The sequence below is a fragment of the Pezoporus flaviventris genome, unplaced genomic scaffold (assembly GCF_033815535.1).
Source record: "Pezoporus flaviventris isolate CSIRO_AGI_PZ_B2104156 unplaced genomic scaffold, CSIRO_AGI_Pfla_v1 ptg000041l, whole genome shotgun sequence".
Classification (NCBI taxonomy): Eukaryota; Metazoa; Chordata; class Aves; order Psittaciformes; family Psittacidae; genus Pezoporus; species Pezoporus flaviventris.
In genome coordinates this window covers 9,078,569-9,221,653 of record NW_026892589.1, presented here as the reverse complement: position 1 = coordinate 9,221,653, position 143,085 = coordinate 9,078,569, and the positions used below count along the sequence as shown (strand labels likewise).

The 143,085-nt window shown below is 44.7% G+C and overlaps 2 protein-coding genes and 1 long non-coding RNA gene across 7 annotated transcripts in view; 2 read left to right on the top strand and 1 right to left on the bottom strand.

Annotated features, from left to right (window-relative positions):
- The window catches only part of SFSWAP (splicing factor SWAP), a 49,382-nt gene extending 11,128 nt beyond the window's left edge, over positions 1-38,254 (top strand). For 3 of the 5 annotated variants that reach the window (XM_061466140.1, XM_061466143.1, XM_061466144.1), the window contains exons 7-19: positions 676-811; positions 3,458-3,695; positions 4,029-4,160; positions 4,498-4,591; positions 6,848-7,022; positions 9,469-9,702; positions 11,173-11,363; positions 23,216-23,481; positions 29,589-29,744; positions 31,076-31,201; positions 34,868-35,038; positions 35,590-35,662; positions 37,841-38,254. In XM_061466140.1, coding sequence (XP_061322124.1) covers positions 676-811; positions 3,458-3,695; positions 4,029-4,160; positions 4,498-4,591; positions 6,848-7,022; positions 9,469-9,702; positions 11,173-11,363; positions 23,216-23,481; positions 29,589-29,744; positions 31,076-31,201; positions 34,868-35,038; positions 35,590-35,662; positions 37,841-37,906 — 2,058 coding nt within the window. In that variant the 3' untranslated portion in view covers positions 37,907-38,254. The remainder of the gene's footprint in view (positions 1-675; positions 812-3,457; positions 3,696-4,028; positions 4,161-4,497; positions 4,592-6,847; positions 7,023-9,468; positions 9,703-11,172; positions 11,364-23,215; positions 23,482-29,588; positions 29,745-31,075; positions 31,202-34,867; positions 35,039-35,589; positions 35,663-37,840) is intronic. The other 2 variants (XM_061466141.1, XM_061466142.1) reach the window with 2 other exon arrangements.
- Positions 38,255-78,768: 40,514 nt separating this feature from the next.
- MMP17 (matrix metallopeptidase 17) lies at positions 78,769-140,212 on the top strand. Its single transcript, XM_061466130.1, has 10 exons — positions 78,769-78,927; positions 117,446-117,573; positions 119,375-119,506; positions 125,987-126,270; positions 129,098-129,274; positions 129,408-129,507; positions 131,624-131,706; positions 135,804-135,956; positions 138,141-138,398; positions 139,225-140,212. Exons 1-10 carry the CDS (start codon positions 78,799-78,801, stop codon positions 139,551-139,553), a joined length of 1,773 nt encoding a protein of 590 aa, XP_061322114.1. The 5' UTR covers positions 78,769-78,798; the 3' UTR covers positions 139,554-140,212.
- LOC133275630 (uncharacterized) lies at positions 113,582-115,876 on the bottom strand. The gene is made up of 2 exons (XR_009745639.1): positions 115,742-115,876; positions 113,582-114,801 (listed from the first exon to the last, which is right to left on the bottom strand). It is a non-coding gene; the product is annotated as an uncharacterized LOC133275630 (long non-coding RNA).
- Positions 140,213-143,085: the final 2,873 nt, after the last annotated feature.

Here is a 143,085-nt window from a genome sequence, read left to right as displayed (position 1 = left end):
TAAATCATAATTTTTCCATTTGAAAGGAATTATATTTCTATTTTTGATGCCCTCTGGTATTGAGGGCATCACTTAAGGATTTATCCCCCAGAACCTGTACTGAAGCTGAAAAGATTAAGATATTTAATGCTTTCTGTATACAAGTGGAGAGAGAGTTTTTTCTTTTTAGGTTTTAGAAGATAAAATGTTGACATGAAGTCATAGTTTCAGGGAATTAATGTTTCAGCAGAATGTGCTACTCATTAAATGTAAATTTTGCTGGATGTTATTTTCTGAGTTTGATCAATGATGGAATAATGGGAATGACAGATGGTTGTACACATTTGAGGCTTTCAGAGGAATCACAGTGGTGTTGTCTGATGTTTAGACAGGTCAGGTTCTGTGTCTTATCCCAGCCTTGGCAATAAATGAGTAAGAGTAATACCCGATTTTATGTCCTGGATTTGTGTTCATGTTAAAGTATTTTTTTTGTGTTGTCATGTTTTCCACTAATTTTCAAAGAAGATGGTTCTGATGTGAGAGCTACAAAACCAGTAACTTCAGTATTTGGACAATATCATTGATGCCTGTTAATTTCAATGAGTTCACTTTCCAAATTGGGTTGATCCTCTCTTGTTTTAAGTACATACTTCAAATTTTAGTCTTTTTAACTGTTCTCAAATATTTATTTTTTAGCCTTTGAAGGTGGTAGACCCTGATCATCCACTTGCTGCACTGGTGCGCAAAGCGCAATCAGATAATAACTCCTCTACACCACAGTCAACAGATGGGGCAGCTGTACAGACATCACAAGCAGAATATTCTTCTGATTGTAAGTGCATTGTGATTAGGCAGATGGTGATGTGTCTTGGTGAATTTTATGTGGATACTGGTGGGAAGAAAGTACGTTAGCTTCATACTTGGTCGTTTGTAACTGGTATTCATTCTTTTTCAGTCTCCTCAGTCTTTGAAGGTTTGTTCTTCCACTGGGTGTCTCTCAATTGTTAGCTGCTTAAGAAACCAAATGGGGTGGAGAGGGGTGGGCGGGCAGAGGGCCAAGTCTCCAGTCTGTGAGTATGGTTAGCATAATGTATTTTGATAACTTCAAGCAATTTCTCTTAATGAAGCCTGACGAATGCCTTACTGTTGAATATGAAACTGTTCTATAAAGTAATTCATGAGATTCCCATAGAAAGAAGCTTACTATGTTAAGCAAGCTGCAGATGGTAAATGTACTTGGAACAGTTTTGCTGGAGTGCCTAACGCTGAGAAAAATCTGCAAAGATAAATTGAAGGATCTGACTGAAGTGTTAAACCCAGGTTTTAGTGTGCTATTTTGCTCTAAAGATGGAAATAGTTTTATGGTAAATAAATAAGTTTTATTATATAGTCACTTCCTAGGTTTTTTTTTCATTGTTTACCTTTTATTCTGTGCACTGGTGCACAGAAATATATATCTTGAAAATAAAACACTGGAACATGCAGATTTCAAAGTAAAAAATTGCTCTTTTAAATTTTATTTCTCATTACAATATCAAGAAGGGAGTACTAACTCTGAAGTTCTATAGCTACAGAGGGCAGTCTGTAGTAAAGGAGTAGGTATTCTATTCTTTCTTTTTTTTTTTTTTTTTTAGAAGAAGAGTAACAAAAGCGATGATATAAGTGAGCAGTGTGGAAAGTTGTGTGCTCAATTGCTTTTTTCCATGCCTGGTAATAAAATACCAAGCTTTTCTCCTATTTCCAAATTGTTATGAAATCTCTAATCTTAGATTTGAACCAATTGAGATGAGTGTAAATACTATCCTGTCTATAATCTCTTTTAAGAATCAGCTTTGCTATGAAATTTTTAGCAACATTATTCTAACTTCTCTGGATGTGTCTGATTTCCATGGTCTTTGAAGCTGCTTAATGCAGACCTTGTATAATGCTCCTTCAAATTCTGTAAGTTCTGAAACTCAGCAAGGTGAAGTGAAACTGAATTGGGTTTAGGTGCCTCTAATTCTTTTCAGGTGTCAGAATTCTGGAAGTTCTTGATTCTTTAAATACAGAGATGAAACTTAAGCTTTCATGTATAGGACTTAACTGTTTGATACTATTGAAATACAAGAAAATTCATATTGTAGCCTTCACTACAGTGAGGTTTCATGGTACTATATATTTGTAGTTGATGAGTAGTGTTACTTCAAGTTAGTGGTGATGATGTAATTTGTGGTTTTTTTTAGTAAAGTTGTTGCAAGTAAGTATTACCATAATGATCTGAGTTGATTTTGATACACTATAGGTTCAGAAACCCAAATGATTACAAGTGTTGTCAGTCTGTAATACAGACAGAGGAATATCCATAGAAGTAATTTTTATTTAAAACTGAACCTTAAGAGAAACTTATTAAAACTGAAATGAGATTTCTGTGGACAAATTAAAAATTACTGGTTCTTTCAAGAAAAACTAAAATCAGAATAACTCTCTGCAGAATAATGCTCATCGGTTTTCTGGCTACTTTCATGTGAGCTTTGAATCTGAATGTATGTGATGCAGACCAGGACTTAATAATTTAGTAGCAGTTCAAGCCAAGTTTGCAGCTCCTTTCCCTGTCTTTAAAACCTAACAGATCTTTATTCTGTTCTACTTATGGATAACTTATTCTTTGAAGAAAGTAAATACTGCCACACAGGAATGTTTATGAAACTTTTAAGCGGATAATTCATTTTAATTTAATGCATTGATTAAACTTTGCCTCCAGAAATGTAAATTCTTACTGTAAATCCTTTGAAATATTTTACAAGAATGCTGTTTATATGACTTTCTGCAGAAAATCTTTAGATTTACAAGAACTGCCATTTAAAAGTGTTAAGTAAATTAAAGCATTATAAAATATTGTCCTGAAAGAAAGCAAGCCATAAGCCTTTACACTCAAGAAATAAATATTTAGACTTAGAGAAGCCTCTCATGTGGAAAACTTGCTCCAATTTGTTGTTCATTGTAGTACTGTTGAATTGCAAAACCTGTCTTTTTGAGATTTCAGTAAGTAGGTGCTTATCTGTCTACAATGATATAGTGGTTTAATATATATATATATATATACAGTGATACTAGTGGTTTAATTTCTCAATGTTTTGAATATATTCACATTTCTTAATGCATACATAGTTCTAACAGTTAAACTGCCAGAGGTGAATTAGGTTGGGAAGAATGATTGCATATAAGGTCAGGTTTTAATAGGCCTTCTCTGGTTCACTTCTTTATTCCTATCTTTCTGGCTTCCAGTTGACCTTTAGTATGTTCTGATTCTGTTCCTTAATCTACATATTTCTTATTCATCCTAATTGCTTTAATTATGTGGGTTTTATTTGTTTGGTTTGTTTTTTTTTACACAAGAAATTAGATACCATTTCTTAGGGTGTTGTGTGAAACTGGATTTATTTATTTTAATTGAGTTTTTTCTGATTAGAACATGATTCTTCAATGTGTCTTTTCACAGCAACTGTGGCAGCCATGTATTACAGTTACTATATGTTGCCTGATGGAACCTATTGCCTCGCACCTCCACCTCCAGGAATAGATGTTGCTACATACTACAGTGCACTGCCTGCAGGGGTGACTGTATCAAGCACCACAGGGGTAGCAACAGTACCTCCACCCCCTGGTACTACACCTCCACCTCCCCCAGACACAACTGATAGCAGCAGTGCGTTGACTTCTACCACAACATCTACAAGGTACCAGATACTGATTTGCTGCTTAGTTGGAGGGGTCTGTTTCCTGCACTTCAATATGAAGTATTTAGTAAGGGTTCTATTGCTGGTGACTCCTCAGTATCATTTGCCAATGTTCATCCAACTCTGATTATCTTCATTTTGGTCTTTGATGTTGTCCATGGTTATTGTCACTCACCTACTATGATGTTTTTGCATGATGGAAAATGAAATTATTTTAACTGGATAATGAAATGGAGAGCAAACCTCTATGTAATTTTTTTGTTGTTATTGTTAAAGCAAGAGTCTGAAAGGTACGTTCCGTTTATAAAAGTGATGTACTCTTGATATTTTCAGCACAATCGCTCCAGTGGTTGCCATTATACCTCCACCTCCAGATATCCAACCTGTTATTGATAAGTTAGCTGAGTATGTTGCTAGGAATGGGATAAAATTCGAAACCAGTGTTCGTGCCAAGAATGATCTCAGGTAAGAGAAAACGTTATTTTAACTTCTGCCTTAAAAGTTGAGGGTTCAATTTTTAAATATACTACCAGGATATGAAGTAGTATTTTTCTTTTTTAGTTGAAATTCAGGGACCTCCTTAAAGGTAATGCCAAAGCATTATTGCTCAAATCCTCAAACAACCAACCTAACAAAAACGTCTCTAAAGAGCATGTTCTGAATGTGTATCCTCTGGAAGTGCAGGCTTAGTTACAGTGCTTCTAAACATTGTTTCACTTGCTAGAGAAGATCAGATGGCAAAGGGTGGTTGATATTTACAGTGTTCATGTGTGCTTTCATATACTTGGTTTTCTTTTAACAGATTTGAGTTCCTGCAACCATGGCACCAGTATAATGCTTATTATGAATTTAAAAAACAGTTCTTCCTTCAAAAAGAGAACAGTGACAACTGTCAGGTATGTGTGTTTGTATAAACATTATTAAAAATGCAATGTGAGACAAGGACTTGCTTCTCTGCTGTGTTACAGTGAGATGTTTTAAAAATGGAACACTGAATTATGGAGAAATAGTTCAGCAAAGTATGTGAATACTTTTTTTTTTACCTTTTTTTTCCGTTTTGGTTTTGTGTAGCATTTAAATAAGGATATGTAAGGTGGTGTGATATTTAGTTTTTGCTTTTTAGTATAAACCACTCAGTGTGGTTGTAATATAAAATGACAACCTGAAAATCTTCTGGCCTTCTAGATAAGGGAATATATGCTTTGTGGAGGTTTAGAGCTTTGTTAGATTGGGATTAGTGTTCTGTTGTCCGAAGAGTTATGTATAGCTTTTTAACAGCCATGCCTTCTCGCATGTCTCATGGTTCTTTGTAGAACGGGAACACAGTAGCTAGACTACTTTTCTTACATACTTTTTTTTCTGTGGGAGGTTTTGTTAAAGAGTCCTCACATGATTGACTGAAACAATACTGGAGCTTTAGAATCTCACATCAGTTTCCTACTCGTTTTGCTTCTTCTAGTCCGTGTTAGTAGAAGATGGTATCCAGACTTGGCATCCTTGTTTTCAACCGTTCTCATGTTAGCTAATCTCATTAGATTGTTCTCTTGCTGAAAATAAAATTGCAAATAGTATCAAAAATACATTATCTGATGTTAACTTTTCATGGGAAAGAGCTATTTTTTTTTTAGGCCCTATGTCATTTGTCACCTCAAGGCTTAGATTGGGGAGCCTTAAACTGAAGAAGGTAGGCCTGTGGGTAAACTCCTCAAAATTGCTTTGTGGAAAATGAAGAAATTCAATACTAGTTGCTGTTTGAAACGCTTGTGTCTAATATTTTGTTTTAATAGTGAAAAATGTTTGAAAACACTGTTTGTACAACCTACCGTAGTTGCAAAATTGTCCTGTACCACAGTGCTGTTATTCTAGAATTTTTTATTTGCAAACCAGTGAGTTGAATTTTCATAATACTTACATAATTAATAAGGACTTGTTAACATTTATTTTGGGGGAAAACTGTACTCTAACCGAAGTGTAATAATAAAGGATTCATTTTTAGTGTTTGAATGAATACAGCTAAGAAGCAAGCAGAAGCTGGCTTAAATCCCTTGAGGTTATATGTAGCAACGCATATTTTCCTACTGCATGGTTTGGTAGATAATGGCATTCTCCTTAATTTTTTAGAATAATGATTTCAATATTATCTTTATGCTTTAGTATTGTACATACACACAACTAATGCAATTGATTGTTCTCCTTTTGGCCATTAAAGTTAATAAGAAATTGTAATATGGGCTTCAGTAAATACAGGATGAAGTCCTTGATTTCCTTGTGTTTTTCCCCTTCAAGGATTTTCAGAAATTAGTTCTGCTGGTCAGGGAATGGCTGCAGGGATTGTCTTCAGTACCTGGTATTTCAACATCAAGTATGCTTAACAGCAGCCAGTGGAAAGCAACCAGCTATTTAATGAGAGGCTCATTGAAATGTTGAATTACTTAATGTCACTCCTGACTCACCATGTAGATACGTTCTACGATATCTTTCTTAAAATTTTTATGCTGAGTTTAGAAGTAGGCTTGAATGATTCAGTCATGTAATAGTAGAACCAGCAATTCTTTATTTGCTTTAAAATCTCAGCACGTCTGTACTGTATCAATTTAGTGCCACAAAGACCATTGATAGGCACAATGTACTTGAGCAAAATGGTGAAAAAAATCTAACACGTTAACCTGGGTTGATCCCTGTAAAACCTGATTCTGTAAAAAAGTTATCATGCAATTGTACACTAGGGAAAAATTTCATAAGCTTTCATTCTGTCACTGTGAATTAACTTTAATGGATTTTTGTCCTGGACCCTGGAGATCAAGACCTAAAAGAATATACTTTGGAAAAGAAGTATATGCTTTTAGTGTCCAATTTTAAAACCACAGTTTCTAAAACAGCTGTTGGCAAAAGTGTACCAGCTGAGGAACATTTTCTTTGTTGTGAAATAACAGCACATTCTTACTGTAGGTCTGTAGTTCTTGCAGCCTGTGGATTTACATGAAGCAGCGCAGACTTTTGGTCATGAGTGCTTATTGATGTAAAATTAGATGTTATGTGATTAGCTGATAATGTGACTTCTGAAATGGCTGGCAAAATTGCAGGTCCACAGACACTGCATTAATTCTTCATGCACTCCCCAGTTAGTAAGCTTGCACATTTCTTTTGAAAAGGGAGTATCTTCATCTGAAGATGTTCCAGCAGATACCGCCAGTGATGCACCAAGTGAGGCTCAGTTTGCAGATGAGCATGCACCTGAAGATGCACCTGAGACAAGTGCTAAGGGAGTTCCAGGAACTAAAAAGGATGTTCTTCCTAAAACTGTCAGTGATGGTAAATTGGTGAAAGGTATGTTAATGTGATTTGTTATGCATGGGAATATTTGTTAGTATATACTTAAAAGAGAAAAGAAAGTGGGGGAGAGATGAGGGAAAGCAGGGAAAAGAATTTGTGCAGAAAATATTTTTACTGGAAGCCTCAAAAAAGGACTGAAGTAAGTAATTTGATTGCTTTCATATTTTTTTCTTATCATACTATCGGGTATTTATGGTCTAACAGAAGAAATTCTTTTATTTCAGTTTTGGGCAAAGTTGAAGGCTTTCATTAGTGACCCCAGTAGAATCTTATTTTTGTCATTTTAAACTTGACAGTTACAAGCTGTGCAAGAAGTTATTCTTTCTGAATAAAAGCAGTGTCTTATTTGAAACCGTACATATGGAGGAAGTACACTCGGGTTATTGCTCAAGTTGTTCAGTCTTCCTGTGTTGGACATTAGTCATGCTGGAAAAAAAAGACCCTTTTTTATGTCTAAATGGAATGTTTTTCTTTTACAGTCATAGCAGCAGAGGAACAAAATTGGAGAATCCCTTAAGAGCCAGTCAGGCAAAATCAGTTAACACGCTGTTGGTGTCCTGAGTTGGACAAGCAATTATTTATACCTGGGAACTGAGTCCTGGGCTACTGGGAAAAGATATCTTAAAATTTCTTCTTTTCAGTAAAAATTAGAAACTTAAATCTTTTAACTACAACTGAAAGCTGCTGGAAAAAAAAACATGAAACATAAAAAACAGTCTTGACCTGTGTTCCCATGGATGGGTACTGCCTTCCTGCCGCTTCAGTTGCTTTCTTAGTTGCAGATAAGTTTATCTGCTCCCTGTGGTCCTTTGGAATCTTTCTCTCTTCCTGCTTCTCTCTGCAATTTCTTTCTCTGCATGGGTTGCAAGCTCCAGGATCTTTGCTGTGGTTGTCTGGCTGTCTCTACTCTTCAGTTTCTTCTCTGGGCAGCTTGATTAGTGTCCACAGGGAAAGAACAATCTTCCCTATCTTCAAAGATGCCCTATTAAGAGACTGTAATGTACAACACAGAATGATACTCTTTCTTGTTGGGTTAACAAGTGGCAAATTGGAGCCCGTGCTTTAATGATAGTAATCTGCTCAAGTTTAGATGATGGAATGTAACCATTGAATCTTTTCCTGACAGTCCTATTCCTATAAACTTATTTTCCTCTAATATGGTACAAATCCCACATACTTGTAACCTAAATACTGTACTTGGCTGCAAGATAGGCATAACATTTGCACCAGATTTATTTTTTTTTCCTTCTGCTTCTGAGCCGTAAAATCTCATTTTAGGATTTGTTTTGTCATAATGGAAAAGTTGGAAAATCCCCATTATAATACCTCTTCTCTTGGAATTCTCGAGTTCTTGATTTCTGAGCCTATTTCCTTACCCCAGAATTACAGGATGCAAAGCTTAATATTTTATAAACCTTGGTGTGAAATTTACTGTATTTAAATTTCCTGATTGAAATCTTGTAGGATATACATGCAAAAGGCATCCTGAGGCAGATGAATATTGCAGCAGACCACATGATAGTAGGTTGCTTCTTTTTGAGATGTGTGAGAAATCCCATTCTTTATTCTGAGAAGTTGCATTTTGGATAAATGGTTTAGAGATTAATTCTGTGTTTTATATAATAGCTATATATTAGATATACTTAATGTATATTTTTTTAAGATCCATTAATACAGCATAGCTTGAAATGATCCACAATTTCCTTTTTATTGTGGTATTCCACGTTTTTTTACATGCATTAATTTTCTTTTGTGCTGGTGTGAATGTGTTGTGCTATCTTTTTGTGTTGGAGTAATAGGGGCTGCTTGAAAGGAATAGTTGGCTACCAGTCGTGCTACAGCAAGACTAGCTAAGACATTTTGGGAAAACTACCTAGCTTTTGCATTTATATCTCTTGTAATGAAATGTTGTTAACTCCCCAAAGTAATTAATTTTCATATAGATGGAAATAAGTCTTTAAATACTGTTCAGTGAGCCTGCCAAATGCTATTGTTGTACAAACTATTGGTTTAGTGTGAAGGACACATAAGGGACCATATCATACTGTAGTGTGTCAGGTAGCGTTTTCATCTTAAGCCTGGAAGAGTAGATTGTTCATTTGGGAAAAGTAGTAGTATTGAAACTAAAATTTATTTGGGACAGAATATGAAAATATCATGTTTCAGGAAATTTAATTCCTGAGATGGTTTAGAGCACTTTGCTTTTTTTTTCCTGCTGCTAGTGAAGTATTAGAAAAAGGCCGAGATAGATCTTTACAGGACAAAGGAAGTTCCCAGCGTTTCTTATAAGGAAAAAAAGAAATTAACAGATTGTGTTGTTCTTTTCCCCAAAATAATTAGCATCATGTAAGGATGATACAAGTCTCTTTTAAAGTCAAGAAATCCAACCTGCTTTCTGTTGTAGTCAGTGATGCATGAAATCTCACTTGTTCATTCACAGCATCATTTGCTCCAATAAGCTTTGCAATCAAGGCCAAAGAAAATGACCTTCTTCCTTTGGAGAAAAACCGTGTAAAATTAGATGATGACAGTGATGAGGAGGAAGAAGAGGGCAAGGAAGGCCAAGAGAATGCTAATAATGCTTCAAACCATACTCCAGCTGTTGCCACTCCTTGTACTGCTACTGAAGAAAGAAAACCTCAACTGACACAGGAGGAGTTGGAAGCTAAGCAAGGTATCCCATGTTACACTGACAACAAAAGGAAAGATCGAGTCTTTCAGGCAAACTACAAAACTGTCATGTGAATAAGTATGATATATTAAATATTCACTGTGTCATGTTAATAGAATCGGAAATCTTTTTCCATGGTTTTCTGCTTATTGTTAAGAACGAAAACTTCGCTGGTTGATCAGCTAAAATCAAACTTACAACACATTGAAACTGAGCACTTTGCCCTAATGCATGAACTTCCTGAATTTTTGTTTTTCCATTACAATGTCCAAGTAAAACACTAAAGTTTTAGTTTTCAGATTGCATTAACATAACCTAGAAAAAGGCATGTCTATTTCTCATTTTCTTCAGAGAGGAATGAAACGCTTCAAGCTGTTTTTCAGTTACACAGCACTCTGTTATGAGACTAATATCACCCTGTTGATGTTTTGTTATACTTACAATGCAAGGCCATTAAGTCTTTGTATGGGTTTTTCCTGTTACTGTGTTTACATGTGTAAAAGCAGAAGGGTATGCTGTGTGAATTTGAATGAAACCATCTTTCAGAGAGATCAAATTTCCCTCATACCTTCCCAAGGCTGTTTCACAGCAAAGAGTGTTTAATAAAGTGGAGGTGCTGTCAGTGTTCACCTGCTTAAAAACTTAATACTTCTTATACAGTTATGTGTATACCACAGGAATTCAATTTTTCATTTCAAATTGGGGTTTGTGTTCCTAAGTAGTAGTTCCTTTGTAAACTTCAGTAACACAAAGTATACTATGGTGATACGTATATCTAAAGCAAATATGAAACACTTTGTGTGATAATAAGAATGAAGTGTAAAACGTACTTGGAAAAAGTGTGTTAGAAAAACTGCAGTTGAACAGCAAAACCAGTCGTCTTGTGCATGCACAGAAAACAGAAGTGGAAGATTCAAAGGATTAGACACGTTATCTGTTAGGTACACATTTAAATCAAATGGCTAATTTGCTCTAATCACACAATAGCTTTTGGTTGTAACAATGGTGAAACAGGTTCTGAAAAGTTTGGGAGCAGGCCTTTATGTAACCATTTTAAGATGTATATAAATAGGGCTGGAAAATGTAAGGTAAAGATCAGATCTGTGGAAAGAGCAAATAGAGAGTTTGCATCGCTTTAACAAGTACAAGGAAAAGGTTCTGAATTTAGAGTGCTCCTTTTTTACGTAGCTTTTGTAAATGCAAAAGGATGAGTATCCTGAATTTTTAGGGTTGGGCTTTCATGTCATTTTCCTTAAGCTTAAATAGTTTTACTTTACTTGTACTGCTTTTCAACAGGCATGTTGAATTAAGGTGCTTGGAATTTTGCAGTTTCAGGCTGGTAGATCCTTATGTCTTTGGCTGTATTACATTTGAAAATGGTTGGAGGGGGTGTTTTGCTGTGTTTAGTTCGAGGAAACTTAAGTTCCCCAAGCATTACTCACTCTAAGCTTTGTGCTTAATTATGTTTCTTAGCAAAGCAGAAACTAGAGGATAGATTAGCAGCTGCAGCAAGAGAGAAGCTTGCACAGGCCTCCAAAGAATCAAAAGAAAAGCAGCTACAGGCAGAGCGCAAAAGGAAAGCTGCGCTGTTCCTGCAGACCTTGAAAAACCCTCTGGCAGAGGCAGAAACTGAGAAAATTGAGGAGAATTCCTTCAGTAATGAGGTAAGTACGAAATAAATTTCTGTTTATGGTAGAGCTAGCAAAAATCTTACCTACAAATTGTGACTCTCATAGTATGTTACAAAATTGAAGAGCTACAGAAGCTTTTCTAAATGGAGAGAAACTTTAATTCTAACCACTGATAATCTTTTTTTAGTTATCTTACAAATGTCTCTCATTTGTCATTAAAAACCTGGTAGAGGAATTATGCACAATTCAGAGGTCAGCCAGTTACAGAAAGGAAAATGAGCTTGTAAGCTTAACTCTAATAGGGGTCAATGAATGAGAATGCTTTCCTTTCAAGAGTATTTGCGTATCTGTTGTGATATTTACTTATTTAATGTGTATTTTGATGTGAGTAGACATCTTCAAGTTTGGAAACAGTTCACAGGCAACTCAGCTTACCTTAACACTTACTTTGCACTGTTCTGCTGGGGTATGTTGTTTGACTTTATTAACTGGTATAAACAGATGAATAGTTAGTAAACCAGTCAGTGTGATTTCTAGTTGAGACATCCATAAGAAAAACCATATATATGAGGCAGAAAGCTAGGCTATATAATGATTGTTCTTTGTCATCTTTGTGTTAGTCGAGTATTTAATGTAAGCTTCTTAAAAGTTTGGAGTGTTAGGATGTTTTCCTCTATTTTTTTAGGTCTAAGTTTAGTATGGGAGTTCCGAAAGATTTTGGCATATTATAAGGGTAGGATTTTTAAGATAAAGCTGAACCTACAGATAGCAGTATAAAATTCAAACAAATACATGTATGCATGTTATTCAATGCAAAGTCAGTGAAGAGTCAAAACAAACTCAGTGAAATAATTGAGGAGGCTAATTATTCTGCTAGCTGTCTCCCAGAGAACTGGAAGTGTGTGCACACTGAGTATGCCTACTTGCTCATGAAATGACCTAATCCATTGGGTTTGTTCAGCAGGATCTTTGAAGAGTATAAACAAGTGTCTTTGTGTAGCACATCAAATTGGAGTGTTAGTATTCCTGCACTACTTTTGAAGAACAGTTTCTGATAGCTGTGATAGAAATCCTAACCCTCTGCTTCTTTCTAGAAAACTACAAGGAAATAGTCATGTGGCAGAGGCAGACTTTCTGTCTTTCTTCTGCCTTGTAGTTCTCCTGTCCATTTGCACCCATTTTCATTACAATCAACAACAATAGATAATGCTAGGGTAATGTAAGTTTTCAGAAGCTCTGTTTTGAGGAGGTTGTAATGATACTGTACTCTTAGGCCAAATGTAAGAGTAACCTGGATATTGATGATGAATTATTAATTTTCAGGAATGCAATAACATTGTTAATAACTTCTCTTGCCATTTGGCTGTTTACACTGTTGCTTCAAAAGGAAATTAAAACGTAATTTCTCATAGCCATACATTACATTACTAGGATTTATCACAACAAGGAAAAAGATGATTTATCATGCAGATGTAACTGATAATCAGTTGACATCTTCTGCAGAGAACAGAACTATTACGAGTCAGTTTATTGATGAGTAGTTATAATAAAAATATCTTTTTGGGGTAGAGCTTCCAGATTTATAAGACTTAGAATTTTCGAGTACGCAAGTTTAAAGAGGAATCTTGGGCCAGAAGACTTCAGTAATGAAATAGAAAAACAAACTCTAAAAACCTCAATTGATCAAAGACATCCATTTGCCTTTTCCCTACTAAGAAACTAAGAATGCTCTTTAAAATAGCTAAGAAATAATGTGTTTCACATAAACCCTTTCTGATTTCAATGAAATAACTATAATTTTAAAATCCTACATGGGAGATTTGAATTGATTATATATGAAAAATCCTTCAAGTATTGGTTTGTCCCTGCATCGTAGCACTGTCCTGAAGCTTTTCTCTCTCCCTCTGCAGGTTTTGCCAGCAAAGCTATGTTTTCTATCAGAGAATCACTTTCCCATATACATTGTATATTTTCTGTTTAAGTTCCTAATGGCTTAACTTCATCCACAGGGGCGAATAGGCTCTGTTCCTGCCTGGTTTCTGTTCTTTTCTTATTTTTTGCCTTGTTCCAGCTTTTTCACTGAGCCAGTCTTCCTGCTAATACAGTGCTTGTCCTAGCTTAAGAAGCAATGCTTTTACTCCCAGGAGTGTCACAAGCACATCCCAATCCAGTGTGATCTGATCCATGCTTGCTAGAAGACAGGGGAGTCTGTTTTTCCAGCACCTGTACAAACACCTCCAACTAGTCCAGATAATTTCTTTTCTTAGTGGAAGAAAGACTGTCAAATTCCATTTTCAGCAATCGCCTTGGAGTTATGTCTTCACTGCAATATCTGTAAACAGCTGTAGATAAAAAGTAGGAATGAGATTTGATGCAGACTATGTAGTTTCCTGAAACTTAACCCAAATAGGGCCAGAAATTTGGGGTATTGTTGTAGTATCTCTCACAAACCAGACTGAAATCCTTTGTCTTTATATATGCTGCAGTTAGACCTTCCATGCACATTGCAAATACAAAAATTGTTGGAAAGTAGAACCTTACTTTCCTGGTACTGGAATTACGTTGCTTCCAGAAAAGCTAGTAAATCACTTCTGGTTGTGCTGATCAAGCAAGATACTTGAGATGAAAGTTTCAGACAGTAATTGTGATTGTGTGGTTACAAGAATTGACAACATGGCTTTCCGTGGTTTTCTTTCCCACTGAAAGAATTCCAGTACCTAACAAGTACTTCTTTGTCCAGTTCTTAATTTTTTCCAAATAATGGAAAAATTATCTCTCAAAATGCTTTCAGGGGAACAGACAATTGACCTACCTCTGATTTAGGTGATCTGTTTCAGCACACATTAGCAAATAAGTGAATTGAATGCGGTCATATCCCAGAGGAGATCCTGTTTAGGATTCCCACTGCTACTGCTAGCAGTTTTTCCCTGACTGGCACATCAGTACTTTTTTTCCAGTCATTGAAGAATGAATGGAAAGAGACAATGATGATGCAGAATTCCCCAGCCTTACAGTTCTGTTCCCCTTCTCAGGGGGATTTGTCAAGGGTATAGATATTTCTGAGCAACATTTCTTTTGATATTTTTCAAGAGCATACCTGAAATAACCAGTAAGTCTTCAGTAACAACTGAGTCTCTTTCAGAAGAGCAGATGAGTGTCCTCACTCACATATGGACTTGCCAAAGCTCTAAGATGAACTTACTAAAAGCAAGTGAACTTCTCAACAAAAAAGCACTCTAATCCCACTTCTCAGTAAACTGATTTGTATATAAGAATTCTAAAGTAACCAGTTCCATTACTTCTTACCAATACAGATGGTTTGGAGGGTCCTTCCTTTATAAAAGGGTTTAGTTAGAATTTCAAATGTATGTTTAAATGTCGCAGAAGTGATCATCTGTTTCAAAATGAAATTGACTTTTGTATAGGAAATGGTAGAACTATCTTAATGAACAGTCAGAGATACCATAATGTCTTTGGAAGTAATATTCCTTCTAAGTGTAGTTAGTTTATTGACACACTTACATACGTTTATATAGATACATGTGGATAGATTTTGCATATAAAAGTTTATTTTGAAACGTGAATGTTTTTCATGTGGTTATTTCTTCATTTGCCATATATATAAAGCTTCCATCCGTGTTTGTTCCAATGAGTGATCTGCCTTTTGCTCTACTTGCCTCGTTTGCCTATTTGTAACAGCCCATTTGAGTCAAGAATTTTATTGGAAAAAGACAAGTGAAATCATATTGTGTATTTGTTAACCTCTGTTTTATATACAGTGAGGATCTAGTAAGCTGCATCATGCTGTCTAAATCAGTTTATATATGAACAGGTAGCACAGGGGTTTTCTAAGCTATTTTCAGTCATGTTTTAGAAAGAGAAATCTATTTAGAAACACTGATTGCAAAAGTAACAAGAGGTAACTACAACGGCTGTAATTAGAAAAAATAAATATGTATATTAAGTCGAGAGAGAGATGTAAAATGAGTTTTGTAGTTTGGTCAATGGAACTAAATGGGGAAATTGCAGAAGACAAATAAAATTAAATATTTAAGTTCACCAAAAATGTCACTTAATCTGTTTCATCTCCTGTTTTGGGGGAAGGAGAAACCAATGAGGAATCCAGGAAACAAAGATTGATATACAGTGGTCATAAACTTAATGTAGTGGAACAAGGGAAGTCCAGGTTAGATATATGGAAGAAGTTTTTCACTGTGAGGGTGGTGGGCACTGGAATGGGTTGCCCAAGGAAGCTGTGAATGCTCCATCCCTGGCAGTGTTCAGGGCCAGGTTGGACGGAGTCTTGGGTGACATGGTCTAGGGTGAGGCGTCCCTGCCCATGGCAGGGGAGTTTTAACTTGATGATTCTAAGGGCCTTTCCAACCCTAACAAATGTGGAATAATGAAGGAGGTGTGTAATAAAGCTTGAATTGGAGCTGAAAATTTCCATGGGAGATGCGTAATTCCCATGACATTGCCCCTGCCTAATAGCTGTGTAAAGACTAGTAATGCTGTTTATGTGTACAGACAGTGTATGTTCGTGCTGAAAACCTGCTTACCACACTATGTAGGAATGCATTAAATGAGCAAAGCTTTTCTGACCTCTGTCAGATTTTCCTGATACCAGGCATTTCTTGAAAGAAATGCTGGTGCTGGGTACACATTATACCTTTGAGCAAAATTGATTCCACTAACTGTATGTAAAGACAGTACCACAGAATATAGTGCTTTTAAGCTTTTTTGGCTTCAGCTGAATCTTAAAAATAGTCAGGTCTACTTTTTCCATAGCTGAATTGCTTCTTCTGTATGGTTTCCTGCTTTTCCTTGAAGTGAAATCAAGCAAGAGGAACAAAAGGTTGAAAAATGAGCTTGAGCAATGGAGCAGCATAGCTTTTCACAAATAGTTTCTCACTGTTCTTACATCCATTGCAATTGTACAGTTTTCTGCGTAGTATTTCCTCAAAACTTGGAAAATGTGGAAAGACTTGGGAAACACATAGCTTAGCTCAGTTTCCAAAAGAGATGCTGTTCCGGTAACGTTTTAGCTTGTGAAGTCTGCCCTTTTTCAGGATACGGGTAAGCGGTACTTGGGTGGCATCTCACTTCTTGCATTTACATGTATAATTCACATAGACAGTCTTGTAACAAGAGAATCACACCAACTGGGATATCTATCAGGTAGTGTCAGTAAAGGGAAGTTTCAGTCCCTCTGCAGTGAGCATAGGTTCTTTGTCCTACAGCAGCAATCAACCTGTAGTTTTAACAACTGCAGTTGTAGATCTGCATAGCTGGAGTACACCAGGTTATCTGGAGTGCTGCATCAAAGTGCCTTCTTATTTTTAAACAGATAAGGTGTTTTCTTAATATGAAATTAAACTCTTATTCCAAAATTATTAAATTTAAAATAAAAAAAAATATATGTTTTTACCTATTATATAAGTAGAATAAGGGCTAGTTTTGCACATTCTTATATATATATATACATACCAAACCTTGATTTAAGTAGACCAGATACTGGGAGATCTCATGTTAAGATGGTATGTTTGGGATTTGAGTTTGTTTTGGGGAGTGGGGTTGTTTGTTAGGTTTTTTCAGCATATCATTGGCTATTGGCATGAGTTGAGTTCTAAATACAAGCATCACGCTTGGTTGTCATCCTAGGTACGGTACACTTGGTATTGTAGGCATGTCACATTTTTGCCACCTTTTTCAGGACTTAAAATGTTGTTTGTCTGCAGATGTGCCAGTTCAGATCTTTTAGTTATCCCCAACCATGTCCATCTGAGCAGTGTTGTTCTTAGGTGCATCTGAGAGAAAAAGGTTGAAAAGAGAAAGGAAAAGAATCTGTTACAGAGCAGTGTTTCTCCATCTGTGCGCAGCCAAGCCTCACAGAAGGAAATTGGCGTGGTTCAATGTCTTGCTGGTGAACACTTAATGTTTTTGTTAACACATCAAGTGCTTGATAATGGTAGCAGGTTATAGGAGTCTCGCAAAGGGAAAATCTAAGCTGCAAAATCATTGCTTCCAGCAAAAAGTTTTGGCAAGTGTCATTTGTGTAGGTGAAGTCTCCTCCCTGCTGCCCCTGTCACAGGAAGGCCTGCAGACATGCATTTTTTGTCAAAGAAGTTGGTCCTCAGTGACCATTAAATGGATTTAATTGATAAAGTGTCTCCCAGAATCTACTGGTGCTGGTAATACCTGCCAGAAATGGGAGAAGGTGCCATCAGTGGTGGCTGGCCAGACAAGGCACAGTCTGTTCAACTTCTTTAGAGAAGCTGTTGTAGTGGCAAGTGTTCTGTAACCATAGTACAGTTCAATTTTTCTCTATAGGGCATGATTTAACTAATAGTGTGTCTGATGGGTTTCTAATACAGGTTATTGTGCTCATCTCTCATATTTTAGCCTGTGTCAGAAATGCTTTAGGAGCGAGGGTACTTTGGTATGCATGTAGAGGACAATTGGTTATACCCAAACTGTTACCTGTATAAACCTTAGTATCCAATTTAAACAAGGAGAGAAATCCTCAATCACAATGCTGCAAGAACAGACAAGCACATGATTTGAAAGTAACTCTTATTTTAATGGCTTGTTCCAAATGTCATCTGCTATTGTGCTTCTGAATATAGCGCAAACCAAAACTTCCCTTATTTTGTCTCTTTCATCTTCCCTCTTCTGAAGTCCTATTTCATTGTTTCTTTAGATGACTTGCCCTTACTTTTGTCCTGTATATAACAAGTTATTTTTCTCTGTGGAAAGCAGTCTGTTTACAAGTGAAATAGAAGTGTGCCATGTTTAAAAATGAGATGCTATTCAAGTTTTGGCAAGCATAACGGGGTTATCAACAGCTATAGGTAGTGTACGGCTTTCATTCTCACAGCTGTAATTGATCCTACTTTTTTAGCAGTGGACTGTAAATATTGCTGCATGCCTCTGGGATAATCATAGAATCATAGAATAGTTAGGGTTGGAAAGGACCTCAAGATCATCTAGTTCCAATCCCCCTGCCATGGGCAGGGACACCTCACGGTAAACTATATCACCCAAGGCTCTGTCCAACCTGGCCTTGAACACTGCCAGGGATGGAGCATTCACAACTTCCCTAGTGCCTCATTCCAGTGCCTCACCACCCTAACAGGAAAGAACTTCCTCCTTATATCCAATCTGAACTTCCCCTGTTTAAGTTTTAACCCATTACCCCTTGTCCTATCACTACAGTCCCTAATGAAGAGTCCCTCCCCAGCATCCCTATAGGCCCCCTTCAGATACTGGAAGGCTGCTATGAGGTCTCCACGCAGCCTTCTCTTCTCCAGGCTGAACAGCCCCAACTTCCTCAGCCTGTCTTCATACAGGAGGTGCTCCAGTCCCCTGATCATCCTCGTGGCCCTTCTCTGGACTTGTTCCAACAGTTCCATGTCCTTTTTATGTTGAGGACACCAGAACTGCACACAATACTCCAGGTGAGGTCTCAGAGAGCAGAGTAGAGGGGCAGGATCACCTCCTTCGACCTGCTGGTCACGCTCCTTTTGATGCAGCCCAGGATATGGTTGGCTTTCTGGGCTGCAAGCGCACACTGCTGGCTCGTGTTCAGTTTCTCATTGACCAACACCCCCAAGTCCTTCTCTGCAGGGCTGCTCTGAATCTCTTCTATAGTGTATAACAGAATTTCACAATTGCATATTCTGTTAATGTTAATTTGTGAGCAAAATGTAATTGTCTAATGAAAACCATCCACTAAGGATTTAAAGAAAAAAGGTCCTTTAGAATATTTCAGGGCCATTTAGTTTCTATTTTACTTTTTTTAAGGTACAGGTGTCTGTACCATCTGTTTAGCATGGAAGGGTGTGTGTGTGTTCTTAAATTTCCTTTATCTTGCTTTTCAAAAGCAGATAAAAACATGAAACGTCACATACTAATGGGGTGTTTGAGGGGGATAGCTCACTGGCATTCCTCATACTGTAAATACTTTAATATTTAATAGGGAGGAAAAAAGGTAAATGTCAGGAACTGCCATCTTAATTTATATAGATGAGGGTGCTAAGAGTATCCTATACCTTGGTGTTTAGTCTTCAGAGTACTCAAGATACAAAGGTATATGGATCCATACAGCAAACAGATTCACAGGCACTAATTTCTTTACAGTTGGCCCTTCAAAAGCAAGAATGCAGAATTCTCTCTGGTTTTGAAGAATTTACTGTAGTCCCTGTACTGCTAATAGCTGTGTTCCAGTGCATCAGCTAAACCCTGATGTAACTGTTGAGCCTTTGAGTATTGCATTTGTTCTGTAAGAACTTTGTGTATAGGAAACATTTTCATCGCTTCTGTTTAATCACTTTGTGCTGATTTTTGAGGTTAGGACTGACAAACTCTTCTAAAAACAGTAACTGTTTGTTTTCATGCACAGAGCAATCATACATTTCCATTGCTGGTAGAGAATTGCTTATTAATGCTGAGCCAGGGAACACTTCACCATAAGCTTTGGGGAACCTGTGGTAAAAAACTTGCAGTGGTAGAAAAGAATCTGGAGTATTTTCCGGTTTTAGGAAAGTAAAAGAATTGTTGATTAACTCAGTTCTGACATCCTTCACTCTATCCAATTTTGATCTGACATAGGATTCAAATTTCTGCAAAGTTCAGCTGTTTAGAACAAAAGCAATACTGGCCAGTTGTAGAAGTGTTAGTAATGTTATTGATAATGTTCTTTACCAGTAGATTTTATTTGGACCAGGAACAAAGGTTGTGTTTTGTTCTATTGCAGTAAGTGTCTTTTGGTTCACTTCTAGTGTTGGCTTTGTGTATTGATTAAGTAGTGTAACCCCAGAATAACTAATGTGTTTTCTGGTCTTATGAATACCGTGAATATGCAAATACCTTTTAATGAACTGAAGTGCTCATTTCTGTTCTCATATAGCTATAAATTCATCCTGATAGAGCTCTTTCATAACCCATTCCTGCTAAACAGGCACTGTGGAATCATCTTTGTTTTCCAAAAGGGTATCTCTGAAACATTTTTTATACCAAGTGTTTACTGTAGGAAGCATTATTTTAACGGGGTTTGCTTCAGTCATGCGAACAAAATGCTGGAGAACAACTCTGCCAGTGAAATTGTCTGACAGTGTAGCATTTAATAAGGGCCAAAAAAAATGTGCTGTTACCTAAAATGGACAAAGAAGTGTGATTCAGTAAATGCTAACTGAATGTTTGCAGTGCAACTTCCTAGAAGAGCTCTCAAAATATTTAAATCTCTCATCCCTTGCAATGCATAATAAAATCCAGCAGGTAACCAGAATATTGCCATGCTTTCCAAAAATGTGTCCCTGCTGGCCTGCAGACTTGCAGACCCTGGTCAGGAACACAGTCTTTCTGCCTTTTGGAAATGCTCAGTAATCTCCCAGTATCTCTGCTTGCTTTCATTTTCTTTATTTCTTATTCCCCGCCCCTTCCACCCTGCATTCATGCCTCCAATTGAATTCCCATTCCCTTAGCTTGCCTAGATCAGCTTTCACTAGTAAAACACAAACCACTTGCAGCTCCTTCTGTTTGCCAGAGAGTAAGACAAATTTATTTTTTCCCAAGTATTTGTATTCAGCACTATTATTTATACACCTGGAAATTTCTCTGTGGCTTGGCAACTCCCTGAGGTTAAGTTCTCTCATTGAGCTCTGTGCTGTGCTCTGGTGGTGGATCGTTTTGGTGGCGATTTGGTTTTTGCTTAAAGGCAACCAGAGTTGTCATTGCAGGAATCGGCGCATTTGTTCACAGTTGCAACCTGACAACTCTCACCTGAGCTCCTGGTCTCAGTAGTGTGTTGAGTAGGTTTAGACAGGTAGGTGACTTCCCTGTGTTGTAGTTGTTGTATCTCGCTCCAGAACCAGCATGCTCACCTGGAGATGAAGTTACTTCTGTATGGCTTTCCAAACCTGATTCATTGGTAACCTGAAATAGTGAAGTCTGAATCTACAGCCAGCCAATCTGCAGCTATACTTTTCTCAGGGGTATCTGGACAGTGCTGTCACTCTTCAGTGTAAGCATCATGAAAGTCAAAGAGGGCCCACGAGTTCAGCATCCAGTGCTTTTGGTGGATACACAGGGGAGCTTAGCACGGTGGGGTCCTTTGTTCTGATTGCTGAGAGAATCTCCGTATGTGAGCTGAAAGTAAACGTGTCACTCATTTATTATTTTCCTTTCTGGCAGTGGTATGATAACTTCTGTTTTATGCAGCCAAATGAACTTGGGCACTGAAAACCGTTGCGTTTTTTTCTTCTCTCTCTTGTTTTCCTCTTAACTTCACTTTGCCTACAGCTATTTTGTTTCAAGCTATTATGGGTGTCTACTTCAGGGCAAACTGGTCTAGTACATATTCAGTAGTGTTCGGAGTGAAGACCAGGATATTGTATAAAGAGGTGAATAACATTGTGAAGGAAGAAAAGTCAGCTGCAGTGGTCCTTAGGAAACTGAAGTTTGAAAATGAGAGGTCTGGATTACACATGGGTTGTGAGGTTAGTGAAACAGGAAACGGGCCTCTATGATCATGCTATGAAGTGTGTATAATCCTTCAAGTAAACTACTTTAGTATAGTGCTTTATTTCTATTTTTGTAAATTTTGTGATAGCAGTTACTGGTTACAGCTCAGAAAAGTGTCCTGGCTCTCTTAACTTGCAGCAAAGGTGGATTTCCAACTAGTCAGATGTGGTCAATTATTGCCTTGACGTATTCACAGTAAGAGAATGGTAAAAGGAAAGGAAAAGATCACCTGTTTCGAATTTGGTTATTTCAGGTTTTAGTGTATCACTTTTTATTCTGATCACACTACGCATCCTCATATCAAACGGTGAAAGTGTCAGACAGGTGGAGCAGAAACAATGACAGAGAGAAACTGATTTCTCCAGTTGCCTTGAAATGGCAGCTGTGGGAATGACAGGCTTGGAAATGAGGAGCGTATCTGTAGTACCTGACTTGAATTGTTCTAAACAAGGCATTGAGCAGAATCCTCTCCAGTAAAAGCTGATAATTTGAAAGTGCTTTGGAGTATGGTATGTTTTGCTTAACTGACTGCAGTCAGAATTACTGAGCATGAATTGTGCATGGACCTGGTTTTGAAATCTTCCCAACCCTTTACATTCAAAATACTTATTTCAGCAGTTCGTATCAACGTGAATTAATTTTGCTGTTTTCCTTGAGCTTGTCATCTAAACAGCACAGTTCAGGCATGTGAGTGACATGAAAACTTAACTTTGAATGTCAGGAGGTTCTGATTGTATCTTCAGGTTTAGCATTTTTAAATAAACAGGATAAATAGATGCAAATGTATCTGATAGTACCCATTTTTTAGAATACATTTCTTCCAAAAACTAAAGATGAAAACTTCAGAACTATGTCCTAGTTAAGCTGACAGTCTCAGCATGCATATCCCACTTTGTATATGTATCTTTAGGGAACTGTGTAGGCCTCCATTAAATACTACTAGACGCACATTTTTGAATGCATCAGCCTTATTTACGCATATTTTACGTGATACTGATGCAGCATTGTGAGGTTTTATAGCATCTGTAGGAGGTTAGATTGTTATTGATTTAGCAAGTATGTTCTTAAGATGGATGCGTTTCTCACTTTCATGAGTCAAAAAATATAATGTGATAGTTTAGTTATTTTCCTTGCTGTTGTACTCGTTACCCGACATTTCTACCTACCAACTACTACCAAGCAGGATATCTTTCTTTCTTTGCCAGAACATGCATGTATTTGGCATGCACAGGAGTAGATGTAGCCCCTGTATAAAGGACTAGAGATGGTTACGTGTTGTCAACACTTACAGGACTTTCTCAGGTTAAAAATATGTGTGCAGCTTTGAAAACTGAACACTGTTCTTTGTTTTCCTTTGATTTCAGAGTGTCAACAGTATACCATGTCCTGTGACTGCAGTCAGAACATTACCCACCTTCGAAGTTAAACAAACAGAAAGGCCTTCAAGCAAAAGCAGAGATCTTCCTAGGGATGAAGAAAAAGAAAAGAAAAGGAAAAAACACAAGAAAAGATCTCGGACAAGATCTCGATCACCATTCAAGTATCATTCATCGTCTAAGTCCAGATCTAGATCACATTCAAAAGCAAAGCACTCACTTCCCACTGCCTATAGAACTGTCAGGCATTCAAGGTGGGTTTGGAAACCAAACATATTCTTTCAAGTTCTCTGTGGGCTAACACAATTTTATTTTCACTTCTTCCATTATTTGTGTGTCTTCTTGCCCATTACAAAGGGTCTAGTCACCTTGAAGACAGTATGTAAATATCATCAGATGTGGAAGGTCTTTGAAAATAGTTTTAATGAGATAATGAGTCATTGATTTCTAATTACGTAGTGTGAAATTTGTACCAGTAAATGCTTTTTCACTCTGGTCTGTGAAATACCTGGCAATAATGTGTAGGAATGCAATTACAGCATTAAGAGAACTTGCTAATAAGTCTGTGGCTTTTGCTGGAGTAAAGTGACCAGACATTATTAAAGTAAGAAATAGAGGTAGAGAACAGCGTGGTTGAACAGCAAAGCTTGGAAGGAAAGCAAGCATTTGGGCAGCATGTGAAAAATGATGGATGAATGGCTGGAGAGAGATGACAAGAATTCAAGAAGAGTGAAAACAGAGTTTATGAGTAAGGGAGACCGTAGAATGAATGTAGCCCAGTGCAGTTAACTGTATTTAATCTTTATTGAGATTAAATGCACTATAGTAGTTAACCAGCTATAAAACGATATATATTGTGTCACATTAATACTGTTAATTACATCTAAGACATTTGAGTCTAGGCAACTTAGAGTTTATTGTGGGTAAAATTGTCATATCTGAATCCCTGCTATACAGCAATTACTGTGGTCAGTAGGAAGGGCTTATTGTTGAGGTTGTATTCTCCGGATCATGCTACAGAGCAGTGTTGAAGTAACTTGTTCAAATGAGTTGTGTATATAAATATGGCTGCAGTTATATATGTATGTGATGTAGGCAAAATCATACGTTTCTTTATCTTTGTAGCCATGCCTGACATATGCTGCTTCCTGAAAAACAGCTTCTAGCCCTTTATGGTGATGTGACAGAACTTCTCATCTTGTGCATTTTTTGTTTGTTGATGAAGTTTCTAACTACACTAATATGAGTAGGTGTTAATGCATTACAACTCTTTATTTTAAGGTTAAATACAGTACTGTTGCAGAAAACATCTCGGCTGTTTAGAGATTCAGGGAATTAAATGAACATAACTTGGGCTGAAAAGATCAGTTGGGCGTGCCGCTTATTTGACTGCCTTTGACAATAGATTATCATGATGCTCTGTTATAAGGCACATTCCAAAGTACTGTGTCATTCTCTTCTGTGCTTACCACTGTATAAAGGGAATGACACTGAACGAAGCTTTCCTTGTTTAAGTAGTGAATGTAAGTCTTCTCAGAGTTAAGGATTCCTTGGAAAAAGTCTCCTCAGGTGAATCACTCATCTTTTCAATTTCCAGTCAAGCCGTATTTTCACTTAATTCTCCCCCATGTCACTTCATCTAAACTATATTGCATATATTTATCCATGATTTTACTAATACATGGTAAAAGTAAAGAGAAGCATCATTCATTGTAATGCAAGAAAACCCCAAATCGAACAGTAATCTTCTGTGGTACCTTGAAAAAGGGAAAGAATCACCTGAGAAGATGCTTATTAATAACTGGGTATCCAGCTCAACAGGATAAAGATAATCCTGCATGTTGCATGAGTCTGCATTGGGCAGTGACCAGATTAATGGGAACTTTTAAGTTCAGATTGATATGTTTTCAGTGACTTCAGGGAGGTAAGATGTATGGTCCTTTAGAAGCCTGAGTATTTCCACCAGCTTGTGTACATTTGGTTCTGCTGGTGAAAAGACAACAGTCTTCTGAAGTCTATCGTGTACACAGTGGATAGTCTCATTATAGATGGGTTTGAGTTTTGGGTTCTTTTGCTGCCCAGCTGGTGAAAAAAGTACACAAAAATCTCCAAGAACAGTTAATCAACTGGAGCTAATTTTCATGTGCCACCTTGAGCGTGCCTTCTAGCACAGGCCAAACAACAGACGTATAAAAGCCTTAACATTGTGAGCACCTGATTAAGCCTGATTGGGTATTTCCTTGAGCAGCTCTTGAATTCTACAACCTGAGAATCCAATAAAGCTTCATGCTGGGTAGCTGTGTTTTGAAATTGCTTCAGAAAAACTCGCCACGTCTTGCACATATTTTGCACATTTTAAAACTTGACAGAAGTTAGACCTGAATGGGAAAGGGCTTTCCATTCAGCCTTTCTGTTCTGTAAGTACTGGTTGAAATGGAGGTGTCTGGAGGGTGTCTCTCCCATTCAGAAACCTGTTGTTTCTGGGAACTTAAGACAGTATCATCAGTGCTGAATGAGTGCCTGTTCCCTTTGAGCTTTTTGCAGGCCATAAGAAATGCAATTAGTGGTAATTATATTAGGTGGGAGACCTGTTAGAAATCTAAATGTACCTTCCTCTCTATAGCATTTCACAAGAACATGGCTAAATCTAAACTTTGACCAAGGAGCTCTTATAGTTCAACTGTAAAGAATATCTTTCTCCTGCAACTGATACTTAATACAGTGACTGTATTGGTTTAATGTAGTCAGTAAAGACAATCAAGTCTAAGGCGGGATGCGTCAAGTGTCTCCTCATCTGGAAGATGTTCTATTTGGCTTCAGCTAGAGTACTGTGTCCAGTTTTGTGCATCCTTTAGAAGGAATTAGACCAGCTGGAGGATGTTTAGAGGGAATCATCAAGAATTGAGAGAATTGAGAGAATTGGAATGACTGTTTGGAAAGACTGAAGGAAGATGAAATAAATCTTCATGTATACCAAAAAAGAGGGAAATGAACGTTCTTCTTCAGTCCTTGGAGTTTGGACAATAAGTAATGGATTTAAATTGCTAACAGACTAGAAAGCTTTTCATAGTGTCTCAGTGGTAAAGGCAGTTAATACAGCTCGGAACACTCCATTGTGGGAAATTTCTGTCTGAAGAATTATAGTTTGGAGAACATTGAATAGTCTTTATTTCTTGAGGTCTTTTCTAGCCCTGACTTTCTAATTAGGGCCCACATGGTCTCACATTGTACAAGAAATGGTGATGATTGAAGGCTTGCTTTATTGAAGGTGTTTGCTACGCCTTAACTTACTCACTGTATTTCTGAAATTAAAGCTCTTGCTCCTGAAACCAGAGAATTTGGAGAGTAATCACGAGTGGGAGGCTGATTCATAACCTAGTTAGATACGGACATGTTTTGTCTCACATGTGTTTAGACAAAAATAATGCCTTGTCTTAGTAATTGCCAGAAAAGGTCAAAGTTGTTGTCTAGCTAGAAGATATGACTGGTTTCCTTTCTTTTTTCTATGTATTTATATATTTAGTGTGGATTCAGAGAAAATTATTTCCATGGATTGTCTTGTCTCGCTCAAAACATGACGCCTTTCATATTTCTTTCCTCTTCAGTTTCCCCAGTGCTTCACCTAAACCAGTATCTTTTTCCCTAGATTCCCAAAAACGTTGGATGTTACAGCTTACTATTGAATGGTTATGTAAAAGGACATACCTTCCTGGGATAAAGTGTAAACTATTTGTAGAGGTCTATATGTTCATCCGGTATTAAATGAATGGTGATAAGAGATAGTCTTCATTGTGTGGATATTGATGCTAAATAATACTGGAACACCCTCTTTTGAGTAACTGCTTATTTGAGTATCTTAGTCTCATGTTGTATGTTTGAGATTTTATTGCCTTATTTTATTCTGTTCAAAATGTATATTCTAACCTATGAATCTCAGTATAAAGTGATTAATGCTGCTTTATTTTACCTCAGGAGTGGACTGAAATAAAAAAAAAGGGATTTTCCATTTCTGTGGTAATTACTCCTCCAGTTCCTGGAAATAAATAAACACAGGATCTTTTTTTTTTTAATAAACTTTCATAACTTTATTAGAGAGTAGCTTATTAGGTTTGAAGTACCTGCACAGTGAAGATAAGTATTTCGCATTGGAAGTTATTTAAACGATTAGATTTGAATGAACTGTGACAGCCAAAAGAGGAGTTATGTTTATTTAATAATTTTTCATTAGACTATCTTATATTTAGATTATAATGAATTATCTCTAAATTGTAATAATGACTACTCAACGCATACCCTGTATTTGGGGAACTGTCTTGAAGCCTTAGATTTTGTGAGGTTTCCATATAAACATGAGTAGAGCTTCTCTTTTAAAAGACTTTTGAGTAATTACTATTTAATGGTATAAATTCTTTCAAAAAGTAAGATTAAAAAGCACCTTTACCATATAACTTATCATGACAAGTTAACAGAGAATGAGAAGTGGGAAGTGAAGATAAATGTAGAAATTTGCAATAACTTTCTTTGCTCTCTATTTAGGGGCTGTTCAGTATACTTTTCAAGCTCTTCATTTTTGGACTGTGTATCCTAATACTGTCTTTTCTCCAAAATGCTTATTTTGCATAGAAATCCTACAGATGAACGTTGCAATATACTTGTCTATATACCATTTTATACCGTTTATCACTTGTTTTTGCATTGTTAGAGGTCTAGAGGCTCCGCTTCATTTAAAAATAGTCTTTTGTGGTAAGATGCAATATTTGTACTGTTGCATTTTCTTTTTAAATTCTTTCTAATGCCTTTTCAGCTCTATTGTAGAAAAATTCTGTTCCAATAACATGAAGTTGATTCAAAGCATGTTTCTGGGTAGCACAACCAAACCTGTTTTGCAGCAACAAGTTTAAAACACTGCAGCTACATAAGGAACCTAGATAAATTGTCTTAATTGCGGCATGTGGTGTGCTAACAGCATTTCTCTTTATATCTGCATGTTATTTGCCTGGAACAAAGTTTCTGTACCAAAGTTAGTCCCATCCAGCGCCTAGTATTGTGCAGTTTGAATTCTAGACCAACTTGACAGATTAAAGCTTAACAAAAGTCATGGAAACAGTAAACCATGCCCAGAAGTGCTGTAAGGTGTTGCAGCGTGGATTGCTGTGGAGCTGTTAGTCTCAAAGAGATAACTAGTTATTACAAATAAGTACTCAGCGTCAAAGATGGGGCACATTTGTTAAATCTGATTGGAAAGCAAGCAGTCTTTGGAACCTTTCGGTCACCTCTAGTAAATGTTTTACCAGTATCTTTGTTCCTAATTGATTTCAAAGCACCACTAAAAAGTTTGTGAAATGCACCTGAGAGTGATGCTCTTGGTGTAGGTTGTCAGTCACTGGAGTCTTCAGTAATGATATTCTGGCTGAGAAGTGAGGTTTCACAGTTGGCTGGCAGTAAATGCAAAGAATTATGATATTCATCTGAACTACAAGTAGATCTTTGTGCTACATGATCTAAGCTAATTATGTATTTGTGTGAGTATGATTTGTGTATGTAAGAGGAGTGGAGGGGAAGCAGAGGTACTCGTTACGTAGTGATTTAATTAAATGAAACTTGATAGAGACAGAACATTTAAACTTCTCTTTGATACTGTTTTTTAGTTTACACTGTCTAGTACTACAGGAGTACTAAGCCACAGAATTTATCCAGTCAGTGAGTTATAAGCAGTACTTAGTAGTTGCATACTTTATTAACTGGTTACTGTTCAGTAGGTTTGGATAGAGTACAAGTGTGTGTGTGTGTGTGTCTTTGTGTGCTACTTTTTGCCTCAATGTTAGGTGTTTAAGAGACTTGGAAGTACTTGCGGTTTGTAAAAGAAAAAAAAAAGGTTGTTTGGGTTTTTTTCTCCTTCCAAGCTGATTTTGTTATTGCTGAGGCAGTGTCCATTAACGTAGTTTAATTCCTGTTTTGTAATGAGACATGCCAAGCTTTGTAGCCCCTTGAACTGTTGGGACCCTACTAAACAGAAGTGATACTGGCTTTAAAAGGAATAGAGTGCCTTTTGAAATAACAGTCTAATGAAAGCAATAACTGATGTATTGCGGTAAAATTGTTAAGCTGCTTTTAATTGTTTGAACCTAATGGCCACAGTTCTTAACATTTGGTGATGTTGTAGAACCACAAACTTCAGTTCATGAAAATGAAGCTAATGACTTTTTCTTTCTGATTGGACTTTTTTTTAGGCTGGTCCATATAGGCATGTTTCACTAACGTTCAGCTTTTGGTTAAGGGACCGAGCCTTTTCAGGAGTCTAGTTAATACCAAAACTAGGATATTTTATTCTCAATGTGAAGTGTGTGCCTCCGTATCACAGACTCACAGCATCCACAGGGACACTGAGCATGGAGCCGACTCTGAGCAGCTCATCAGTGGCAGCAGCAACAGAGCGGGAAAATTATCAGGCAACTTCGACAGCGAAAAGATTTGACTGCTGGAGCTCTTTTGAGGGAAATCCTGGTAAAATGTCAAGGTGTCTGACTGACCCCAAACTTTATCATCTGTTGGTTTTTTCCTTTTTAATCCTTCTGAATGGCCTGGTAAAGATCAGATTTCTAAGTGACAAAGCAGTTAATTTGCAACACTTTAACTGTCATTGTGATTAATTTTTTTCATTTTCAGTTGATCTCTTTTGTTGTAGGTGTAAGAGAAATGGTTCAGGAGTGTGTGTATGTATATATGTTATATATATGGTGTGGGTCTGCAAAAGAGCAGTGATTTCACAAATGACTTATCTTTTAGTCATCACAGCAAATTAGGTATTTTCGAGAACATCAGTGCTTGTATACATGGAATGACATGCCTATAGTAAATAAAAAAGAAAGACTTTAAGCAAATAGAAGTAAAATTATTAGAACTATATATTTTAGTGAGAACAAGACTAACTGTTACTGTCAGGAATTTGGGGGTAGATTTGGGGTTGGTTTGGGATTTTTTTTCTTTTATTCTAAGCTGGGTCCCTGAGTCACCCTCTTTATGATCTCCCCTTCCCCTGCATCTGTCCGGACTTTTCTCACTCCATTTATTTTGTTAAGAAATACTTGGATTTTACTTGCACATCCACTTAATACCAAATCATAGAGAAAAGGAGTTAAGCGCTTAAGTTGATCTCTGATCTTAACTGGGCATGCTTTATTCTTTCCTCTCTTGATCTCTTTTTCTCACTTTTCTAGGAAAAGTATTTCAAGTCAAATTGCTAGTGCCAAACAACACTGATCATGGGTTGTTGGTCACTTGCACAAGTGAAAATACTGGCTGTGCTAGGATCATTCTGCAGCATCTGGGATAAAATTTCCTGGACTTGTCAGTGATGGAGATGTGCCAAAAACAAAAACTTGTATTTATCTTAGTGATGCAGCAGTTCTAAAAACATACCACTAATTTGAGAAGACAGGGTCAGGCCTGACAGTCTCAGGCTTTGAGCCAAATTGGTCTTCTGCATACCAATGTTAACAAATTCTGTTGCCACAAAAGGTGACAGGGCTAAAGTAAAACCTTTCCACCTACTACTGCAGAAGTTGACATAAAATAGCAAAATATAAATTTTTTTGCTATAGCAAAAAATGAACGGTTCCCCGCCTGTTGGGAGTGAAAAGCAATGGATAACTACATCCTAAATGCCTTGAACGGGTAAGAAATTTTTATGCAGCTGACAAGTCTTGGACACTAAATACCCCATGTTGATGTAAAATAGGTATTTGAAAGGTGTTCTATTTGCAATTGCTGACAGCACAATTCCACTGAAATAAAAGTAGTGAAAGAAGTAGCAAAAAGCAAACTTATGTATTTTTTTTTCCTGCTCAGGTCGCGATCAAGGTCACCTAGGAGAAGGGCTCACACACCAGAAAGGCGGAGAGATGAAAGAAGCGTTCCAACAGCTTATCGCATTAGTAACAGTCCTGGAAATAGTAGGAAACGCCCACGTTCCAAGTAAGTATACCTGCTCCTGGAAAAGGTTACGTCCTGGCATCATAAGGACCATACACATTGCCTGATGTGTTGTAACCTCTCTGGGTAGAACTTCACATTTCCTTATGTTCTGGGCTTTATTCTAATAAACAGATATTTCTGGGGAGAAAAAAAAATAATAGAAACTCTCATTGTCCTTCTCGAATTCTTGCATATATTTAAACACTAAATGTACAACCCAACCAGTGAACTTTAATATGCTACTGTCTCCTAGCTGTGAGAGTTCATCTTTTATTTGGATTCTTGTATTCCCCTCTTTTTGAGTTATTTTCATATGCTCTGCCTGTGTGAACCAAATGGCCTCTGCACAGAGGTCATATAGTGGTTTTATGTTATTCCTACTGGCATTGCTTGACATCTCGTCATACCTGCACAAATAAGGGGAAACTCCAGTTTAGCAAACAGTATGCTTTACATTTAGCAGTTATTTTACTAACAAAGTGGAATGTGAAACATGAATCAAGAGGTGTCTTCTTGAGAGCACCTTGGGCATATGGTATCTCTGAACCTATTGTAATCAAAATGGCATACCAAATATTATTTAAGCTAACCAGTTGCAGAAGGAAAGTGTGTGCCCAGAAGGCTTTGAAATGTTTTGTGTCTCTACTATTTTGTGGCATGTTACACCTTCAACATGCAAGGAAGTGAAAATTTTTCATGCTTGTATATGTACACCTAAAGTGTACACAAACCCCAGCGCACTGAATTACTAAACTGAGCATACCAAATTTTTCTTCTAATTGGCGAAGATTAAGTCTTAACCTGTTTCTCCCTATTTCCTGTGGAATAAGAAGCAAACACTTCCAACCTTACAATTATTTTAAAATGTCTATTGTTTCCTGAGGTAACTTTCCATGTCTTGACAGTTTCTAATTAATTGATGCATGGTATGCATAATTGAGAGCTTCATCAGTATACTTCAACTGATTCTGTTTTTCACATTCATCAACTAGAGATAATAAAGGCTTCTGTGGAATTCAGCATGCAGATTTGGTTAAGCAGAAAATATATGGAGGTTTAAAATGTTTTCCTATAAACACACACAGGAATTTTTTCCCAGCCCTGTGCTATTTTCAGTGCAGTGTTGGTGTTTCTGCTGCTTGACCATTGAGCATCTTAAGCTATAAATTATCTTTACAGTTATGCCACTAATGATAAATTATGATGGTAATTGTGAAACAAACTGGATTCCTCCTTAAACAATATTTGTATAAAGTGGAAATTGTTTGTATAGGTGGAAAGCTTGTATAAGTTTATGGAAGTGGAAATGGTAAACTTCTGTTAGGCCTACACAACAAAATATGACAGTAAGTGCAAAAAATAATGGACTGAAGAAAGAATATTGTAGTTGCACATGGATGAGAATATTTTGCAGCTCTGACTTCAGAAAACCTACTGCTTTAGCCCTCTTATGACTGACATGTTAATTTTTTTGTGCAAAAACATGGTGGACTTGTTCAGTTATGGAACAGATTCTTCACAATGGTGTGATGGAAGCAGAGGTTGGGTTCGAGGTCTGTTAGAAGCTAATTGGTTTATTTGAGCTTTCTATGAGTGAATAGTGTATATTTTGCCTAGTAGGTGAGGGCAGATTTCAGTCTTACATGGCAGCAGTCAGCTGAGTGGGTTTTATTAACCATCATTACACTAAGTAGTAGGCAAGCTTTAGAATGCGGTACTGTCAAGAGGACTGAAAGTTAGAATTCCTGAATACTGCAATGTTATAAGTTTGCTTGGGACATTAATCTGATGTCAGTCATGGTGCTGAATAGCTAGCATTGCTTGTAAACCCTTAGGTATGTTTCCAGAAGGAAATATGTAAGAACGAGGAAGCTATGCTTTGTCTTGTTTGGGAATTACTGGCTCACTGCTTGTAGAGTGAGGTGTGCTTCAGAATAAATACAATTGTCTTTTGTTCTGCTTATCCTGTACCTCAGTTGCTATCACAGTCACTTTAAAAAGAAGTCCAGTGTAAATGAGTGTTTTAATCTGACTGCAGTGAATTACTTTCCACAGGGAATATGCGCAGTTCTTTCATGCTAGCTTTTGTACCTAGAAAGATATTTAAAAGATAAGCCTGATTTTAGCAAATGGGATGTTCTAAAAATAGAAAAATGGGTGGACACATTCATTCAGCTGTTACCACATTTGTTCTTCATAATCTGAGATGAAAAATACTGAAAAAGGCAACTGTAAAATATTCTTGCATGATGCATGTTTGAGATTTTCAAGAGTTAATTATGAAATATGTTCACAGCTTGATTACATTGTAATGTTTTAAGAACTGGACAATTACAGTATGTAATCTGCTTGCCAAGGAAAAACTGACTTTGTAACTGATGTTTTTTGTATAGTTGTAAAAATGTTGAGGCCAGTGGAGCTGTGGGGTTTTTCTTTTGCCACTTAATGATTATTTTTGCAAGAAAAGTTTAAGGAGGTTTTTCAATTATAGGTCTTGAACATTTAATACTATATAAAGACCAGATTTTTGTATGATAAATTCTAAGCATCAGAGGTGTTGAATATTGATACGGGAATTCAATGTTACAGTGTAGCTGCTTTTAAAGTAGCAAATTCCAAATAAAATCAAAATAAAGGAAGCAATAATGTGATGCTTAAAAGATGGCTCAAAGTTTTACCGTCTTTTAAGAGGTTCTAGAAGCTTCAGCATTTTTCTGAAGAGACTTCTAGCAGTACATGCTAGAGAGATATATCTACAATGAGGTGTTGCCTAACTCTAATTAAGTCATTACTCCAGTAGTTCTAATTACAGTAATATCAATATTGGTGTGTAAATCAGATGGCTGTAAATTCATAACCATGTATAAAGATTTTGATAGTTCTGTCTCTAGTATATTGCTAATTGAGTTCTCTTTGAGCTTAATACTGCATGTGAAGAGGCTACCTCTGTTTTCCTCTTCTATCAATAATGAAAACATCAGATACCCATAAGCCCTTTGTTCCAGCTCTCATCATGACAAACATCTATCTACTTTCGAGTTCATAAACTGTTTGCACTTAAGACGTGTTGCTAGGTCCAGGTTTGTTTGAGTGGCATACAATACCTTGTTTATAATTTTGAGCCTGCCATTGGCTACATTAGATTGGATCACAAGGAGGCCATTTCTTTTAACAAACAAACCATGGATTTGCCTTGTATATCTTTTGCATAGTTATGATTCCATGGTTTAGCTCACTTATGAGCTAGGAAAATCATAAGGGATATAAATTCTTACATTACTCATTATATTTTAAGTGTCTGATGTTGTTTCGAAAAGAACTTCCCTCTAGCAAAGTTATTCTGCAAATCTCCAGTGAAACATTTTTCATTGTCATCCTTCAAATTGTCAAATACTGTCCAGTAATTCCTGTGTATCCATGAAGCACCATTCCAAGTGAGAGCCTGAGGTGTTAGTAGTTGCCTAATGTAATATGTCAAAAAGAGCTTCTGAGAGAGTATTTTGCACAACCATAGAAGTATTGGGGTAAAACTAATGCTTGCTGAATGCATGAGAAGTATTGTGTGGAAAAGGGCTAGGTAAGCTTTTAGAAGGGCGACAAGTGACTTCAATTGGGCAAGTGTACTATTGCTAAAATATCCTTCAATAGAATATTTTCTTCTTGCAGAAGTCCCCATGAAAAGAAGAAGAAGAGGCGGTCTAGATCACGTACCAAGTCCAAAGCTAGGTCTCCTTCACCATCCATGTCACCAGGCAAACCATCCACACACAAAAATTCTGTACATTCAACTAGTGTCTCTCCTGTGGAGAGCAGGGAATCCAGCCAGGAACGCTCCAGGTAATATACTCCTCAACTGTATTACAGCAATGCTGATATTTCTTTTCTGTGTCTTTTGATCTAACATGGTGAGGAGCTTTGTGTGTGTGTAATGTATGCCTATTAAAAGTGGAAGACTCTGGGAGGACAGCACTATGTGCATCAGTCTAATGAAGACATTGGATTTCTGTTGCTTACTAGAGTAAATGCTCTACATACTCTTACAGTAAAACTGGTGCATAAAATTGTGCAACTGAATTCCAAGTTAGAAATTGGAATTGGAGAAGTAGAGTTTTAATGGAATTGTGATGTCTGTGCGAGATTCATAATTAGATTATTCTTACACAATATGGAACAGTCGTGTTAAATTCCTAGGCTGTTACCCAGACTTCTCTGCATCAGTTGTGTGAGTGGCTTTTCTGACCGTGGCTTGTCATGGCTTCTATTTGAATGGGAGAACTGTTGACTTATGAGATACTTGTATGAAGTGTCTCTCTATAAAAATCATGAGTAAAATGTATTTTTTAAATGTTTACTATGAATTCTTAATTCTAATTTTACTTTATTTTTAGGGGAGTTTCTCAGGAAAAAGATGGCCAAATCTCTTCAGCAATTGTGTCTTCAGTGCAGAGTAAAATCACTCAGGTACAAATAAAAAATTCAGAGTATGTTACCTAATTAAGTGTGTCCATCATGTTGTTTTCTTACTACCTTCTACCATTCCGAGCTTTGCATGTGATGTAGAGACATGTTCATTGTCATTCTTAATCTGTTTGCTTATGGGAAGAACAATTTTGTTGCTTCTGTAGCTGCTGTCCTTTCAAATTTAATCAAGCCTCTGAAGACCAAGCTTAATTCATTATGCCACAGTATATCCACTGTTATGAAAGTCGCATTATGCTACAATACCCCATCTTACCATGTAGGGCTCTTAACAAGTTTCATGGAAGAAGGAAGGAAGGAGGAATAACTTGGCAAAGGCTAAGTTTAAGCAGCATCTTCAACTCACTTATCTCACCCTTGTTGCTGTTTATGTCTCTGAACAATTGTTATGATTTTGTTGATATATTCAAGTTTGCTGTGAATCATGGCATAATAAGTAAGTGCCTGTATATGCTGTATAGCAATCTAAGTGCATTCAGCTCATTCAGCTTCCCTAATGCAGTTTTAAGATACCCAGCCTCCGTCAAAAGAATTCCATTCCTATTTTAAAAGCTACCACATGGTACCACTCTTTAAAATTTTTAATTTCACTCATCCTCTTAGAGCCTTCATGCATATATTTAACTTTTTTTCAATAGAGTATGCCAAGTTTAGAGGCGGAAAGCTCTTAATTAAGCTTTGGAAACTTTACAATATCAAATCAAGAAATGTTTTTTATATTCTTATTTTTTCCAATGGATAGATTATTCTTTAAATAAAATAATATTGTTCAAGCTTTTAGTTCCACTAGTGAACTAAACTGGTAGACTAGTATCTTATATACCGTATTTGATCCATTTTTTTTAATGAGAAACCCAAACCAAGCATATTCAGGAAGATAGAAAAATACCAAGTATAGGCAATAGAGAAAGAAAATGAAGTACTAATTCCAGAGCACTTCTTAGGCTACCAAACGAATTCATGGGAATTCTTGCTGTGAGAAGTGGGATATGAACTACTTTATGGTCTTCAAAGTAGAGTAAACACTTCACCCTTTAAAAATATATACCTTTCAGACAAAGGTAACTGATTCATGCATTTCTTGGATTAAATAGTGCTTATGGCATAGCATTTCCTAGTTCGATATTAGTTGGCTTGCTTGAAGTACAGCTGTAAGAGGAGGAAAGATTACGATATTAAAATGCAGTTCTTAGTTACTACTTGCAAAAAGTAAGAAGAATGACATTCTTGTGAATCTGCAAGATATTTTCCAACATAGAGTAGTTAAGCATCTTTTTATCTTTAAGGGCCCAAACAAATGCAATTTACCTAATCATTACTAAGATCATTTTGCTGTCAGTGTGCTGGCTGACCATAATCAATTTAGTATCTATTTTTCATTCAGATCCTTCTATCTGTAAAGTGGAATAATGATGCTGAATTCCCCTATGAAGACTTTTGAGAGCTTTAAATGCTTTAAAGGACCTAAGGATTCTAATTCTTTCATACTGCATTTGTGAAGAAATGTTTTAAGTAACTTTAATTCATTACCAATACACTTCATTTTGTGATCGTTTTCTGCAGCCCAATTATTTGGTGCCATTTACATGAAATTTCATTTCCTTTTGTAATGCTGTTTCCACTGGATACGCAGACAAGACTGAGACTTGCTATTTGGTTTCACAGCAGACTTGATATTTCAGTCAGTCTGTCAAATGCAAAAATACTGCTGCTATGTAAATTTTTTATGCAGGTTTGCAAAACAAACAGTAAAAAGCTTTCTGTTACAGAGTAATTGTTAGCACTCTCTTCTTACTGGCTCTTTCTCCTTTTCTTTAAACCTTAGTAGCTGTGTGTTCACTACAGGTTTTGCAAAGATACAGTCATAGTTTCCTTCCATTTCTGTGTTTCATTGTAGGGGAACTGCTCTAAATATTTATGTAGAGCACTTTGTAGCATCGTAGTAAACCCAGACTTCAGTTGCTGGCATAGGAACTTTTCTCTGATTATTTCACTGATTCAGCCTAGGAGCCGTTAATATCTGATGATCATGACTTTAACTGTTCTATGTTAGAATATGGAGTGTAAGCTAACCTTTTCATTCATGTTTTTTGCTATCACATGCTTTAGCTCTGTTTGAAGCTCAGACATGTCTGATCATTTTCCTTTTATTTTCTACAGGATCTTATGGCCAAAGTGAGAGCAATGCTTGCAGCTTCCAAAAACATACAAACTAGTGCCTCCTGAGACCTGTTGAACTGACCATTAAAGAATTGTTTGAAAAACAATATTGAAAAAACTGCCTCATCTCAAATGTACACCTGAGCTTAGCTCACTCGGTTCACAACTCGTCTACTATTACCAGAACTTGGGGAGCTAAAACCTATCTTTCTGTACAGACGCGTCTCCTTGAAATTTCATTAAACTTTTTCAGCCAGAATATCTTTGGGAAGTTTTTGGTTTTTGTAAATTGATTTTTTGACTAATTCTTCAGTAACATTTTATGATCAGCAGTCTATATGTGTATATTTGTAAATACCATGTTTCTGTGAAAGAAGTATTACACAATAATAAAGAAGGAAACCTCTTTCATTAGCTAGAGTTTTTGTGGAGTCCTTAACTGTTTGCAGTTGACTTCTGTTACAAATGAATTTCCTTCAGTAATTTCTGCTTTTTAAAGTAACAGCTGGTCTAGCCTGCTTGACCAAATACTTTTCATCTTCCTTCATGCTTTGAATGATCTTAAGAAAAATGCTTTGTTTGCTTGGATATTAGTAGTGGATAGTTTGGGGACAAGGGACATGATTTTCTGTGCATCATTTAGAAAGATCTCTGAGCCCCTGTTTCAGGAGTTGATCCTTTGAAGCCAGTCACTAATGGTCAGTGGCCTGTTTGTCTTAATGTGCCTTATTCTCCCTAGTTAGCTACAGAAAAGACAATATATTTTGTGGTCATTTAATGACATACTTTACAGAAATCCGGCATTCTTCTTGTTTAACATCTTTCATACAGTTGAGAAAGATGTTTACTAGCTTATGCTTTACTGACATATACCAGTTAACACTTTTCAGAAGGCTTGTGGCCTCACTGTAATTGAATGTTTGTTTATTGTACGTTCTTTGTTGTACACCAAGACAATTATTTCTTTTTAATTTAAATGATCTTAAAATGAGTGCAGAAAGGCATGTGTGAACTTTTCCCCAAGCCTGCTTTAACTGTGAGAATTTATAATAGTTGGTATATTCAGTGGTGCTCTCATTGGCAGTTACCAATTCCACAGTGAGTTGAATCAGAGCTTTTAATGACCTCTGAAAAACTCTGATCTGTCATCAGAAATATTATGGTTATAGTGACTCATGTCCTAATTTTCTCAAATTTTATAGAGAGTAGGTGGAGGTTGGAGATGGATTAGAGAAATTAATGTGGTGAAGTTTATTCTTACAGACTAGTTGGTAATTTAACTACACAGATTAATAACTCCAATGCATAATCTCGTTCAAAGCAAGGGGATGAAAACCAGTGTTTTCATGTAACTCAAGCTTTGTGTAACACGATGGTCAAAATGGCTGTCGGTATGCCACTCACTCACTTGGAATGCAAGAGATTTAAACCATTGAAACAATAATCGGGTTTCTTTTCAATTTTTGGCCAGTCATAATTAGCAGTTTACACTCTTACAAAGAATATAATACTGCGTCTGATGCAGAGAAATTTCATTGTCCACGTAAATGACGATGAAAAAAAGCCATCTAAATGGTAATGTGGAATCATGTTATCTGCCATTTACCTAATTATTTCAAGGTTATTTGTAATGTTTTGACTGACAAAAATAACTTTCAACCAGTGCAAGAAAGGTAGCATTTTCTCTGTATGTGTTGACGAAACGGTACTAGTAGAGACAGAGGTAAAAAAAGGACATAAAGTAAATTACGCAGGCAGCTGCTGTGGATTGTTTTGCAGTGTTAAATTTACAGCAGCTATATTTTCCCCTTCTAAATGGAGTTAAAAGTCTCACCATAGTTAAATAATTGGCAGATTGGATGCCAGTTGTTTGTCATGTAATAGGAAAAAAGCCCAACTCTTTGATAAAATAGACTGGGCAGCTTGTTTTGCTGCTGCTTTGCAGATTTATTCTCTTTGAGAAGGTTGTTACTTTAATGACTTCTTAAAATATTATCCCTCCCTCTGAGCAAGCCTTTTTTGTCTTTTTTCTTTCCTCTTACTCCCTTTTGTGTATGAAGTGAGATGAAGGGTTTATCACCAAGAAGATTTAGATTAAACTGCATTTTTCTACACTTTCTGTTGTTTATTGAGGGTTGTTTGCATTTAGCACTTTCTCATGGGTAGGTGCATTCTCCAGAATTTAAGAAGTAGTAGTGATTTTATGGTGTTATTTTTTTATTCTTTCTAACCACAATGGACACTTTCCCTGTATTAAAGGAGCTTGAACTGCTGTACGAGGATAATTCCTTTGTATGTATTCACATTTAGAAACTAGTGCTGGTTTTTTGGTCTGTCTTCACAGGCACTGGCTGTGTTGTAACTGATTGTGAATACAGCGTGGAGCTTGTGATACAGTCGGTACTGTTACTGGCATCTGGTATATCAGGAGAATGTGTAACCAATAACAAGATAATGTCCTAAGAACTTCAGACTTGAAGATTTTCACATTTCTTTTCCAGGGACAGACTTTCAGTGCAAGCCCTGGAAGAGACCTCTTTGTGGACCCAGTTACAGGATCCTGCTGAAGCATCTGAGACCACAGGCAGCAGGTTTGGGCTTTGCAGAAAAAGGGGCGCTCACAGCAGCCTCCCATCCACAGCAACTGTACGTACTTAATTCTTTGCAATGTGGCTGTGCACCAGGAGGCCTAAAGAAGCCCTGTATCACCTGACTGTATTGCTGGAATCTTGTTTCTGATGGTTGCTACAGTGGGGAGTTAAGAAATTGGGAGATCTTCAGCTGGAAGAAAGGAGAGCTTTGAAGTAGTCATGACAAAGGCACTGTGGTGGCTCTGAGTTGTCAGCAACTAGTTTTAGGTTTTCAAATTTCTCAGTTTTGTGGGAACAATATGAGACTGCTTTACTTAAAATTTGGTCAAATACAGTAATTTAAACAACTCTTTAGTATAGCTAATTTGAATTATTTCCTCAGCATATGTGTAACAAACCAGAAGGACTTGAAATGTTAACTCTAGCTTTCCAAGGCACTTTGGAAGGCCCTTCTTGTCTGTAATGTGCTGGGCAGTGTGTCCTCATTGTCTCAGGGGTTTTAATCATAGTTCTGAGGATAAGTTTTTTTAATTGTCAGTTTATACAATAAAACTTCCCCTATTCACACAGAGCAGCCTTCTCTCAAACGAATTCCACTGGCAGTAGGAGCTGCTCGAGAGGTGTCAGTTTTTATTCAACGGAGATTAAGGTTCAACTGAGTAGTCAAGTACTTAAAACTTTGTAAACGGTTTAGTGGTTCAAAGTGTAAGACTTGGGTATTTGTAGGTGTTACAGACATTTTCTCAGTGATGGATTGCTTTATGAAACAAAGCTAATGGGACAAAGGCATTGCTGCAGCAATTGTAGTGTGTAGCCTTGAGTTCTCCACCTTTCTTTCTCAAATGGAAGTGAAACAGATGTTAGGTGCTTGTATGCACCTGTCCTCCAGTCCCTGGTATTGGTTTACTTTAGAGTGTATTTCTCAGTACAGCTGTTTTACTTCATCAGTTTTGTCTAACCTGTCCATCTAGGTCTAATCTTCAAAGTTCAGTAGGTGTATTAAAGATGCTCTAATTTGAATTAGATATGTTCTGCAGCTTACTACTTGGCTCTTCAGTCTGGTGAGTAACCTGTTAATAATAAAGTTAAAATAACTTCGATATCTCGGTACATACTTGTTTTTTTACAGGTGGAGGGACTTTAGGGCAGCTTCTATTGAATTGAGCTAATAGTTTGCCATTGAACAATTTGACTCTGTCAAGAAGCTGACAGCCGTTGAGATATATCTGCCATCTCCTTGCATTGATCACGATTTCACATCTGTTGTCAGTTGTAACTCTTTGTATTTTAACATTTCGTTTGACAGCAATTACTTTGAAATGTACACTTTCTCACTTGTAAACTTCACCTATTGGAGACAATCAAACCCATATTCTCCATTTTTTCAGCAGGGCAACAAATGATAACATTTACAATTCATGTTTTTTGGATTTAATGCTATGTCTGTTACCTTGTGTGAAGACATTTTACTGGGAAATCCTATTACATTTCTACTTAACTGAGTTGTGTTTATCATCTATTCCTCTTCTCCCATCCCTACCCAGCAACTAATTACATGAAGCAAAGAAGTTAAAGACCTGTGGACTGAGGTTAGTAAGATAATAAAGCATTTTCTTTATTAATTTTCCTTTTGCCCCATGATCTGAAATGATGAAATACAGCGTTGCACTTATCTAACATCCTTATTTTCATCTTGTAAATTAACTTGGCTACAACTTTATGAAAATTTGATTGAAATTCTTCTGGATGCAGCTCTTGAAAGCTCAGTGTTTGAATTTTTTTTCCTCCTGTGATTTAAATATGCATATGTTCTGAATATTTTGCTTTCAGGCAGATCCTCTCAGCACCAAAAGAGTAGTTCGGTTAAGAATTAGATGTAAAAGGAAAGGTTTTATTGGAGCAGTTGGTTGGAAACTAATGCCTGCCTGCATTACTAATTAGGTTTCAGTCTTTCTGGTGGCCAGTATTACTTTTGTTATTCTGTTTGAACCAGTGAAAGACCCTTGATAATTCTTAATGCAAAGCATGTATTTGATTTTTTGCCATAATTTTCCCTGCTCTGAATTACACAGGAGGCGAATATAGGTACGGGAATACTTTACTAGTTCTTCTGTTACTCTTAAAGGAAATCCTGACTGTTTATAACAAATTCACTTTTACCTTCCAGTGAACTTCAGACTTCCATGGTATGAATTTAATATCTTTAATTTGAATGGAGATTATAATCTCTTGGCAACAATTAATTCTGAACATCTAGCATGACAAACGTTACAAAAAGCTCTGCCAGACCATTTTAAAAGCGATGGTGATGATCTGCTGTGTCTTCTTGATCTATGCCATACTCTACTCAGGAGAAGTGCTGTAACTTGGTTTTGATAAGGATAAAGTGGCTGCACATCTAAATGCATGATGACAAAGACTCTTTAGACTGAGTATTAAACTGTTGATGACTAAATAGAAAGTGCAATGACTTCCTGATGATGTTTGACAGTTATAAATACAGCTGCCTGGTTGAGTAAGAGAAATCCCAGTCTACAAAACTGGAGAAGGGCAGATGTGACTTGTATTTCCTCTATTAAAAAGTAAGAGGATTTGGCGTTTCTTCTTAAAATGCAATCTAAGTGTGTTTGCCTGCAATTTATTTATTACGATATGGTAGCCTTGCTGACTGTAGAACTGTCTGTTAAATTGTTGCTCTGCTTTGTTATAAAAGCTTTTTTCCTTCATAAATGTTAAGACTTGGAAAAAACTAACCTTAACTCTCATCAAGAAATAAGTCAGAGGATTTGGAATCAAAAGGAAGAAAATAAAGCTAATCTCTCTTTTCCATTTTTATTATTATTATTATTACTATATTTTATTTAAATTATAAAACTCTTCTTAACCCATGGTTCTACCTTTTCTGTGATTCTCTTCCCCATGGCACCAGGGCAGGGGGAGTGAGCGAGCAGCAGCATAGTACTTGCCAGCTGGGTTTAAACTGTGACAACTGTCTGCAGGTCTTTGAGTGCCCTAGCTTATGCACAGTGAAGATTATAAATCACCATATACAATGATTAAAAGATTTTATTAAAATGATGTTACCTTAAAAAAAAGGTGGTATGGGTGAAGCCTCTTTTACAATGGCATCATTACAGTCAATTTTCAGTAAGCTGTCTATGCTGCAAGAGAAGTTAGGAAGCTATATGATCTTGACCTCAACTAGAAACCTTCTCCCAGTGGATACTCAACACAGAGTGAAAAGGCAGCTACTCAGAGGTGTATTTCTGGCAGTAAAGCCCTTATTCCCTTGGATTCTTATAGTGAAATATGTGGGATTTAAGTGTAATGGTATCATAATGACGGGCAGAGGAATGAAGGTTCTCTAAGTGCTCCAATCTATTGTTTTATATTCCCAGTACTAAACATTTCATGTATTTGCATAATAATAAGCCACCAGTGTTGTCAGTTGAATCATGAACTATGAAAGCCTTTGAGTTTGTAAGTTAATAGTTTTCTCAGAATTGCCTTTGCAAACAGAGAATAGACAATCATTATTCTTTTGTGCTGGTCACTTACCTGTTTGGGTTCACGCTGGCCCTGTGAGTTGTGCTGCAACTTAGAGATTTGCAGTGGGAAGGTATTTCCAGCTCACTTGTGTTCTCTCTGTCAGGGCTCTGAATACAGTGATAGACCCTAATGGTACTGATCAACATGGCATGCACTTTCACCCACAGCCTTTGACCCAAGACCCTGTTTCAGCTCAGCATCTTCTCTCTCTGCTAAACTGGCTGTAGGTATGTCTCCCTAGGTCCATGGACCTCCTTTTAAGCAGCTGTTGTCATTGCCTAGAGGGGTTGTGAAGTCTGTCTCTGGAGGCAGTCAAACCTGATTGCGCACAGACACTCTGCCCTAACTCTTCTTGCTTTGAGTCAAGGGCTTGGATGCAAAGGCCTCCAGAGGTCTCTGCCAACCTCAGCTATTCTGTGGGTCATGTTTGCTAACACTCCAAGACTGTCCATTTTAATCAGGGTGGAAATGACTGTGGTTTTGCCTCCACTCTGCATATTGTAGGTGAAATGGTCCCCTATGTCTCAGAAATAGCTTTTCAGAGCTATATTAAGTTCAAAGGTGAATTTCTATCTTACCACAATAGGCAATAGAAATGATAACAAAGACAGGAAAAAAGCCCCAGTGTGCTAAAGTAGCTTTTGTTAAACTTCCCTTCCATAAAATATACATTTAAAAATATGGTAATACACTATGTAATGTGGGTAACCTCACAGATGAACATTGGCAGCCTCATGATCCAATTAAAACAGTCCCTGAACCCACACATCCCATTGCCAAAAACTTATGCTTTAAACCTTTGTATGTCACATAAGTTTGTCTCCAGTTGCATCTTCTGTTTGTGCTTCTTGGATGGGTGTAAGCTTACCTGTTTTTTTTTTTTAATCAGGAAATGGGAGAAAGTGACAGTCTCAAGCTGTCATTGTGCACAGAAAACATCGAGACGTACCTATTAATCCTGCAGAAGCAGCATGTTAAATTCCCGCTGTTCGTAATCTTCCGTTGGAACCAATATTGGCTAATGACTTTAATGGTATTGCACTTGGCAAGAATTAAACGCATCTTTCATCCTTTCCTAAAGCTATTTCTGTTTCAAAGCACTGTAGATAAGGAGGCAAAGTGGACAAAGAATTATTATATGTTGAATTTAAGAGAATAGTGTTAAAATGAGTGAGTTATCAGTTATCTGGCAAATCTGATGGCATTTGTCCAGTGTTTCTCAACTGGAAAAGAAATGTTCACTCGGTTCTGACAACCAAATGATTTTGATAACACTGTGATAGTTTCTTGAGTATGGGTACAATATGTGGTGTTGAAAAGCTGTTGTTCTCATACTGTGACAGTGAAAATTTGCTGGGTTTAAGGCCAGTGCAACCCTGCCAATGAATGAGGACTTATATCTTTAGAGGCAGAAGCAATTCTGTTTCCTTCCCTGGGTAATGACTACTTTACATGGAGCTGAGGATAACAGGCAGTATACCGTCAGACTGCTTGCTTACAGAAATGATTGAGCTACTGGCCTTCAGAATCATTGAAGTTGCTTCTTCTTTTTGACAATCCTCCAAGCCCAAAGCAAAGGTATGATTTAGGAAAGCTAGGAATGTGTTTTCTGTAACATCTAAGCTAGGTAGGTCTTTTTTTCTCAAGGGCAAATAGGTTGAATGCCGTTTTGTAAGTAGGGGGTTGGTTTAATTGTCTGTATCTCTATTTGAAGCAATAAACAGTTCATTCTTCCTATGGGTAAGTGGGTGACATCTCACAGAGAGCCAGAAATAGAAACAGCTATTGAGGATGTGCATGGGTGAGAGACCTCTGCTCTGTGAATTGGCTGCTCATGATGAGGCAGGGGAGTACTTAGATTCCCCGGCTGCCCAGTTTAGACTCACTGTCTTGCTGCATACACTGTGCTGAAATTTGTACTGTCACAGTCACTCTGAAATGTCACTGGAAATTAGGTTTTGTATCTTGCTAACTTCTCAGTGTTTTCTTGTGACAATACAAAGGAACGTGAATGTGATGGTCTTACTCAAGCCACAAGCAAACACAAGACACCAACTGTTCTATAAGGAAAGAATATTGTTTGCTCTTATGCTTTAAGAATATGCAGATACAGTAAATACTACTATTTATCCTTTAAAAAGTTACCTTGTGGGAAATCTCCTTTCCATCAGAGGCCTGTCTGCATGCAAAGAGAGAACAGAATATATTCTAAGTATCAGTTAAAACAGTGTACAGAGTTTAGAATGGCAAGAATAGATTCAAATGAGTGTTACGAATTACATGTAAAAACTTGTTCAGGCAAGTTTTCAGCTGGCATCATTCAGGAAATCAGACCATAGGTTGAACAGAACTAAGTAGGGTGATTTCCAGTTTCAGCTACAGTTCAAGATTATTCCACTGTTGGGTTTTTTTGCCTTTTTCCTTTATTTTTAAAATACTGCAGGTACGAACCTTGCTTTTAACACTAGAAGACATGGTTCTGTATTTTGATGTGTTTGGCTCAGACTTACTGATGTTCTTTCTCATTTGGGAGTGAAGAAGGGGAACAGTGCTGTGATTTAATGTGTTCACAGATTCAAGAACTGAGTTGTGAAAAACTGAGTTGTAAGAAACTAACAACTTGGCTGAGGCATCATCTAAACAATGGCAGGTGATTCGCAGTGAGTTGAAATGTCAAAACACATGTATGTACAGTGTATGTCCAAAACCAGTGGTAGGTACATGGCTGGGGAGCTGTACTTCCGTTGCCAGTGGTGGTAGCTGTGGGTGAATGTAACGCAGTTGGCTGCTGTTCTTCGTGCTTCAAAGTTGTCCCTTTCCATTTCACCTTGCTGAAGATCTGGAGAGTATCTTGTTAAGTCTGAAAATAGTGACAAGTTTGGGCAGCCATCAGCTGATTTGATACTCTCAGGGAAATACTTTCTTGGTCTCTTAAAAGGCTGCTGCGAAATGTCTCCATACAGTCTCAGCAATCTGCTGTCTGTGAGTGTATCTTCCTGGATAAAACCAGCTAGTCCCCAGATGCTTATAAGAACTTTTTTCCTTGTGGTACATGCTTTCTGCTTGGCTAGTGACTCACCTGTGACCAGTCCAGCTTCATCCTGGGCCTCCTGAAAGCCCCAGTCTCATGTCAGAAGTCACAGCATTCCCTGAGGAAAGAAGTAAGCAGTTGTGACCCTAACATAGTACCTCAAAGCTCAGTTCTAACTCTGAACTTGACAGACCATACAAAACCCATTTTTTCAAGGTCTTTCATTATCTGAATGCTGGAACTTTCAAGACCAAAGTTTTACAGCTTTTAGCCCTTAGCTAGTAATGAGTTTTACACCTTAATAAAAGCTCCAGCAAAGTAAGATCTATCTGCAGTTTCTTTAAAGTCACTGAAGAGTCACTGATTTCATTCAGGCATTATCAGCAGTACAAAAGCAGCTTCTTAACAGTCTTCTATAAATTAACTGTTACCTTAAGAAACAGCTTCCCATTACTGTTCTCATATAGTTACTTTTTCTATCCAAATCACATAGTTTGAGTTGAAATATTGTTCACTCCGTTATAAAAAGCTTTCAACACCATTTCTGTTGCCTAGACAGAAATTAGCAGGAGGGAGGTTTCACAGAACCTCCCTGAAAACATATGATCTTTGCAGAATGGACTGCTTATAAAAAGCCTTCCAAATCCTCCTGTTGCTCATACCACAGAGGCCAGGTCTGTGAATGATCTGCTAATAAATAAAAATGACGTGCCAATCACACTTGTTTTTCTCCACCTTCTTAGAGAGGTATTTCAGTGTTCAGTGCATAGCTGAACTCTCTGAAAAACATTCCAGATGATCACTCATTGTGTCAAATTATGCTGTATTAGGTGGCTGATAGGTGGCTATTTGCTGGTGTGCAGCTGTAATTCAAGTTACATATGTGGGTTTAGTAGTCATGGCTTCAGACAATGGCAGGAAATGAGGGAAGTATTCCATTTTAACAGCCAAAGCAGTATGAAAGTAATGGGTAAGAAGTGCCATTTGGGGACTGCTGCAGGGCTGGGGAGGAGAGGACATGCTTCGATGCTGTCCCGCTGGCAAGATGCATTATATGATATCTTGCCTTCTGCTGGCTACGCTTCTCAAGCACATCTGCTGGCTCATGCTGGCACCAAGCTTTTATATGACTGATTGGGCAAATAACTTCAGGACTGTTTTGAGAAAGCAGTGGTGACAACCAGAACATTCAGGAGATTTTAATTCTTTCAAGAAGGGAAGAAAAGGTAAGGGTTGAATCTTAAAATACTTAAGCCTAGTTCAAATGTGTGGCTTTAGCCACAGTATCTGGAAACCTGGTTTTATGAAGAAAATGAAACACTCATTGCAATGTAAAAATGCTTCTTTAAAAAAAGTCAGTGGTCTGTAAACGGAAAGGAAGTCAGCCCCACAAGCAACAAATCAAATAGAATGGTTTTTATTCTGCCAGCTATTGATGTCCTGAAATAACAAAGAAAAATGCTGTAAATATTGCTGTATTGGAACACTGAATCACTGAATCTAACTTTCCTTTTAATTGGACTGTCTGGAGGATGAGCCTCTGCAGTGTCTGGAAGTACACATGAAAACTCAAAAGGGAGAAAAGGGAATATATTAAAGCAGCTAATTTGTAGCATGGTGCCACTCTGCCCTTTCCATTCTCCCTATCAACAGAAATCATAACAGGCTAATTCCTCACTGTGAAATGTTCTTTGTTATTTGTACCTCTGAAGCTAATGGTGTGCTGCACAGAGTGAGAAACAGGGAGAGGGGCTGGTACTATCAGAGAAAATAATCATCTCATTCCTTTGGAGCAGCACTGTAAGTTACTCTGTAAAAATGGTCACCCTTACAGAAGGGAGGAAAAAACCTCTCTGCTGCCACATAAAAAGCAGAGGAATTTGTGTTTTCTATTGAATATTACAAATCATATTGCTTACAGTCTTAGTAACAAAACTTGATGAGAAAGAGGAAATCTAAATCTCAGAATCTCCTGTTATCTTTATTGATCCCTGTTTGTAGTATAAATGCAGGAGCTTTATTGAGGGAAGCACCCCTGAGCACTGGAGTTAATGCTCACACCTGCAGGCTTAAGGTATTTGCTGCCACTCAAGGACTGCAGTGCTACGAGTGCTTCCCCTAGTTCCCGGTCAGGCTATTGGCTGTGTTGTTGACTTTTGCAGTAAGAGGTGTTCAGCGATCTGTCCTTCAGCCTACCTCCTGCAACCCTGCTGATGAAGAAGTACTGTTAAAGGTGTGTGAAGTCAGCACGTTTGTGTTGTGAGGCCACAGGCAGCAACAGGGATGCAGAATTTACAAATAAAGGCATAAAAGAAGGGATGTTTGGAGGTGTTTTGTTGCTCCTGTGTTGGCTGCTACCAAATTTAGAAGTATTTCAAGCTTTTAGTTAAATGGAAAAAAAAAAAATAGGCAACAAAGCAGTCCTTCCACAGCCAAACTATAACCTGAATCCCAGCAGCACACAGCTCTGCTCTCCTCAAATACTGCTGGTCAGAGAGATCTGCAGGAAGTGCCTTAAAGATTCTGTTATTGCTTCAGCTTTAGTTTATATTCATTACAACTTTTGTCTTTGCACAGTATAGCTTAGCATTGGGAATGTTACTGTCTGCTGGCTTTGATTGTCAGGATTTGTACAAAAATGTTGCTGTTTGACTAATTGAAGTCTGGCCAAGTGCACAACAGCAGGAGTTGGGCTCTTCTAATTGCACTGAGCTTCCTACATGTTAATTTATTTGGATAAATAGTATCAAAAGGCTTTGATAATTAACAGCTATTCATGGAATGTGCCTATCACCTGTCACCATCCCCTTAGACTGTGGTTGTAAAGTACTGTTGAAGACTGCCCCTCCAACTCTGAGCCCTGTCTGTTTGTTGTCCTGTGCAATGAGGCTAAAATCTTCTGGAGACCACACTGCAATGCAGGTAGTAATCCTGCATTGAGATGTCTGCTGAGATGTCTGCAGCTCGTTCTTGTGAGCGTGATGTTCTTGATAAGAAATGCACTTCCAGTAGTGTAGAGCTAGACTGGTATTTCCTAGTGCTAGAGGTGCTATATGAGACTTCTCTAATGTTTTAAACTGCATTTTTCCCCTTTTCTAGAACTTAGAGCTTGATGTTCAGCAGCATCATAGCATTACAACTGCCTTTTGGGTTAATTTAAAACAGATTAAATTCTTGAATAGTGGAATCTTAACAGTGCTATGCTAGATAATGTGCATTTCATTTTCTTTGGGTTTGCATCCTAAATGCCATTACAGATGAGGCAATGGTTTCCACTTTCGTGCAAGAAAATGAGTTCAGTGATGATGTATGAAGGAACTTTCCTTGCCTGGTTCCTTCTTTTGTGTGGCTGTGCTTATTCTTATTTCCAGCAGCAAGAGCACTGAAGACTTCCTTAACTGATGGCTTCATTCAGGTCATCTCAGAGATAGGTAGGGAAGAAAACTATTGACTTAACAGGTGATGCAACCAATAAGATGAATGCATAGCTAAAAATGACATCTCAGGTTTTGAAACATGAAGTTTTCTGGGCTGTAAATAGTCTCTAATAAAAAAGTGAAGCTGAACCTTAGCAATAATTCTTTCTTCAGCAGCAATGGGTCTGTGCTGGGATATTTTTATATCTTAGTTATTGATCTTCTGGAGAGGTGTTGTGTTGAAATAATTATTCCAGAGATTGAAGGAAAAGCAAGATCATCTTTGCACAATAGGGTGGGTTTTTTTCATCACTTTAAATACATTCATTGTAGAAGTATCTTCCTCAGATAAAAGAGGTGAAGATCATTCCCAGCATCCAGGGCTGCTTTTTTTTCTGCTCCATCTGCCACAAGTTTTGCAGCTGGCACAATTCATTAATTCTGATCAAACTGTGTTCTTTTAAACCAGCAATGAATTTGATAATCAGCATGCTAGGTTTTGAACATACAGTTTTCTTTTTACTCTGAGCTACTCACCAAGTATTACTGTGCAACACAATAGCTTTTTCCAGGGCTTTCTCTGGAGTGGCAGAGTGGAGACAGCAGCATATAGAGGGTGTGATGGCATTTCCATCTCCTTGGTAGGAAACTGGTTAGTAGCCGTTATGACTAACATCAGTGCTAGGAAGGGACCAGTCCTGTCACCTTCCTAAAGGGAAGATCCTACAATTGCCAGGACAGTCCAGGGCATCAGAGCAGACTGGGACAGAGATTGAGAGGAAGGAAGAATTTGTAACAGAGCAGCTAGGTAGCTCAGGGAACATGGACAGGGATGCAAGTATGAGGAAAAGTTACAGGGGCAGTGGGAATGAGCAGGAATAGTAAAAAAAAAAACTGGAAAGTCCAAGGAGAGAAAAGCAGGTGTGAGCGACAAGCCTATATAAACTTGCACAGATGTAGGCATGGATAGGTATAAACAGGGAAAAGCCAGGCATTTATGACCATCTCCATAAAGCACACTCATCTTCAAAAGCATACTGTCTACCTCTTCTTATTCTTCTGAAAATGTACTGTTTCATGACAAAACCCCAGTCCTATAAAGGCTCCTGATGCATAATTCATGTAAGTAAAGGATTCTCTTTTTTTTTTCCCCTTGCAGATCTTCCTGGAGTACTCCAGGGAGATCTGTTTATCAGGTCCAAAGCAAAGCTTTGTTTTTCCCTCTCCTCCTTGACAAAAAGCCATCACTAAGTTCCAGTGTTCAGAGCAGCATTAGTCTGAACATGTACAGGACCCCATTGTACTGCCACATTCCTGTCAGCTTTCCTGTGAGTGACGAACTGCTGCTGCCTTCATCTCTGTATGTGTGTAATATTAACAGCAGATTTGTTGACCCTCACGTTTGCTTTAAATGTGTCTCAGTAGAACTGAAGCAACGCACACAGTTTTTACAGGGGAAATAATAGGTGACTTAATGGAGAAATCCACCCTCTCCTTTGACTGCCCTGTACAAATATTTCTATAGCTGCTGGTAAATTCATACACGCTAATGAGCTGAGAGCAGCTTCCCAGGGTGGGAGAGACCAGTCCTGAAATCTTCAGCAAACCAGGGCTGCCCATGAGGCAGCAAGTCTGGATGAGTGGTGGGGAATGCAAAGACAGAGCTGTCAGTGCACAGCTGTGCTTGCCAGCTCCATGTCACCCTTCCACCCTCCTCTGCCCCATCCTCACTTGCCCACAATACTGTGCACTCCCCAGAGAAGCAGTTTGATTGTGGTCAAACTGTAGTGAAGTCCCTGCCTCAAATCACTGCACACATCTCTGTGATCCTTGCCCTATGTGAAAAGTCGACAATTCACCTTATCCACCCTGCCCCATACGCCTCTGATCCATCCTCCACATTGTGTCCTCCACTGCTGCAGAAGCCTTCTGTGCACAGGAATTTTTTTTCCCCATGTCTTTTTCACGTGCCCATGTTGTTTTAAATGTAGCATGGATAAATAGAGAGGTTCCTTTAAATATGTATATTATTTCCTCTGCTAAACCTAGATTAGCTTTTTGTGATGGTTATTATTAAAAATCATACTAATTTGTTAATGACACGTTTACTGGCATTCATGCAACTGTTATTGTCAATACACTTAAACTACTGTATGTGTGTTAATTCAGAAGCCAGCCCTACTGAGTTGTGTTTGCAGCCAGTGGGTGCCATTCTGTTGCCTTCATTGGCATTTCAGGTACTCTTCAGCAGCTGGTTAAACCTGCATGCTGTTGGTGGTGGTCTTGTTCTATGGATCTGGGGGACAAATCAGGAAATCTGGACTAAGTTCAGAGTTGCTGTCTCAATAGATTTCCCATTGAGCAGATTGTTTCCTATTGTTTCCTTAGGCAAAGCAATATCTTTTTCCAGCCCCTGTTTGCAAATAGGCATGTAGGCAGGTGGGGAATCCTGTCCCATGGCCTCAGCTGAAAGGACTGTGATGGGTTGGCCCTGGCCAGCAGCTAAGCCCTCACCAGCCCTCCTTTTCTGTTCTTTATTTCTGTTTGGTTTTGTCTGTTTGTAGCTGGGGATTTGTGGGTTTGGGTTTGTGGGGTTTTTGTTTGGGTTTTTTTGCATTCACAAAGGTACATTGATAAATTCTTCACTATTTATGTATTTCTGTTTAAGATGCATTACCCGTGGGGCAGGATGCAGAGTGCATCCTTTTTGTTGCTGGCTGTTAAACAATGTGTCATGTTTCTACTTTAAAATCCCAGATAATTAGCTAAATGTACCCAAGAAACCCTACTTTATACAAGGTTGCTGAATATTGTTACATTCGTTTAAAATTAGCTAGATTGGAGCCTTTTCTGTTCTGCCTTTGCCCATAACCTCTGGAAACGGTGGGGATCTGGCTGTTTGCTGAAGACAAGGACCTCTGAGGCAGGTAAAACATGACCTTTATGCTACTGGGGCATGTCCTCTCACCTCAACACACTGGCGGTATCTGCACAGGAGGGAAGGGAGTTTGGGATGGAATATGGGAAGTTTTTGATCATGTAATTGACTTCTCTCCTTGTGTGCTGAAATACCTGTAAAAGTGTCTTACTTTCTGCTAAAAATAAGTAAGAGAAGTAGTCTCTAACACCCAATTATCTCAGACTGGGAGAAACAGTTGTGTAAGGTTTTAAGGCAGCCTTCAAACAGGCATCTGAAGCTATGTCCAAATAGCAAGCGTAGGCAGATGTAGGATAGAAGGGAATGTGATTAGCAGGCATTGAGTCAAGGGTTGCATAGGGTAATAAAAGAGGTGTTAGAAGATAAAACCAAGGGATGTGGGAAGAGCAAAGCCTGTGAAGTAGCTGTTGATGGAAAAATGGGAAACTGCTTGAATGGAGATGTTTGGAGGAGTGGTCTAAGGCCATCAGCTTTTGAACAGAATTGGCACTCTGGCTATAAGAGTGGGTTTGCTGCCTTCTGGGGTAGGAGCACAGGAAACAGGGTGGCTGAAAAGCAGGTTTATGGAGAAAATTCAGAGTTTTCCAAGTATGTGTTTTCCTCTAGAGCAAAACCAAAACCTTTCTTGCAGTCTCTGTGTGGTGCTGTTGTAGAGGCAGCCCCTCACCATGCTGCCCTGGCTGCACCAGGGCTGGACTCTGTGCTGGGACAGTCGCTGTGCTCTGCCTGCTGTTCCCCTGCAGGGATTTGCATTAAACTTGGCCAAAGCCATGGGTGCAGGCTTGATGAGAAACACACAGTGCAGACCTTGTCTCAAGAGGTAACAACATACCCTTCTGCATGCCTGCTCTTTAACAGTCCTCTCTACAAAATGCCCCAAAACCCTGAGTTCTGTCTGAATCCTAGAGCAGAGAACTAATTTATTTAGGGTTTTTTTTCCACTCCCAGAAATCCCACTGCTGCCTCAGTGCTAGTTTTCATTCTTTCAAGCCTTCTCCAAACAGTCCCCAGCTTCTCAGAGGCTGAGCAGGAGGAAAGACACAAATCAGTGCCCCTCTTGAAGCTTGTTGTGACCTGACACACCTGATACGTTTCTGGCTGCTGGAGACAACCAGAGCAGCTCAAGTGCCTTTTCATGACACTTGCTTTCCTTGCAAAGGAAATGACATCTGACTCTTTCTCAGTAACAAAACCCCACCAGAACTCAAGGGATTTGTTGAATTTGCCAACATGCTTCCATCACGTGCTAAAACACTTGGAGGGTGGAAGCCAGGAAGTGGTGTGGCTGCGGTCCCCGCTGGGCTCGTTGTTGTTGCTCCCTACTAGCATCCATCACGACACGTGTCAAGGCCCAGACAGACACTGAGTGAGGCAGATATCCCAGCTCTATTTCTGCAGATATCTGCAGCCAAAACGGCCAGGGTTTCATTCTTTGTGCGTGGGAGACTTTGGCACAGAACTTGCAGCGGACTCTGCTGTTTGTGCCAGCAATCAGAGCTGAGTTAGGGACCTGATGAAGAGAGGGGACAAGGACACTGAGTCAGTGTGCAATCTAACCCAATATGTCAAAGGCAGAGAGGGGGGGCTTTGGTGGTGCTTAATGGACTGTCCTTTAGAAATGCAATGTTTGCCTCTGGGGATGATGCACTCGCCCGGCTGCGCTGGGAGTGCTTGCAGTGAATTAGGCTGTATAATTTCAGGTTGCCTTTGCGTCAAAGAAAGTTTGTGGAGATTCATTCTTTATTTATTGATATATTTTCTTTTGCTTCAGAGAAAGAAAAGGAAGTTCCCTGCAAGATAAAAAAATAAAACCACTTTCCATCCTGCCTGTAAAAAGTGCCTCAGGATTTTTATGAATTCCTTGTTAAAGCCGAAGTTAATCGGAAGACTGGACAAAAACCCAGATTGGTTTTTTTTGCTTTACATGGATTATTGCCTTTGCTTTGTCTAAGTGCACTCAGTGCCTGAAATATCAAATGTGTCCATGTGCTGAATACTGGAAAGTTTAAAAAAAGAAAGGGGGGGGGAAGCAACTAAACCAAGCTCTGAATTGCTCAAAATAATTCTTGCATCGTCTCTCGTTGGCTTAGTGCTGACAGTACCTCAGAGGTACAAAAAAGACAAAGCAGCTGTGCTTTCTCTAGTAAAGCAAATCAGAGCAATATGCCAAGACAAGCTTTTGTTGTTCTGCAGCCCCAGTGTTGGCTGAAAGCACCCAATGTTTTGAGCTTCCCTTTTGCTAATCAGGGTGGCCATTTCTAGGCACCAGGGATCTGTTCCACACCAGCACTGGGAAGCCCTGGTGCATTCCTGGTGCCTGTTTGTAGCTGCATCTTCTCACAGTCATGGTAAACTTAATAAACACCTCTGCTGAGAGACCACTGGCTTTTCTTTAGTCCGGCTCTCACAGCGGTGGAAGAAGCAATGATCCGTGCTGAGAACAAGCAGGAGGTAACAGGTTTCAACGTGCTTTACTGCACGGGAATTACAATGGCATGGCAGCTATTATCATTCATTTAGGGGCATGGAGGCTGACTCAGTGGAAGTAAGGCTCTAAGGTGAAATCTGCTCCATTATTTTCAATCAGAGATGTGCAGAGCATAAATAGGTTGGTATCTTCAACATGATCAGCAAAACAGCGTGGATTAACTACCATGTAATTCCCTGCTTTATTTATGACACGTCTGGATGTGCCTCGTATGACAAATGTCCCCACGTTTAACCAGTTCCCACCTGCAGCAAGGCTGGTGGCCCCTAGCTGCTCACATCATGGCTCGAGGGCTGCAGACGGGGCAGTAAATCCGTGTTATTCCTTGAGCTCCTTTCTTGGCTCAGCCCAAGGTTTGTGCAATTTATGTCATCCTTTGGCAAACAGCTTCCACACCAATGAACCAGAATAAGAGTAACTTATGTCTCCTTCCTGCTGCCTGATTAAGGTTTTTAGGGTCAGGATTCTCTCATACTAGCTGTGTCCTGTACCTGCTATGGTATGGTCCAGTCTCAGTCAAGCCCTTTCAGGGCTGTTTTCGTACCAATAAATGCAACCAGATGCAGTTTGACTTGGGGCTGGATGGTACCATTATATTGCAGTCACATTCCTGAATGGCAGCCAAGGTTCCCTGCCTGCTAAAGAAAAATATATAGTGGCAAGTTTTATGATTTGCTGGGACTATGGCAAGGGGTGCAAGGTGGAAAGTCTTTCTTAAGGCACTCATTTTCGTGTGAGTTTTAAGGTTAAAAGGTTACTCATTTTCCTTATGTGCTGGAAAATGTATAGAGTGTATTTTCTAGCACAAGGGACTCTTATGTGCTGCTGTGAGCTTCACTGACTGGGCTGACAGGTCACTGGTTTGGGCTGCAGTTCGGCAGTAAGACCCTGCTAATGTGCCCAGCTCACCCCAAGGCACTCCTTGCTGATGGCAGGTCCTGCATGGGATTCTGGCACCTCGTGGAAAAATGCATTTGGAGAGGGGAAAGAGCAGGAGGACTCATGGAGGCAGTAGGGGGAGGCAGACGGATGGGTATCACAGTCCAGTGGCTGCAGGATTAATGCTCAGCTGCTTTTCGTCTTGCACAAAATACCCAGGGGATGAGGAGTTAAAGGAACTGAGCAGTGGCTTATACAGGTGTGTGTGTGTGTGTGTGTAACACTGGCATAGTGAAGTCCATTGTGTCAGTGGTTTTTGACTGAGCATGACCAGAGCTGCCAGCCAGGCACCAGTGAAGGGGGAGAAATATGGGTCTGGTTCTACCCCTCAAGATGCTGCCCTGAGTCCTGTGCTGGTGTCTGTGTGGAGAGGGAGCCAGGTGCTGGTACTGCTGTGGGACCCAGTGGGACTGGCACAGCGCACCAGCACAGGCACTTTCAGAGAGTGTGAGGACACAACTGCCCCATGGCTGGAAGCCTGGTAGGGAGTGAACCAGCCTGGCTCCTGCATAGTCTTTGGGAGAGCAGATACCACCTGCCTTTGCCCACCTCAGGGCTGCGGATCTGAGCAGCCACTCCATGCGCTAATTATTCTATATGTTGATATACACATATTAGTATTATATAATATATATAATATAAACAAGACCTTGTCATAAAACTTTCCATTTTTAAAAACCTGCTGGCTCCCTCTGCTCTTTGGTCTGGTGGGGAAGGAGAAACAGCAATACCCAACTTACCTCCCCTCTGCCACCCATACACTGGGCAAGTCTCTTGCAGCTCATGCTGCATGTGCTCTCTGGAATCACACAGCACTGATGTGTCCTCTGCTGCAGATCTGTTCTTTTACTGCTGGGCTCATGTTTCTGAGACAGCTTGGCCTGAACCGGACACACCACATCAGCTGAAGTGCCTTGTTTGACATTAGCATGGTTGGTTTTTGGTATAACTTCTTCCAGGCCTTTATCATCTGCATGCTGATTACTGATTTTCGCCTTTTCCACCCCTAGCGAGGTGTGAGAGCCCTCTAATACTTCTCTCTCAGCACATTAGTGTAAAGCCTCATGAATCTCTATTGAATTTGAGAGAGAACATGAAGATAGTTTGCAGCTGCCTTGTTGATTTTATATTTCCCTTCATTGTAGTGCCTTGCCGTGAAGCTGAGAATTAAATGGCTAATAAGGCATCTGCTCCAAGCAGGAGTTTCAAGATTGTGACACAAACAGCTTACATCAGGGTTGGGGTTATTGGTTTCTCTTGCCATCATATAATCATGTTATTAAAATCTTTAGAGATACCTGATTAGAGATAGTGAATGTCAAAGCCAGCTTAGCTGGCTGAGTACATGAGTAGGCAGCAGCTGGGACAGTGGAGCCATCTGCATAGGTTGGATGGATGCTGCAGCTCTGCCTGCGAAGTGTCTGCAACCATGGGGCTGGGCAGCATCTGCAGGCAGAGGACTGCAGATGTATGGGTGCATCATGTGTGATTGATAAGCTGGAATCCTTAAAGAAATAGACTCTGAAAGAAACATGAGAGTGCTGTATTTGGGGGTGACAGCTGGAAAAGGCATTGAACGCCTCCCAGCAGCCATCTGGAAGAGCAGCATCCAATGGGAAAAGAACCATCTCTGGAAGTAGGAGATAGGCAATGGCTGGGCCAAGGCCAGGCTTGCACACCATCAAGTGATGAGTTAGCTGTGGGCCTGGGAAGTGACAGTGGTCTTCTGGCTGCACACTTGAGTCGCAGATCCAGCATGGACCGCAGAACTCTGCACATGTATGATGAGCCTGTCTGCTCCTGAGGAGCAAGATGGGGATCAGCAAACTGAAGGCAGGGAGACTCAATGGCAAAAGGGAGATGATGGGGTTGTTCTGAGCCCCAGGTGCCTCAGCTGCACATGGGGGCATCAGTGAGAGCAGGACGTGTCTGTCCCAGTGGGAAAGCTCAGGGGGCATCTTGGACATCGGAAGATGCACTGTCTAATTTTGGCTTGGGTGCAGATAATTGATTTTTTAATCAAAAGTTAAAAATGACAGGTCTGACAGTGTAGTTTTTATGTTAATTTGAACTCCAAGTTCATACTAATTCAATTAATTAAAGCTATAGCTTGATGGAATGGGTCTGATCCATTCTGACTGTGGCCTTAGTTGCTGTGATGAGCAATGCCTTGAAGATAGATTATTTTTTCAGATGTACTGGGCACTGCTTCTTTTGTCTCCAGTTAAAGTGTTGCTTATTGCAGAGATCACAAAGTTACTGTGGCTGCTACAGCGATGCACCTAGGAAAAAGGAAATACTTCTCTTATTAATGAAGTTGCACCCATTTGCATTGAAATAGGTCTGTGCCACTTTGTTAGAATATTTTCATAATCTTTTTTTCTTAATGAGAATTTGCTGTGGGCTGGTAACACACATTTTTAAAGAGGAGGCTGCAGGTACTGAGCACTAAAACTACCACTATAGGCAGTATGAAGCTTGGCTCATCAGCTCCAGAAATGAGGCCACTTTGGCCTTCCAAGGTAAAAAACACTGGCAGCAGATTAATGATCATCCCGTGTGTGAAACAGAGTCTGATTACATTCTGCTTTGTTGATGGCTTTGTACAAATACCTTGTATGGTACAAATACCATGCTGGGGACTTCTGAACTTGGATTCCTTGTGGTGGTCAGCTTTTTCTTCCTGACATCTCAGATGTGGTACCCAGAGCAGAGGGGCCCCTGCAGTTCCGTATTGCTGTGGAGGGCATACAAGCCGAAGTACTTCGTGGTCATTCTGCTGATTAAACCTTCATTAAAGTTCACCTTTACCATCTTCAGCTCCAAAGTTTTTCACTGCAGTTTAATTAACGTTTGAATGAAGACTGGTCTCTAATAAGCAACTGTGTCTTCTAGGTCTTTGGCTGCATTGAAATCAAATTGGGTATTTTTATCCTTTTCTTTCCCACCTCCTCAGACTCACCCCAAGCATAATGTCACCAATTTCAGGGATTCATTAGGCCCGCAGTTTGTAGTATAGTTAAAATACCATACAAAGAACTCTGCAAGAGACTTTCTGCTCTGCCCTAAGCCTCAAGTGCTGTGTGAATGAGAAAGACACACGTTTGTACCAGCAAAGACAATTCTGACAGTTCCTGATGGATTGGTGTGATTTGACACTTCCCTCATGTATTTTTTTTCCTCTGCAGATGAAATACACTGTTAAAATTGGAATTTGCTGCAGTAGAAATCATTCCAATGCATAACCTTAGCTCCTGCTTTTGAATTTCTCATGTAAATATTGAGAAGAGGAGGCTGGTATTGACTGATTTTGGGAAGGAGACTTGTCTGCTTTATGGGTCCTGCTGAATCCCTTCTGCTCTCTATTTTCCTACTACTCCCCTCAGGTAGCTACCTTCAGACTGATTGAAGTGTTGCCAGGCCTTGGGTGGATTCTACAGGCATATTTTACTCCTATAAGACTCTCAAGATGGAAAGTACAGCATGCTTGTCCTCTGTCAGCTAGTCAAATATTCTCATCTCTGCTTGATGCATTCTAAAACCCTTCCTCTAGGCTTTTCCTTCTCCTTAGAAAGGAGAGCTTACGGAAGCATATAGGATCATTTCCATCCCATTTCAGGTGAGTTTGTTTTGCCAAGCACTGTGGACATTGGCACCAGGCTGAGATTTGAATGTAGGGCTGGTCCTTCCTTCATCTCCACATGGGACAGTCCTGCTATGGCCAGACCCTCAAACATTCTTTATGCAGATTAACTTTTGCATAGCTAATCACTGTCTAATGATACTAACCTGACCAAAGTAAGCCATTAGAAGTGCATTGCCTTTATCTGACCTTGAACTGCTGCAAAGATCTAACTTAAAAAGATGTTACATTAAAAAGAGTCTCTGAGTATCTTTTGTCTTAGCTAAAGGTTTCCAAAGCGGCTGCAGAATGTTTTCCCAATGACCTGATAGTGATGTGCTCAGCAAGCTGCTTTTGCTGGTTTCTTATCTGGATCTCCCAGTTTTATACATGTGAACATGTACCCGTGTTTCTCATGCTCTTAACTCCACAAGACCCTTGGTTTCCCGTCTCTTCTCAGTCAAAAGTCTTCATGCTGTGGTTGTAGGAGTAGGTACCACGAGTCCAGGATGATAGTCACTTCACTTCCATTTTAAGTGTCTAATTCTGGTTTCAGCAAGATTGGTCTTCACCCCTTCCCCTTTGCTCCCATCATGTTAAGCATTAAACACCTTCCACGTCTTGTCCCTTTTGGTTTTAACATGCTCAGATTAACAATGACCATGTTCAGTGAGTAGGAAGGAATATATATATTCCACTTGACTTTGCTGGTGCTGTTCAGGTCAATGGGAAGAAATTTTTCTGGTGATAAAGGGAAAGGCTATTTAAAAATAAAGCTGTGAAAGCCCATGCTGCCAGCACCTGATCTGAAAAGATGAGTTCATTTTGGGAGTAGTAAGTCCTCTCCTAAAATACTTCACTATCTATTTCTAGTTACAGCAGGTCCATGTTTGGCTCCAGCAATTCTCAAAGAGCAGGGTGATGGTGGTGACCAAGATGAAGAGTGATGGGAAGGCTGATGGCTGGTTGGGCTAAAGCTCAGGAGAACCCAGTTTCCAGCTCTGCTGCTGAACCCTGGGCTGATAATCTCAGTTTGGGGGAGACTTTCCCCATAATTCAGCCAAACTAAGTTCTGATTGTAGCGATGCCCTATTTGAGCACCAAGATGAAAATACCTGATAATTAAGTAATTTAAACGGATTGTAATTATTGCAGCAGTTCCAGGATGGAGCTCCCACAAAGGGCTGAAACATGTGCAACACTGCCCACCAGCCTGATGAGGACATTCTGATAGGGGAAAATGGACTGGGGCATGAAATCCATATCAGGCATGGCCAATAGCCAGCAATGGAGCTAGTAAAGGTCAAGGAAAAACCTCTTAGCTCAGTATGTGGGTTGCTTGTCACGGCCTGGGCTGGTGGGGCTGTCCTGTACCCCTGGGGCCCCTTTGTCTCTCCTAGGGTGATGTCCTGGCTGTGCGTTGAGTGGTGTTGCCTTTCGGTAATGCAGAGGCTTAGATGCTTCTTTTAAGAGCTTCAAAATACAACTCTCACAGATAAAACACCTCCTTACACACCCCAAATCCCTACAAAGCCCATGTGCCTCCAGCACAACTTAACCTGTACAGCTGAACTCCACTGTGGCCTCACTACCAGTGCTCAGATTTGTCCCAGTCATATCCTCCAGCACCATACCCCGTTGCTCACAATGGGAGCACAGGTGCCATGGTACCCAAAGGATGCTTAGGATAACTGAGGATCCAAGAACATTCTTCAGTCTGTAGCCAGCTGAGAGTCCTTGAGTGGTCACACAATTAAATGAGACTTGTACCTTAAGTACCTGAAAATCTCATCAAAGAGAGCCCTATTCACACAAGATCTGCAATTTCTGTTAAAGTCTCTGAATTTAGCCCTTAAACTTCTGGATATCAAACTGATGCGCCTATTCTGATGATGGCTCAATGACACATTACATACCAGCTTGTCTCTTACTGCTTTACAATAGCATTCAACAGGATTTAAATTAGCTTCAGCACTGTAATCGTGTTGCTTTTATAACAGCAGCAAGATAACTCCCAGGCTTTGGTTATGTAGCCTGTGAGGGAGAAAGATTTTGGATGTGTTCAGCAGAAATGCACTGTGTGAGCCATGGTTATAATTTCATTAACAGGATGCTACTCGGCTCCTGCTGGGAGTCGGAGGAGATTAGCATTATAATGGGATCAAGCGCCTTTCCTTGTGTTCACACTACTCTCCAGCCTGCAGGAGGATGAGCTGTCGGATGATGTGATTTTCTAACCTCTAGCCCAGTATTTGACCCACTCATGAGGCTGCTCTGGAAAGGGGGATGCGGTGCTGCTGCCAGCTGCGGGTTGGGACCCATTTCTCTGCAGTGAGACCTGCTGGGCTCTGGCACCCTGTGCTCAGTGAAGGGTTGATCCCATCCTGACAAGCCTCCAGGAGTGATGCTGGACCCACAGCAAAGCATGACAGAGCACTCTGCGGGTGTTTTCAGTGGGGCATCAATGGGATGCAGTGTGGGAGCTGAGGAGCCGAGTACCAATGGGATGTGCCTGCCACACCTCACAGACCAGGTTCCATGTGCTTTCCTGAAACAGGCTGTCCCATGGCAGGAGTTGGCTCTGCAATGCCCGAAGCACAGCCCTTGCACGACAAACCTTCACTGGGCACTCAGACAGGCTCCAGGTGGATCAGGGCTGCTTACAGGCCCATCTCTTACCCAAATATGGCGGCTAGCTGTGGTGTCTGGCTCTGGGGGCAGGCAGGTGGGTATCCATGCAGTGAAAGCTCTGGATCCTTGCCAAAGGATGCTCACAAGTACTGACATTTAAATCCCTGCCTGCTCTGCAGACAGGGCAGCACAGCCCCAGCAAGCCCGGGCTGTGTGAGACTGACATTTCTGAGAGCCCTGGACACCTCCTGCTCAGATTATTGTGTTATCTGTGTGTGTGAACACCGAGCTGAGCTCTCACAGTGCATCCTGTGGGAAACCCCAACCTTTGCATTAGCACCCGTGACTGTGCACAGGGGGAAGATGTGCAAAGCCTGTGCTCAGTGGCCAGGAAAGCTGGGACAGCCCAGCTGGAATAACCCCATCCCATAGCCACCAGACCGGCAGCTTCCCACAGTCCTACCAGCGCCAGCAGCCAGATCCCAGCCCTGACAACAACCTGGGGATGCTGAGGACAGGGCTGGGAAGAACAGGCACTGGTGTCTTCTCTCACAGAACTCCACCAGAACAGGCACATGCCATCAACAGCTATCTATGGGTCATGTCACACAAGTGATGGGCACTGACCACGTTACCACAGCACAGGCAGGAGGCAGGAGCTGTCCTCTGACTTCAAGCAGTACCTGAACATTTTACAGGAGATCACAGCAGCCTGTGATTGGCACACATGTAACCCTCAGGGGAGCAGAAGGACCCTGGGCAGGGACAGGGACACACCAAAATGACAGCAGGCCCAGGGCATGAAGCTTTCATACCGGTTTTCCTATTGCTTTTTCAGGTACTCCAAGTTTAAACAGTTTCTCTGGGATTTCTCCTGGAACTCCACTGTTTCTCTATCCATACAGCACCAGTTTAAGTGCTTTCATGTGCAGGAGGGCCCAGGGCAGTTGGTTTTACTGAGCAGATGTACTCCCATGGGTTGTTCACTTCAGCTTGGTTTATGCATTTCAGCTCAAAACACAAGATTTAACTAAACCTGTCAGTGCCAGGATCTGACCCAGCAGGTTCACCCCAGCCTGGGGCTCTCACTGGGGGCCATTTCCCCAGGAAGGAGCTGACCCCAGCCCTGCATGAGCTGTAAAACCAGTGCCGAGCTGTGCCTGAAGGCACCTCCTATCTTCCCACTGTGCTGGCCATGATGTGGTGATTGAAATGGTGTTTGCCTTTGGGATAGCTGACTTCTTCTCACAACCGCCTCTGGCTGCCTTGCACCTGATGGACTGGATCCCATCACGGCCAATGCCCCAGCTGCTGACCTTTCCAGCCTTCCCCTGCTGCTTTTCTCTCCCAAAGGAAATAATCTAGAAAGCCAAACTTTTAAAGGAGAGCTCTAAGGCTTCTTGCTCATCCCTTTAACCAATGAAGCCATGCATTTCTGGTGGAAAACTCCAGTAAGTTTAGTAGTTTTTTGTTCTTTTTTTTTTTTTAATGAGCTGCTGAAAGCATGTTATAAAACAGAAGGAAAGAATTGGTGCCATTTTACATCTACATGAAGTTTTCACCAATTTTGTTTGAGTGCAGCATCAGTCTCCTGACACTGCAGGAGGGGGCCTGTGCCCTGCAGTAGCATTTTTCCTTAAGCCATATCTGCTGGTTGGAATAGGATGCAGATTTGTAAGGTTTGGCATGTCTGCTACTTAATATGAAGTAGCTGGGGTTGGGAGGCAGCTGGGGAAGAGTGATGGAGCTCAGCTGTTTGGGAGCAGAGGGAAAGCTCCAGAGAGCTCACAGTAAGGCTCCCAGCAGGCTGGGTGGCTGATGCTCTTACTTTATGTCTACCTTGACCGGCTGTATCCTGTGCATTAGAAGGGAAGCGTGGAGCAAGCATGGCTTGGAGATGTGGGAAAGCGTGTCTGAGTGAAATGGTGCAGGTAGAGCTAAGTGTGTGTATTGTATTTCTATAGGTGTGTTAAGTGTGAGGGTAGGGGTGAGATAAGGGGAAAAGTGACCCTGCAGTGCGGTTAGTAAGGGAGCAGGAGGTGATGTGCCCTGCTTTTTCAACAGGGGGTTTTTGTTTGCTGCAAGTGCGAAGCCTTCCCTTAAATAATTTCTTACAGAAAATGACTAATGTTTTAAAACAGTCTTTTTGTTTGCAAACCATTTCCTCAAATACATCATTCTCCCAGGTAAAAGAGAATCTTTAATAACTGGTGCCTTGGCATTTCCGAGCACTTATTCCCTGTATGCTCCATGCTAGGTTTCAGTGATGTGTTTCCTGTTGTCACCCAATTCTTCCTGGGGTTTGGTCACTGGCTGCTGTAGCAGTGACAGACCTGGCTGCTGCTCCTTCCTTGAGCACTCCTGAGCAGTGGAGCCTCTTCCCCCTTCCTGGGGGGTTCATTGTGCTTGAAATGAAATGTACTGGGAATAGGGCAGAAACATGCCCTGGGCTGACAGGGCCATGGCTCTGCCCAAGCAAAGGGGCACCTGGGTGCTGAGAAGTTGCAGGGAGCCCCACGTTTCACCACCACCTCCTTGTTCAGTTCTGATGAACCAGAGAAACTCCGCTGGGGCAGCTTTCCTTCTGCTGCTGTGGGGTCACCCCGGGCTGTGTAATACATTTCCTCCCTTAAACTACTCGGGAACAGCGAGTGCTGTGCCCCATTTGCCACTCTGGAGTAATTGCCAGTTCTTTGACTGCCTTAGGGTGGGAAAGCTCTTGCAGGCTGCTGGGAGATGCTGTGAAGGGGAAATGTGGAGCTGGGCTGAGTGCTCCAGGAGAGCCAGGCTGGAAGCTGTGGAGCAGGAAGGCTTTTGGGCTATTCCCTGTGTGGAGCTGAACAAGCACTGAGTTTGTGTGCAGTTTATGAACATAAATCTTCTATAAAGCAGCGGGCCTGTTTCCCTCACCTTGGTTACTGGTGTCAATAAAAGATTTCTCTCTGATGCTTTTGGAAGAATTTCCAGCTCTTATATGATGGCAGAAATTTTGTCCCCTTGATTGTGGCTGTAAAGGTGATGGGGGCTCTGCTGGAAAGGAAAAGCTTTGGCTGGGAGGGTGGTGTGTGGAAATAGAAATAATCCCAACAGCAGCAGCAAAGAAGCACTGCAGTTATCAGGGTAAAGCAGGAGCTCACCCCAGGATGGGGGATGCTCCTCTGCCCCTTGCCGAGTGGCTCTGGCCATGCTGGAGGTGAGATTGATATGGAACACTGCCCTTACAGATCCCAGGGTGGCTTTCTGGGTGAGGTGATGGGAAGTGTTGTAAATCTGTGAGCAAGGAGCTACTCTTTGGTTCCTGACGCTCATAAAGTGCATGCAGCTGACTTGAAGCATCACTTACCAGGTTTAAACACTGACAGACTCACAATAGGCACTGCAACAAGCTGGTCTGGAGAGTCTCTCCTTATTGTGGCTTGCAGAAGTGTTGGAGGTGCATCTCCTTATGGTTGCTGCCTGGGAAGAGGCTTTGGTTTTCTTCTGCCTCGGTCCCCCATGAGAGCAGCCCCTGCCTTGGGCATGGCCACAGCCATGAGGAAAAAGCCTCTCCTTTCTCCAGCAGCATCTGCCTGTGCTGCCACTTGTTCCTCTGGGACACAGCCACCTCCAGGTCCTGCCTCTGTCCTTCCTTCACACTCATAGGGTTCTTTGGTATCCAATGATGAGGATAACCTGGATTTGAGAGAGTTCTGGGGAGAGACCTGACTTCCAGAAAGTGCTGAACACCCAACTGAGCTGGGTCCCTGGGAGCTCACAGGCTCCAGCGGGCACCAGGAGTGCTGCAGAGCAGCTGGTCTGGTGTATCCATGTTTGCTAGGAAGTGATTTGAGAGGGCCAAGGGGAAAATGACTGTCAGTGGCTAATAATTGGGCAAACGGTGGAGTTTTCAGTGTTGGAGATCTCAATTTACCAACACAGCACTGCCTAAGGAGGCCAATGCTTGCACTGGTGTTCAGCTCCTGGTATGAGGCTAATCACTTTGACTGCAGTGTGTGATAACTGCATTGCTCCCAGTCTAAAACAGCACATCACATTGGATGCTCCTCTAAAGCATCCTCACGGCTGCAGCAAGCCTCCTGCCCTTATTTTGATACACAATGGAAATATTCTTGCTTTTTTAGCTGGCTGCAGTCAGTCACTTCGGTTTATGGCCCATTTGGGAAGGTGAATGTCTTCTCCCAGCTCTCCTCTTTCACCTCTTTTCAATCTCTCTGCTAATGACACATTCAGCAGCTCTCTTTCAACTGCCCACAGGCAATTGCTGCTAAAATTATATATCTTTTACTACAACCTTTTGAAATAAATGGTTCTATTTTAACTGTTAAATCTCTGTGGCTGTCCTTTAAGCATCCCAATAAAGGAAAAGTGTTTTGTTTTGGCAAGATTATTTAAAAAGGGAGGGATGAAACCCAAGAAATTTAAGATGAATTTCTCTGGTTACTGTGGATGGTGGGTTGGTTTGGGGTTTTCTTGCTAGTTTCTACAAATAAAACCCTTTATCTGTCAAATTCCCTGTTGATCCAATGCTGCGCTTCTCTCCCTCTAAGGGACTGCTTGCCTCTCTTGGCACCAAAGGGGTCTTTTCTACTCTAAAGTCTTTGCAGCAGCCCCTGTGATGCTCTGCTCTTGAAGCAAATATCAGAGCAAGTCAGACAGGCAGGACATGGCTAATTTGAGAATAGTTCTGTACATTCTGAAGTGTCTGTCCTTAGGCGTGTTTCTGGAGCAGGTGTGATGAAATTCAAATCAGACCTTGCAGGTCTCTCATTTTACAGATGGGTTTGGTTTTTTTTTTTTTGAAGGCTAAGGAACTGTGCTTTTATTTCCCCGTTTTCATAGGAGAAGCTTGTCAGAGGGATACAATAGCTTTCTGCATCTAGTGTCTGTGTGCAGAGCAGAGGATGTGAAAGACAGGTGTCAGAAGATCTGCTTATTTAGTCAAGAACTCTTGTCCTCCCACGGTACTGAAGATGTTCCTGATCCCATCTATATATATAAAGATTAGTGAAACATCATGGGCCTCAGTAAATTGGCATTAATCATATTCTGGTTTCTTCTTCTTGGGTGTTTTCCCTCCTCCTTTCCCTAAGTTAAGCAAAGCATTGTCCAAAGTTGGCTAGTGGTCCCTGTGAAGCTTGTGCCTTTTTGGAGTCACCTGAGCCCTGTGGGCCAGCAAACCTCATGGGAAGAGTACCCTGGGCAGGTTGCCATCATGTTGTACGTGTCAGGCTTCTTTCAGCAGCCTTTTTTCTTCATCCTTCTCCTCTTTCTGTTACCACCCACCCCTACCTGTCCCTTAACCCTAGCTGCTTTTGGTGCAGAGGACACGCAAGAGGGATCCTGGCAGGGTTGGCTCATCCCAAATGTTCTGCCCTTCCCCATTACCCTGAGCAGGACTTGGCCAGGGGCACGGCTGGGTACATCCCTGCCCCAGACCTGCAGCCCTGCTGCCCTCTGACCATGTTCCACGAGGTACAAGACAAAACGCCATTGTAGCCATTGAGTGACTACTAAACGCCATTAACTGAAGGAACCACAGATGCACGCAAGCTCCTGTGCTGGACTAGCATCCTCACACAAATTAAATGATGAGTAGGAATAAGCCTAACTGTAGCAGACAGCAATTAGTGTGGCTTTCCTGTCAGGAGAGCCAGCTCATCCTGGGCAGGGAAAAGTTGCTTCTGTTCCCTGGGAGGGGACTTGTGTGCACTGAGAGCTCCAGGGATGGCTCTGGTGGGATGGGGGCTGCATTTGGGATGATGTGTGCTGCAGGAGGTGGGTAATTAAGGTGCTCTGGTGCATCACAGAGCCCCTGCACCCATGTCCATGCACACTTCTGACTGCTCACCCACATGGGTGCAGCTGAGCAGAGCATAATCAGCCACTGGTGTGGATCAGGACCAGGGTATTTCTTGGAAATCAGTGGATTTAGGACCCCAGACCTTTGTTGTCGCAGCCTAACGCCTTTCCACAGGCTTATTGCCACATTGGCTGCACATCTCATGCTCAGTCCCGTATCCTCCTCGTGAAGCTTCTGAGAAACATGATGGTGCTGGTTGTGCCCAATTTCACACAGCATCTCCAGGCCAAAGCATCACCTTCTCCATCCTGCTCCCAAGCAGTGTAGCTGCCCATTCTCAGGGAAAAACAGGGACAATAATGAGCAAAGCTGGACAGTTTTAGGCCCCATGTCCACTGACAGCTGTCTTCTGACAGCTCAGATGCAACAAGTTCAAGGCTGAGTCACTTGGCAGAGAGGCTTTAGAAACCCCAAACTCAATTGACTGAGGATTTGCAAGAGCTAGACCCTGGTCTCCTCATTGAAGCTTTAATAATGGAGGGAATTAGTGGTAAAGTATTAGACGATTTAAAAACAATAAAAAATTTCTCTAGTGAAGCTTAAAAAAAAAGGGGCATTTGATTGTACTTTGATTAAGCACTGAGAGAGGCTGTATATAAAGCATCCCTTTGGACATCTTGGTGCTATAACCACCATAATAAAAGTTTGGGTTATGTAACAGCTTGCAGTCTATGTAATGCACGTTACTCTGCAGTGTGGACATAGAGCTGAGCTGTGCTGTGATTGCCAGGAGCCGTGGTAATCTGTTAGTTTGAGGACACAAGGGGTAAATAAGAGCTTTTCTGTAAAGCGGGGAGACTTTTCAGTTAAGACCTTTAATAGAGCAGTGAGATTTTTTGCCATATATACCTGGGAATCATTGCAAACTGGAAGATTTACTGGTAGCTTCAAGCCAGAAGGTTCATGAGCAATTTACTTCTGAAGCGCTGCGCTATTGCCCAAGTTTGTTGTTGGTAAAGCAAACCATCCAGGTTTTTTTCAGGTTTCTTTTGCTGTTTTTTGTTGTTTGCATTTGTTGTTTTCTGTGGGTTTTTCAGGTCTGATGCTGTACTCCCTGCAGCAGCTTCAGCTTCTAATGCAATGTGACACAAGTAGCTGCTTCGGATCTGGGGAGTAGGACGGAGTCGTTAAAGTTGAATCCTGAGAAATAATGAGGTTTCCAAAGTTACTCCACAAATTATGCTACTCTTTGTTTCACCTGGCTCTGACATACAGAGGCATCCTCCTTCCAGTCTGAATGGGGCTTTTGTTCTTCACCTTTCTTCAATCCAGGGGAGAACAGAGTAAGAGAAGGATGTTCCTCCTGGGACTTGCCTTGTGTTTCCAGTAGTGAAGCCTCCCTCTTCCAACAGAAGCCACCCACTTTTGACCTTCATGGAAATTACCATGGGTGAGAATGGCCAGAAAGAGAAAATATGAGTTTTACCCCCAAGAACAGGTTTCATAGTAAGCATTTGCTGTATTTAACTGATGCTTTCTCTTTAGGCTTCAAGCAGGGAGGACTGATCAAGAGGGTTAAACTTCCCTTTGCTTGTAGTTTTGCTGAGGAGGTCTAGAGGAGGCTGTGGAGTATTGCAAGTATTGATTTGTGTGGATTTGATGCACTGGAATAGCTTTGCGTGAGAGGTGCAGGGCTTTCCCATTAGGGCGATAACAGGGAAGCTGAGTGGCACTGGAGGAAGAAATAAAATGTAAAACAAGATTAGGAAAACCATCAGGAGTCTGTTCTCCGTCCTTCTGCGCCAGGGTGGCCAGCCATGCCTGAGCTGGTCCCGAGAGCCTCTTGATCTAGCGGTGGGGGTTCCACAGCCTTTGCAGGCAATGGGCTTAAACACTTCACAATCTTACAGCTTTCTATAACGTCTATCTCACATTCTTCTAATCTCCTTTCTGCTTGTCCCACCTTTGTGAAGAGTTTTTTGCTGCCTCTTATTTTCTGCTGACCCTTTCATTTGAAAAGATGGGTATGGTCAGTCTTAAGCCCTTTCCCATAAAACATCTGAACGCTTTTCCTTTTGCTCTCTGTTGAACACCAAGTAATCCCCATCTCCCTAGGAGTGAGGGTCCCAGAATTAGAGGGTGAAGGACCCCAGGATTTATCTGGAATTCAAACCCAGGACTTGGCACCTTGGATAACTGTTGCCTTCCAAGAGAAGTAGCCAAAAAGGAGCAGGGACCGGCACTGCAGTCAAAGCCCATCTACTGGGGACTGCAGGGAGTTTACAGAATGTGTATATAAGAAGGGTTGGGCAGAGGAACAATTCTGGGGTAAACCATGAAGAGGAACAGCCTAGAAATCAGGGCAAGCAACCCTGATGCAGCATTTGCAGGTGGAGGTACTGCAACACAGCAAGCAGCTGAGGTCTGGGTACTCCTCACCCATGACTCTCTGATGGAAAGCATCGCATTAGGAGCTTGATTGACCTTGCCAGCAAAATCCCCCAGATGTCTGAGCCAGGTCTCTGGAAGGGCTGCCAATCAACGTGTCACACGTGGAAAGAAGATATATAGCTAGATTTAACTGACGAGATGTGCCATTGCTAAAGTGCCGATCTGCCTCTGTAGGGTACAGCGTACGTGTGCATGCTACGGATTGCTGGCTCTTGATGTATGCCACATAATTTGCTCTCTTCTTGACTGACAGGAAGCACAAACACTTATTAAAGCACTAGAAAAGCAGGTCAAAGGCCTCGTGGTTTTCCTAAGCCGAAGGACCGTCTGCTGGTTTCAAATAGTGTTAAAATCAGTACTTTTTTTCAACTGCAAAACTCCAAATGCTGGGTTTTAGCTTTTAATTTATTTTTGTTTTGGGTTTTTTGATTGTTTTTTGTTTGGGGATTTTATTTTGAAGGACTATGTTCTATTTCTCTTTAATTAACCTCTGGACTTCTCTCTATCGCTTAAACAAGACAGCGCATGAAAAGATGTTGTTATTAAAAAGCAATGGGAATGGGGATGGGAATACTGCTGGTGAGGAGACAATTGCACTTCAGTTTGCTTTAGTATGGCAGTCTAGCCCATCCTTCTGCCTGGGTCGTTATTGCAAGATCTTGATGGAGGCTTTGCTGCATTGAAGCTTGCAGCAAAGCCAAGCCAAGAGAACATGTGCCTCTTTTGTACTGTTTCATAATTCATGGTTGCTAATGCCTTAAGCAGTGTTCTGTGAGAAGTACAGGATGCAATGAGGAGGCAGAAGTGGCCAGTGGTGTGTGATATGGTGTCTGCTCAGTGGCAATGCAGCTGTGAGCTGAGTAATTGGATGTTGTAGCCATCAGTGATGTTACCGTAGTGCCAAGGGACTGGGGCAGTAGATTAAGATGACCTCGTGTTAGGTGTCTCACAAACTTGGGAAATGGAGTGCTGTTACTCAGGAGAAGACACAAAACAAGGGGTGACTGCAAGGAAGGGAGCTGAAAGAAACTATAACTCGTTGGAGCATAGTTGCATTGGAAAAAACGTACCTGTGGGATCCTGATCTTATAGGATCTATTCATAGGCAAAGGGAGGGTAGCAGAGTTGGCTTGGGTTTGCTTAGAAGCAAAAATCCCCAGGCAGAAGGGCCAGCATGTAAGAAAGTATGAGTGTGACTGTTTGAGAGCCTAGCAGAGGAAAAGAGAGGCTGGTTTCATGGTCAGCTGGAGAGGGGAGCTGATTTCTTGCTGCTAAATGAGTAATAAAAGGCAAAGCAGGGTTGACAATGAAAGCCTTTGAAATAAAGATGAGCAGTTTATGTTTGATCTGATACACAGAATTCAGCAGAGAGCGGCGTGGAGAGGAGTGCAGAGAGATGGTCAAAGGGATAGGCTTGGAAAAACACCTCTGAAACCAGACTGGATACACATACCTGTAGGACTGGCAAAGGGAGATAAAAGGACTTTACAGCAGTGGAGAAAAGGATCTGGGGAGAGCTGCCCCTGTGTGGAAGCCTAGGGAAGGCTGCATTTTTCAGGTGTTACATGAGAGAACCTGCAAGATTTAGACTGTAGACTGAGTTAGAGAGGTCTAAGCTTTGTTAGTAGACTGAAGCAGGATGAGCTAATGTGGTTAGTACTGCCTTGGCCTATAGAGCTGGAACTGGCAGATGGATACCAATGAGATGCTGGAGATCTTTTTTACCAGATATGTGGAGAACAAGACTATTGCAGCCAAGAGCATTGCAAGCATCTCTGCAACATCCCTCCCCTCCAGAACCCTGACCTGAAGGAAAATACTTGTTTCCTCACCCCTTCTAACTTTGGCTTCCCTCCTTTCATGTAAGGTATTGAAGAAATGTCAGCAGGTTGTTTATTTAATCAGAGAACAAGGAAGCAAACCAGCTGTATGCTCCCATGCCACCTGTAAATGCCCTATTCTTTTTTTCTGCTCATGGAAAAGAAAGATTTCGAAGCCTCCTGTGACTAATAGAGAACACAGGTAACTGGCTGTCTTCTTCTGGTCTCAGAAGAATAATTGATTACTTTTTTGTCTGCACTGGTCACCCAGCAGTCCTGAAAGTAGGCAGGCAAATAAGTAGCTTCTAGGCAATATTAATTACAAGCAAGCAGATTAGATTCCAGTAACTGATTTTCCCCATGGCTACCAAAGCCTCTAGGAGAACAGCAGGATAATATCACAAATGTCCTCATTCTCGGACTTCACAGCATCAACTGATTCATCACTTGGGCTCAGCAAGAAGCCCGTGCTACGTGGCTGTCCTTTGGGAATGCTGTTTGTGCCGTCGGAGCAGCTGCTCCCAGGGAAGGGGAACCGCGTCAGCCTGGGCCCCGCGCTCCTGCAGTGCTGTGATTTCTGTCTCCCTGGTTGATAGGGCAGAAAATTATCATTTCCCAACTTGCCAAAACATGAGCATCTGCAGTGATATAACAGGGCAGAAGAAGTTATCCAGTGCCTCCTGATAAGAACTGCTGCATACTCAGTGCAAAGGGTATTTTCAGTATAGGTGTGTAATTGGGAAATTAAATAGCCTGAATGTTGTCATACATGCTAATTATACTGAAGACACTGAGAGGGAAAATCTTCATCTTGCTCATGGTGTATGCAGTTATGAGATAATGACTTTTTGGATTCATACTTGCCATCTTAGTGCGTAAAGGTGAAAATACCTTCAGTATGTGCGTTTTGTTTGGAATGGCTGTGGAAAGGAAAGGCATACAGAGTGCTTGTTTACAGGTTCTTCCAAACACGGGCAATAACGGGCAGATCAGGGAAACGCAAACTTGCAAATCAGCTTTACTAGCATTTCTTGCTTTGCATTGAAGTTTTGTGCTAAAAAAGACTATAGGTACCTTTATAAACAGTGCTGTGCTCTGTCTCTCCATTTGCTTGTTCTTACTTACAGATGATTCCAGTTATCTGTGTTTTGTTGTTGTGCAAAGCAAATATTTTGGCTAAAACGTGTTGAAATGCTGTTTTAACTGAGTCATTCATTTGCAACAAATGAAGCATAAAGAATGCATTTTGGAAGCTACACTTAACAGAATTAAAATCATCACGCTGTTCCTTCCTTAAATAAATTCTGTTCAGCAACTCTCCTGGGTAATGAATGGCACAAAAACTCTGCCTACCCGCATGTTGTTCTTGTGACACAGACATGGGGTTAAACCTGTGTCACTGAGGTAGGGCTTTTTATTGACTGAAAAGGAAAGAGAGGAAAACATATTCACAGTTCAGTTTGTTCTAAGTAGGTTCTTCACATTGCCTAACTCAGCTCTCTATAGCTGCAAGGAGCATCCATACAATCTGCCTCGTTATGTTGTGCACAGCTTCCACCTTTCGAGGAAGAGATGTACTTTCATTACCTTCCTTTCATTAGAGTGATGTCAGCATGATTATTCATACACTTATAGTATGTATCCTACAACAGTCTGAGGGTTTTGAGCTTCTCTGATATTTCTTCGGGCCTTGATGATCAAGCAGTGTTTTGTTGGAGGAGGAAGTCTCGTGCAATGAAATTAAACTATTAAAGAATCTCTCCCTGCTGTTTGTACATGATTGTAGACTCTTTTGGTATTGTAATTTGTGACATCTTTTGATTAACAAGCAGAAATCTGCCATCTTGTCTTTTATAAATGCATGCTAAAGATGCTTATAAATATGCTGGGCATTGGTTTAAGAAGCCTTAGGGTATGGACAAAGCATCTACTCATCCAGCATATATAATTACTTACACTGTAGGTTCTTGTGGTGCAAGGCTGGCTCTCGGGTGCTGTCACAACAGATGCTAATAACTAATACCTGGGCAGATGGTGAAACAGAACATGTATTGACAACTGTAGAAGTCAGAGGCAGGAAAATTCAGCCACCTGAAAACTCTGAGTCTTGTGTTGGGTTGTTTTCCTTTGGAAATCTCAGCCGGATCTGGAAAACTCTCCAGCTCCTACCTGTCATGTGGCTCTGTTCCAGTCCCAGTTGGAGGAAGATGAGTAGATAACAGCCCTGGACCCAAGCCCACACCAAAGCTGTTTGGATGCAAGTGGTGATCCTGAGCTGTGAACCGAGGTGCTTCAATGAGTAGGACTGAGGGTGCTGCCCATCCATCCACCTTTACACTAGCTGAAACACTGCCCCTGATGCTGATCACTCAAGGCCCTGTTTCAGCAGCAGAGAGCTACACGCACACCTCTCCTTTTGCTGCTCATAGGCGGGGCCAAGGCAGCACTTGGGCATTTGAAGCTGCAGTCAAAGCTGTCCTGACCACCAGCAATTCAAAATTCCCCGGTGCTGGTGAGCAACTGAACCAAGCAAGCAGGGAGTCCATCCAGCCCTTGCTAACTGAGCTCAGGGTTAAAAGCCCATCTCTTGGGGACCTGTTCCCATCTGCTGCAGAGCAACTGGTGCTAAAGGAGATTCAGAATCGTGATTTGGGCAGTGCTGTATGTGGCTCCCATAATATCTGCAGCTATCCTAACGTCACAGTGCTCCCCAACAGTGGCTGTTACCAGGAATAGATGATGCGTTGCTTCAGCACATCTGACCATCTGCTCCACCAAAAGCTGGTCTGCCCCAATCAGAGTGAAACTCATTCGTGATATGCTGGAGGCAGGAGGCTGTGCAAGGGAATGCTAGTGGGAAGCTGGGCTTCTGCACAGTGCTCCTCAATGGGAGGATGGAGCTGGCAGCTTGGGCAGAGTCTGCTGCAGCAAAACATTTTGCAAGCACCCAGAGCTCTGCAGTTACATACAGTGTAATACATGGATGTGAGAAATGGCTGTGGGGAAAGTATTTTCTTGCAATAGGCAAGTTTTAGTATGGTACATTTGGTGAACATGAGTGCACTCTTACATTTAATGCCACAGGAAAGAATCTAAAAGGATTAAAGTACATTTGACATAGAGCAGCATTTTCCATTTACCCTGCTGTCAATCTGCTTAAAATGCCCGGTCTGATGGAAACTGTGAAGATTTTGTCCCTGATGTGCTGCTGTGAGAGGATGACCCAGGAGGTGAGAGTAAAACTGGCGCACATGCCCTAAAATCTTGACCTCTTGAAGTTAAGAGCAAAACTCCTCCAACTGGAGTGGGCTCAACCTTTATCTTTTGGTCCAACAGCTTTCAGGCTGCCCATGATGAACCTTTATTCTTCATTGCCTTTATGTGCAAAATGGGATTAAAGGTCAGGGTGCAGTGTTCAACATCTTCCAGAACCACGAGGAAGGAGCTGAGGTAACCTTGCTACTTCAGGATGTGGCCAGCACGGGAGAGGTGGCACTGTGCATGTGGTGTAGGACCAAGCCCTGGAGCTGCAGACTTCCTGGTCTTTTTGTGCTGGGCAGTGATAAGAGAGCCCCAAGCCCCTAGAAAGCATTTCCAGGTGCTGTCAGTGATAACCCCAAACCTGTTTCATGTCGGTGAACTTGTGCTGCCTGTCAAGGCTGCCAGTGCAGAAGCTGCTCTCCCCAAGGGCTGCAGGCTTGTCCTAAACTGAGATTTTGAGTGTCCTCGCAGCCCTGTGTGGCTCTGCTGCCTCTGCCTTCGTACCAAGGATTGCTTTTATCTGCCCACAGACAAGTCAACTGGCAACAAAAATGGTCCCTAACAAGAGACTCTGGAGCTGCTTAGCAGGAAATTACTACATGTGATGTTGTTAAGCAGTGTCAGGCTGACCTGCCTGCCTGGAATAATGCTTCTCCACTGGAAAACCCAGGAAAGGTTGAGAGGTGGTGGGTGGCTGCTGCTTTCTGCTCAGAGCAGTGGATTTTGGAACAGAGCAAGTAATAATCCTCATCGGGGTCAGTGTGACATTATTGGAAGCAAGAAACAGAGCTCCCCTGAGAGCAGCAGCAGCTGTGGGATGGACAGGATGAGGCCAGAGCAGCAGGAGTGAGTCCCGCAGAGAGGAGAGGGATGTACACAGGGGGAGATGGGTCTTTGCAATGAGATGGCTGTGGGCATCTTCCCAAAGTGACATTAAATGATCAGTGGGAGCTGCCAACCCCATTACTCAGCACCTGGGCATGGGGAGCACCTGCCCTGCAGAAACCCCATCCCTGCATGTATGGAACCAGAGGTTGGGCTTTGATGTGCTTTTTAAGCTGCTCAACCTTGCTCTACTAATGAGAACTCTTCTTGAGCTATAACAGGTACCTCTAGTTTGGTGAGGCTCTGAGCCTCATAATCCAGGGTTTCCCTCTGATTTCTCTGGTGTTGGAGCAGTAGTTTCAGCCCAGCTCATGAGAACGCAGAGTAGCATGAACTTGCCTGCAGGAAGCCAGGGCTCCCTGTCACTTCTCTTTAAGCAATTTCTTCTGGACAAAGATTTCTTCATTCTTCCTTTACTGCTTTGCTCTAGTCCTGTCTGATAGTAAATATCTCCAGGAGCAGCTATGGTTCGTTGCTGAATTAATCTGTTTGTGCAGAAGGTGTCATATCAATGTCCATTACAATATCAGCAGCACCTAGAAGCAATTTTTCGTCTCCGCCAATTCTTCATTATTTGCATTTCTTATTCTTTTTAAGAGTACATTTACAGTTTCCATTTTAAAACAACTTTGAAGATCATTTCCAAAGCTGTTGAGTATATTAATGTGCTAATAGGAACTGGGGAACGCAGATGCTATGAAGTGTATTTTCATCCTGAACTGGCAGGAGCTGGAGATGTCAGGGTGTCCCCTGCCATCTGGCCTGTCAGAGCATGTGGCAGATTCACGGCTCTCGGGGGAGGGCACGCTGCAGAGTCCGTAGGATCCCATTATGCTTTTTATGGGGACAAGCCAGACATTTGTCTCGCTGAGACTCGCTGTCAGCTGGGGACGCACCAACCACCCGGTCTTTAACGCAGCGCCTTAAAAACTCGGAGGATGAGCATGGAGCCGAAAGACGTTTCGATGCTTAGAAAGAAGCGCCTCGGAAACCTGAGGCTGGGAGGGGACACAACCTGCCCTCGGTGCTGCGCGCTCCTCCGCAGCCGCGGGGGGGCCGGTGCTCGGCGTTGCCCAGCTCCGCGCCCAGACCGCGCTGCACCGCCCCCTCCGCGCTGGAGCCTTAACACCGCCTCTCTCATTAGCATCCTTCCTCCTCCGCTGACCGGGCGCTCCGAGGCAGAGGGGTGCATGGCAGCGGCGGCGGAGCCGCGGCGGCCCCGAGCAGCAGCAGCCGCCGATTCGTGCTCTGCTCCGCGCCAGCGCCCGAAGCAACTTTCTGGCTCCGCGGGGCGCGGGACGATGTGACCGCGCTCCCGCTGCCCCGCAGCCGCCCCGGCGGCGGAGCCCCCCCGGCAACCCAGCGCGGAGCGGAGCCTCCCCGGCAGCGCGGACGCGGAACGGAGCCCACCCTCCCGCCGCGCCTCCCTCCCCGGCGGCGCCCACAGCCCGGGGCGGGAGCGCGGATGCAGCGCGGAGCCCGGCGGAGCCCAGCGCGGGGCCGGGGCCGGGCCCTGCGGGCGGGCGGCGCGGGGGGATGCTGAGCCCCGCCGCCCGGCCCCGCGCCCGCCGCCGAGAGATGCTTCTCGTGGTCGCCCTGTGCCTGGTGTGGCAAGAAGCGCCGGCGGCGCCGACCCCCGCGGCGGAAGACATCACCCGGGGAGTTGTGAGTTACCCGCTCCCACCCGCACCCCGCTCCTTCCACCTCCGGGCATCGCCGGCCCCTGCGGCGCTGGGAACGCTCTGCGGAGCCCCCCGCTGCTCGGTGTCCCCCTCGCAGCCGGTGTCCCCCTCGCAGCCAGTGCCCTCCGGCTTGTACCCTCTGCTCGGTGCCTCTTTTCACCCCGCGTTTCCCCTTAGCACTCTCCGTGGTGCCTCTCATTGCACCGCGCCCGCGAAAGGGTCTATTTACCTCCCGCACCCAGCGCCCACTGCACGGAGCCCTTTTGAAGCGGTGTCCCCCCTCCCTTGTAGCCGCTGTACCACGCATCCCCTTGCACCGTTTCACATCCCCTGCACCCAGTGCATGGTGCTACCTGAGCCCACCGTGTTGTGCCCCCCTGTACCCCGGCGCGGTGGCTCAGCTTTCCCCCAGCCCAGCACCCGATGTGATGGCCCCAGCAGCGTTCACACATGGATGGTGAGTTCTCAGGCGCTGAGAAAGGGCTGAGCCTCTCCCAAGGGCTCCCTGCCTGCTGTGGAGCCACACAGACTCCTGCCAGTAAGCTGGGTAAAATGGCACGTTTGGAGTACGAGTGATCCCTGAGGACTCGGACACACTGGGGGATGTGTTAGGGGCTGCTCTGTGCTGGTGATAGGCAAGGGTTGACTTCATTGCAGTAGTCCCCACAGGGTGGGCATCCTCTTGATCCTGCTTCTCCGCTTACAGGTGCCTGCTCGGTTTGCCGTGAGGTGACAGGTTTTAGCAGGCAGCAAGGGCTCAGGTCACATCCCTGCCAGGTCAGGGTGCCGGCAGCTTCATGCTTCTGAGGGGAGAGATGGAGGCTTTGCTCCTGGAGGAGGAAAAGTTTCTTGTTTCTGCTACCAGCTGTAGCTTAGAGAAGCTCCATGACCGCACGAAACCACATTGAAAAGCTGTGGCTGGGTATGGGTGGGTATTCCTGAGGCTGGACCCACCAGTTTGGAGAAATCCCCTGAAATTCAATGGATTTCAGAGCGCTGCCGTGAAGGAGAGCGGGAGGATGGATCTGTAGCACGGCAGGGTTACCTAATGAGCGGGGCTCGCACGGAGCAGTGCGCCAGAGCACTGCCTCCGACACCATGTGCGTGCTCTGGCTTGCAGGCTCCTGCTCAAACACCTGCTGGGAAGGACAAAGCCCATCATTCCCCATCGGTTCCTAGCTGAATAGGAGATGTAAGGAGAATAAGGTACATCTGCATCGTTATGGTTCACTTGCTTTCCTCTATAACCAAATGTTAAAGCTGGAATTAATATTTCATGCAAACAGCTCGCAAATCGGTGTCTTCTGCTCCAGTGACTTTGACTCAAACTTCATCTTTGACCTGCTTTTAACCTTGCTACCGTACATACTGCACTCAGCTTTTACAGGTTAAATGTTAATACTCAAGGGGGTTTATTAGTTACCTCTAACAATTTTCAGGTGTTAAGGTACCTTCTTGTGTGGACTGGATTTGAGCAGTAGCTCAAAACCACGCTGAAGAGCTGTGCTAGTCTCGCAAGGCAAAAGCTGCTGGGGATGGTGATAACAGTGCAGAAGTGAACTGCAGGAGAAGGGGAATTATGGTGTCCTACGTTAAGACCAAGCTCTATTTAGGCTGGGAAGTACAGAACAGATGATGCCAGATGGGTGTCTGGGTGTTTTCTTCCCTCTGATGGGTGTGCTTTCTGGGGCAAATACATCTCTCTGGCTCAAGATGGTGCTGGTGGAGTTACGAAGGGGTTGATTGTAGAGCAGGTTTGTGCTTATGCCATCTAATGAGCAGCAGGGAGTAGAAATCACCAGGTATTTTCAGAGGTGTTGGTCAGGAAAATACCACTGTGTGGGAAGTGAGAACTTTAAGAATAATTATTTGATACCCACTTGATGAAGTAACTAAGGAATTAGAGCTCTGCGATGCATTTCAACCAAATATTTGAAAACTAGGAAGCGTGAAACCAGAGCAATAGAAAGCTCCACTAACCTTTGGAAATGATATCCAGCAATTCTCTGCAGTAAATAGAGCACAACATCAACCAAGCTTTTACATCCCTAATACCCCCCCCCTCACACCCATGCAGCTTTCAGCGCGGGCAGGACCGTGTCTCCAAGCTGCATCCTCTGCTGCAGTCCCACTATAGGTTTGTGTTAAACAAATCTGTGATGCTGGGCCAAATTAAAGTTCAGCAAAATGAAAGAGGGCTATAATTCAGAGGCAGCTCTTGTTAGAGTGCTGTCCAAAGCAATATAATATTGAATGATTCTCCAGATTTCATTACCAGTGGAATATCCTGCCCAGTTTATAAATCTAACTTGATTATTAATGTTTTTATTGTTCTCCATTAACTTCTCTAACAAAGAGAGCATAAAACAGCAGATGGAAGGGAGCTTGACTTGAGTGTTCCCTTTGATTTTAGTGCATTGCTTTTGAGATTTACTACTTAGCATTTTGCCCTGCTGCCTTTACAGTAAACCCCCAACCCCTCCTCACTGCATTCACAAATTGCATCTTTTTATGGCTGTTGAGTTCGAGAGTCTCGGGGGGGGGGCAAGCAGCAAAAGCTTTGTATATGTTAGTAGTAACTGGGTAGTAAGAGCTCTCACTTCGCTGGGCTTTGAACCAGGGCAGAAGGAAGGTCTGCCTTCAAGTTCAGAAGAGCTGGCAAGCTGGAGTCTGTGCACTGAGGGTGTTGACTTGGAGACCTGCTGGTTTGCACAGGAGCTGGCTGTCAAGGGGAGATGCTTTGCCTGAAGGAGATGCTTTGCCCTGGTGCTGAGTGGTGGTAGCATCACTGAGGTCACCATAGGCTCTGGTATCAGTGCCCAAGGGATGCAGGAGTGCCAGGAAAGTTTGGCTGCAAGAGCACGGGTGCAAAAACCAGACCCTGAGCTGCTCTTTCTTGACTGTGTGGTCAGGGGTGATGGGGAAGGTCTGTGTGTGCCCCCCAGGCGTTTCTTCAGCTGAGGCTTGCTGGGCATTCCTGGGGGCTTGCGTATGACTGATGCCTCTCTCAGCCTCCCGCTCACAAAGCCCCTCTGTGTCGTTCCCAGAGAAGTTGCTCCCAGGAGATGCAGGCATTTGCATTCATCGGTGGAGACCATGGACCCGCATCCCCCTCTGCGTCCCAAGCGGCTCTTTGTTCAGGGCAGGGCCCTTGCCTTTGTGGCAGCTTCTCATTTGAATGACAAGGATACACTTGAGAGGAGAGCCCGGGTGGCACAGAGCCCTGTGATGCTGTACCCCCCCGACTGGCTGTGGTGGGCCAGGGCGACAGACAGAGGTTCCTCTGTGTCAGCACATCAGGGAGTGCGGAGGGCAGGAGCACAGTTTCCTGTGGGTCTGCCCCACGTCTCCCAGGTGACAATTTCCCGAGTAAAAGCCACCCCATGACTGGGGAACGGACTCCTTCTTGCTGTTTCTGGGGTGCTTTCCCTGCCTGCAGAGGGTAGGAGCATCCTGCTGCTGTGGCTGGCAGATGCCCACATGCAGCTACACATTCCAGTCAGCCACCTCCTGTTCCCACCTGCTCCAGGATCCGCCAGGATCTCTCCTATGTTGCTGCATTTAAACACCTGGGATCAGGAACTGTGTCCCTGAGACGTGGCTTAACTCCTGGTGCAATGCTTTGGATAATTGGCCCTCTGAAAGTAAAATCCTTTTATGTGAATAGCCTGTTCCCTCTACCGGGAACAAATACCAGACTTGTAACCTTCTGTTTCTGCTAATGGGGAAATTAAAAATAGATAATCCCAGTTGGAGCTTCATTCAGCCTTCTGGAATGGCAAGTCCTGCAGGGCAAAATGCTCACTGGATTCCCTAAACAATGTCTTCTGGCCAACAGCATTAGAGAGGGGAGCTTTGCTTGGTCCCTCTGATATTGAAGCACTTCATTCCTCTACAGAGCAGTAGCCAGCCCAGGTCCACAAGTTCCCTCCAAGAAAGTCAAGCTACCCTGTTAAAAAGAACATAAATGTGCTGCTGGTTACATTTAAGGTACCTCATGAAGCCAAAGTACAATGCAAACTAAATTGGCTTGACAAAAGGCTGGCTGGAAGCTTTCACATAGACAGGCTTCTGCAAAAGCATTTAATCAGGTATTAAAGCCTTGGCAGGTTTGAACTGCCACTTCCCTTTCAGATTTGAGCACCCCAGACCTCCAGATACAGTAATGCTATCTCCTCCTGGGCTTGGCTGCTTTTGTGGGCCCAACCGTGTGAATTACCCAGTGTAGTTAAGCTAAATTACCTACTTTAATGAGACTCTGCCTTTGGGAAGGGTTCAGAGCAGGTGTATGAAATCCTGCTGTTGCTGGGGACTTCCCCACTGTTGGCACTGGGAATGGATAGGTGAGCTCCTACCTTAGCCTTGCTCTTCCTTGGGTGCTGCAGTGAAGTGCTGAGGGGTAGAAGAAGCTCCTGGCTGGCAGGACCCCCACCCCCCCCAGTTAGACCGCACTATCCCTGGTGGCAGTGTGTGATGGAACTGTACCTCAATACCCTCCTTTTGCCCCTAAAAGCTCCTGGGGCTCTCCTGAGGGAGGTTGCTGCCTGTGTGTGCCTGCCTGGCTCTGCCTGTGAGGTTTCATTGCTCTCCCTCATTAAAACTTGCAAAGAAGCAATGAGAAAACAGTGCGTCCCCATCCCCTGCTGGCATCCCACGGGGCTCTCCCGGTTTGGTGTCCGGGTGTGACTCACCGGTGGGACCGCGTGCATTGACCCCACTGAGGACATGGGTGATGTCACCACCAAACAGGGGGGTTTGGATGTCAGCAACACCCTGGTTTGTCCCTGCAGGGTCACTAGCGCCAGTGGCGGCTCGCTCTGGCTTGTCGCTGCGGCCGCACGCTGATTCCTCATTACTTACTCATTGGCAAAAGTGCTGCAGCAATGGGCTGAGCGGCTCCGGGAAAGGTCAGGCTGTGGCTGAGAGAGACTTTTTGTGGATGTTCTGAGAACTGGCATGTCTCCTGCATGGGCCTTGGGTCCTATCATCCTCCTGGAGGTAACGGTGTGGGAGGGAAAAGCTCTTGTGTTTCGGGTGTGAATCACTGCCTCGGGTAAAACTGGACCAGTGCATTGTTGCTCTTTAAAGTGTCTTGTTCAGCGTAGAGCTGCACTTGAAAGCCAAGGATTTGCTTTCAAAATAACCCGAGATCTGACAGCAACAGTTCTCAAAATGCTTTCTTTAATCAAAATCACTTTAAATGGGTAGATTTGAGAGTTTCAGAAGCTCTCGCTGCTCTGTGTGTGCAGCTGCATCTTCTTTGTCCCGGATTTTTATGAGGATTGTCTCTGATTTCTGGGTCAGAGAATTAAGAGATTTGATGTTATGTTAAAAAAAGCCACACCAAACCACATATGCAAAGTTAAATCCAGTGCAAAACAAAGCAGACGTGAGGGGGCTGAGGGAAAGAAGCTGCTGAAGGACCAGAGAGTTTTAGATGAGCTCAGTGAGAAACTGCCTTTGACAACGGGTTTGTTCAGAGCAAAGTCCTGCCGTGACTGACATGGAGTAAATGCTGATGTCTGCTGAGGAGTGTGGTCTTCAAACGGGACTCTGGCAGTTTGATTGGCATGATGATTTAATAGCGAAGAACTTGATGAAATCTGAGGAATTTTCTGCATCAGAATAAACCACGTGCACAGGAAATCATTCTTCCAGGAAATCTGGAGATGATCTACAGTTCCTGGTGAGAACGGTCCAAATGCAGTGATTGGGAAAGCGGCAGCATATTCAGGAGTCTTTTAATATCGTTTTTCCAAGAGGGAGTTCCTGCCTGTTGAGTGTCAGTGGCCAGGCCGAGTTCTTCACACTGCCTGACGTATTATTTCATCCTGACAATATTGATCTTTTGGGTGGACAAAAGCAATTTTACCTGTGTCACAAGGTCCGTGCTTGAAGGTGATGGACATGTTTGGATTGTATCGTCTTGTCATTTAACAAACCCCGGCTGGCACCTCCTGTGGTTCAGCTCCCGGCTGTGGAGATCACCCGACAGCCCAGGCACTGCATGGGGGTGCTCTGCAATTCAAGTGTGTCCCATGCGGTCCGCTACAAACATCCCTTTTTAAAGATGCAGCACAAAACTTTTCCTCATCCAAAATACAAGTGGGAGATAAAGAGATCTGGAATGCTTCATCCACAGGTTTGCCTTCATTTGCAGAGGTTGTCCTACACCACGGTGGGGGCATTTAACCCCCACACAGCTTCCTGAGGGCTCCCATCCCAAACCACCTGGCTCTGGATTTTTCCACTTCCCAACAAATACCCCTTGCTGGAGATGGCAAGCTACTAAGAGATCAAAAGGAAGCTTCATGGACTTTGGGGATCTCACTGTCCAAGGCCTTTTGAGTTTGAGGAAGCAGAGAGCGGTGACGGGACCAAGTGAGTGGCTGAACCCTGGAGGGACCTGAATGAAATAAAAAGGTGGAAAAGACCAGTATGTGAGGAAGGGGCTCCCATGGGATCCATTTTGGGAGGAAGCATGCACTTGATTGGCAGCTGTAGATGTTCCAAAATACTGTGAGTTACAGGTTACATGGCTTGTCCTCAGGCTTGTACTGCCTATGTATTGGTCAACCCTTCATGAAGATTTGCTTTTCTCAATGAGATGTTGTCACATGCAGAAGAGCTACTGCTGATACTGTGGCTGCAGCACATCTCAGGAGATGGATTTTCGTGTTTCCCTTAAAGTTGAAGCTGTGACCCCTGGTGCCCTGATCAGCTGGGTGGCTCTGCTGGGCTCCTCCACAGCCACCCTGGAGGCAGTCCCTTACCAAAACCTTGCTGAAGGGTGTAACACAAGAAGCTGCTCCTTTCATCTTACTGTAGCTCCTGGGAAAGTTATAGGATCCCAGGGAAAGTTATAGGATCCCAAGGAAAGCACAAGGAGCAAAATGATGCCATGACTGCTAAAGACAATCCCACCATGACTCCAGACCTAATTACCTGTAAGCTCTGGAGCTGATGAATTCAGCCTTTGGGAAAGGGTGACAGGTCTCGTTTGTCACTGAGCAAGAGCAAAACAAAGCTGTCTCTCCTGTTTCTCTTGAGAACAATATGTGGGATGTCCTCCAGAGATATTGCATCCACTCAATATTAGTTATGTCCTAGCTGGTGCTTGGTGGAGGCTGCACCTTTGACAAGGCATGAGGTGGGGAGCATGAGGAGCTCCCACCAGCCCGTAGGCTTGTTCCCACCTTGTTACTTGTGTTTACTTTGTCGTTGCTCTTCCTTTTTCATGCTCATGGTGTCCCTCTGGCACACCTGCCAACAGAAGGGCAGTCAGTGATGTGCTGAGAAGCATCTTTGCTCCTTTGATAAATTCTCTGCATTAAATTGGCTTTTATTTTTTCTTGTTTGTTCTCCATTTTGTTGCTGCTCAGACAATTCCCTGTTGCTCTGCACCAAGCCATGCTGTCTCTACCTTTGCATCCCTTGTGTCAGAGATGCGTTTTTATTCAAAGACAAGAGGAAATTGGGTTCACAAAAGTGAAATCCCTCATAGACATGCCTGTGAAATAGCAATGTGTTTTATATAAAGGCTCAGCTAGAGGTAGGTAGTTCGGGACTTTTGCCACCTTTTGTTAATGCTACAGAAATGCATCCTCCAGGTCTGATCAATGAGACTCTGAAATGATGAATAATCTTGCATGGCCTCAGCCGGCACTGAAGTGAACAGCAATCCAGTTCTTCCTCCTGGGCTGGATGCGTGTCATATTTCATGACAGAATGACAGTCCCATCAGACAATCTGTTCCTATTTGGGCATTTCTAATACACCTCGTGCTTTGGTACATACTCAGTGTCCAGCAGGATCAAGACAATCTAGAGGAAATCAGCTGTCACACCCCAGGGTCTCGTATGGGCAGTGAATAGAGCTGCAGTGATTTGAGCAGTCTTCTACAAGCTCACCTGGGAGAAAAAGCTCAGTCCAGAAGAATCTAAAATTATCTTTCTCTACCTAAAACCTGGAGGACCAAATACCTGTTCTGCTGGGCTCTGAGACATGAGGTGTAGTGGCTGGCTGAACAACCGCACCACTTACTGAAAGGTGACCTGAGCTCTGAGCACCAGGTTTCCAGTAGTAGCGGAGGAAGAAGCACTTGGTGTATATGCTCAGAGTTGTGGTATGAATGCGAGTGCACGCACTTCTGTTACTGGGGGTTTTACTTTCACTGTCTATCTCTTTCCAGCTGGGTCTTCCCCTGCATCAGGGTTTCCCATAAGCCCATCAGTGCTGTTTCTCGAGAGGCGCGGCTCCTGAGGGTTCATGCTCCCTGCTTGGGCTGTGCACAGGGATGCAGAAGTTGGAGGAGATGGGTGGTGGTGGGTGCCCCTCTGGACACACCGAGAAGATCCATTCCCTTCCCCGCAGCCTGTCAGTGTTAGCAGAGCTGTTAAACAAAATCGCCTTTCTGAGCAAGAGGGATTTCTTCCTGCAATAGCAAACATCTCGGCGAGGCAGGGCTCCTGACCTGACACCTCCTCACTCCCAGCCTTTGCAGGGAGCCCTCATGCGAGATGTGCATCAACCGCTCTCCTCCTGCAGACAGCACCGCAGGGCCACATCCTGTCCCTGAGCCACCCCGAGCCTCCCTGCGCCGCTGCTCCTGCCTCCGGGTGCCGGGAAGGGGCCGGTGCGGGTGGGAGCGGGAGCTGTTGGGGCGCACCGGCTGTGCCCGTCGGTGTCGTGCCGGTGCCCTCTTGTGGAAACTGGGAAAACATCCGGGAAAATTGGTCGGTGCTGAGCGGGGGAACCGGCCCGTGGGGTGCTGGGGTCTCCCCCGGGGTCTGCGCCCCAGGGCCTTTTCTATTGCTGTTATCAATAGGGGGTGAGGGAAACGGTATTAACTTAGCCTGGGAGGCAGGGGCTCGCAGCATTCAAATCCTGCCCCATGGTGCAGACCTTTGGTCACTAAATCCCTGTGTGGCGACAGTGGCCCATGCTTTAAATGGACAAGGTTTTCAAAGCACTTTCTGTGCCTCCTTGCTCTTGTCTGCAGTAACTGCCACTTACCTCTTAGCAAATACCTTTATGAGCAAACTTTGACTTTCCTCGCGAAATAGTGTACCACAGAGCTGAGCCCGGTGGGTTTCCTGCAGCCGGAGAGGAGGCACAGACTGCCCGTGCTCCGCTGCTGTCCCCAGGAAGGTGTTAATCTGCTTCAGCCACCCGCTGAAAACATCAGGAGGTGAACAAGCCCATGGGACAGCAGTGCCAATGTGCTAGCTCTCGCCTGCCTCCGCAGCCCAGCACCACCCCTTCATCACACTTGGGCAGCTCTGGCTGCAAAGGGTGATGATTAATGTCTGCCCTGGAGCAAACCTGCTGGTGCCAAGCATCCTCTGACCCCACCAATCGCCCCGCTTCCAGGCCGCTCTGCAAGAGGCGTCAGAAATCGCAGTCAGTCTGCTTTCCATCCTCCGTTCTGGTTTCCCAGCCCTGTGGGACCCTGGTGAGCCATGTGCCTGTGTCCCTGCACTTCAGGAATAGCTCAGGCAGTGGATCTAGCCCTATTGTTCAGGAAGCCCGAGTCCCACAGCTTCCCTGAGTTAAAGTGCTCCCTATCTTCTCCAGGATAAGGGGGCAGAGGGGATTGCTCCATTGAGATAATCCACATACCTCCATTTTTTCAAGGGCATATAGGTCTCTATCTACACCATCATGGAGGAGAAGCTCATTCCGGGGGGGGGCACACACCATGGGGACCAACATTGCTCTGCTGTGCTTGTATCATGAAAGTCCAGATGGGACATGCTCAAGCCATCCAAAAAGGAGCTGACCAGAACAGACTCTTCTTTGGGGACTGTGCAGAAATAGGGATGTTCAACCGAGTGATCACTGCTGGTTCTCACTTTGCCGTACATTCAAGGAGCATAAGAGCTTCTTAGCTAGAAAAAAAAAGGGCACTTCTACTCCTCATTGAGAAGCATAAAGGAAATTAATTGTTTCCACAGCATCAAAACAGTAGGAAGAAGCTGGTGGGCTTCATTCTGCTCAGGCCTGACTTGCTGGCACATGTTGGGGAGGGAGGTGACCTCGGCAAGAGCAGTGACCAAAACAGCCACAAACAAATCCTTTAAGGACTCTCCTGACTTAAATAAACATGGAAAATAAATGATGTCCCCGGCACTCTGCCCTCAACTGATGGGAAACAAGCTGCATTAACATAGTAGTTCAATAACCTGGAAGAGCTTCAGAAGAGACCTGCTCACCAACCCCAGGAGAAGGGGGAGCACTGCCTGAGAGCATGCAAAACAAGGTTATGAAATGTGGCAGAGCATAACACGATGGGGTAAGAAAGTACTTGTAGTTTGAATTATGAGATATTCTGGTTCTCCTTCGAGGAAGAGCAGAAAGGACAATAGGTGTCTGTAGCTGGTTTTCGGTTCATCACATGAGTAGTAATTGTGCTTTCTGCAGGGGTATATGCTGAGACTCAAGATAAGGGCACACAGAGTACCCTAGGGAACTTAGTGATGTAAATGGCATCCCCAAAGGTGCAGAAGTTGGTGCAGGGGGGCTTCCGGGGGGCGGCTGCTTCTGCTGCAGTGGGCCGCTGCCCTTGCTCTTTGTGGCACAAAATGCCTCGAACTTCACCCCCAGCCCACCCTGCTCCTTCCTGCTTCCCACCACTTCAACCCATCTTCTGCTTTATCCTTTAATTAGACAGGATGGGGCATTACCCTGGTATTCAGTGCTCCCTGAAAGCTTCTCTCTTCTGGCAGTGTTATAGCTTCAGACTGTTGCGTTTCTCCAGCTGCTCTAGAAAATTCCCTTTGTCCATTAAATGACCTGTCTGTTAGGGCCCAGATGGCTGCTTTTCTCTCGGCTTTAGAGATCGCCTGCTTAATTTCCCTGGTGCCCTGCCAGCCCTGTGCCGGGGAGGGGAAGGCGAGCGCACGGTGTGCACCGAGATGCTGCAGCCAAGAGGTGCTTGCAAGGGCTTCCCCAGCACCATCCCTGCTCATGGGGATGGCTCTGGGCAGGACAGAGAGGACTAAAAAGCTGCCATGGAGTGATGGCTGGAGGATGCATGCCACCTGCTCAGGGTCTCCTGGTGATCCTCTTTCTCCCCCCTGCCCTACCAAAACAGCACCACAATGGAGTATTATTCCCAGCACTCACACCTCTGAGAGCCTTTTCTTGTTCCCAGCCTTGTGCTAGTGCTGTTTCATTGCATTTTGAATTTAAATCTTAACATTAATTCTTGATTTCAGTGTGCTGTGCTTGTGATGCCAATGACCTATGTCTGTGGCAGGCATCAGGTGCCCAAAGCATCCCTGGGCATCACCACCTCTGTGTGCCAGGAAAGAGCTGAACATCCCATAAACCTCACACTGTTCGGAGCACAGGGACAAGAAAACTGGACACACTGGAAGATGTGCAAGTGTTTTAGGTAGGGGGGAGAATGCTGAAGCCCTGGCTGGGTCTGGGGAGGCTCTGCAGGAACTGGCCCTGCTCTGCTGTGGATTCAAGAGCAAGAAAGCACAGCTGAGAATTACCTTGGTGCTCAGGGGAAGGTGTGTTACAACCAGGCAAGGCCTGAATATTTCTCATATATTGACTTGAAAGATGCAGCTCCATTCTAGAGGAAATGCTGTTATCAGGGAGGGCTGTTGTGTGAAAGCAGCACTCCATCAAGGCAGCTGACAGCAGTGCCCTGTGCGGAGGCAATGCCGTGTGACTGCTCACTCGTGTGTGTTGCAGCTCTTTCTATTCTCCCCCTAAAGCCACATTTGCAGGGGAAGGTATCCCAGGAAGGCAAACCTTCAAAAGCAGGGGTGGTGACTCAACCAACACGCACCTGCATTGATGTCTTCACTGCAGAAGCAGGCTCAGGACCCACTAAAAGGAATCACGTCTTCATTGCCATTCTTTATTCCTTTGCTGTGGGTAGCACCACAGATAAGAGGCCTCTTTGCTCAGGGGCTGGTGGCTTTTGTGGAATGAACTTCTTGCTCATTTTCACTGCCTCATTTCACAGACTGAGCTTTCAGATCATGTTGTGCTTTTATGTAGGAAGATGAATTTGGGCCTGAGATGGGTGAGGAATGCACATACTGCAAATGCATCTGGGGTTCCAATGTACTGCTGAGGTACTGGGTGCCGTCTTCTGTCAGAGGAGGGTTCAGCAGGGGCCTGATGCTGCTGGACCACTCTTGTTTGCCCCCACCATGGCTACCCTTCCTGGGGGTACCACCTGCCCTTTGCATTTCAGATGTAATGCCGAAAATGCATCTTATCTTGAATGCATCTTAATGCAGTCATGCTGAATTTAAAGGTCACCTTGGCATGGCAGCCTTACTCACGAGTTCACTCATTCATCTTGTGTCTCAACATCCTTTGGTCACACCTGGGTTTGGATTACCCTCCTTCATCTCTTGCTCTACCCTTTTTGGCTGGTCCAGCACAGGAAAATGATTGCTGCTGTGGTTGAGTTAGAGTGGGATGTTACTTGCAATGTATTGAATTAAGTATCTGAGTATATGCCCTTATTAAGTATTTGTATAAATCCTTCTGCATGCCCTTAGGTTAAGCTCTCATCTATATAAGCAAGCGGCTTTCCCCAGAGGGTGCTTATCCTCAATACAGTTCAGCTGTCCATAGGGATGGGTTGTAGGGCTCGATGGGCTTTGCAGTGACTTTCCATGGATTTTTAGAAAGCCCTTTACCTGCTCAGGTATTTGGCTTCCCACCCATTGTGAGGGGCTTGCAGTAGTCTTCCACCTTTAGCAAAAGGCGTGATCTTCTGAGCACTGGTGGTTACTTCAAAAGGGATGCCAGAGGCCGGGCAGGTTCCCTCGCATGGCTTGATTTGCTGTGCCCATCAGCAAGGCAGGGGCAGATCCAGGGATGCCAGGATCAGTGGCCAAGCCTGTGCTGGGCAAACCTGGCTGTTGCCACCTGAAGCAGGGAGCTGACCTCGGCTCCGGCAGCATAAGCCCTGTCTGGTCTGCATTAACCAGCCATCACCAGGGCTGTGACATTCCCCATAGGTGAGCAGTGAAACAGCTAATGACTTCTGCCTTCTGACAAATGTTTCCTGACACCACCAGGGAGGTCGTTGTATTTCCCCCAGAACCATTTGTCTTCTTCTTCCTCCCATGTCTGCATTCAGACCGCATCCTGCCTTCCCTGGCTTTGCACAGCAGCTTCTGCATGGGAGATGCTGCCTGTCCTGGGGTACTGGGGGAGAGGGAGGGCTGCATTCAGCTCTGTGCACACTGTGTTTGGTGCTGTTGAAATCCCCATTGAGTGCAGGCAGCTGAGGGAAGGTGTCTGCGGAACTGCTGCTGCTGCCTTTGCTCTCCAAAGCACCCTGCTGCGTTGGAGAAGATCCCAGAGGATGGTGGGGAATGAGAGGGAACCCCTCTTGGTGCATGTCCAGGTTCCCTGCCTGCCCTCCTGCCACTGCTGGAATCCTCCACCCTATTTTCTGTGGGTCCAGCATCAGGGGTGATGCATCTGGCAGCTCCCATGGGTGATGCAGCTGTTGTGCAAGCCTTCTCCATGCTGTCAGGGAGCCCCATTCCTGCCTGTGCTCCCTCCAGTCATGGCAGTTGCTGCCACACTGAATAATTGACAGGATAGCTGCCTGGCTTTGAGGAGCTGCTGCTGCCCACTGCACCCGCACTGGGCTGGAGGGTGCAGGTTCTATGGGACAGGCACATGCTGGGAAGCGTTTCGTGATGCTGATAGAACGGAAGGAGGACAGGCAGCAAGACAGCAGCCTGGGCAAGTCAGCTCCAGAGATCAAAATCACTGCTGTTGGGGTTCTGCTGGCACAAGCCTAGGGCTCTGCTGCCTGGTGTGGGTCCCTCTTCCTGAGCATCCAGAGCTGCTGACAGTGGGACATGGAAGGAAACTGGCTTTCTGAGCGCTCCTGGTGACCATCATGAGCATGCTGCTGCCCATCTGCCCATACACAGCACCTGATGGAGGGTGGCAGCTGAAGAAATGTGCACAGAGAGAGAAATGCGCACAGAGACAGAAATGCAGTGAGCAGCTCCCTCACCATCCCAGCACACACGGCTGTGCTCTGCTGATGTGCCCCAGCCCGAGCCAGCAACCTGCACTGCAAGGAGCATTTTGTGTGCGATGCCGTGTCCGCTGGCCCCCAGGCAGGGTGACATGCTTTGTATTGGGTGTATCTTTAGCAAAAGATGGGAGCTATGACCAGCTCCAGGCAGTTTTGCCTGGGAATCAATGTTTTTGGCCTTGTTCTCTGTTAAAACACTAACTTCAACCATTTAAAACCAAAGAAAAATAAGGTAAGACATAAAAGTCTCCAGCTGAATGAATAGCAAGTCCTCACAAATGAAATCAAATAAAACAGAGAAGCCTGGAATTTTAAAGTTGGAGGAAATGCCTTTTCCTGGATTGATTTCCCCTTGAAAGGGTGAAGCTGCTTCCAACCACCATGGGGGCCCCTTTCCTGTGGTACCAGTACCCATGCGGAGGGCAGCAGGGAATGGTAGGAGGTAGCCAAAGCATCTGGGAAGAGGGAAAGAAGAGCTGGGTCTGGTCTTGCTGCAGAAGAGACAGTGCAGGGTAGGTGCAGAGCCCTTAAGACATCACTCCAAGCTACCCTGGGCTTCACCACTGATGGAGTGGAGCATGGCAATGCCATAAAGGTTAGGGAAGGTGGAAGACTTGCAAGACAGTAAAGCTCTGCTAGGGAGAGCATCATTGCTCAGGAGGCTGGTGGGTGTTGGAAAACATTCCCTTTGATTACTGTTTTCCTCTCGCTGTGCTGGGAGATTTTGGGCTGGTTGGGCTTTTTCCAAATCACTCCCATGCGGGTGGAGAGCCGAGGGAGCCGTGTTTCACGTTTCATAATCCCTGTGACTTGATTAATTCAGCCGTATGTTAAAAACCTCATGAAATTGGCCAATTTTGCTGAGGTTAAAACAGATTATATTCATCTCCTAACATCATGTTTTGCAAAAAACCACTTGGTGGCTTCTTAAAATGTTAAAGATAGGGGGTAGGCTGCACGGTGCCAAGGAGAAGGCATATTTAAAAGAGATAATATGTCTTCTGTGTGAGCTGAAATGAGGAAATGGATGTTTGTGGAGCTCTTTAAAACACGGTAATGTCAAAAGCAAGGAGAGCACATTTCTTTTTCATTTGTGTGTAAGGTGAAGAAAGGGCAAGCAATTCTTTCTCTTCTCTGAACTCCTGCCATCTTGCACCATAGGAATTGGTGATAATGGCTGCAAAACGGCCCAGCTGGGTCAAGGTTTAATTTTGAACCTTGAGTATCTTTCACTCAGTGAGAAATTCAGATGATTTGACTTCGACACCTTGGCAACCCATCACTGGAACTGATAGGAATACGGAGAGTGGATGCCAGCTGCAAAGCAGCATTGATCCTGGGCCCTGAGAAAGGCCATGCACTGCCTCTCCTGACACCTAAGAACCTTTTCCATTGATTCACCTCCTTTTGGGTAAACGGCTCTTGCACATCAGACTGGAAGTGCTTTGGAAGCTGCTTTTTTACCTTTTTCCTTCTTTCTGGAAGGTCTACGTGGGTTTTGAACTAAGAAAGGGGAAGTTTTGAGGTTTTGGGTGAGGATGAACTCAGAACGGCAGGGCAAGGGTCCTCCGGATGCACCTGTGTGTCAGTGGGATGTGGCTCAGCAGCCCAGTGACCCTGCTGCTGGATCCAGCTGCAGCCATGGGGTTGGTGCAGTGTGCTGTGGAGTGAGAAGAGGTTCTATATTGTGTGCGTGCAGTCCCTTGTGTAGGACAAGACCTCATGTCCCCGCTCACAAATACCGCTCTGCCAACCGCCTCCCTGGGATGGAGGAACTCCTGTTTAATTACTGCGGCTTCGACTGTGACAGCACAAATTTCCCTCGCTGCCTTCTGAACCTTCAGGGGCTCCTGCCAGCAAAGATAAGGCCCCTCTGCAAAAGCTGTTTGCTCTCTTGAGGGTCCTGGTGCTCTGGTGCTGGATGAAAGCATGGGGAGGAGCAGAGGGTGATGCATGCCATGGCCATAGGACTTTCATTTTACCATCTTGAAAGGTTTGAAAAATGGGAGTTAATCCAGCCTGCTGCTGGATGAACCTGGACCCTGTTCCTCCAGCTTCCTGTGCATAAATGGGGCTGGAGGGACAGCGGCTGTGGTTTGGGATATGCTTGGCAAGGAGCTGAGCCTTTGGGGTTTGGGGAAGAGGCTGGAAGGAGCCAGCTGGGGCAGAACCTGCCCAGCCCTGCCTGCAGCAGTTCCAAACGCAAGGCACTGCAGGAACCTGCCTGCACAATGCTGGATTGGGCCCTTTGCAGAGCAGTGCTGGAGGTGATCCCAGCCATTCCCTTCACTGACATTAGCAAATGCTCTGGGTTTGTCTGTGGGAGGGATCTGGAAGAAACTCATCATCCAGGTGATCACTCAGATGCAGTGCTGCCTGTGCTTCGTTTGACACCATCAGCTGCAAATGTTTTGCCACTGTGTTGGTGCACCAAACCCACTGTCAGTTCAATGAGAGCTGTGGTTTCTTCAGCACTGCTAGCAAAATCTGATGTTACCTTGGAATATGTTTTAATTAAGCATCTTACTGCAGAGCAGAAAGCTTGAACAGAGCCCATGCTGCCTTCCACACAGCACAGGCTAAAGCAGCAAACCCAGAGTGTAACCCCACAGCACACGCATGCACTTGCCTCCCCTTTGCAATGCAGGAGTTGTCTGTTTAGCAGCTGCCCTTAATCTTCCACTTCCTCGAGCTGAAGCCATTCAGGTACCCTATGGAAAGGACTGGTGGAAGTGAGGGCTCATGGCAGCTCCCTGCATCTCTCCCACTGACTAATGCAAAGAGGATCTGTTTCAGGAGGTCTTGGCTTAGAGGTGGGGAAGCAAAAGGGTCTGTGTGATGGCAGTCAGGCTGATCCAATCTGGTAGCTTAAAATCACTGATTCAGCAGTCAGTAAAATATGCACATGTGTACTCTCTTCAGTAACAACTTATTCACATGCTTAAAACTTAAGCACCTGCTTATTTCCCATTGACTTTATCAGGTCTTAGACACAGGTGCTCATTGTAGCAGGACCAAAAAGGAGAGAGCACTTACATGTTTCCATCTCCAGGTATCTATTGTTTTTACCTATACGTTTTTAATGCAGCTTCACTAGGGGAATGAATGTAATGTGAAAACGTAGGGTAAAAGGCTGGCTGTGTGGATGCCTGTGGTGGAAGTCTTTGTTCTACGAGGGTAGAGATTGCATGGGTGGACTAATCTTTAATTTCCCTTTATTGGAAGGAAGAAGGGGGGCAGGTACATGAAAAATTAAGGTGTTTTGCTGAGCATCTGTGTAATTAGGAAAGCTGACAGTTGGAAAAATTGGACAATTAGATTGTTGCCTAGGATAACTAGTGGTGTTTCCTTCTGGTACTGCAGGGAGGAGAGGGTCTTGCTTTGGTTCTCCTGGGTTTATTTTGCAGGGATACTGGTGCTCAGCAGCTGCCATCAGTCCTTTTTCATTTCTCCATGTGGTTTGATATGCTGTAACAACTCTTCTCTATCCTAAATGTGCTATTGTGGTGCCAAAAGACATTCATAGGGGAATATTCTTGCCTAGCCCAATCTGTGTAGCTGACTATGGGTCTCCAGGGCAGAGAGGACCGTGCAGCTGAAGATCTCTTTCCTTTCTCTCTGTGCAGCTCTTAAGCTGGTGTTGCAAACTCCCTAGCAGGCTCTCAGCCTCGGTGTGTGCTGGAGACCTCTCTTGTATATTGATGATCACCAAGAGATGCTCTTATTGCACAAACTCCTCAGCTACAGCTTCTAAATGAGCATGTGTAGCTTGGAGGTACTATATATTGTTACCTTCTAGGTGCTCTGGTACGACATCAAAGTGTCAGATGCCGAGAGAGCCTCTAGTAGCCTCATTCCAGGATTGCTGCTTTTGGAGGAATTGGTGCCTTGTTGGGTATTAAATTATTTGTAAGTTGTTTTGTTGGTGGTTGGATTTGAGAATTAAAATGTATTTGTGAAATAAAAGTTTTCAATAATGAAATAAGGTAACAAAAAGATAAAGCCATTATATGCATAATTAAAATGATACATAACTATATGTTCTTTATGTAGCTGCTTCAGCATCTCAACTAGGTCGTTAGGCTGAGTAATCAGCCCCTAAAGCCTCTCCCAGGATGGGTTTGCCTACTGCTCTTTCTAACGATGCTGCAGAGCTGCTTGGAGTGGGGCCCTGGCCAGTCCTTTTGGGATAGTGGTCCCCCCTTATCTCCTAATTTCTGGGCTTGGAGAGTGGGATATCATACAGCAAGGCAGAAAGGCAAAGTCTGAAGACTGCTGAATAATCTTGTTTCATCACATCCTTTTGCTAGTGTATTCCTGGTTCCAGGTTTCAAGGTGCTCACAATCTTCTGAGAGTACACTGGGGGAGTTTCATACATCCCCTTGCCTATTAACTAATCTGTTTCTTGGCACCATGCAGACATCAGACACAACACTGCAGTAGGCCAGACTGGGAATGCTTCCCTTAGGATAAGAAGCTCTCTCTGCAGGTGCATAGCATAGAGCATGCTGGTGATCAGGGATGGAGGAGGCTGTTGAGAGAAGCTGGGTCAAACCCTGCTTCAAGACTGTCCCAGGGCATCTTATGAGGTGATAGAAATACAATGTCCTGCTACTGTGGGACAGGTCTCCTGCAAGGGGAGCTGGATGAGGGGTTATGGCTCTGCAGGTGCATTGCTTGGGTAGAGGGCCACAGGGAGTGTCTGAACATGTTGGACCTGCTCAGTCCCTCTAAGTAACCAAGGGGAGAAGGATGAGCAGTATCTGAGGATGCTGCTTTGGTTTTCCTAGGGGTGTCCTGAAGATTCCCAGTCAAAAGCACCACAAAATGAGCTTGAATAACAGCATACTTAGACAGCTCATTAATTAAAATAAAGTGTTTTTCACCACTTCTCCAGCTACTCCCAGCTGGAGCCTGCAATGCGCTGGAAGGAGAAGAAGTATAATCTCCTGACAGTTCTTGTTTTCCCTCAAAGCCCGAAGCTCCCACAGCAGCCAGACCCACATGGGGTTGTGCTACCAGCAACATAAGCAACGTGAAAGACGTCACTTCTGAGCCTTTGAGTTCAGAGAGAATAATTTAAGCTTCTTTAACCTTTCCTTGCAAGATCCATTTCAAAGGGAGCCTTGCTGTAAGCCCACCCTTGCGTAACATTAAAATGCACTTATGCGCTGGGGCTCTGGGGAGCCTCCCATCACTGGCTGTTCCCTGCTTACCCCCAAACTCTCATTCCCCCTGGCTTCATCTGCCCAAGCAGCAGGGGATTTTGCCTTTGCTTCTGCTCTCCTCATGTCCCTGGACTTGGAATGGCTGGAGCTGCCTGCTATGTGCCCAGATCCTGCCTGCACTGGCCGGGGGGACATTCAGCCCTTCTTGCAGTGCAGGAAGCCAGTGGGACCCCCAGCAGCAAAGGGAGGCAGGAGCAGCCCACCAAGACGGTATTTCTTGCTGTCCAGGTCAAGTACATCTTGAATTTGTTCTGCTTGTATTTGTTAAATTTGTCATAGCTGTTAAAGTTTTCTGACCCAAAGATCTTGCTTGCCTTCTCTCAACAGTTTCAGTTTGCTGTGTGGTGGTGGGTTTATTGTTGGAAATGCTTTCATGCCAGGTTGCTCAAGATGGTAGGGTTCATCTCCGATGTTTTAGGCGCAGGCAGGAAGATAGATGTGGTGGGTGCAAAGGCAGGGGAATGGGGAGCTCTGTGCCCATTTGTTAGTGCCTAACCCTGGGGGCAAAACCATGATGGTTTTGTGGGCAGCATCACTCCGGACTGCAAGGCAGGTGGGGATGGCTGACGCTGGCATTGCTGGTGCAGGAGGATAACCTCACAAGTGGTGCTCGTGGCTGGCACAGCACGCTTGGGGAAGCTGCCCATCTCTTGCAGTGTGCCTGCTGCCTGCCTGCTGAAGACCTGGAGAGGTTTGGGGCAGCAGGAGGTGGCGAGCCATGCTTATGCCGCCTTAGCAGCATCCATGGGGCTGAGGCTTCTACCAGCACTGGTTCCTTCTTGAACCTGCCTTTGCTTTAGAAATCTCTGTAGTGCAGATTGCTGCTGCAATTTTCTGTTTAGCCATATCTTCATCAGAATCTGTCTTATTTCTGCTCTTGTCAGACACTTGCTTTCTCTCACCAAGCAGTCTGTGATGGTCTCTATCAGGGTATGCAATGCTTTCTTCTTGCCCTCTCCTTGCATTTCCTAACTTGATTCGCGTTCTGCTTTCCCACCTGCCAGGCTTTGGTGGGGGGAGTGACCTGGTGGAGCCTGCCCACACCAGTGCCCCACTGCGTGGGTCCCCAGGCTGTCTTATCTGTTGTTCACACTGAGAGCTGGGAAGCTGCTTAACACTCTTAGTAGTGCACTCCATGGTGCACCATATACTCACTTAAACACAAAGCGAACAAAAAGTCTACAGCTGAGCTGGTGGGTGGGGGTTACTACAGGCGTCCTCCTGCTGCTGCCTTTGTGGTTGCAGCTTTTAGTCAGATTAAATTGTGCAATCTGAATAGATTGTTTTCTGCCCCTCCCCATCCATCAGTCGGAGGATGCCTTTTGCTGATCTGTCTATACTCTGGCTTGGAGCAAGCTGCGGCCGTCACTAAGGCTGGGTCTCGCTGTGTAATGGGTAATGGAGGAGGGAAGTGATTTCTCAGACCTCCTCTCCTCGGTGATCGGCTGGCTCCTTTTTTGCTGTGGGTGTTTTGGCCCAGTTTCATAGGAGCTGAGATTTCACCCTTGCTTTGCCTGCCCTGTGCCTCCCCAAACCTGCCAGCCCATGAAGTGGCAAACTGGGAGCCAAACGAGACCGGATTTGAAGCAGCACAAGTGCCGTGTTGTGCTCAGTGCTGGCCTCCAGAGAAAAGCACTTTATAGCTATGGAACTAAGAGAAAAACACAGTCTTTCAACTTTTGCTGCCCTTGCTGTGTCAGAAGTTTTCAGCTGCTCCTCTTCAGGGATAGGTGTGGAGGAGGACCCAGCTGCTGCCCACCAGCTCCATCCCTGCTGGCTGCAGTGCTCCTTCCCTCCCGTCCAGCAAGCTCAATTAATCTGATCTATTAGGGCTCCTGTTTGATTCTTTAGCCTCTCCACTCTATTAGTTAGCAATTACATTTTTTGGAGCTGGTCACAGAGAAACTGCTTCCTGAGTGTTTTCTTATCGTGTTTCCTCTGGAGCTCTGACATAAGCTCCGTGACGGTGGCCTTTCCCCCTTTATTTTGGCAGTTTGGGTAAAGAAACATGCCTTTGTATCCAGTATCCATCTGGGCTCGTGCATCTGATGTATCAGGTGGTGGAAAGGAAGGTTGGCTTGAGGGTGAGGGATGGTGGGTCAGGCCGGGGAGGGTCCTGGTGTGCTGGTGGGAGCACAGGTCTCACTGCTCCATCTCCAAGCCTGTCCTGTGAAGGGCAAATGTGCTCTCAGCTCCTGCCAGCCGTGTCTAATACTGTATGAAATGCTGCTCCTGAAAGGAAAGATTCCTTCCTGGCTGTTGTCAGTCAGCAATTAAGTCCTGATATATATGAACTGATCTGATTTCTTTCTTCCCCACCCCCCGCCTCATATGCCATTATCTGGCTTTGTATAACTTGAAATATTCTTGATGGTCACAAAATTATCTTGGTCTTTTTAAAAGTCAATACTTACTACTTAGTAAAACTGTGAGCCTAGGGGCTGGAAAAGGTTCAAGTCTTGCCAGCCTAGCTAAAAGGCATTAATTCACAGAATATATACATAACAATGCTGTGCTGACCTGCGGTGAGGGCTGCCTGCAAGATTTCTTCCCCTGTCTACAAGATGGACTTTGGACATCTTCTTTTATTGCTTTGAAAGCTCAGTCTGATGGATAGATTGGCCAAAGCCAAGCGAGGTCTTTGTATTAAAGCAAGAAAAGAGACAGATCAAAATTAAGTGTCGGGATGACTGAGATCAGTGTGGGCTGGGTGAACCCACCCCTCTGTGGATTCTCTGAGAGCAGTGGCAAAGGAAAGGACTCTGATATGTGATTTTGGCTGCTGCAGAGTAACTTTACTCTTGGGGCAGGTCATTTGCTCCTGTGTTTGTTTTTCTTCCGCTGTACCTGGTTAGCAGATAGGCTTCATGCTGCCCTTGCTCCAGCACTACCCTCTCAGACAGCAATGTCTCTGAGCAATTCCCAGCTCCATTGAGGGTCTTGCCCTGGCCACAGGAGGAATGCTCTGCTCACCCAAACCTGATCCCAGCCCAGCAGCCAGGCTGTGCCCCTTGTTAGGGAGTGATGGAGCCTGGAGCAGGGAGGAAATAGAAGACAGTGGCTGGGAGCAAGTGGGCAGCTGTGCTGCAGGACAGGCATTGCACTGTGCTCGGGCACCTCCAAGAGATGGGCAGTGAAGCTTTCCGCTGGATTTGTTCCCCTCTGCATTGGGTCAGGCTGGATTTTGTGCTCCTGTGCTGGCTGTGACATCCCCATGTCTGCAGGGAATCAGGCAATGCAGACCTCAATGGCAAAATCCAATTGATTTTCCCACCCTGCAGTTTCATTCTGTTGGGAGCACAAATGCTTTTATTTAGGGATCCTCAGGGAACCCTGCATGCCTCAGTTTCTCAGCTCAGCCACCAACCACGGTCCCCAAACCACACTAATGGCTTGTTTGCAAAGCAGGAAGGAGAGGGGAAAGATGACAAAAGGCATTAATTTAAGGAAATAAAGAAAAGAAAGAAAAAGGAAAGGCTCTTGCAAACCCCTTACTCTTCCCACCCAGCCAGCTATGCCATAACCTCATTAAATGCAGGCACTCGGCTATATCCCTGTTCACAGAAACCTGGTTTCTTGCAGAAAATTCACAGGACACTTACATGCAAAACCATCACTTTTCCCAAGGCCTTATAAATGGTGGCATTAACTGCAGAAAAGGGAGCAAAACAAAGGCTATGAGGGGTTCGTTTACCATTATGGCCTGATCCGTGCTGGCAGGGAGCCACTGACAGCATTGCTGCCTTGCCACCTCCCCAGCAATACTACATTGATTGCAGAAACTGCCCAAAAGAGATGAAAATAATTATTTTTAAAATCCATATTTAAAAAGAAAACACAACAAAAAAAAGGTTGAACCTGAGGCTTTAACCAGGGAAAAAAAAGCCCAGAGAATAATACATAACACAAAGTGCTGCTGTGAGTAATTGCTGACAGGCATTGAGGTTCAATGGCCGGGGCATCTGACTGGGACATAGGGGGCATGTTGTGCTTCCCACAGTGTGACCTCCAGCCCATGCCTCCTCCTCCCTGTTTCCCCTTTGTCATTTCTCTTGCTGACATGGAGAGATCAATCTGGCGGAAGGACAGGCTCTGCCTGTCTGCATGTAGCCTCTGTGCACCGCTGCAGGACAGCAGCCTCAAAAGCAAAGATGCTATTGCTCCCAGAGGGCTATTATTTGTACTATTGCTAGAAGAATGTTAATTTTAGTGCTGCTAGATTAAGCAATAACATAAATATGTGATGGGCAATCTATGTGAAAACTTGAATTTGCATTAACTTGGGGATTTACATGTTGATTTCTGCGTTTATTTTACCAAGAACAAGATTAACTCACTTTAATAGCTTGATGGCTGAAATTGGCCTAATCATGCTTTCAAAGTTATATCCCTTTGAGGAAGAGGCTGTGTCCTACCCCTGTGGCTGCTGCTGTGGTTTTGCTTGGGGACAGCTGTCTGCTGAAGTGGGTTAATTGCACAGCAGCAGCAGCTCTGCTTGCACCGAGATGTCTGTGTCCTTGCTATGGAAGAAAATGAAGGATAATGTTTACTCTGGTGGCTGTAGGATGTAGAGAAAAAGGAAAATAAATCACCAAACCCGAACAAAACAAAGCTAGTTTCTTATCACAGCTAGTCAGGTCTCAGCATCTACCCTGCTTAAAGCTGTTTGAAGGCTCTCTGTGCTACCTTTGCATTCTCCAGGCTAGATGTACCCCAAAACATCTTTTAAAAGGCAGGCTGGAGCTACAGAAAGCTGCAGGTGTCTGGAAGGATCAAATTGCTTTGTTCCCTGTGTTGAAGAGAGAATAACACTTATTTACAGGTATTTTTATAGCTCTCTTGTGCTCACTGCTATTTGAGCACAGTAGCATCCTTCCTTTCCCAAGCAAACCAGGAAGAATTGGCAGGTTGGTCAGGAGGAACAAAGATTCACCTTGCTCTTTATGAAAAAGAAACTCATCGCCTGCATTTCTGAAGCTTGTTGCATACTTGAGGCAAAACCCTAAGCCATGCAGTCAGCAGAGCCGGATGCTTTGCCTTGGTCCCTTCAGGAACATACATGCCCTGTTGTCTTCTATCTTTCTGGCAGGTTTTGTTTGCCTTTCTCCATAACAGTGTCTGTTGTAGCATCACTGCTCTGAGTCCTTGAGCCCCAGGTGCTGCAGGGGTGGCCATGGGTGGCTCCTCATCCTGTGGGAAGGCATTTGGCTCTTTCTGGGGGAATTGCCCAGCTTTGTGAGCTTTGGTGATCAATGTATCAGCAAACTGTAGGCATTTTCTCTACTCCAACCAGCAGCACCTATAGACTCTGCAGTTGCAGGATGATGCCAGTTACCTTTCTGCACAAGGTTCAGCAGGAGATTAAATTGCTCTTGTGGTATTGAGGGCAGGAGACAGCAGGCCTGGAAGGTTGGCTTCCATGGAGTTAACAAACGGTACTTGATATATATATATATATATATATGGCCAAAGAGAATGGCAGCCCGCTCAGCATGCCAGGGCATGTCTCTGCCTCTGATGAAGAGGCATCCTGGTGCCGCAGAGAGCGATTCCCCTCGTGACGTGATTTAGATGGTCACTTTGATGTTTTCAATCAAATGTGTTGACAGAGCTTGTGTCATGAAGCTGAAGAAGTCAAAATATATGAGTCCTGAGGAGAACAAAAGGCAAAACAAACCTGGTGTGAGTAAGTGCATCCAATTTACCAGATGGATTTCAGCTCTGCTGTGCGGGACGGCTTGTTCCAAGAGTTTCTCTGCATTTCATATTCTGCTTATGTAGGAATGTTAGACCTTTCCATTTAATGAGTTTGATTGGTATCAAAACCTAGTCTGAGTTGTTCCTGCTAGAATAGCTCTCGGGAAGGAGCCAGGGGATGAATTTCTGCATAAATTCCTGAGCAGAGCAGTGTCTGCCCATAATGGAGCCATCTGCCTCATCCTGCCATCGCCACCAACACCTACAGACCTCACAGACATACCTTTAGCTCAGGTTCAACAAGATAAAAAAGTCTGTCTTCCTTTACTGCTTATGCCGTAGGGGTTACTGTGCAAGGCAAAACAAGCCGGGGAAGTGTGGCTCAGGGCTGAGAGCAGCAGTAGGTGGGGTGGTTGGATGGGATCCTTCTACCTGGGTCTCAGCATGGAGTATGTGACTGTGAAGCTGAAACACCTTAATCTCAATGTTTGTCTGTGCTGCAAATAGATCTAATAGGGGTATAAAGTCTGGCTGTTCACACGTAGAAAGGTGAAGGATGCCTCCAGCTGTGTGGGGCTGTATCAACACCACAGAGAGGCCACAGAAGATTGGGGATATTTTCCCATTAAAGCTTTTTCAAAGATGTAAGTTTTACAATCTTTTTATCTCATCATTTGCCGCCCAGTGGGGGAGAGATGATCTTTGTGCATAACTGTGCCTGTTGCCAGCCATGCTGGGAAGGGGATGTACAGAGATGCAGGCTGGAGGGCGGTGGGGAGAGTGGGCTCCTTTATTACAAACCTGGAGTGGCTTTTGATGTGTAAAATCGCAGGCACTGGCTTTAATTTGCACATCCCACATTCCTGAGATCAGGGCCGCAGTGAGCAAATTGCTGCTGCTGTAATTAAGGTCAGGGCTGGAACCGTGGTGCTGCACACAGTGGCGGTCATGCAGGTGGCCATCATATTGGGAAAAGGCTTATTCCTGCCTAACAGCTTCAGGGTGCTGCTGCCCCCCACTCATACAAACCCATATGAACAGGGGTTTGAGGTCTTTAGGCTGGTGAGAAAATGGCAGCAGTGAGACCCTGTGGCCATGAGCACTTGGCATCAAGCCACCCAGCAGATACCTGGGGTTGGGGTGACTGGTAGGTGCCCCAGGGATGCTGGTGCTGCTGGGTACCAGTCTCTTGGAGGGGTTATTTGAAGCAGTGTGGGGGTACATACATCAGGACAGTCCAGCCTTCAGCACATGGCTGCCTGGTCCCCTTTCCTTTCAAAAAGACATGAGTCACAGCAACACTTTGTACCCATGTTCTTCAAGGGAACATTAAAAGCCACCCAAATACTATTTATTGTCTGCAGCCCTTACATAAAGCATCCCCGCTGACTGAATGGCTGCTGCAGCTGGTGCCATCAGTCACAGCAGGCACCTTCTTGCTGCTCCTGGTCCGGAGCTGGGAACAAGGACTCCTGATTAGGTATTTAGTTGTCCATGAGTGACGCTGAACCAAGCCTGGTTCCCCCTACCAGGCCTTGGTTTTGGGTGACACTGTTAGAATGAGGAGCCCCTTTCCCTGGTTCTTCTCTGAAGACCCCTGGCTTCCACCCCATTTACAGGAGCCTGGAGATGACCTTGAGCACCTGAAATGCCTGTGCTTAGCCTGCCAGATTGCTGTGCTGGCTGCACACAGCTTCCCTCTCCCTGAGGTAACAGTCCTGAGCTGCCCTAAGCACAGCAGCGTCTGGAAAACTGGGAGATTTGGGCAAAATGGAAGATTTTCAAAATGGGCAACTTGTTGGTAGTATTTCAGCCAGGCACACTCAGGCTTGGTTTGGTTTGGATCTGATGGGCCAAGCCAGCGAAATACTCCAAAGCCAGTGGGACCTTCTGAGGATGTTTCCATCACATTATGATGAGTGCTGGGCAGATGGAAGTTCTCATTGCTGCAAGTGCGATGTGGGGTTTGGATCTTGTTTCCTTCTGAACTACCTGAGTAGGACATAGACAACAGTCCTTCATCTGGGGGTTCCCACACCCCAGGGGTGGGTAGTGTGGGAACAGCAGCCAAAAGCCCCTTGCACCATCTGCAAAGTAGAGTTATGTGCCACTGCCAGTGCCCCATCATTTGTTTCCTTTTACTGCCCCTGCCTCAGTTTCCCCATTAGTAAAACAGGACCTGTGCTAAGAAAATGCTCCCCATAGCAGCCATGGAGTGAAAGGGACACATGAAAGGGGTGCAGGAGTTTTCCCTGTGTTATGCAGGTGAGCAAGAGCAGTTGTGTGCTGATCACCAGCGGCGTGTGCACTCGGAGGGGGCACTGAGTAGCTCCCCTGTGGAGCTGCAGTCCTGGCAGGGGACGGAAGAGCTGTGTTACAAACAGCAGCCTCTCTCCTAGCAAGGAAGCAGAAAACCTCTACTTCTCCAGTATCCCATCAGTGTGCACTTAACCGGGATGAATCTGTGTGCCTGGAAGCAGCTGGCAGGGGGTGAGCAAGGGCGAACAAAATCGGTAGCACATGCACAAACCATAGCCTGTACCCACGTTTCTGTCAGATAAAGCATTGCAAAGACTCTGCTCTCAGCCTGTTCTTCCATGTGCCAGAGCCATGGGTGCCAGCAGTGGACCTGGTGTTCCTGGGGAGGAGCAGTGGGTGGTTTGCAGGGCAGATGCCAGCTGTGCACAGCTGGAGGGATGCATGGATCCTTGGCAGGAGGAGGGCTTGGGGCACGCATCCTTGGCTCTCACACTTGTGTGGGAGCTAGTTATTGCTGTTTGCTCAGTCGTGGTGATTTGGTACATACACAAGTGATACTGCATTAATTCTGTACGGCTTGGCATGCCTAAGGAGATCACAGTGTGTATAGCTGTGCAGGTTTCTTATTATTTAAACAAGCATTTGGGGCAGGGGGAGTGCTGGTAAAAATCAGTTCTGTGTTCAGCTCGTTTGCCAGACTCGGATACTGTATAATTTGGATCCCACTGGGGAGGAGCACAATCTGTGGTTTCATCTGGTTCCTGCTTTGTTCTGGTTGTTTTCTGCAGAACCGCTTTGGTCCCAGGTCGTGATTAACACCAGCTCTCACTGAAAGTAGAGTCATCCTGGTAGCCACAGGAAAAAGCCCTGGACTAGTCAGAGCAGGTTAATTATTCATTCCAGTTAGCTTGTTTGAATAATTCAGGAGTTTTTGTCATGCTTTGCAAATTGCCCACCACTTTGTGGTGGTGCAGGCTTCTTTTTATTGTAATCTGCTGTGGTTCAGTGTGTAACTCCTTGCAGCTTGTACAGCCTGTGGGGTGCTCCTGAAGTACTTCTGCAGAGTTCCCAGCGTTTGCACCTGAGGGCTGGTCCCCAGACAATTGTGATATTATTGCTTCCTTTGGTTTAATAGCCTGGCTTGCAAACAGAAGGCTTCTTTTTTTGCTGTTTGACAGTTGCCCACAGCATCAATAATTGTTCAAGACACTTGTACAGCTAATAGAAAGCGCCTGTCAACAAGAAAAGCTCATTGTAATACCTCTGTTTTAAAGAGACTGGGGGAAGCAGAAAAGCCAAACAGGTAGCAAATATGTTGTTCCTGCAGTCACATAGATCCAGGGACAGGAGACAATAAGTGGGGCTTAATTTTCTCCCAAATGGATGCTCTATTTCACACCCCGGGACAGCTTCTGATTTATGGGCTTCTTAACATCACAATACTTTCATTGCTAAAAACTAAATGGGAAGGTGCAGCTAAGACCTGATTGAAAAGCTGCTGAAGTAAACACAGCGACCGCGGCTGTTGTTTGCAGCCCTTGGACCAGTCCTAGCAGAGAGCATGGTGATAACAGCATTTGAATTCCCAGTTCACTGAGGACTGGAGAATTTCTGCAATCTCCTGAAAGGCATGTTGAGCCACACTGTGAGCATATTTAAACAGGCAGACTGTGTCCTGAGGTTATGTTGAAAACCAGCCCTACCTAGCTGGAGGGAAGCATGGTGCTACAAGGGGGAGGAAGGAAGCCAGTGATCTCTGAGCTAATGAGTGGAGGGGAGATGTGCAGCTGAGCTGATTTATTAAGGCAAAATGTTGTTGGCTGCTGTAAACAGGCAAACAGTTAAGCCATGCTGAAGCTTCAACTCTGCTGCCAGGGGTGGAGGCTGGGAGTTGTGAGTGAGGACATGGGCTGGCCAAGGCAAACTGTGGTGTTAGGAGTCGTGCTGCAAGTCTGGAGTCCATCCTGGAGAAGACACTGACCTAATAAAAGATCCAATAATAGGAGTTAGCAAGAGATTTGTTTTGATGTATAGCAGTCTGTTCAGTTATCTATCAGCCGTGGTTTGTTTAATGACTGAAACCAAAAGAGTAGGAGCTCATCTCCACGAGACCGGGAGAGAATATAGATGTAACGCCATTGTGTTCTCAACGTGTCATTGACTTCCACTATGGACATGAGCAAACGTGCTGTTTGGGTCCAATGAGATGGACAGGCTCATTAAGCAAAACCAGCACCTCTAAAGTCACCCCCTAGGAGAGCCTTGCTGCCTAATCTCACTTTGGTAAAGAGCAATTTGGACTTCTTTTGAGAGAATTCATCATTTTCTTGCTCATCTTGGTCCTGATCCAGCTGGAAGACGGGAGTGTTTGGAAGTTCTCTGCATCGTATCCTTGGGCGATGTCAACAGCCCCACGTTGGATACTTCAGAGCCTCAAAGAAATGTCCAAACAGCTGTGTGCTGGGATGAACCAAATCTCTGGAGAGCTCATCTTGCAGAGCCTCCCCTCTGCGTGTGGAGCCAGGAGACTCAGCTCCCATGGTGGAGAGGCCTTGGGGAGCCTCCTGATGTGGGATTCCCCTTGTGCAAGGGGCACAGCAGCTCCCCTCCCTGCCTGCACTCCTGCTGTATGGATGAAGAGAGGTGGAGCAGTGCTGGGAGAGGAGGGTCAAGGCACAGTCTGTTCCCTCCATCCATCTCCAGCAGATGTTTCCTGAGGAGCACTGTCCAGCTGGCTCTGCTCATAGCAGCCCCCAACAGCACTGGACACCAATGAACCCTTGTGCAAAACCATCCAAGAATCCACGGACATTCCCATGTCCTGTGCCCAGAAATCCCTGAATTCACACAGTTTTAGCTTTGATTTTTCCTCACAGAGAGGATGTGATTTCAGGGATGAGGCAAGCTCTCGCTGTGATCTATTGCACTGTGTTGAGCAGGGAAATCTCTTTGGCTACGTGTGGACAGCAGCCGGGTACACGGGGAGGAGAGCTCTGGGCTTACAGATGCTGTCAGTACTGGATCTGGTAACGTTTAATTTAACCCTGCCACCTGATCTGACATTAGATTTGATCCAGTTGTACCTGCGGGCATGCTCGGAGTGGTGCTGATGGGGAAGGTGAGTGCCAGGGGGATTTGCTGCCTGGCTCTGGGTGCTTCTGGAGCTGGTGTGTAGGAGAAACGCCTGTCCTGGGGCTTTGTGTGAGCTGTGAAGGCTGAAGATGATCATTTGCAGCTGCTTCAGGAGTGGTGGATGACAGGTCTCATGGATGCCAGTTGCTCCATCTCTCACGCTGGAGCTGACCTCTTTCTTATACCTGCTTAGCCGCTGTCTGTCCTACCTGGATTCGTCTGTCAAGGCCGTATTCTGGTTTATCCTGTGTAAACAGAACTGGAGTGAGCCTTTGGATTAATCCAACAGCCACCACCCTCCATGAAGCAGATGAAGCTGGGCATAGCCCGGGTACCAGCAGCACAGATGGTCTAAAGTAGATTTTAAAGCACATCCAAACTCTGCTGCTGGTATTTATGTGCCATATGTTGCAGTGGTAATTACTTACTGTGCTTCTCAATGGGATAGAGTATTGGGGTGGTTTAGAATCCCCATGGTGATGTTACCAGCCTCTGGGCCAACCAGAGGATGAAAACTCATCATGTCTTTATTTTTAGTGCAAGCAATGGCACTTTTCTTTATAGTAGGCACGAGTGGGGATATGCAGGGAGAGCCAAAGACCCAAGGTGCTGTTCAGCACAGGGTCTGGCTGGTGGCATCCATCACCAGGACACAGTGCTGCCGGGTGAGAGCCTCTATACAAAGGAGAAGGTTGATTTTCATAAACCATGCTAAGCAATGGGTTACATGGGTTAGAGCTATTTTTGCAGCGAGATAAAAGAATGCTAATTTGATCATTTACCTAACTTCCCATTACAGTTCAACAGACTATTATACACCAGGACTTTCTTCTTTTTCCTTCCTAAATAAGTCAGTGATGACAAAGGATATTTCACCACAACAGGCAGCATTATGCAAAACTAGGGCTGATTTAAAAAGAAAACCTATTCCCATTGAAACTCCTTTTTGATGGTCGTGTGGAGTTTCAATTACACACAATTTTGTTTGCATCGTTCATTGCCTTTGAGTGGAAATTTTTAGGATGTGCTGAGAAACATCCAGTGATTGAAGGCCTCCCTAAAGCCCTCTTCTATTAAATCTCCACCAAGGAAAACACACATTTATGTTGAAAATGCAGGATAAACTGTACCTTGTTTATGTGTTTTGTCACTTTTTCTCACCCTGGAAAGAAACCTAAACCAGCTATAGCAAACATTGTTCTGCGCTACGCTGTTCTGCCTGCCTTCTATGGGTGGGAATTGGTTCTTTGATCTTCAGTTCAAAGAGGTTGAAAAGGCTGTTTCTGTGGTCTGCAGAGAATTCCTTTCTGATTCTACAACATTTCTTGATTAACGCTGTGTTTCTGGGGAAGCTCTTGGTACCCTTCCAACCAAATTGATGCTTAGACCTTGTGTAACATCTACCACAGAGGGCTTGAAGTTTGCTTCCAAATCACTTTGCCTGGTGGAGGACGTCATCCCCCAGCACCCAGGAGAGCGGTGATGTGAGCAGAGCACTACAAACAAGTGTTCAAGGCTAGAGGAAAGACCTGGTCGTGTCCGACAAGACCTGCAGGCAACCAAATTGACATCCAGTTGCTGGCTGGAAAGAGAGCCATGCTGGAGCAGAGGTGCTCCCTCTCTACTGGATCCTTAATGATCCAGATGTCCCATGTCCAATGTCACTGAGTGGTTTGATCTATCCCTTGCCAGGGGACCTGTTACCTTCAGGACTTGTAGGTTGTGGCCTTTTGTAACGCCGCTGTTGTTAACCTAATTGAACATCTAAAGCAAGGAGGAGGGAGAGGGAATCATTAGCAGCTGCATTAACTTTTACCCTGGGTTCTGTGCACAGCATTCACTGGAATTAAATGGCTGTTTGGATTCAAGCGACTCCTCCGGCACGGGCTAATGAAACCAGTCCTGCAGTTCAGCGGTGGCATCCACCAAAACCCTGGTTGTAATCCAGACTGCAGTTTGTTCTGCTAATGAATTAATCAGCTGATTCCGTGCAAGCAATAGCTCATTAGAGAGGTGCGTGGCAACCTTCGGAAGGGGATTATTGGCTTTGCATGGCCCAAAGGCCTTTCCATTGCCCTCGGAGCATCGCAGCGCAGCTCCATATGTGCTGCTGTAATTAACGGGCGTTGTTCCTGAGGTCGTTTGATCTCAGGGAAAATGAGTGTAAAAATGTTACTACTGTAAACCTTTGAAAACTTGGGAGTAAAAGTCAAAGAGCCAAAAGCAATTTCCCTTTCATCGAGCTGCTGGGGGTGGTGCCTTCTCTTTTCATATTTATTTTGTAAGCTTCCAGCCTGTTCTTAAGGGTAGCTGCCGAGATAAAGTGAAGTGTAATTTGGAAATTAGTTCCGGATGTTTGAGTTGTGGCTTTATTTTAGCAATCTGGGTCATTAATTTTGTTGAATAATTTGCTTGGATTCTCTTCCCCAGCGTGTGCAAAGCACGGCTGCACCCAGGGTATAAAGGGACTTCCAGCAGGAAAGGGAGCTTGCAAAGGTCTTTCCCTGGTGGGTGACCTTACAAAAACAAAGCCTGTTTCTCTGTGGTTATCTGGGGTGGACAGCAGGGTGCTGGAGTGGTTTGTGCTCCTGCTGCAGCCAGGAACATTGGGCACAGTGGGAAGGGACATCACTGGAGCTGCACTGCTGGAAAGCCAAGGGCAGGGCAGGTCAGGTTTGGGTTTAGCTTCTCAGCCATGACGGGACCCTTTTCATATGCATAAAAGCAACTTGTAGCTTGATTAATGAGCAAAGGTGCGGTTTGGTAAAGCTTTTCAGGGGCTGTTAATGAAATGGATCTTTTGAGTAAAAAAATTCTTCTGCGCAAGCTTGGAACTGCCCTGAAAATGTGGAAATTTGGATATACCGGCATCCTCTCCATGCACACCCAAAGAGTCTCTGGAGAACTGTTGCAGATCACTGCAAATGCAGCTCCTTGTTGCAAAGAGGTGTCTGGAGCAGCACCAGTAGCCGTGGCATGGAGCAGGGACAGGTGCCCATGGATGTCACCACCAGCAGTGCTTAGGCAGGGTGTTGTGGGTGCTGCTTGCACCCCTGTCAACAAGGACAGGAATTCAAACACAGCATTGGTGGGATGGGAATGGAGCCAGTCTGTGAGTCTGGGATGCTGGTGCAAAGCTCAGGGTCCAGAATAGGGATCTGCAGAGGAGCCAGTGACTGGGAGTAATGCTCTGCTTTTCTCTCCGCTTGGCAATGTGCTGAGTAAACTGGGAATAGCTATCTACACCTCTGAGCAAAGGGAGTGCTACAAACTGCAGGATTAAGGCTGTATTTTCCCTCTGTATGTTTATGCAACATTGAGGGTTAAAAAAAAAAAGACCCTGGTTTTAGGGGCTAAACTTTAAAAGCATGGTCATTATAATAATGCAAGAGGAGGCAGAAGCATGGAACTGGCTTGGGTGGAGTTTTTCTGCTTATCCTGCTTTCTGTTTTGCCGTTTATCCTGTTTATCCTCTCCTTGTTATCCTGAACTAGTTTGTCTTCCTGTAAACACCAGCCTATGACTCTTAAAAAGAAATCCTCAGGAAGAAAACTTGCTGACTGAGCCTGTTTCTCGCCTGTAGCACTTGAATAAGCCCATCAGCTTATATAATATTAATATTTGTAAAAGCAAACCTGCAGAGCTCATAAATCTCTCCCTAAAAGAGGGACAATACCTAGATCTATTTTAAAGTGATGCAGATAAGTAGGTTCTAGGACAAAAGGGTATTGATACAAAGGAAGCGGGTTGATGAAAGAAATAAAATTGCCATTTTACTCTGAAAATTGGCCCTGCATAAGTGATACCAGAGGCTTCACTGCTGCTGCAGCCAGCATTTTGCTCTGGGTCATCACTTTGCTCTGGAAAGCCCCAGTCCCTGGCTGCTGCCACAGCAGTGTTGCCTCCTGGTATTCCATACAAGTGGGTTAAGGAGTTTAAATAAGTCCAGCATTGAGGCAGGGTTTGTTTGCAGATGAGAGGACTTCATTGCTATTTTTCCTCACGTTGTGCCTTCTCCGAAAGAGAAAAAAGTGAAAGAAATTCTGCAGTTTGGATTCTGTGAACCATTTTTTAAGGCAAGAAGTAGGCTTTCCTCCATTACACTGTGCCACAACAGTATGGGAACACAGACAAGAAAAACAACAATACAGCTTATTTTTAGTCAACCAAGTGAGCAATCTGTCTCCAGACACATGCACAGAGTGGCTCTGTGGAGGAGCGATGCTGCTGCATCACTGTTAACATAGTCCCTTATCAAAGAAAAACTGCTTTGAAGCAGTTGCTTTAAGACCTCCTCTATTGGGTACCACCCGCAGTGGGATGGGAGCACTCAGCAGTGTGAGGGCTCTTGCTGGCAGCTGTGTTTATGTGGTGCAGAGGAGGGGAGGTGCAGATGGATGGGTGTCTTTGGATGCTTTTGCCAGGCGGTGCAGTTCTTCCTTCTTTCTTTCTTGTTTTTGTCCTGACCCTGAGCACAGTGGGAAACCTTTCATTCTGTGTTGCTCAGTAGTGGAGCTGGATCAGAGGATTCCTCATGGGCTTTGCTCAGTCCCTGAAACTTTCCCCAAGCCTATCTTTCCTAACTCCCAGCACTAGAGAAGTCCATTGCGTGGGTCCACTTTTGGTGATGGCAGTGAAACACATTGGCTGGGTCCAGTCTAGGAGCCCCCCACAGTTGGGGTTAAGCAAAGCAGGGGGTAGGCTGCTCTAAAGAGTTCAGAGTGAGCAGGACAAGTAGATGGGAGACCAAGAAATACCATTACAAGTATTTTATAGATGAGAAACTGGGGGCCAGAGGCACAATGAGGTGATTCCCACAAAAACTGGGCTGTGATCCCCTGAGCCCCAGACCGAGGTACATACCCTGGCCCATAGCATGAGTCATGTAATGCAGCCTTGCTCTTTCCCAGCTCATCTTGGAGCTGGAAGATGATCAGGTCATTGGCTCAATCTGAATTTTGTGATGAAGCAATTTTTTTCCTTTTAAAATAGGGAGCTGCTGAAGCTGCCTCTCCTCCTGGGATTAGGTCAATTCATTTAGCACAGCGGATTTTTAAGGAAAACTTTTTATCGTGCCAACTCAGGCAAGAAATATGTTCAAAGAATTTTAGCATTCGGCTCCAATCACTATTTCATTTAAACATTTTAAGCTTATGAGAGTTGGCAAAAAAAAAAGCTTTTTTTTTTTTTAATTAAAAAAAAAGAAGTGGCAATAAGAAGGGAATGAGTTGAAGTTATCTCAGTGGAAAATGTTTTCCTATTTTCCATTTCTGGAAGTTTATAGGTTTAGCTTTTGTCCTAATGAAGGGCAAGAAAATATCTGAAGAGCTTTCGCAGGGCACACAGATTAGCAGCCAGACAGTTCCTGCTGCTTTTCCTCATCTCCAAGTCCAGCTGCATTTTCCCTAATGAAATTTTCTGCCACAGCAAAGGTGGAATGTGAAAGTTCAATATTATGGATCAGCTTTGCTTACAAGAACAGAGGAAACCAGCCAGAACCTGTACATGGGAAAAGAGATGAATGAGAGTGATATCACAGAGGTCTATAAAACTATGGAGAACCTGAGTAAGGCATGACAAATGATGGTCCAGATGAAAAATCACATGCAGGAAAATCAGGGCTTGCAAGGGAGATCAGGCGAAGGATTGGTGCTACCTGGCTTTTTGTCCCATCTAGCTCTGGATTGCCCACTTGTGTTTTGTCCTTCTTCTGTCACTTTTGGTTAAGAACGAGAGATGACGAGGACTTTGCTGGACCTCACCGTGCCTTTACTTTCCTCAGCCTTTTGCTGCCACCTCCTTCTCCAGGAGAGCCTGGGCAAAGCTGCGTCCATCTCCAGCACAGCAGCATCCCTGTTGTTGTTAGGGGATAAATGACACTGTCTCCATGGCCAGGGAAGAAACCAAATTAAACTCCACCATCCCCAGCAGCCAACGGGCCAGCTGCCGAGCTCCGTGCCACAGCTGATTTCTCACAGACAGTCAGGGGTGAATTGTACCTCTAATTCCTGTCACAAATGTTTTTGCTATGAAAAGAAACAAACAGGAGTGCGGAGAAGGGGAAGGAGCGTTTGGCCTGTCCTTCAGCCTTACGATGAGAGAAGGTTGCAACCATACTAACGTGCTCCTAGCAAGTTGGTGGTTGATGTTGTTGCATTAGGCAATGAGAAATAGGCTCACTGATAAGCTGCATTTTCTACCTGCAATAGCACACCGTCCACTAGAATAAGGCAGCTATGAAGGAGGGTGAGGAGCAAAGTGAATTGCTGGTGAGAAGCCTGGCACAGAACACGCCTCCCCAGTGGGGAACCACACCAAGCGTGGGGAGATCTGCCATAAAGCTCTGTAAGTGTGAAATTATTCCATTTGGCTTGCCAGATTGGCGCTGGGGATGCTGTGGCATTCAGGGAACACCAAGCCGTGAGACACAGGTACTGACTTGTGGCACTAATCTGACTACAACATATTTGCGGTGTATTGACCACGGTGCAAGTCCAGATCATTATCACTCTTCAAGAGGCTCAGGAGATCAATGCTTCCTTGATACAGATAGACAAAACAGAGGGCAGGTGTTCGTGGCTTTCCCTGCATGCGGTGTTATTATTCTTTGCTGATCCTTCCGCTGAGGTAGGGGAGAGGAGTGAGAAGGAAGGTGAGAAAGGATTTAGGAATATGATTTGCCAGACATTTAAAAAGTGGGTGTAAGAAGGAGATCTTTGGCATTTTCTTCATCAATTTTAAGCTGAGGGCCATCCATCACCAGGAATGACTTTCAGCATTGACCAGATTTGAGCGGAAGGCTGTTGCAGGGTTTTCTCATGCTCCTTGCCCCCATATCCCTTCCTGCCGTGGTGGAAGGGTAATGGCACCCCTGGGAAACCACTGGCTCTTGTCGGGGCTGTGTTTAGGTTCCTGGAAGCTGAGACTTTGCAGCTGCAGCGCTCGTTGCCAGGGAGCTGGTGGGAAGGGACCAAGCCAAGGTCCCACCGCACATGGTGGCCTCCAAGGAAGCAGCTTGGTGTGTTGTGTCTCCATGGTGTTTTTCTCTAGAGGGCTGGGCTCAATTCTGTGTCAATGCTGAGGTCATCTGCCTCGGGTCTTGGATGGCTGCGTGGCTCAGATAGGGGTTGGAGACTTGGTGATTGGGTTTGTTCCCAATCAAAACCCCAGTGTTGTGAAGGTCAAGGTAGAACAAGCCACGCTCATAGAATCGTTCTAGGTTGGAAAAGACCCTTAACATCATCAAGTCCCGCTGCCAGCATCAAGTCATTAGTGTGCACGGAGGGGTCTTGGACTGCAGGGATGTCCTTAACCCTGTGTCCCAGCTTGTCTCCACTGGGTGAAGGGAGCCTTTGCTGCCAAGCTCTTTGAATCCTTAATGCACTGCACCCCCAGAGCTCATCCACCCCAGCCATGTGTGGATAGAAAGCAGCCGGAGGTCACAGCAGTTCCATCAATGCCACAGCAGGATGAAAGCATTGCAGCACATTGGCTGAAAGGACCTGTAGAGCAGGCACAGCCCTCATTCCGGCCTGGGGACATGAGGGGACTTGCAGAGGGTCATGGCTTGGTCATGGAGGTGTTCCCTGTGCTGACAGGGACCCCTCCTCTCACCCCCTATGGGACCTTACTGTGGTGCCTGTCGGGTACAGCAGAAAGCTCAAAGCCCAGCACACGTGGTCAGAGGGGTTCCTCCATCAGAGCAGGGCACCAACCCCAGGACCCTCTGTGGGCTAGGACTTGAAGTGGGATCCCGAGGGAGGTGGCATCACCTGGCCCCTGTCATGGGCAGTTCTCCTTGCCTCACTGCAACCGGTCTGCAGTCGGAGCTGCCCGTGTGCACAGGAGAATCAAAGGCTCCTGTGTGACCCGAGGGTTGGGGCTGCGCTGCCATCAGAGGTGGTCTGCAGCTGTGTGGGGGAATTGGATGTCACCCTTGGAACGCATGAGGGTCGCCAGATCTCAGTATTGATGTGAACAGATCTGCCCATTCGTTAGCAGAGACCATGCAGTTCCATGGGGAAGCTGGGTATAAACACATAAATGGGAAAAACACTTCCAATGAGAACAGACAGGAGCATCTTTCCCTGTGTCTGTACCCCCTTCCCTTCCTTTCCTCACCCCCATTCTCTTTGTTTCACAGGACTGGCTGATGAAATTTGGGTATCTGCCCCCTCCAGATCCGGTCACAGGACGACTGCAGACGCAGGAGGAGCTCACCAAGGCCATCACTGCCATGCAGAGGTTTGGGGGACTCGAGGCGACAGGGGTCTTAGGTCAGTTGCTCATGGTCCTTCCTTTCTTTGATGCAGAGGGATGCAGGGACAGCTCCTTGCAGGTCTGGACAAGGAGACGTGGCACTGAGTTGTGGAGTAGCATCATCTCCAGGAGAAGCTCAGGCGGGTGTAACATACGGCCCAGTTTGCAGCTGTAAGAGTAATTACATGGCTCAGGTGCTTTGTTGCCTTGTGCTTTCAAGAACCTGAGGCAAGCAATTATCTCACCAGACCCACATACCCTGGGGATCCCGTTGTGCTTAAAATAGCTCTTGGTGTGTTGAAAGATAACAAAGACAGAGAAACTAAGGCTGATAGGGTGTCCTGTTCAAAGCCTTCACTGCAGCATCAAATTGAATTCAACAAAAATCCTGATTAAGCCTCCCAGTTTGTATATATAGATATTCTGGTTTCTTTGCTGCTGGGGCACAGCGCAGGGGAGGGAGGGAGGTGCTGTTGCATCACCCCAGCACTGCTCACTCCTGACCATGATATGCAGAGCCATGAAGTGCCTGCAGAGCTGGCAGGGGTCTCCTTGGCTCCCTGGTCACCCCCCCCCCCCATCTCCTGTGGCCAGATAAGAGCCCATTACCCGCTCCACCAGCCAGCAGGGACAAGGCAATGAGTGCTTCTGCCTGATGTGGTGGCTGGGAGGGAGCAGTCCAAGGCCAGGATCAAGCAACACAAGTTCCCCAGCTGGCTGAGGTCACTCCTATCAATGTCCTCATTGAGGGGAGGAGAAAGCCAGCATTATCCTGGCTGTCAGAAGGGTGCCTGTTTGCTCTCCTCTCTTCCCTGACACACGGCTGTGACCCCTTGCTGGGGGCCAGCTTGCTTCCGCTGCTTGGAACAGGATTAAGGGGAAGTTCCTATTAGAGGGGCTGTCCATCCATCCCAGCACCCCACCAGCCCTCCACTGGTCCCCCAGCGCAGCTGCCACTTCACAGACACTGTCTGCATCCCATCAATGGCGCTTTCGCTCTGCTCTGAACTGAGCATGTGAAGTTATTTCTCTTCCACCTTATCACAAGCTGCAGCAGGCCCAGGAGCAAGGACGGCTTTACAGATGCATTTGCGTTTTCAGTTTTGGAAGGGGTGTTTGGAACAGGCCTGAGGGCTGCCCTGGGCAGGTCATGGATGTGGTTTGTGTCTGAAAACAGTGTTAAAGGGGTAAAGCCAGTGCAGAGAATGGGTGAATGCAACAACTCGTCTGTTTCAGCAGTTGAGAACAGGAGCTTTAAGTTTTCATTGAGTTATAGAAATAAACAAGAAGGAATATGAGCTCCTAGCTGAATAGAGACAGGTTATCTACAGGTGAATGTGCCTCTGCTTTGCCAGAGGACTTCAGCAAGAGAGGACAAAACAGAGTAATTTAAAAAGTACTTTCTTAACTATAATCCAATCTGGCCATAGGTGGTTTCCACACGAGTTTCTGAGATCTATCAAACAAGAGAGAACTTGTTGTGTTTTCTCCTGAAATCACTAACTGTCCATTGACAGTAATGGTAGAGCGAGTGCTGAACCCCCAGCCATGGGTGTCACCTCCTGGCAGCCCCAGGTGGTGGGGTGCATGAAGAAACAGGCTTTCAGCAGGAATTGCTGCTGGTGGTGGGTGCACAGAGGGGGCTCAGTGCCCCACGGTGTCACCACAAGTGATGCTGGAGCCAGTGTTGTGCCCCACCAGGCACTCGGGCATTGCCTTTTGTTCTGCTGCTGCATCCTTAGCACTTCACTTCCCGTCTCCCTATAGGACTTCATAACACACCATTCCTTTGAGTTTATGGGGTTTTCCTCACCCTAGACGAAGCCACGCTGGAGCTGATGAAGACCCCTCGCTGCTCTCTGCCTGACCTCACCACCACTGAAACCAGGAGGAAGCGATTCGTGCAGGCTGTCACCAAGTGGAGCAAAAGGAACTTGTCTTGGAGGTAGGAATTCAGCTTCCCCCACTGAAATCTTGCAGCAAAGGGCTGATTCCTCACAGACCTGTGCTAAACATGGCTTTGTGATGAGTTTCAAGGGACGTGTTAAAACATGTGCTCCCAGGACCCCATGGACTATTTAGTTGAACTCTTTTCCTGCTGAAACCAGCCTTGGGATGACTCAGACCCACTTGGCTGCTGGCTGGGAATAGTGCATCTTTGGCTCGTGGGTTAGCTAGAAGCCTTTTGCTGCACTGCAATGGTTAGAGCATCGTTTCTCTTGAGCTCATTGGGACTTTACAGTTTCTCAAGCAGCTGCCACAGACTCGGCTCTGCACAGATGGAGCAGCATTTGCTGGGTAATAGAGTCACTTTCTTTCTCCTAGTCCTTTCCATGGCCGAGTATATTCGCCTTGACATCAGGGAGCAGTGCATACGGGTCGCTCTGAACCTGTGCCATGCAGAAGTTCTGGTCCAGCTTCCAGAGACACTGCAGGTCAGGGTTGTCAAACAAGCTGATCCCTGTCCCACCAAGACCTGTGCTTTTTGGGACTCATTTTTCCTCCCTCTAAGCCCGCGTGCTGCAGGGATTGTTCCTCCAAGAAAGATTATCCCACCATAAGGTGTTCCTACTATCCTGGAAACACATGTGGATGCTATGGAGAGATCTCCTTTTTAATAATAAGCTTCTGTGATCCTGACATGGTCCCTAAGGCGAGTCTACCTCCCACTGCAGTAACAAATCTCATCTTGGCTGTGGCTGTCGACACATGTTGAACTGTGGCCTTACCAGGGATTTGGTCCATGTTCCAGCACTTCCCTCTGAGACCTTATTTTCCTAAAAGACAAACTTAATTCAGCTTCAGTAAGAAACAACTTTGGCTTCAGCTTCTTGAAATGCTGTTCCCCTCTTGAGCAGCCCCATCTTGATGGGTAAGAGGAATAAACTTCGTATTCCAGAGGAGAAAATCCCTTTGGGTGAGACAAATCCTGGCACAGCATCCTCAATCCCAGGCTGGAGCAAAGCATGGAAGGGAAATGGGGACAGACTGTCCTGGTGGACAACATGTTTGCTGCAGCAAAGAGGGCCATAAAAAGGGGGGTAGGTCTGAGACAGTTTTATACGTGACATAAAAAAAACCCATCTCCTGACAAACTCGTTTCTGCTTTTTATTCTTCAGTTTTTTCCAAGATCTTGGCTTTTGTTCAACAAAGGGCTGTATTTTATAACTGGAGGTTGTATAAGCCAACAGAAAGCTGTATCATTATAGAAACTCCAACACAGTATTTATTTACACCCAACACTTGAGGTTAAAATAGCTTTTTTGAAAGCGCTGTGAAACCCCACCAATAGAGACATTGTTTTACCTTTTACACATTGGTGAAATGTTTTAAGAAAAAAAAACAAACCATGCATTTAAAAATTAAAGAAAAACCTGAACAATTGCAAGGCTGGAATAAACATGTAAGCAAAGCTGAGCTGTACAGAAGGATGGTCTCAGGACAGGCATCTGCACTGGTGGAGGAGGCAGTGTTTAGCAATAGAGGCATATAGGTTGCTCAGCTTTCTTCTTCTTCCCCTTGAGTACAGCCAGCCTGTGGGGCTGGATCACTCAGGGAGCAAAACAGTACAGGCTGCATCCTGCACAGCGCGCAGTACAGCATCCTGGTACAGCGTCAGACACAGGCGGTCTCCTGTGCCTCATCTCCACGGGAAGTTTCCAGGATATTACAGCATATAAATCTTCTTTTCACGGGATTTTATTATTGTGTTTTCTGCGTTGTATGTAGGTACTCCGGTCCTTGGTAGGCTGACGAGGGAGCAGGGGGATAGGGTTGGGATGCGGGAGGAGCGTGCTGCGGATGCCCTCTGCTGGCATCAGTGCCCGGAGCTGCGCGCAGCGAGTTCCTCCTCGCGTTTGCAGCCTGGTTTTCCTTTTGCTCGTTTTCCTTTACTGCCTCTGGTTGTGCCCCACAGGAGGGGAGTTCACAGCCGGCATCTCTTCCCAGGCGCTCACCATCTCCTTGCAGCCATGGGGAATGCAGCGTCAGGGCCATGCCCCCTCTCTGCGCGGCTCAAACTCCCTGGGGCAGGGGAAGCGCTGAAGCTTTCTGCATTTCCCATTTCCTTTCTTGCTGAAATCTCAGCCTGGTGCCCAACAGAGCTGACTTTCATCCACCTTTAGGTAAGGACAAGTCCCTGGTGATACTTCATCAAAGCTGCAGTCTTTGGAACTGCGATGCTCAGAGCACGGGGTGCCAGAGCTGGAGCAAACACAGGTGGCGGGGGGGCAGTGGTGTCTGTCAGTCACTGCCCACCATGGCTGTGAGCATCCTGAGCCCACCTGCACTGGAGGTGTGCCACTGCCTGAGCCAAGATGTGGCTTTACTGAGGTGTGGAGGGGTGGCAGGTACTACTGGGTAAAGGTGTGCAGCCAGGATAACCCCTGTACCATGCTCCAGCAGCACCCCTGGAGCAGCCTCTCTTCTCACAAACTGAGAAACTGGTTGTGAAGTCTGATTTCACCCACCTCTTCTCTGCAGGATGGATTAGCTCTGTATCGGTGCCCATTCCTGGGATGCAGGGAGCTGCCTAGCACTATATACATGTAAAGGACAGGAGAAGGATTGTCGCCCCAAAATATTTGGTATCATGCAAAGTGCTGGGATAGGGGTGATGGAGGGTGCAAAGATCCCCTCTGCTTTCCTCTTGTGGCACTGGGGTAGCACAAGGACAGGGTTGCCACCCCATGGATGGCTCTGGGCAGATGGAGAAGCACATTTAGCAAGGCAGCGAGCAGCCACCGTTTCAACTGTTCCCCCTTCTCTCCCCAGCCCAGATCAATCTGGGTTTATCAGGCAATCCTGCTGTGTTTGGTAGTTATTACCATTTATTTTATGTCTGTGGTTTCAGGGCTGCAGAAAGTGAAGGAGCACCTTCATTAACCACAATTGATTTCTCATACATCTAAACTCATACTAACACTCTTCCACTTCTCTCTTTGGGAGGACAAAACCCAAAAAGGAACCCAGAAATCAAAATAAGCATTGCTGTGGGTGCCCCTCAATAGCAAACAGGGACAGATCAGCCCTCTCTGGCCTCTGCTTATTAAACAGCTTGGACTCAAATGCTCTTTGGGATGGGACAAGCAAAGGAGGGGACTCAGGGGGGATGTGAAGGGCTGGCAGCAGCTGGGTGAAAGTCAGCTTTCATTTGTCTGCATGGCAGTGCTGCTGCCTGGGTGAGCTCTAAAGGCAGAGCAGAGATGCTCTCCTCGGCATCCATTTGTGTCACTTACATCCGTGTACTTCTCAGCTGTGTCAAGCAGCGCGGCTGACGTTGCCTCGTGCAGCTCCATCTGAGATGGGAACAGATGTTCCTCAGGGTGCCCCAGCGTGTGGCTTTGCTGAGGAATGTGGCTGACCCCGCAGCGCAGGGCAGTGTTGGTGGGGTGGATGGAGGGGGCTGAGCAGCCCAGTCCTCATCAGCTTCCCGGTGGGTTCACAGGGACCATCTGGAGGAGAGAGCTTTCCCTTCAATTACTCACATCAGGCTTGTGCCTGAGATTGGAGCTCTGTAAGAGGTGTCTCAGGAGGGATTGACATCCAAGAAGTGCTGCTCTCTGCTGGGTACCTAAGCACCATTTACTGCAAGTAATAATAATAATCAAGGTAGGAAGAAGCTTATTTAGTCCCACCTGCATCTGCATGATGTTAGAAATGTGCCTCCTTCAGTGGAACTGGGTAAGACAACGGGGACTAACATCCTATCGGCGTAATAGTCTTCTCCTAATCTCATTGAAAACAATTAGCAGAGCTCCAGCAATCAAATCGGATGCTGAACTGAAAAACCCTGATGGGATTTTCTTGACAAATAACAGTGGTAATGAATAAAGGATGGGGGGTTTTCACTTACACCTGCAGCATGCTAACAGAATGTGGGACAGCTCAGAGGTGCAGGACCTTTTAAAAGAAGCAAAATAAGTATTGATGCTGTTTCTGCCTTCATCTAACATTTCTAGAGTCAGGGCTTGGGAAGAATGTTAATAATGTTTATCTCTGTAGACAGGGCTTTTCATCCACCATCCTTTTACAAGGGGGATCAGACTTCTTATCCTCATTCTACAGCTGGAAAGAGAGGTAAAGGAAAGGAAAAGAAAGGAGAGGAAAAAGGAGCTCATAATGTTTCTGAATCTGAGTCCACGCCCTAGGCACCAAGATCTTGGAGACAGGTCACAGTTCCTGGACTAAACATGCTGTGTTTTGTATGTAAATTGCCTTGTTCAGTAGAGATTAAAGCAGTGAAGGGTTTACTTAAATCCAGATGAGTGCTGTGGAAGATGAAGATGCACAGTTAAAGAATATTTGGAAACCAGGTGGATGGGTTTTTTTGTACTGTAGAGGTTTACACCAGCAACAGGCTCTTCCAGATACTAAAAATTACCTGAAAATTGTCTTTTCTGATCGCATGCTCATACTGTTTGTATCTGTTTGTGCTGTCTTCTTTAGAAATGTGTTTTGTTTGAAGCCCTACAATTATCTATTAAACTAAAAGTAATTTAGTTTAGTAGATAAGGTCTTTATTTGCCCAGAACAGTTTAGGAGCAGCAAAGCCATACCTGAGTGATTTCTGTTCATCTGGCTGTGTGTGTTTTGCCTGGTTCTCCTTTCTCATTCTCAGTCTCTAGGATGGGGTTCCCAAGCTCCTTGGAGAAACTGTTAGTGAGGGTTTTGCTTGTTCTCATGAATCCCTGTTTGCTGTGTCCTGGATTTAACCCTCACTTCTTTTGCCCACGTCAGGAGGTGGTACCACTTTGGGCTGTGTGTCTCTGAGGGCATGGGGTATATGCAAATCTCTGCGAAAGGAAGAGCATCCAACCTCAGTCAGTGAGTGGTTCCTACTCTGATCCACGTTCCAAATCACTGCTCATAGGAAGAGCCTGAGTGATGTGATATCCCTTTCTGACATCTGTAATTACCTCTAGAGGTTTAGTCGGGTCATTGCTTCACATTGGCGCTGGAGACTGGTGTAACGCTGAGCGATGCTCTCCCAGCTATGTTACGCAGGAGGGCAAGTGAGGTGATCATAATTGTTGCTTCAGCCTTTAAAAATCTGTCAAGCCATGAATATTTCATGATCGCTTTTGTTGGCGTGCGGGTACACAAGAAACAAAATATCTGTTATTACTGGGGCAGAGCTGGTCAGGAATTTTCCAGCAGAATTGGTTTTTGTCAATAATTACTCAGTCAACAGTGCATTTTCCTGGATTGTGTTTATTTTGGTCAAAATTGTCACTGAAAGATTATCTAAGCATACTCTTTCAGAAGCCAAGGTGCCCTGCTGCATATTTGTGTTTTCATCTGCTCTATTAAACCAACAGTATTAGGAATTCTTTCTCAAGGCTTGGTTATATGGGAAATGCTGACATTCATTCACTCCAGCTCAGACCAAAAGGGAGGTTTGAATCCTGCAGCTACAGGGCAAACATCAGCACACAGCTCATCCTACCTGGCTTCTCTGCCAGGGCAAGGCAGAGCTGAGGACCAGGGGATGGGATGCAGTCCTGCTGCAGGGAGACTATAAAAGCCCTGTGATGTGTGCAGCAGTGGTGTAAGCCCCTGCTCATCAAATGCTTTTTCTACCAAGAAGCAAAGTAAGAGCTTCTCAACTGCAGTGCTCCATCAGATAGGCTGTCTCCTGCAGGCAATAGGCTGGAGGCATTTGGAATGAGATTTCCGTCAAATGAATCCTTTTCTCTTCCTCTTTGTTATGGATTGCAGGCTTGGGCATTGCTGGCATTTACTGCCTTCAAGGTATATTTTACACACCCAGCAGACATGCTGGGAAATACACAGAGGCAGCAAATCCTTACTGGATTTCTGTGTGCTTGTAATAGGAATGGGCAATGACTTGCTGCTTGTTTCAGGAAAACTCATCGGTCTGTGTGTGGTGCAAAGGCTTCAGAAGTCAGTAATCTTTGCATATTTGGGTTGCCCTTGGAATGAATAAATGGTGAGAAAACAATTGTCAGTAGGTCTGAAAGGGAGCTTGGGAAAAAAGTGGGCAAGTTCTGGAAAGGGATTCATGGCGTTGGCGTTTCCCAGGCTGGGCAAGGGTTGCATCCCTGGGCATTGACAGCAGTTAAGTGTGGTTCTGAGGCTGGCTGACACGTGGTACGGCAGGATCGGGAGGTACTGGGATTCAAACCCTGGTTGTGTTTCACATGTGTGGGACAAGGCTGGCTCGGTACTTCCAGAGGACCCAAACTCAGCCTCTGAAATCCTCATAGCTCTGGAACCGTTGTGAGTCAGAGACTTAAAGATACATCTGTAAAGGGTGTGAGGGCACTTTGGAGGAGTGCTAAGAGCTCTGGAGGCCTCACTGATGCTCTGTGAAGCGCCAGCTACGCGCAGAGCGCTTCCAGGTGGTCCTCAGAGATGTTTCATGTTTCTGACCCATTCCCTTTTTTGCCCTCCCTATTTCAGAGTTCGTACCTTCCCAAAAGAGTCCCAGCTGGGCCACGACACGGTCCGAGCCCTGATGTACTATGCCCTGAAGGTCTGGAGTGACATTACCCCGCTGAACTTCCACGAAGTGGCCGGTAACAACGCTGACATCCAGATAGACTTCTCCAAGGCAGATCACAATGACGGCTATCCCTTTGATGGGCCTGGCGGGACAGTGGCACACGCTTTCTTCCCCGGAGACCATCACACGGCAGGAGACACTCATTTTGATGATGATGAGTATTGGACCTTCCGATCATCAGGTAGGGCAGGGTGGGAGTGCTGCAGACAAACGCAAGGGCTCCCGGTTTCCTCCTTCTGCTCCAGTGCTTAGAGTGGTGTGGCCACCCTCAGCCTGGGGATTCCAGCACCTTCTCCTGGTTCCTCCTCAGTGAAATGAGAGGGAAACCAGCCTTGCTAGTGAAATAACAACAGTTGCCATCGAGGACCTTTTGTGCTCCTGAAAGCCTCAATGACATCTCCGTGTTTCTCTCTATCCCATAGGCAGTTGCAGAACTCCTCGGTCCCCATTTCATATGGGACCTGGACAATTAAAGGTTGGACAGTTACGGGCTGTTGGAGCTCTTGGAAGGAGACTGTATTCTCTGATTTTAGTGTCTTTTGGGTGGCTTCACTGCCATGTATCCTGGTTTCCTATTTTCAAAGCATATTTATAAGCTGACCTGCCTGGAAAGGGCTCTGTGGTCTGGGGGAAAAAGCTCCCTCTGAACAGTAGTTTTTTCCTGCCATCTCATGTGCATAACACTGACATCAGGGTGGTTACAAGCTAGCTTTACTCCTTTTTCTCCTTTTATTCCATCTCATGCGGCTGGAGCAAAGCTTTAATAAGCAGAGCGAGCTCAGAAGCCAGAGCTCCTCAGCTGTGCGAGCCATCTGTGGGGATCAGGTCCCCAACCTTTGTGGCAGGCGTGTTTTGACAGAATAGATCCTCTGCAGTCACCAGCTGCTAATTTTCTTGTCACGCCGCCTCCTCCGCCAGCCTCCCCATGGGCTGCTGCTGCCTCAGCTTAATGATTTCATTTAGACCTAATTGCTGTGTTTCCTGAAGCCAGAGAACGCCTTCTTCCTCCCCACCCCTGTGCTCTCCGTGCCCTCCTCAGCCCTGCTGAGTGCTCGTGGGCAGGAGTGTCAGCCAGATGTGCTGGAGGAGGTCTGAGGTTAAGGGTAAAGGTCTGGACAGGCTGATGCTTGGGTCATGCCGCTGCGTCTGTTTATGGGTAAGGAAAAAAGCAGCAGCTCTGCTCTGCAGACATCCATAGGGGAGGCAAGCACTGAGGTCTGGGAGTTCGCTGGGGTGGATGCGTTATGTGACGAAGCAAGGAGTGGTGCTCCTGTTGTAGCTGTTGTAGAAGAGGATCTCATGGAGGAGCAAGCTCAGGGCCAGTGGGCAACGCAGGGAGGATCCCCCCAGGCACCACAGGGGGATGAAGCTGACAGCAGGAAAGTTGCCCTCTATTTTGAAGGTCTTGGAGCTACCCGAACTTCATCTTTTATTTATTTTGTTCTCCCTGGTGATTCCGAAATAACAACTTGTAGGTGATATAAAAATATCCCCAAGGTTGTCAGTTTGGCATTAAAATGTCAGAAAGCATATGTCTTGTTCTCCCCTAGTGCTGAGGAAAACAGCACAGGTTATAAAATCCTGGCTGTTTACAGACATGTAAATAATAGTCATTATGGAAAAAGCAGAATTCAGCAAAAACATCCCCCTTCAACACCCCAAACCCGATGGGGAGTGCTAAGGACAGTGCAGGATCAGCCATGCCTGCTCCTTTATGATATCTCCTTTGGTCCTGACCATGGCTCAGGGAACATGAGGCTCCCCTGAGCTTTGCAGAGACCTTTCCAACCTCCCTGCCTGTTTATTACAATACTTGCAACCACAGTCTTTGTAAGAGCTGTACTTAAAATCATTGCTGCCCTCTGGTATTGCTCTGCAGGGCATTGCTGTGCAGCAAGGAGCAGCAATTGGATGGATGCTTGGCTCAGCTGGGGGGTGGGAATGCACTGAGCAGGATGAGTCCCATACAGCTCCTGGAAGCAGTTCTTCCTGTGCTTTAGCAGAATTGGTGCAGGTTTGGAAGTGGACATTAACCCCCCGATCTGAGTGTCTGAGGCTTTGAGAGCACAGGATGGGTCTGCGCATGTGGTGTGAGGCACTAGGGGTTGGATTGCAGATAAGAAAATTTGGTGGAAAAGAACAGAGAGCCCAGACTGAGAGGGAAAAAGTCATCACGGGAGGTATCAACGTCCAGTAAATTCCCCTGATGCCCGGTGTGGTGTGTGAGCATCAAAGCATTTGCCTAAGGGAGCAGACCCTGGAGCTGCAGCCTCAGCAGCACATGGTGTGGAAGGGGAGAAGGGGCAAGTCCTCCAAAAGCAAGCTGGCTGTGGTCACCTTCCCCTCCTGCCATGTCCTGTCGGGACAGCAGAGATGAGCAGGGTCGGGGTGTGCCGAGCGGGTGACCAGCTCTGTGTTTGTAGGCAGGAAGGCATTTGCTGTGGATTTGGCTGGCATTGTGAGGCAGGGAAAGCCCAGAAGAGCAGCGTGGGCACTGCTGGGCACTCACTGCTTACTTGGCACATTGTCACAGGCTTTGAAGAGCTCCTGGCTCCCGGCTGCAGCAATGTGGCATTGTGGGGATCACGAGGACTGTGCTGGCAGTGCTGCAGGGTGAGATACGGGAGGAGGCTGCTCTGGCCTGGGCCCTGCAGTGCTGGTTGGTGGAGATGATGGATGGTTGCGCTGAGGTCGCTGTCTCAGACGTTGGTCCAGCTCTTTCTCAGGTGCCATCAGTGACCTGGGAATAGGAGGGGTGATCCCCTTATGTGTGTGGGGCTGAGGACACACTGTGGGCTGATGTCTGCCTTGCTTTCCATTTTCGTACGATACTCTTCAGTCCCCTTTTTCCAACTGGAGAAATATGTCTTTTCCAAGCCTCACCTATCTAAAGCTTTTCTTTCCAGTTTATCCAACATCTGCCGACACTTTCTCTTACAGCCCACCCAAATCCCCAAAATACAACCAGCATGTAATGACTTTTATATCAATTTTGTCTTTATTTCCAGATGATCATGGAATGGACCTGTTTGCTGTAGCTGTCCATGAGTTTGGCCATGCCATTGGTTTGACTCACATCTCTGCCATAGAGTCTATCATGAGACCCTACTACCAAGGCCCAGTGGGGGATCCGCTCAAGTATGACCTACCTTATGAGGACAAAGTCCGAATCTGGCAACTTTATGGTAAATTTGTGCCCCTCACCTGGCAATGGCCCATTTCTGCCATGGGGCACACTGCAATAGCTGTTTTCTGGGGTGAGTGCAGCTGGTGCGAGGATGGTGTTCCCCACTACTTCTTCTTTGTCTTTACACATAGGAGTCAGGGAATCTGTGTCCCCCACAGCCAAGCCTGATGTAAGCAAAGCTGACGACCACCCCGTCCTGCCAGAGCTGCCAGAGAACCGCTCCACTGTCCCGTAAGTCAAGTTTGTCTCTTTGCTGCAGAGGACATGTAGCAGTGAAGCTCCATTTAGTGAAGCCTGCTCACTATGGCTCCACTATTTCCCTCTGGACCTCTTGCCGCCTGGAAAATACACACACAGAGTGCCTCTTCTTTCTCACATCTGGTTATCCCCTCCATACGCTATTGCTTTTTCCAAGCAGTATGTGGCCAGCCAGCCCACAACTGGAGGACTAACAGCGAGAACAAGTGACAGCTGCTGTTTATCTCTTAAGTAATTCTTATCATTCAAGGCATGTCCAGAAGTTCTGTAGCATCTTGCAGTGCTCTGCATTTCCCTGAGACTCAACCTTTTACTCATGTTAATGGAAATCTGCCCTCATCACCCTCAGGTAAACTCCTCCTTGCTGAAACTTTAATCAGTTCCTCTGCAGTACCCTGGATTGTGCAAGCATAACTTGTTAAATTTCTTCACGGTGAGCAACTCCCTAATGTACCTGTGGGGGTGAATATTGGAACAAGTGGACCGATAGCCTGCCTCCAACGCAGGTTTGCGTTGGCAAGGGACTGCTTACGCTGAGTGTCATCAAGCAACCAGCGTGCCCTCATGAAGGGATGTTCTAGATCTACTTCATTAATAAATGCTGGACTTACCACACTGTTTTACTACCAGGGCAGCAGGACAGTAAAGAGAAGAAGGGTCACTGAGCAAAAGGGCAGGAGTTCATGGCCACGCATATGTCTGCCAGATACCAGGAGTGGCCCAAGTGAGAGCAGCAGAGGTGGAGCAGGTCACCTTCACCTCCTGGTCTGCCCCATCTGGGGTGAGACCTTCAGGAAGTCATTTCACCTCTCTGTATCTCAATGACCCGTCTTCAAAGAGGGGATCACAGCACTGAAGCATGAACACCCAGATTAGCCCTAAAGTAATTGAACCAAGAACAATTCAATCTGGAAAAAGTATCCCTGTGCTGCAGTTGCTTTTCTCACCTCAGCACCTTTTTCATCCCATTTTGCCTAGCTTGGTGTGATGCCCACAGTACAGAGGTGCTGAGAACCTGCTCGTGGTAGAGGTGTCCCAGCTGCCAAGGGGTGAAGAAAGGCTATGAGGGCCCTAAGGGACCCTTTTCCTTGAACATGCTGAATGCTGTTAGCTGTCTTTCTTCCTGGGTAGCTTCTAATGGAGCTTGTATGGCCGTGTTTTGACCTAGAAACATGAGAGCATTTCTCCCTGCTGCTGTAGGAGATTGTCATCTCACACCACTAACAGGAGGAGCAGGAAACTTGTTCATGCCAACCGCTTCTTCCTGCCCAGTGTGTGACTGGGAAGGTGGATGGGGTTCATCTCTGTCTGTTGCTTTGTGGCTGAAAAGGGTTGTGAAGCTGGTGCTGGCAGCCCAGCAAAACTTTTCTATCAGCAAATTAGGTTTATGACTCCCTGTCACTCACAGCAGCTTTTCCATGCATGTTCCCAGCATCCTTTCCTTGTCCTCCATCAATCATCATTTCTTACATAGGCTTTGTGGCTCTTTCGGTCCTTCATACTCTGCTTTCCACACCCACCTTGTTAAAAGCAGCTCAGTACCTCGCTGTGACTTGCCAGGTGGCGTTCACTAGATATCCCATGGCACCATCACTCCTTTGTGTCCCTCTGTTTTGGCTCAGCTGCTTTCTGCTTTGTAGCTCTGTCACCCCTCATTGGCATTTCAGACAATGGAGCAGCAATGTCCCCAGCTGCTGGAGCAAGATGCTGCTTGGCTCTTATCCACCGTGTGTCTTGCTGCCCGGTGCAGCCAGCCAAGCCATGCTATGCCACCAGGGAGTAGGAAGCCAGATCAGCCCTCACCAGTCCCTCTAGCTGGTAGATGTAGAATGTGTCCATGCTTGACTCCCACTGATGGTCTCTGGTGGCTCAGGAAGCATCTGCCACAAAGCTGTCTTCAGGCTGAGGGTTGCCCAAGCTCACCTTGGCAATCCCTGTGCATGGCTGGGTTTGGCCATGAGCAATGACAGACTGATGCAGCCTGTAGTCTGCTGCTTGGGAGATGTGGTCCATGGGATGGGGGGCATCAGGGAGGAGGCAGACTTTCACCACCCATCTGGACCGTGCTCACCTGGGCATCTTTCCACAGGATCAGGCGGGATGTGCCCAACAGATGCAACACTCACTTCGATGCGGTGGCACAGATCCGAGGAGAGGCTTTCTTCTTCAAAGGTAAGCACACGCTGTGGTCTTTGCCCATGTCACCCTGCAGTGGCATTGCTGTGGTGGCACACACCGCAGAGACAGTGTCAGACAGGCTGGGGTGGGTGATAAGGGTAAACTGGCTCTGGGTATGCAGGCTGCGGGGTCAGCAGGCCCAGGGAAGTGTCTCACATACCACTGATTGCTTCTGACTCAAATCAAAGGGCTTAGACCTTTAATCTGCCCACTGAGGCTGAGGATGGGTGATAAGGAAATGTTAATGTCAATGCAAATCAATGCAAATCCTGCCTCTGGTGCAGAAGGAAACCACCTGGCTCGTGCCCTGACTGTCACAGTGCAGCAGAGGCTCATGGCTGGGGATGTGTAATGGCATTGCTGGGGAACCGTCAGAGATCACAGCTAAATGGGCACTGTGAGGGAGGAGGAGGAGAAGGGATGTGGTAGAGGTATCCAAAAGACTGAGCAGTAAATTGGGCATTTCTTCTATGCAAAAAGGAGAAGGCCAGGGAAACTTAAATACAATTTATTTTAAAGTTATAAAAATGGATGCTCTACCCCAGACCATAATTAACCTGTGGGATCTGTGGCCAAGAGCAGCTCAGTGGCACAAGCAGGTTGGGTTCTGGCAGGTGGTTATGAAGGAGAGACCATTGGGAGCACTGGCCTGGTCGAGTCACTGCAGTGTGGTGCCCACAAGGGATGTATGTCCTGACACCAGGGCAGGTGTGTGTCCATTACCATGTCCTGGGGTTTAATGCTTCCCTCTGAAGTGGCTGGTAACAGCCCAGCATGTACCATGCCACACTCTGATCCATCATACTGCACTGCGCAAGTGAAGGACTACAATCTGATGTATGCACTTTCAAAGTCAAAATCTGCGTAGAACCAAGGATGAGCAGAGCAACAACAGCCCTCCACTGCTTTTTTCCATGGATACCTCCAGCTTTCCATCCTCCCACACTTTACCTTCCCTAATGCTGCTTGCTGAGCATTGCCCAAAGACAACATGCACGTGATTGCGGAGCCATCTGGTTCCGTGTCAGCAAACACTTGTGTGTCCCTGGGGTGCCCGGCTGTTGACAAGGATCCCATCGGTGCCTTCTCAGCTGTACAGAGCCCATGGAGGCTGAAGCTTATTTTGCCATCTTTCCAAAATGGAGAAATGCCCACTAGGCACTTCTTTCCATCCCTGGGCACTGTTTGACAACCCCAAAGCCATCCAGCAGGGAAGCAGAAGCATCTTCCCCAAGGATCAAGAGCAGTGTCCAGGCGCATATAACCCATCTGGGTGTTACACTGCGAGTCTCATGTTGCAGGCAAGAACAGCAAAAGGGCTCTGGAGAATTCAGTGTCTGTGCCCTTGGGGGAGCATAATAGGGAGGCTGTTCCCCTGTGGCATTTGCTCAGATGCCAGCTCCGAAAAGCCACAGTGAAGAAGGGAAAATAAGAGACAAGAACTGGTGTTTGGGATAAATGGCTGTCTCTGTTTCAGAGGGGGAAAAAACAGATGAGAAGTAGAGAGAAATCCATCTCAGTGTCTATTTTTGGATATATTTATTGTGGGCCAAAATGCAAATGCAAAGAGCACAGTGTCAGTGGGTGCCAGCTGCACGACTGCATCCGGAGTCCAGCATCCTCCTTCAGAGCCCCCATCACTGTCACCAAACCATCCAGGGCACCAAGGAGCAGGGATGTTGCCTTTGAGGCAGGATTTTAATGCCCCCCTCCAGTGAAGAGCTCCCTCCACCAATGGACATCTTGTTTTGAGCTGGTCTGGATGGTTCCCTAGCTGGAGAGCAGCATCTTCCATCACACAGGCACCAGGACCAGAGCTCCCCAAGGCTCCCAGGCTTGTATTGAAGGAACAGTGGGTTGGATTTAGGTGCCGTGCTACAGACTCCTGAAGTTTTTAATATGACTTTGGCCTCTGCGTGTGTCTGCACAGTGTGTGCAGCAGTCTTGCCAGAGGCAGCCAAAGTCGAGAGAGCATCATACACAGCTGGGATCAAAATCACTTGGTATTAAAGCAAGCAATTGCTTCATCCCTTCATCCGTATAAAATGAGATGCTTGGGACTGCAGGACTTCACACCTGACTTTCATCCTGCTCTGTTTTCCAGCTCAGACAGTGGCTTTAAATCAAGTTTTTGAAACAAGCATGGGGTGGGGATTATTTTGTGTGTGTTATTATTATACTTCTGCATGCTAATGGCAGCAATTCCCCATGGCTCTGGCTTTGGCTGATGACCATCCAGCACTCTGGCAAGCAGCTTGGCTGTGACAAAGCATGAACACAGGCAGACTGGGGCTGTTGCATTCCGAATTCCTTGCTACTTGCTTTATTTCTTTGCTGATAGCTTACCAAAAAACCCAACCAGACCAACCGCCAGCCCAAACTGTGCCTGGCTTTGAGGGTAGGTTTAAAGCGTGCTTGCTGCAGCTGCACACCCGCTGAGCCCATTGCTTGCAAATGGTTGTAATGTCAAGAGCACTGGGGCTTCCCTCCTTGTCTCAGAGGAGCCCAGACCACTCGGAAGTTCAGTGTTTGCTAAAGAAGGAATTATGTTGAGCTGTATTTCTTGTTAAAAAGTGAAGATCTGTCTTTGGTGACTCGCTAATTAGAGATGCAGAGATCATCTTTATTTAAATACATGTATTTCCATCGATACACAATGACCACCACATTTCAATCCTTTTTTCTTTTACATTCTTCAAAAGAATCTGTAATTACAGCAATTCCTACCACATGTGAATGTATTATTCATTGGTGTGCTTTGGTCAGAGCAAATATGCAGACTGGAGCAGAAGAACAAGACTATGATAGAAATCCTTATAATTAGAATAAAAGCTGCCTCTCTGCAGATGTTGAAGTGTTAAAGTTTTGCCTCCCGCATTATTAGGCTAAAATCCAATTTCCATAATGTTTTAAAAGATGGTGTCACAATCTGCTGGCTCTGGAGGAAGGGCTGAGTGTCATGAATACAAATCTGAAGAGGCATCTTGGGTTTCTGTTGCTTATCCCCCCCGTGGGAACGCATGCGAGCAGACGTAAATAACATGCAATAATTTCTAACAGGCACTAGCAAATATGAGACAAAGTTGAGAGCTGCCTTTTGGACATGTTGCTCCAGCTCGGATCTCACTGTGTGGAGCTGTCTGGGGAGAATGCAGCACAAGGGGTGTTGCACAAACTGAGGCTGTGAAGCCCAGAGACACTGCAGAGAGTTGGGGTTTGGGTTGCCCCTAAAAATCCATAAGACCCCTCAGGAAATCCCACATAAGGCTCCTTCAACAGGAATAAGCTTGGCATCCTTCGCACAGAGAACCAGGCTGTTTCTTTTTCCATTACCCTGAATATTCCAGAAATACCCCAATCCAAACCGTTTTCAGGCTGGGGTAATGATGGTGCAGGTGCTGGAAGTGTGTCTTCTTACACCACCAGTACATTCAGCCCTGTAGGAGCATCCTAGTTATCCTACACCTCTACATGGTACCGAACTCCTCAATTGTGTCTCCTTCCCCACCTCAATCCCTTCCAGTTTTATTACTGTAGCTTAGAATCATAGAATAGTTAGGGTTGGAAAGGACCTTAAGATCATCTAGTTCCAACCCCCCTGCCATGGGTAGGGACACCTCACACTAAACCATGTCATCCAAGGCTCTGTCCAACCTGGCCTTGAACACCACCAGCTTCCTCCTCCTCTATTTTCTTTCTCCCTTTCTTCATTAAAAAAAAAGCCTCTGATATTTCCATGTTTTATCATAACCTCATACACCTTTCTAAACGTGAAAGCAGGGAGGGAGGGGATGAAAGGCTCCTCTCACCTTGCTCCGGTTCAACAGTGCAGCTTCACACCACAAGCAGCAGGATAAACACTCCAGTGCAATGTCCAGAGGATTGTTTTGATCCCCCAAAGGGGATTTCTTCTAATGGCTGCCAGAAATAGAAAGCAGGAGCAGCTGCTGCTGGAAAGCAGGATGTGCCTCTAAGTCATAGCTCCCATCTCACGCGCTTTGCTTTCGGCTGCTGCCACGTGCCCAGCGCTCATCCCTGCCGGTGCCGGTGGGTTGCGGTGTGGTTCAGTAATGTCCAGTCTGTCCCTCCAGGCAAGTACTTCTGGAGACTGACTCGCAATAAGCACTTGGTCTCCCTCCAGCCGGCTCAGATCCACCGTTTCTGGCGGGGCTTGCCTCTCAACCTGGACAGCCTGGACGCGGTCTATGAGAGAACCAGTGACCACAAGATCGTCTTCTTCAAAGGTGAGACCAAATGGAGGTAGCACGTGTGTCTCCCCAGTGTAGAGCTCAGTGCCAAGGCACCTTCATAGTGTTTTGACTTCTCCTGAAGGCAGGAGACACCAGTAGCAGTCTTTGAGCATCACCCAGGGCAGATCCGAGACCTGTTGTGTATGAGCAAGGCCAGAAGAAAACAGCTCATAGGGAGGGCAGGCAAAAAGTAGCAGTCATGTTCCCTAGAAGATGAGGAAAATGGCATTGAAGACAAAGCTCAGCCACACCTAACTGAACTCTCAGCTTTCCAAGAATGAAATAAAAGCAGGAATCACCCATGCACACATTCCACAGGCTTTAAGTTCCTTCTTTGGCCTCTTCTCTCTTTAGTATTTGCTGCCGAGAAGAAAAGCAGCAGCAGAGGGGACAAAAATGAAACCTGAAGAGCTTGGGTTTGCTGATTATATTTCTGTTACTTTTTCTTTCCCTTAAAATAAGTGGCATAATCCTCTCCTGTTATCCACAACTAACAAGTTTCTTTCTGAAGAGCTGGAGGAAAGAGATTAGCCCTTGGTTCCTGTACACATGTCCAAGTGCCCACAAACCATCTGCCCATGCTGGTTCGATGTTACCCACCTGCTGAATGTCACTCAAGCCCCCAGCTCTTGTTTTGGACAGGTTGTGCACGTGAAGAGCTAAACACAGCCCAGCCTTCCGTGCTCCCCAGCTGGAATCTGCTTTTGTCCCTGACTGTCGTGCTCCAAGCTTGGTGCAATTATCAGTTGCAGAAACGCTGAACCCAGTGCTTCTACAAGCAATAATTTGGTTTCGATTCCTGCAGCAGCGCTAAAGGAATGGCTAATCCTGTGCGAGACTCTGTGCTCACAGAAGTGTTTCTAAGCCAAGCCAAAGCCCTTCCATGCACTGAGCATCACAGAGCAGCGCCAAGCACTGCATCTTCCCTAGGGACAGCACGCAACAGGCTCTGCTGCACTTTTCCAGCTGCCTCGGGCAGCGCGCCCTGCTCTGCCTTTCCATTAATCCAGAGGGAATGGGGCCAGCCGGAGCCTGGCAGCCCTTGTGCCTGGCACTAGACCCTCAGCCTGGCCTGTGGACCATAGTAGCACTCACTCCCTTCCTTCCCTTCTCTCCATGCTAGGCACAGACAGATCTCAGCAGCTCAGGTCCAGCGGCTGCTTGTGAGGCCAGGCTACAGCTGTGCCACAGCTGGAGGCTTGCAAGGCACAGCGCTGCATGGTCACACATGATGTGTGACCATGCATAGGTTTGTCTGCCTAGCCTTGAAGATTAAACTCAAGATTTTATTTCCAGCTATAAAATACTGTCTCACCCACTCTCTCCAGCGCTGTTTCATTAGTCCCTGGATACAAACCAAAGCACACAAATTACCCTGGCCTCTAAGGTCCTGCTGCTGATACATGTGCATGTACTTAAGTGCCTCTTCAGATTTCCTAGAAAACCAAGAGAGGAAAAAAACTGGTCTTTAAAATAGGCTGTGCAATACCTAAAAGTTTCCTAAAAATACACTGTACAAACAGAAGGACTGTCCCAGTGGTTAGAGGATTATGTAGGAATTAAGAGGTCTGGGTTCACTTTCTTGTTCTGCCACAGAGCAGGGGCCAGTCGTGCTGTGCTTCATTTTCAATAGGGGGAAAATAACCCATATTGACAGTTCTCTCCTGCCTAGGGTAGGGCTGATGTAGGGTGCCTGTGTAGGACACCTAAAGAGCAATGAGCTGCTCAGACAGGGTTTGTTGGCCCCTGTGTATCTTCCTTACATCCCTTAAAACCCATAGGTTCTTCAGCCTGGCTGGCTCTAAAAAGAGTGGTGATTTCTTTTCCAAAGCGGGACTTCACTTTGCTTCTCAGGAGTCAAATAGTAGGCAGAAAGCACCCAATTTGCCTACTAAAGCTGCATGTAACTTCCTGTTTCTTGCAGCTGGATATCAGGCAGGGGCAGAAAACCAAATGCCACCACCTGCAGCCATTCAGGAGTGAAGGGGGGCTATGCCTGACACAAAAAAGGCAACTATCTATTCAAAGATATAGATTCTGCACCATCCGCATCCTTAAATGCCGAGTCAGTGCTGAGGATTGTCACGGTAACAGATAATGAAACATCAGCTCGTCTGGGGGGTAATGATGGTTTCAGCTGCGAAAGTGATTTTGCTCTGTGCTTCTTTCCTTTAACAGGAGACAGATACTGGGTCTTCAAAGACAATAATGTGGAGGAAGGGTACCCACGGCCCATCTCGGACTTTGGCCTGCCACTGGGAGGAATCGACGCTGCTTTCTCCTGGCCCCACAATGACAAGACTTATTTCTTTAAGGACAATCTTTACTGGCGTTACGATGACCACGAGCGGAGGATGGATCCTGGGTACCCTTCAGAGACCATGCTGTGGAAGGGAATACCAAGCCCTTTAGATGATGCCATGAGGTGGTCAGATGGTGAGTCCATATGCTGGTCCAGAAAACAACAAGAAATAAGCAATCAGTGCTTCATTTGCACTTGAGCTATGACCCTTTCTGACATAAACTGCTAAGCCCCAGATGGGATGACAGTTCCTGGTGTCTGAAAGCTGAAGGGGAGGTAGGCTTCTAGCCAGAGCTCCCGGCATGCTCACTGAAATGACTTTGTAATTTCAAGCAGAAAACAGAAATATCTTGGGGGCCTAATAAATTGATTTCATTAAAAGAACACAGTTGATGTTGTTTTGCAGCATTTTTTATCCTAATATATGCTGATTTGCTCCTCACTGAATTTGTTGTCATTGGATTTTTAGCCAGCTATATGAGGATGTGAACAGAAAGTATTTTTAAGGGAGATCTTTTTCCCAGAGTTACAACTTATTTTGCAGGGATGAGATTTCTCTGTGGTTTCCTCCCCTTAAAAAGACCACAACTGGCCCTTGATGGCCACTGAGAGATATGTGTGGTGTGTGCAGCTGTGTATTTACTAGAGCTTTTACCCTGCATACCCTCGTACCAGGGGAATGCAAGTGTTCTAGGACCCACCACAGAAGAGGCAACATCTCACCCATTTGTCTAGTGGCTCCTGGCTGGTGTGAGAGGTCCCGGCTGAGCACAGCATCATCTTTTTGAGCATCCCACCAGCAGCCACTGTGCTCTGCAGTGAGCGAGGGTACTGGCAACAAGCAGTAGTATTGCATATGCCTCTCATAGAGGGCTCAGCTCCTGTGGGAGTGCTCCTCATGCTCCACTGGGAAAGCACCCATCGCGCTCACCTTGCCTTTGGGCTTTGGTCTCTTTGCAGGTGCAAGTTACTTCTTCAGGGGCAAGGAGTACTGGAAAGTGCTGGACAGTGACCTGGAGGCACAGCCTGGTTACCCGCAGTCCATCGCCAGAGACTGGCTGGTGTGCAGCGACATGCAGTCCGACTCGCCCGAAGCGGCTGGGAGCACGAGGACTGGGGCACGCTCCAAGCCGGGGCAGCACGATGAGAGCCGCTCCGAGAATGGCTACGAGGTGTGCTCCTGCACCTCGGCATCCCCGTCCCTCCACACGTACCCTGTGCTCAGACTGGCAGCCAGCCTCCTGCTGACCAGCGTGTGGACAGCAACGCTGCTGCGTCCAGCCCTATGACGTCTCATCCCGCACAGACAACACCATGGTGCTCCGGGGAGGGGAGGATGATATGATCCCGTGATGCTAACTGTTGCAAGCAAAAAAAAACATTCCTAGGAACTTGCCAATGAAGGTTTTGAATTCTCCATGAGAAATGAACAGTGTTTTTTTGTTGTTTTGGGCTTTTTTTTCTTCTTAATTTTAGTTTAAAGGTCTAATAACAGATTTTGAGTTCTGCACCTTCTTATTCCCCATCCAGTTGAAGATGAGAGCAGCCTAACGTTGAATTTAGAAATATTCCATAGAGATGTGTTGCTTTGGATGTTTAAACATGGCAAAGGAGGGAGGGGAGAGCTCCTGTGATTGAATGGGAACAGAGGAGATGCTGCTGAGACAGATGGCAACATCCTGGAGGAAAGGCAGCAAGGCCATAGGCAAGAGGTGGTAGTTATGCATCCTATTGGATGTACTAGCTAGGAAGAAACTTTGACTCCACTAAGATTAACTGCAAGGTGATGATTTCATATCAAACCCATTGTGGTCACTGATGTCTCGGTAACCTGTATCAGTTTCTATGGGTCAGAAACACCTTTGCCTTTCAGAAGGCACTGCAGCTTATCTTTGTACCTGAGTCATTTGAATCTAGCAGTTTCTCTAATAAACCTTGGCTGCCTACACAGAGATCTCCCAGTCCTCTGCCAGACCAAGCCTGCCACCTGCAGTAAGTGCTGACTACTGAGGCTGGGGAGCAGCCTCACCTCTGTGCAAGGAGCAACCTTGTGCAGCCAAATGAGATGCAATTACACCCATCTCCCCTGCCAAATCCACGCACATGAACTCCTGCTCTTGGAGCTCCTGTTTCAGGTTGGTTTGTGTTTTGAGAGGGATCAAGATATATTGCATTCATTTGTGACTCTGTCAACCTGGCTGCTCTGTGGAGGATGGGCTGGAGCAGAGAGGGATGCTAAATAGTCAGCATCAAACTCTTCTTGATGCCTCTGCCAGGAGTCTGGGGCCACAGAAGCAAGGTCAAGCACTGCATTAGGATGCTCCTGGTAGGGTTTTTTCGTAATCTATTTTCTGCAGTACATTTTGGGCATCTGAGAGGCCTTGAAAATGGCGAGAGAGAACCTGTGGTAGGAACTGCATGTGATTGAGATGTCAGGAAGGCCAGGGTCCTGCAGGCTGGTGTTGTCAAGGAGCTGAAGGAGACAAATAAGCAGCAGCAGCCAGGACATGCTGTTCCCTGTCCTGCTTCTATAAAGCTCCTACAGAGGTGCCTCTTGCTGCCTCTGCCAGGGCCAGCTCTTTGGAGAGATCCATCAGGAGGCAGGAAGCCACAGGCAGTGAGTGTCACTGTGGGACCCAAGGCTGCTCCACTGGCCCTGGTGCCAGCCAGGGCTTTTGCCTTGGGGCCAGAGCCCTCTGTGGCACAGCAGGAAAGGCAGAAGTGCCTCCTGACAGAGAACAGGGGTCACCTTGAGTTTTCCTCTCTGCTGTTTGCATTTTTAAGTAGTCCCAGTCATTCACAGAGTGCTGCTGTTTTCTGGTTGATGTGCTACAGGGTGATGTTGTGGGGCATGAGTCAATGGAAACATCCCATTAAACCATTTAATATCCTTTAAAAAGAATACAAACCAGAAATCCTCACACATAGCAGCTCTCTCTGCTGAGTGAAGCTGCCTCTGGTATTTCCACTGCATCGGTCTTGCTCTGCCCAAAGCAGTTCCCCATTCCACCTCTTGCCATTGTGGGAGATGGGATTTTCCTTCAGTTCACATCACTTTTCTTCCTCTCCCTTCTCAGGAGGACACAGCTTTTAGTCCTTTCTGGGGTGACACTGCATGAATGTCAGCATATTACAGATTCCTCTTGGGAATGAAGCCAGGTAGGAGCACAGCGTCTTGGGGAAGACAGCCTCTCTCTTTTTTTGACCCCTCTTTTTTTGGTCTTAGTTCACAAAAGAACTACCCAGAAGCTTCACCTGAAGGATCAGAGGAGGCAGGGATGTGGTTAGCACTGCTTCCACATCTTTCCACCCCAACCAAGGAGCTTGCTGTGACAAGGACCAGTGGCCCTGTAGCTATGCTGATGTGGTCACAGTGGTGCTGGGTTCTGCACAAACAGGAAAGTCAAGTTACATTGAGTTTATCTAACATGGGGGACTGTGATTTATAAATAAAGCCTGTGGAAAGGCTTTCAATATGCTCTTCTCTACTTCTAATTATGCATTTGGATGATCAGAAATGGATCAAGAATCAGGGCTCTGCTGTTGCTGGACAACCCTTAGGGAGGATGGAGGAACACTGCAGTCTCCTCATGGCATGTGGCTTGCTCATCCATTCCCCCAGCTGCTGGTGAAGCCACCCTGCAGTTGCCATCAGCTCTGGATGCAGCCACAGGAGGCTTAAGATCCCCCAGGATGGAAATAGGATCTGGAGCATTTCCTGTCAAGGTCACTGGTTTAGTGCAGGGCTGAGGGGGTTGGCTGGGCTGGGACATCAGGAGCAGATGTCCACGGCACAAAGATACCGCTATAGCAGGCATGCTGGTGCTCTGGGTGCTGCATCATCTCCCATAGGGACACAGCAGTTCCACGTGGATGAAGCAGTGCAGATCCTCTAATGAAAGGTTTTTGTGCTTTGCAGCCCAAAGCAGAGAGAACCCTGTCCCCAGAAGTGTGTGTGGCTCTGTGGCACCCAAGGGGAGGATGCAAAGGGCATCCCTACGGTACTTCTGTAGCCACCCCTCCATGGTGTATTCAGACATTCCCCAGCCAGCTCCAACCCCATTTGCAGATTGCTCATAGGGTGGAGGAAATAGGTGCAACTCACAGCCTGCCCCTGCTACTGGGGGAACTCTCTTGGTTTCCTTCTGAAGCCAGGCTCACCGCCTGTTCTGTGGCTCTGGGGCCGATGGGCACTGTCTGGGGTGGCCCAGGTGTGGATGCACCGCTCCGGGGCTGCAGAGCCCTCTCCGGGGTCAGCGGCAGCGCGGGCATCCCCAGCGCGGCCGCAGGAGGACAGCAGAGACAGCGGCGGCACCGCTGCGGGCCGCGGAGCTCCGCCTGCAGGGGCACAGGCGCGCTCGCAGAGGCTTGAAGGTCCGGATGTAACACAAATGCGGTCTCTGTACTCCAAAACGTTGCTGGTGCTCCGCTGCCGGGCTCCGTGGCGGCGTCCCTGTGCCTGGATTCCTCCGGGCCTGCCCACCTCCACCCTCCGAGGTAACAGCCTGAGCATCACATCGCTTATTGCTCAGTCCGGATAGTTTCTGATTATTTAAACACTCGGAGAATTTTGTGAGGTCATTTCAGAGTGGAAATACTTCCCGTGTGTAACAGGAGGGGTGGCCATCTGAACACAGGAGTATTTAAAGCTGAAAACCTGAGTTTATGGCTTGCTGGGGCAGGCTCCAGGGTGTCAGTCAAGGTGCTTCCTGGCCCTCACTGTCCCCATCCCCAGGGTCAGCCAGCACCTGAGGCCTTTTCTAGTTTGCCACCATGAGGAAAAGCAGAAGGAAAATTAAAGAGCAGTTTTCAAAGGACAAA

Coding starts and splice junctions, on each gene's coding strand:
- MMP17 (XM_061466130.1), top strand. CDS start 78,799: ATGCTGAGCCCCGCCGCCCGGCCCCGCGCCCGCCGCCGAGAGATGCTT. Junction 129,508..131,623: donor GAGAACCGCTCCACTGTCCC/GTAAGTCAAGTT, acceptor ATCTTTCCACAG/GATCAGGCGGGATGTGCCCA. Junction 138,399..139,224: donor TGCCATGAGGTGGTCAGATG/GTGAGTCCATAT, acceptor GTCTCTTTGCAG/GTGCAAGTTACTTCTTCAGG.